We start from the raw sequence: 144,179 nt of genomic DNA, 5'->3' as shown, positions 1-144,179 counted from the left end.
CGTTAGACGCTGAAACACAGATGACTGCTAGGCACGGACAGCGGTGATCTGCTTTTATAAGCATATTCCACGAAAGAAAATATAAAACAGGTGTATGAATTATCAGCCAACGCCACCTAGATATAAGCAAATCCTGTGAATCACGGCAGGCTACGTCACGGCCTCTCCCTCAATAGTTACCAAGCTTGATGGGTCATTGGATGTGGTTTCGCGCACTGATATCGACTCATATGATCGCTTGCGACCGTTGACACGCAATTAGCTGCCATTTCGTCGCAATGCTAGCGAAGCGGGAGTGCAAAAAGTTAGCGGAACCGTGTCGCCCTTTTCACTTTGTTTCCGACAGCTGCCGCCGCGATCGCCCCACGTCGGGTTCGAGGATATTTGGCACGCGCTCGCGTGTTCCCGCTCATATTGCTCAGGACTGTACATACGATTTTAGAACAGGTAATCGCTAATGACGTCACTGCCGGTGTTTCGCTTGCAATCGTCCACTACCTACGTAAACACAAAAAATCGCCATGTCGTAAGCTCGCGTCGAACGGCCGCCGCAGAAATCTCGCTGCTGCCCTCATACGTTCATTTTCAACGTCGTCGCCGTGGTGCTGTTATCACACGCACGCACGCTCGCAACCCATACACACGACTGCTGAATTTAAAAAAACGACTGCTCAATTTACACAAACACGTTGCTGCACCTGGACTCGCTTTGCAGAGCCCCAACCAATGCGGGGCGGGCGACTTGGAGGTACGGAGGTAACAAATAGACACAATCGAAGGGAGACAATCGTTACAAAATACTGGCCTAGTATGGGTCCTCCGGTGACATCAAATGCATCCGCCTGTTAATTGATCTCGTACTTACGAAATAAAAGACAGACGGGTTTAGCGAGTGTTAACACGAAAGTGGTTCTGTACACTTTTGTTTTTCGCGTACGTGTGATCAGGATTTGTCGAAGTTATGTCACTCACAGATATTTAGTAGATACAAAAACATTTCTAAGGAGGATTTCTTGTTGAGCTATAGTTGGTTCGAACGACCATTAGAAGAGGGGAGCAAATTGATTCACATACGCAGAGGACAGACGATATAAGCGGTATGTTTCGTCTCGGCATTCGTTTGTCGTGTCCGTCCTTTCTGTGTGTGTCAATGGGTGCGCCGTCTCCTAATGAAAACATTTCTCGGCAAATTAAAACATTAGTGAAATTACGTGAATGTGTCGTTTTTCTAGAGCTAGCTGAATTCCGCCCATCGTTTTCTTTGTGCGTGAAATATTGTTCTGTGAATAATACCAAGAAGCGTCTTACCCGTTATTTGCGAAATTGGAGAGTGTGCGAATCATGCGAAGCGTTGTGGCTCTTTCTTCGGCCGTACCAAGCTCAGGGTAGAGAAAGGTTACTGTGCCGAATAATACAAGCACGTCTTCGCCGTGGCTTGTGCTGTCGCCGTCGAGCAACGTAGACGATGGCTTTGGCTCGTAGATGTAGTAATAAACGGTCGCGCCGCTTTTCGCGAGCTTCGTTGCGAAACTCATTGCCGGACAACGGAAGAGCATGTCGTCGATCAAGTCGACCCAACCTTTATAGTCTGGGTCGTCGACGTCGTGGTGCTTCTCTTTGAGGATATCGAACATGATGTCAATAACCAGATCGCTCACACCGCCGAAGCGCTCCTTGAACACCGCCCTGATGGTTTCTTTGGGATGCGCCTGCTTTTTGCCTTGAAACTGCGGCTGAAGTGTCTGGAACAATGACGTGGCCTCGTTGAGGGTATTGCTCATCATAACTTGAAGATGCCTTATGTCACGTTTGCCAATTTCTACGGCGTCCGCGGGGAGCAGTGGTCCCTCTCGGCTCGGTGTGAGTTGCATGTGCACTTCTTCGGAGGCTTCCAGGAGTGCCGAGGCGTTTCGCTCTTGAAGACAGCGCAACACGGCGGTCGCATTATCCGACTGGCACTGAGTGGCGTCTGCGATCGCTTCGAAAGTAGCCCGTGCCTTGCTGCCCGCGTTAGACATCATGTCCGGTATCACGGTGCCACTCAGGAGGTAAGCCCTATTGAAGGTGGACGGCGAACCCAGCGGACTAGCCATCAGGAGCGTCAGCGATGTGGCGCCTGCGCCGTCGCCGGCCACCAGGATGTTGTCACGGTCTCCGCCGAAGTGACCGATGTTGTCGCGAACCCATCGCAGCGCCAGAACTTGGTCGTGCAGACCCATGTTGCCCCGCACGCCGTGACCCGTGCCCGAGTTGAGGAAGCCGAAGAGTGAGACGCGGTAGTTGGGCACCGCGACCACCAAGTTCCCCAGACCGGACAAGAAGCGGCCGTCGTAGAAGTCGTAGCTGCTTACGCCGCCTGCGAAGGCGCTTCCATGCAGCCAGAACACGACGGCGTGCGCCTTTCCAGGATTAGCGCAAGTACCCGGTAGCCATACGTTAATGTGCAGGCAGTCCTCAGTCGTGTTGGAGATGTCCATGGTGTAGTTCCTTGGCTTGTGCGTGTCCGGCTGCTTGCAAGGTGGTCTCTTGTATGTGGCGTCGAAAACTCCGCTGTGCGGTTTCGCGCATTTGGGCACCATAAATCTGTTTCGGCCAACGGGAGGTTCCGCGAAAGGGATACCGTAGAAGGCGACGGTGCTGTAGACGGTGTCTGTGATATTGTACTGAACGAGTTTGCCTCGGACTTTTCCTGCCAAAGTCCATACGACCAGGCATTCCGACGATGTCCGAGCAGCGGGCAGAGGGTCCGTGAGTTCTAGGATGATGATGGTAGTACAAAGGACCAAGCCGATGATGCAGAGGCTCACGACAAGAACCCTGCAAGTGAAATGGCATGATGTAAACACAAATGAAACAAGCAGTGCGCAAGGGAACTGAGCAGCGTCTTTCTTGGAAAACAAAAAGAAAGCTAGCAAACTGCATTTACATCTTTATTCACTTGATTACTGTGGTCAGCAGCAGTGAGACGCCGACTCGTCAATATAAGCCCACGTTATCTTGTAAAGAACACTGTAGGAAGTTATTCCACGATGTTGTGGAACCATGAGTTATAGCTATAGTTGCACTTTACAGTGTTCTTTTACTGCTTCAAACGTTTTAGAGCGCAGCTCTTTGGCGTCCGTTCCTGGGTTTCGCGTCGTCGTCGGCGTTGTCGTCGGCCTCGTAACCAGCTCCGCCCCCCTTTCATCCCCCCAGCGCTAGCAGCGACCGACTGATACCGCTGGATGCCGCTGACGCCGCTAGAGAGTCAAGATAACGTGACTGCATAGAACACCGTCGCCGCCATGCAGAAAGAGGAGGAAAGGGTCCCCCCCCCTGTTCTTGTGTGGCGGATAGGGTGCTCTTCAGTTGCCGACGCGCCGGTTATTTCACGTAGGCCCCGGCACGTCGACGAATACGTGACCACCTTCCCACGGCTAGACCTGGTTCTTAGCGCTGCGGAAGCGAGGGTATCATATTGTTTGTGTCGGCATCGGCGGCGTTGTCCCTGAAACCAACTCCGCAGCTGGGGTTGACTCACTATCGGCGTCAGCGGCATCAGTCAGTCGCTGCTATCTCTTCCCTCCTCCCTTTATCGTGTTGTCCGCTTGCTGCGCGCGCTTCTGCCCCCATCGTTTGCCGCTGGGTGTACACGCCGCCCCCCTCCCCCCTCTTCCTGCGAGTCTCCGGTTGTCAAAGCGCCGGCTCGAACTTAATTCCTTTCTTCGCTCCTCCTCCAATGCAACCCCTGTGCGGTGGCAATCAGAGAGCCAGATCGGTGACGGCGGATCTGTATATGTGCACCGCCCGAGCCGAAATTGCCGCTGCCGTTCGCCCTGTGCGGTGGCAATCAGAGAGCCAGATCGGTGGCGGCGGATCTGTATATGTGCACCGCCCGAGCCGAAATTGCCGCTGCCGTTCGCCACTGCGAAATTATCTGCCAGTTCTTTCTCAGCCATGAGCGAGACGACCGATGGAAGTCCTCCGTCTGCTGCTGCTGCTGCTGCTGCTGCTAAACGAGCTGCCAGAGCAGAGGCCCAGCGCCGTCGCCGTCAGAATCCAGAGGTGCGTGCCGCCGAAGCAGAAGCTTACCTAGTGGAGTCTTTGTTAAAGGAATACGTGTGAAAAATAAAAAAAAATTCTGTGATAGCGCATACATGTGTTGCTCGATTTCTTTGCCTCAATCTATCGAAAAGGTGAAACAGCTTATTTGCTGCGCTCAAATTTCGCATTAGGAAGTAACGTAATCGTCGGTAATTTTTTTAAAGCCAGAATATCTGTTTGAATGACGTAACCACAGAATAATTGTGTGTCCTGGTGGGAATGATTTCAAAGAAAAGCCAAGGCAACCAATTTACTTATCAAACCAATTACAATAATTGACTGTTTATTTATAGGCCCTACGGGCAATGCTTATATGTCAAAGTGGACGAAAGTGCAGTTCCGTGCTCCACGCCACCTAGACTTTCCTCTAGGTGGCGTTGCTTTGCCGTGGGCTGGTAGTAAGAGGCGATTGAAGGATTGGTGGAAGTAGGGAAACGACAAAACAACGGAGACGTACAAAAGCACAGTTGGCAACAGGGGACCAGAAAATTTCGGTGTGGTAGTTCATATAGTTTCTTTCCTTTTTTTATTGTTTAACCTAGGTAGGACATTAGACAGTATAATAGCAACAGCTTAGTGGCACAACCCACCGCCTCATGCCAAAGGGGACGCTCATTACATCCATTCATTCATCCCCCCTGGCATGCTCAGCGCTCTCCTGCGTACTCTCTCCGGCGCACAATAATCTTTTCCACCTCCTGGGGCCTTCCTCCTCCGGCGCTCGCCTTCCTCGCGGCAACACGCATAATCTTGCCGATTTCACTGACGGGGCATGTGCGCTTGCGCGTAAAAGCAAGAACAAACGAAGAAAGTGCGCCGTAATGTGGCAGAGAAGAAACTGATTTGTGAGCGGCAGCAGTGGCACCTCGTAAAACGTGGCTCCATAGAGCGTAGTGTGTGTACAGCGCTAGTATGGGCGTTGGAAGGGAGGGCTTCCGGCCCTAGGGGCGCAATCGCCGCCCACGTAACTACGCCTGCACCCGAACCGACGCTCTCACTGGCTGAGATACCACCTTGGCCGGGTCTCCCGCTGGACAACTGGTCCAGGAGGGCTGTCGTTCCTGAGCCTTGCAGCCATGCAGATGCTCTGATTCGTCGACTGTGGCGGAGGGTCACCTGAGCTATAGGCGGCCAGAAGACAACGCCTGCAGTCTGACACAAGTTCCACGACGTCTCCAACACGGCGACAGCGGCTTCTACCTGAACTGTAGGCTGCATGATTAGCTTTCACTAATTCATATATAGCTGTGTGTCCTCTAGAATGTATTTTAGAGAACCGTCTCGTGTGTGCTATTTCGATCTGGAAGGTGTGTCTAATAATGAAAGTATGACGTGTGTTTGCACTTCTGCGTACTGCCTCCATTTTTTCTCCAGTGATCCCGAAACTAGTGCCATCACGCACATTTGCGTTGGCGGTTTCATACGCAAGCGATGGCGACTGTTGCGTACTCCAGGGTAGCGTATCGTACTGCTCCCGAGTTGTAGCGACGCCTGCCTATTGAAGCTCGACCGACATTACTTATTGGGTAGCGTGGCGCTGGCTCCGGGCTGCAGGCATCCGGTAGACCATGGCGACCATCAAGGGCGAGACGATTTGTAGTGCGAAGCTTGGACGGTTTATTCAAAGGTAGATGAAAGAAAATGAGAAGAGCATGAAGTGATCAAAAGTACATTTCGGAGCCCCTTAAATAGGCTCTCTACAATCGTGGGCGGGATCTTGCTTCCGTCGACGTCACGTGTCCGGCACTGAAAGAGGGCCCCTCCTCCTTTGGTTATACCGAGGCTGCTGCGAGGAGGAGGTCGTCACGCCTCCTGGGATTGTAGACGTCTGTCCGTCTCTTCTGCGCGTTGCGGGTTCGCGGAAGTTCTCCTCTAGGCGTATTTTAGAATTGGCAATCTCTTGTATATGAACCGTTTATTCTTGTTTCTTCCTGACCAATTTTAATCTTTCTCCAAATTGAGGTGAATCCTAGCCCTCACTAACGTATCAGCGTTGATCAGACACACATCACTATGTTTACGGAACACAAACTGGCGAGTGTTAACGTTACTTTAAGAGAACAGTCTCTTTTGGTTTATGTTCCACTTAATTTTAGTGACATCATCAGCTGTTCAATAATAAATACTGTCTATAGTATATGCTGTCGAGGCAAATAAGCGTGATGGTTATTCTTTATTTTTTTTCATCACTTTGTCGTGCACATTGCAATGTGTGACTAAGTACAGCTGTGAAATTGTGGGCATTGCAACCAGAAAGACGTGAAGCATGTGAACCGAGAGCATGTGGCAAATATACAAGCGTGCGAGAAGGAAGAGAGGCTGCATGGCGAACGTGAGGGAGCTCTAGCTCCGAAGCCGCAGGACCAGTACACCGTCCCAGTACTAGAGCTGCTGTTGCCCTTCCAGCCGTGGGCCTGTACTGGGAGAAGCCCACCCAATAGAGCTGTTTAGGCCATTCCTGGGACCAAGCATGATTTCTGCTGAGCAGCACTTCTTGGAGTGCCATTCTGCACGTGTCTTGGAGAGTAAGCATAAGCACTGGGCGCAGAGCCTGTGTCTGGTTTGAGGTCCACCGGAGGTGCTGACGGCCGCCGAGGTTCTCGAGTGCAACGTGGACAGGTATTGCGCACGGTATCACAGGGATGGGTTGTTGACCGTCAAAGACAGCTATATAACAGTGCCACTGGTGCCTCGATTCGGCTCTAACGAGAAGCACACCACCAGGACCACTGGCCCACCACTTCTATAACGTCAAGTGAGAAACTGCGAGACGACATTCACATAGTTTTTGGACACTGTGCACTCTCGATGTAGTCGTTTTTACTTTCTTGCAAGACATGTCGCACTAAACACCATTTTATATTGTGTCCATCGAGTTTTTTGCCCTTAAGTTGTAGCCGATTATTTTTTTAGCTTCGAGTCTCTTAGGTGTCCTTTTACGTCTGATGTCACAAGCAACTGACAACTGTCCCAACTATACCACACATGTATTCGCATGTGGCATACATTTATTTTCAGACAGCCTATACACATGCAAGTAATGTGTACACATTAAGTTAAGACATGAAAGCTGAGCGGTGGGCGAATATCAACATTTTCTAATATAAATTGTAAATATCGAATATCAAATAGCAAAGCACAGACACACATTTACAACAGGAATGTTTATTTTGGTATGTTTATAGGTGTGATGCGTGTATGACAAGTCCATAAAAAAGCAGCCAACTATATGAGGTAGAAAGGGCCAGTTTTAAATAGAAAAACACTAATTTGCTAGTAAAAACTATACTTATATTTGCTTAACCACTGTAGAGTGGCTGCAAACAAGCTCTGTAAATAGCTGCTCAAATAAAGAAAGATCAACAACACTAAATGGCAGAATACAAGCAAAATTCGGAGATGACCATGTACGCTTATGCTGCAAAACCAAGAACCAAACTTGAAAACCTCATTTTGCTTCTGCGATGCTTCAAAAACTCTTGGCACATCAGTTCTCACAATTTGCTATACTTTATTTAGCAGGCAGTGAACAGTAAATATAAATTAACAATCGCTTAATTGCTGCTACATATATTGCAATTCTTAAGTATTACAAAGTACTGAATAGCTTCTCTTCTAAATACCCACCTTGGTTGCTCAGTGGCTATGGTGTTGGGCTTCTGAGCACGAGGTCGCGGGATCGCATCCCGGCCACGGCGGCCGCATTTCGATGGGGGCGAAATGCGAAAACACCCGTGTGCTTAGATTTAGGTGCACGTTAAAGAACCCCGGGTGGTAAAAATTTCCGGAGTCCTCCGCTACGGCGTGCCTCATAATCAGAAAGTGGTTTTGGCACGTAAAACCCCAAATATTATTATTATCTATTCTAAATATCCCCCCTCCCACTGAATCGAAGTGATCAACAACGAAAAAACCTTTGAACATCAACATACTTTCAAGCCTTGCTAATCTGCACAAGCTTGGTAGTACCCTTTTTAAGTAGACATACTCTGTCTACAAGTGCCTGTATATGCTCGGTGTCTCTTGGCACATGAATCACTGGGCTCTCTACTTATGAATATACTTTAAAATGACGCACCTTCATGTTAAAGAGGAGCATGCCCAGTTGAACCTGGGAATAATACTTGAGAGCACATCAGTGCATAATTTTCTCCATCACACACAATAAATGCCAGCTTCTTGGCATTTACGAGGTCTTAGTATGCTAGAGCGCTTGCCTTGAGCAGGACACTTCACTTCCAGCAAGACATTTGTTCCCCTCTGCTGACTTATTCCATCCGGGCTGTAGCCAAGCCAAGGGACATCTGGAATGAATACGAGTCCCAGCTGGCTGAGGCTTTGGTTATGTGTCTTCTGGTACTCTTCAAGTCCAAGAGGCTCGTTATCTGTTCCATACATTGTGGTTCCATTTCCCTTGAAAGGCTCCCTACAGTACAGCCTGTCCAGCTTTGCTTCCTAACTGGGTGTACCCCTATCTTGAAACGTGCAAAGCTCTCTGCAGATGCTTCCAGTAATTCTTTTTTTTCTTTCGCTGTGCCACAGAGTGGATGACTGATCAGTTGTCTTGCGGCATATTTCCATAGCTTTGGCATAGCAGAGGTACACATTTGAAGATAGAAACTATTTTCTTTCCATTTAGATGTTCAAGAGTAAACCTTTTCAGGACTGTTTTTTCACCATCTAGCTCCGATTCAAAAAATGAAAATTTTGTGTACTCTCTCAAGTAGCAACCTTGTGTGAAAATTATGTGGATGGCGCGGACTATGTTCGAATTGCTGGTGAAAGGGATTGACTTTCTTGCACGAGTTGTGTGTTTTGACAGTGCAGAATGTGGTACTGCGTCAATAAGTTCTTTCCTAATCAGGGCTTGAACATCCTCAGGGACATTTCTTGATTGAAGCTGCTCGACGAGGCAAAACAAACTAATTGGACTTGGTTTGTAGATGCTTGCAGCACTGGCACGTCCGCAATGTTGTTGCACATCCATGCATGACGATGAATCCAGGGAAGTGGCACTTGTCCTGTACATCAAAATAAACATACTTTGCTGATATCTTCTCCGTTCTGGCTTTTTTGTGCATTTTTCATATGATTCAAGAAAAAGTTTCCTAACAGTGTCGCGATGGGGCTAGTTGGAATTCTATGATGTAATTTGGTAGTGCGAAAGGAAATGAGACAGACGGGAACCATTTCAGTTTTGCATTAGCGCTTGTGTACGTTGGTCCCATTTTGTTTCATCCTTTGTTTCCGTGTTATAAGTTACATCAAGAATATTTTACAGCACATTCAGAATCAAAATCCTACAGTAAACAAATAAAAAAAACCAGAAGGTTTGAAAGATTTCTGGGCTATCTGTGGTTATTAATACAGCCTGTGCCCATCTAAAGTGACTGAAGCAACACATACTTGATTGCTATGCAGAACCATGTTCTTCGAACTCGGTTCTGAGTGCAACAACAAGCACCAGATGGCATTGAAAAGGCATCATTGCCATTGGATTCCATATTTGCCTTTTACAATGTGGCTCTTAGTTCGACATAAGATTTTCACTGCCACTTGGTGCACGTTACAGGCAAGCCAACTAACGAAAATGAATAAACACATGATGTAAAAAGTTTTACCTGTTCAAGTATATCAAAGTGGCAACACATGTTCGCATCGACCAGAGAGACTGGCCTTGCACGGGAATTCTCCCTGAAAACAATCAAATCAATGTTAAGCACGGAAACGACCTTAAAACCGCGCTAATTATTTACAGGGTAAATGTGCAGGCTTCCACATGCATATTGAATTCCGCAAGCCGAGAACAAAACAGTGGTGCTTTTTTGACACTAGAAAGACGAAGTAGCGCAGTTTAAGCCCAAAAATTTAGTAAAAAAATTGGCATTTATCGCGTTGCACTTTGGCGAAATCGCCGTACAGCACGCGAGAACTCTAATCGTGCGGGAAACAGGGCGCGCTGGCACACCTCATCGCCTCGCTCATATCTTGTGAATGGACACTACTGAAATATTTCCGTGTTACCTGGCACTTTTAACAAGCATTCCACAACTAAGCCATTGCAGGGAGCCATAAATGCACATAACGTCATGGATGCACACAATGTTTATTTTATGCAGCGGCATGGGGGGGTACTGCGCTTTGTTTACATCAGAGCGCTACCAATTAACTGCTTGGTGTCAATTCTCGTACATCACGTATAGCTTTAAAAAAAACGTTAGGAGAAAGACTGACCTTTACGGCGCCGGTTACATTGCAGACTTGAACTTTTATAGTATGCGAGGGACGCCTCTATATAGACGCCTGTATAGACGCCTCTTACGGCGCTTGTCTGCAGGCAGAGTGACTCGACCTCGACAGCCGCGCTTGTCGTCGCTCGTATTTCAGAGCATATTATATGGCCAGCGTTAAACGCACCCTCTCCTTCTACAACATATCTCTGCGTTTCCTTAGCAAGGCCAAGGATCGCGCTTAGAGATACTAGAGGCCCGTGAGCCGCCAGTACATGGTCACGCGCACGCTTTGGTGTCGCCTCCATCACCTCTATCCGCGCCATATTGAAACGTTCTCCGCGCCACCTATAGGCGCTGGAAAGTGCGAACACACTCTTCTCTTGAGGGAATATGGCAACTTGCTGTTCGTTATCTGAGAATGCCTGCCAAACGCACCCCAGCCCATTCTTATTCGTCTGATTATTTCAGTCTCATGATCCGCATCCGCGGTCGCGAACTGCCCTAAGTAGATGTATTCCCTTACCACTTCCAGCTCCTCGCTGCCTATCCTAAACTGCTGTTCTGTTCCGAGATTGCTAAACATTACTTTAGTTTTCTGCAGATTAACTTTTAGACACACCCTTCTGCTTTGCGTCTCCGCGTCAGTGAACATGCATTGCAATTGGTCCCCTGAGTTACTAAGCAAGGCAATATCATCAGCGAATCGCAAGTTGCTAAGGTATTCTCCATCAACTTTTATCCCCAATTCTTCCCACTCCAGGCCTCCGAATACCTCCTGTAAACATGCTGTGAATAGCATAGGAGAGATCGTATCTCACTGTCGGACGACTTTCTTTATTGGGATTTTGTTGCTTTCTTTATGGAGGACTACGGTGGCTGTGGAGCCGCTATAGATATCTTGCAGTATTTTTACATACGGCTCGTCTACACCCTGATTCCGTAATGCATCTGTGACTGCTGAGTTTTCGACTGAATCAAACGCTTTCTCGTAATCAATGAAAGCTATATATAAGGGTTCGTTATATTCCGCACATATCTCTATCACCTGATTGATCGTCTGAATATGGTCCATTGTTGAGTAGCCTTTACGAAATCCTGCCTGCTCCTTTGGTTTACAGAAGTCTAAGGTGTTCCTCATTCTATTTGCGATTACCTTAGTAAGTACTTTGTGGGCAATGGACAGTAAGCTTATCGGTCTCTAATTTTTGGTCTTTGGTGTTACCTTTCTTATGGATTAGGATTATGCTGGCGTTGTTCAAGATTCCGGTACGCTCGAGGTCATAAGGCATTGTGTATACAGGGTGGCCAGTTTTTCTAGAACAATCTGCCCACCATCCTTCAACAAATCTGCTGTTACATGATACTGCCCAGCTGCCTTCCCACTTTGCATAGCTGCCAAGTCTTTCTTAACTTCTTCCGGTGTTACTTGTATTCGTTTCGACTATTCTCTCTTCCATTATCGTCGTGGATGTCATTGGTACTGTATAAATCTCTATAGAACTCTTCAGCCACTTGAACTAGCTCATGTAATGATATTGCCGGCTTTGTCTCTTAGCGCATACATCTGATTCTTGCCAATTCCTAGTTTCTTCTTCACTGCTTTTAGGCTTCCTCCGTTCCTGAGACCATGTTCAATTCTATCCTTATTATAGTTCCTTATGTCAGCTGTCTTACGCTTGTTGATTAACTTAGAAAGTTCTGCCAGTTCTATTCTAGCTGTAGGGTTAGAGGCTTTCATACATTGGCGTTTCTTGATCAGATCTTTCGTCTCCTGCGATAGTTTACTGGTATCCTTTCTAACGAAGTTACCGCCGACGTTTATTGCAGACTCCTTAATGATGCCCATAATATTGTCGTTCATTGCTTCAACACTAAGGTGCTCTTCCTGAGTTAAAGCCGAATATCTGTTCTGTAGCTTGATCTGGAATTCCTCTATTTTACCTCTTACAGCTAATTCATTGATCGGCTTCTGTTATACCAGTTCCTTCCGTTCCATCCTCATGTCTAGGCTGATTTGAGATCTTGCCATCCTATGGTCACTGCAGCGCACCTTGCCGCGCACGTCCACAGCTTGTATGATGACAGGGTTACCGCAGAGTATGAAGTCTACTTCATTTCTAGTCTGCTCCACGTCCGCTTTCGGCTATCCCGCTTGCGGAAGAAGATATTCATTATCCGCATATTATTCCGTTCTGCAAGCTCTATGAATAACTCTCCCCTGCTACTCCTAAAACCTATGCCATATTCCCCCACTTACTTGTCTCCAGCCTGCTGCGTGCCTACCCTGGCATTAAAGTCGCCCATCAGTATAGTGTATTTTGTTTTGACTTTACCCATCGCCGATTCCACGTCTTCATAGAGGCTTTCGACTTCCTGGTCATGACTGGATGTGGAGGCGTAGGCCTGTACGACCTTCAATTTGTACATCTCATTAAGTTTCACAACAACACCTGCCACCTTCTCGTTAATGCTATAGAGTTCCTGTATGTTACGAGCTATATACTGATTAATCAGGAATCCGACTCATACTTCTCGTCTCTTCGCTAAGCCCCGGTAGCACAGGACGTGCACACTTGTTAGCAGTGCATATGCTTCTTTTGTCCTCACAACTTCACTGAGCCCTATTATATCCCATTTACTGCCCGCTAATTCCTCCAATAGCACTGCTAGGCTCACTTCACTAGATATCTTTCTAGCATTAAACGTTACGAGGTTCAGATTCCAATGGCGGCTTGTTCAGACCCATAGATTTTTAGCACCCTCTGCTGTGTCACAGTTCTCACCGCCGCCGTGGTCGGTTGCTTCGTAGCTGCTGAGGACTGAGGGCCGGGGTTTGATTGTTGTATTCGTATAGGAGGTTGTGGCCAAGTACTCCACCAGGGTGGCCGATGCTGCTATGGTGAGGGAGTGCATTGCCGGTTCTGGTCACCGAGATCAGGCCACACGGCAGGTCTGTTTATGCAGTTTTATGAACAGGCGGATTTTCTTTTTTAATCCGGTGGAAAGCTTCACGGCACCGGGATTCGAGCCACGGTCCTCTTGCACGCGAGGCGGATGCTCTAGCTCTACGCCATGGCTGCCGACAGATATATCATAAAGCAAAATAAGCAAGATGAGAAATGTGTCTGTACTCAGCTAAAGTTGCTCATGCTCGTCCGACTCATTGTGCGGCAGAAAATAAGGTAATATTTATCATGTAATACTAAACTCCCTATGGACCAGGATTAATTTTGCAGAGATGAAAGAAGGCGCCTTTAGAAAACACGTAAGATGATTTCCCAAAAAGAGAGCGGTCGTAACCAGCGCAATCTTAAAAGACTTCGTGCCTAATTTTAATATTTAGCTTAGGTGTACGGGCGTCGCATAAATGCGAATAATAAATAATTTCTGCAAAAATCACGCAACGTTCTCTGTGTCGACAGAGAACAGTTTGTCGAGCCGGCACAGAGTAGAACACGGTAGGTATTGCGTTACATTTGTTTTAGTGTGAATGAGTGGAGATACCGGAGAGCTACAAGTTTTTCTTGGCATTCCGTAACGACACATGTTCCATCCTGGCTTTCTTCAGAATGATCGCTCGAAAGCCTTTACAAACAGGACTAACGTAAAACATATACAAAGATCCTGCAATGACAGAAATTCGCGGTATGACCTATTAATAGCCGAGCACAGCGAAACCAAGTCGCCTTGTGCACGTTCCCTGGAAACTTTCGGCGAAGCCCCAATCTAGCCGCAGGAGCAACAGGAGACACCGAACATGCAGTACTAATAAACTGCAATAGGCATACCGGACAGCAAAACCCCCACGTCGCTGTGCCTGTACATAACTGTCGCCGTAAGCACAAGTGATATCATCCACGACGACACCGCGCCGCCGACGCTCCGTGCAGACAACGCGCGCCTACTTTGCGCGCAGTGCACAGTTCAGCGCATCATGGTAAGTTTTAGCCAATGCGATCGCTGTGAAAAGCCACGCGATTGTTTCCGCTCAGCACCAGAGTGCGATGGTAGAGCGGGTTTTAGGAACACACCGCGCGCTGTGCCGTGTGGAAGCAAGAAATATATGTTCTCGTGGAATTGCGACAAACATAACCTTGGGCTGAACCTGTGGCGCAACGGCATCGGTACGGTTTCTCCTAAACGTTCCGCTTAGGGTTCAGTTCCGATGTAACGGATGAAATGCCCATTCTGTTCCGGTACAGCTGAAAAATAAACGGCTGAGCTCCAGTTTTCGGTTCAGTTCCGGTTCGGTTCGACACCGTGCGTGACCATATACGCGGGCCAGTGTACAGCCGTCAGCACGCTTAACCAACGCTCCGCAGCGTGGCCTAGACCGGCTCGGATAAAACCCCTTGATAATTTGAAAGTAGCGACACGCTCCTCCTCGCGGCGCTTTCCTCCTCGATTATCCTCGCCCGCCGGTTCCGCACTGCGCGCTTTTCCTCCTGGGCTCCGGCGGACGGGCCGCAGGATTCTATGGGAGCATGTTATTTTGGGCCAGTTGCGCGCCCCAGTGGGGTTGAAAATTTTCAGATATGCTAATAACAGCATTGATAATGCTGGAGGCAACGTTTATGAGGAGGTTGCTTTTTCTTAAAGCCGTATGAACGGGGTATACCGATGTAAAGGGAGCTTTCAGGCGAGTTCTATACTCCAGACAATTTTTCTGCCACATTATCAGATGCTTTACTTCGTGCATATGATCTAGTATTGCTTGTGACACATCCCTTTGTGTGTGGCTTATTAAGTGAAAGCCTTAGACCTCTGTTTCAAGGTCCCGTTGTGAGCTACAGAAAATATCACGTGACCGAAGGAAGGCGGGAAGCGAACCAAAGTATGTGCAGCCGCGTATAAGAGATGATTAATGATTACCAAAGTGATGATTGATTAGTGATTGGATTAAGATGAATTCGGGTGTATTAAGGAGGATAAAGGTGGATTAAAGTCGATGAAGGTGCATTAGGGTGAATGAAGGTGGATTACGGTGCATAAAGGAGGACTAGTTTGGATTATGGTCGATGAAGGTGAATTAGGGTGGATGAAGGTGCGTTAAGGTGCATTAAGGACGATTCTAGTGGATGAGGGTGGATTAAAGTGCATGAGGAAGGATAAGGGTGGATTATGAAGGATTAAGGTGCATGAAGGAGGATTATGGTGGGCTAGGGTGAATTAAATTGAATGAAGGAGGATTAGGGTGGATTAAGGAGGATTAGGCTGGACTAAGGTAGATGAATGTGGATTCGGTTGGATTAAGGTGAATTAAAGGCGATTATAGTGGATTAAGGTGGATGAAAGTGAATGAGGAAGCATTAGGGTTGATTAGCCTAAGGAGGATTAAAGTGCATTAAGGAGGGCCAGAGTAGATTAAGGTCGATGAAGGATTAGGGTGTATGAAGAACTTTCGTGGATTATGGTGGATTAAAGTGAATGAAACAGGATTAAGGTCTATGAATGTGGATTCGGTGGATTAATGTGCATTAGGGGTATTATGGTAGACTAATCGGTGTTAATACTCAATGAACCCTAATTCACCTTAGTCCATCCAAATCCACCTTAATGCTCCTTCATCCACCTTAATCCAACTTAATACTCCCAATCCACCGTAATACAACCTACATCGCCCCTAATGCACCTTAGCCTACCCTATACGGTCTTAATCCTCCTTTATCAACCTAATTCATCATAATCCGCCTTAATCCTCCTTAATCCACCTTAATCCCTATTCATGCACCTTAATCCGACTTATTCCTGCTTAACAGTCCCAATCTACTGTAATACACCCTAATCCACATCTATCAAACCCAATCCAGCTCCATGGCCCCTAATCCACCTTAATCTACCCTAAGCCATCCTAATCGGTCTTAATCCTCCTTTATCAACCATAATTCACCTTAATCCACATTAATCGACCTTAATTTTCCTTTATACACCTTAATCCTCCCTAATCCTTGTTCACGCACCCTAATCCTCCCTAGTCGGTCTTAATACTAGTTCTCTTTGCCGAGATAAGCAAACCGCAACGTGTTTTCTGGACGCGCGTGACACCGCAGCCTCGAGCGAAGCGTGGTCGAAGGGACATGTCCAGTGAGCGCAATCTCGCCGCCTGTCAGACACAAGCGAAAGACAAGACGAGCAGTCAAATCGAGCTGCGCTCCAGCTATCGTAAGCCGCTGCAAACATACCGAGATTACAGACCGCAACACTTCGCGGCGCTGACGTCAGTCCGAGCTGGTCCAGGCCGCGCTGCGGAGCGTTCGTGTTAAGCACACGAGCACACACAATGTGGTAGTTCTTCATGTTGCTGTGCATAGCAGCGCAAGGCTGCGCTGCTATGCACAGGGCAGCCTTGCGCAGAAAGCTTGGATCAAGAAAGGAAATGCTCAGCGAATAAGCCGCTGGCGGTGGCATTGCGCTTTTGAGGTCGAGGTCTTGGGTTCGATCCCGGCCGCGGCGGCCCCATTTCGACAGATGGCGAAATAAAAAAAAAATGCTCGCGTACTTTGGTATTTCGGTGCAGGGTAGAGAACGCGACGTGGTAAATAAATTAGTCCGGAGTCCCCCACTACGGCCTACCTCATAATGAGATCGTAGTTTTGCGGGCACGTGAAACCCGATAATTAAATTTGATTGACGCAATGAAACGCGTTAATGTAACGGCATTGTAACGGGCGCATTTAGCGCTTTCTCAGAACGAAGCTTTCTTCGGAGCGTCTCACTTTCGTAACCGCTGGGGCTGGCAGATACGACAAAAGTGTCTTGTGTTGGAAGCTTCACAGTACAATAAGTTACACAGGGTGCCCCAACTGTCATGCACAAGGATTTTAAACAAATGTCCAAATGCCACGTAGCTGGACAGAAACGAGGTAATGTTGTTTGTCGTCGCTTTAAAACATTCAGATTATTCTTTTTTACATTCCGCCTAATAACATTATTAGTCTTAGTTAATCAATTCACTTCTTAAATATTATAATTCAAAGAAAAGTAGCAAATAGAAAATTGCAGAGCAACATGAAAAAACTCGCCATACTGTTTTCTGTCCTTCAATATATGCTACCCAAAATTGTTTTTCTGAGCGTGAAAATATCCGCGAATACACGCAAACCGCATCGAGCGGTCGGTCGCGCGGCAATTTCTCGTGTATTCGTGCGCTTCCTTCACGCCCGGGAAACATTTAGGTAGCACGTTGTGCACAACATAAAGGAGTATCGCGAGCACTTCATGTTGCCCCCCACCCTCTACCATTCTCTCGTTCATATTTTTCATCTAATTGTAATATTTTAGAAGATCGTTTAATGAACACTAATTAGGCGGAATGCAAGAAATAATCTATGTATCTCCCAGCGACGCCAAATAACGTTACGTTGGTTCTGTCCAGCTACGTGGCATTCGCGTATATTTTCAGTTTGGCTAAAGTTACGCCCGACACCCTGTGTTTAAGCCGCAACATTTTCACCATACAGTCTCTCCACAAACTGTACCATCTAATTTATCCAGGAATTACAAATATATTCGTATTTCAATTAAACAAACAAATTCTGCACTTTTACTTACCAAAACCATCATCTGTTTATGTGTTACGCGCTTTGACCACAACGTGGTCCTGAATTTAAGTACACGAGCGTTTCTGCATTTCAATTTCACCTAAATGCGCCCTCAGCGACCGAGATCGAAACCGCGACCTCAACCGTGGCAGCGCAACGCCATATACTCAGTGGGCTACCACCGCGAGTTGAACTATCAGATCGCCCTACTTGCTGACCAGGTGTCCTCCGACGAAGTTCCGAGGCCTCGCGTTAATGTTATAGCTACCGTCTCAGCCGTGTGATGGTCAGGCTGTGATTTCACCAGTTGTACGCTATCTATATCTTGGTAAGCTATATCCAGAAAAAAAAATGAAGGCCTGTTGCAAGACTCACAATCCTAGGACTGTCTTCTTGTGCGCCACAGGTGACGACGTCTTCGAGGTCGCCTCTTTGACAGGAGATTCCATCTCTTTGACCTCGTCGTTCTCTTCTTCTAAGAACCGGCTGGCATACTGAGAAAACGCACGTGCGGCAGAGCAGCACAGCGTGGCTAACTCGCAGAACAGCGTTCGTTGAGGAAATTTGATTTTAATGGCACCGTATGCCGTTGCAGCTAAAATGCACCTTTACTATAGACTTCTTGCTGAGGAAAGAAAGGTATTTTGATTTTGCAGAGGCCAGAGTAGATGCGAAATTTATATTGCTTGCGAGGGTTTCGAGGTATCTTGAGGCCAGACCGAGACTTTCGTTTCCCACGACATATATATGGAAATGGAGGTACGATATTAGGTGCACGGCATGATCTGTGAAATGCGCTGAGATACTGCAATCTTATTCACACCAAGTACAGGGAAATCGGCGTGATAGGGTGCTCATTTCGCTGCTACTCCGCACTGCAAAAGAGGAAAAAAGAAGCAAGAGCACCAGTGATGATAAGGAGCAGGGAAGAATTATGGTCAGGCAGATCTACAGTCACGCCGGAATAAAACGCGAATGCGTCAAAACGAGGCCAATTTTCCTGTACACGTTCACCGTTTATGTATATGACACTGGGTTTATTTCTTCAGAGGCTTATTTTTGGGGTCGCAGCGTCCTCGGCACCCGGCTACGCCGCGATTACACAGCCTCCTTGAAGTGATCAGACGTAACTGGTCGTGTTTTTTATTTGTTCTTATGAGAGCTTCATTCTAGCGTAATAGCGTATTACACAGCAGCCGCTCTATTAAAGCGCTGCGTTCAGCCCCGTGCTATGCAGCAAGTTGAAAAGGCAACCTGCAGTCGTGACTCGTTAGGCGGCGCAGCGATTGCTCATCTGTCAGCGCCGCTGAAGTTACGCGAAATCTCGTTGCGGTTGCTTCTACGAGGGCTTGGGTAGAGCGAATTCGATGCGCGTTTGCAACATGTGCGTGGGGTTTTTGTCGTGGTTCTAGGGTAATCAAAAACACGGGTGTCTATGTTCGACCACCGATATTTTAAAGTGAACGTCGGCTTTACCCTAACGACCATATATATATATATATATACCCGCAGGGGCGTCTGCGCAAGCAGGCGTTTGGTGTGTTGCGACACCACGGACCCGAGCACACGAGGGTTGGACCCTCCCGCGTGTAGCCGTGCGCGGCTTAGCCGTGTCCGGGGAAAGGGGGATCCTGGGGGTTGAGCCGATGCCGGGTGTTCGGACCTTTAAGGCCCCCCGGCGGAGGCAACACGCCTCTTTGGCCTCTGCTTCACGTAGACGGCACCCCCGGACTGACCCACCCGGGGGAAATCGGTAGTCGCCTTTTCCTGTCTCTCTCTCCTCAAACCTTCGTCTTTATCTCTCCCTTTTTGATCTTTCCTGTCTTCTTCTCTCTTCCATTTACTTCCTTTCTCCACGGCGGCAAGGGTTAACCTTGTGTATGTGCCCTCCCTTGGGTATAATATATTAGGTTATAGTGGCAGTGTACGGTTGGCGCCTGCAGCCTTACCCGTTTAAGTCCTGCAGCGTCCCCAAGTTGGGCTCCATGGTGGGTGGCCGCCATTGCTGCTGAAAACATACCAAACTACTATGGGAACACCCGCATTTCCCCGCCTACTTGATCGTCATCCTCAGAAGAGAGGACGCACCGAAGACTTAAGCACTTGTTTCAACCGCACGAAAGAGACCTACCCAAAATACCACGTAGTACACAGTGAGAATCCTGAAAAACAAGCTCGATATATTTCTCCATTCACAGTAGCAAAATCTTTGACCGAAGCCTTAGGGTCAGGTTATAAGGTAACGAAAATGGCTAGCGGTGACCTTCTCCTTGAGACCCCTCAGAAGCATCAGTATGAGAAGCTTGGCAGTCTTGTGACATTTGGTAACATACCAATTTCTATCTCACAACACCGAACAATGAACAGCTCACGGGGAGTCGTGTCAGAGGCAGACCTCCTAGACTTGACAGAAACTGAACTCCTGGAAGGCTGGAAAGAACAAAATGTTACTGACGTAAAACGTATTATAATTAGACGAGACAACAAGGAAATCCCCACTAAGCATCTTATCCTCACATTCTCATCCAGCGTACTACCAGAAACCATCGAAACAGGATACATCAGGTTAAATGTTCGACCATTCATCCCCAACCCTAGACGATGTTTCAAATGTCAGAGATTCGGCCATGGCTCGCAGAGCTGCCGTGGTCAAATAACTTGTGCAAAATGTGGAGTCCAGGGCCACCCCTCAGACAACTGCAGTGGCACACCTCGCTGTGTGAACTGCAGTGGTGACCATCCAGCCTACTCACGCTCCTGTCCGAACTGGAAGAAAGAAAAAGAAATAGTTACCCTCAAAGTCAAAGAAAACATTTCATTTAAGGAAGCCCGTAAAAGGTGCTCTCCATTCCACAGCACACCTTATGCTGATGCGGCGCGTCGGGGGGCAGCGTCGCAGCGGCAATCGCCGAGTGCCCTGCCCGCGCGCAGCGAGCAGGCACCTTTGGCTCCTGCCCCCAGGGTGGAAGTAGGTGAGCCTACTCCATCCAACCAGCAAACAGGCCAGGCTACCCTTGGGTTGCCGGCCCCACAAGAGTTATCTGTGGCAACCTGCGCTACACGCAGCGATCCCGCAGTACCGATAGTGGCCCCGAAGGTAGGCGCAGCCGAGGCTGCCTCGACCTCCCCGGCCCCTCCCAGCGCTGGCAACAGCCGGCGCAGCCAAATTCCACAGGGAGCCCCATCGACCTCCGGGCTGGTGGGCGCAGGGGTCTTGCCATCCGAGGTGATACTCTCCCGAAAAACTTCTCGCTCGCAAGAGCGCGTGTCCGGCGCCTCACAAGAGGCAATGGACACAACACCTATCCTCAAGGCGCACCAAGCGCCTAAGGAGCGGCGAGGTTCCCTCGAACGCTCCAAAAAAGGCAAAACCCCGGTTACAGGGCCTCGCAAGAGCTCTGTAATCTAATTCATCATTTCTGTTTCCGTATACACAGCACCAATTCACATTAAATATGGATACACAAATCATACAATGGAATGTCAGAGGTCTTCTGAGAAACCTTGATGATGTACAAGAAATCATCCACCAACGCAATCCAAAAGTGCTGTGTTTACAGGAAACACACCTACAATCAAAACACACAAACTTTCTCCGACAGTATATAACCTTTCGTAAAGATCGCGATGATGGTGTCGCATCATCGGGCGGTGTTGCCATTGTCATCCATAAAAGTGTTGCGTGTCAACATTTACAGCTACAAACGCCTCTTGAAGCAGTGGCGGTTCGGGCGGTTCTCCTAAACAGACTCATTACCATTTGTTCACTTTACATACCCCCACATTATAACTTAAACAAACATGAATTTCAGTCCTTTATAGACGAATTGCCTGAACCTTACGTTGTTCTTGGCGACTTCAATGCGCACAGTTGCCTGTGGGGCGACTCTCGTATAGATGCGCGAGGTCGCCTTGTTGAACAGTTCCTTTTCTCTTCTGGTGCGTGCCTTCTAAATAAGAAGGAAGCCACATATTACTGTCTTGCAAACAAAACCTTCTCTTCAATTGATCTCAGCATAGTTTCTCCATCCATACTGCCCGAACTCGAATGGGAAGTTACAAACAATCCTTACGGAAGTGACCACTTCCCCATACTGATAAGAGCATGTAAAGAAAACGAATATCCTCCACAAACTCCTAGGTGGAAGATAGACACAGCCGACTGGGAGAAATTTCGAACTCTCACCAGCATCTCATGGGCCGACATTCCATCTTTAGAAATTGATGCTGCCGTGGATTATCTTACATCATTCATAATAGATGCCGCAGCAAAATGCATATCCGAAGCAAGTGGTCTGGCATGCAAACGACATTTACCGTGGTGGAACAGCGAATGTAGGATCGCCCGTAAGAATCAGAACAAGGCGTGGGGGTTGCTACGCGCTTCTCCCACAGCAGAGAATCTTATGAACTTTAAAAAAGTAAAGTCCCAAGGCAGGCGAACCCGCCGACAGGCCAAAAGAGAAAGTTGGCACAAGTTTTTATCCAGTATTAACTCGTTCAGAGATGAGGCCAAAGCCTGGAACAGGGTGAATAGGATTAGAGGGCGCCAAACATATTCACTCCCTCTGGTAAACACACAGGGCGATACACTGCAAGACCAGGCAGACTCACTTGGGGAGTATTTTGAGTACGTGTCAAGTTCAGCAAATTATTCACAATCCTTCCTCAAATACAAACAAATAGAAGAACGTAAGCCTTTCATCAGAAAATGTGGTCAAAATCAACCATACAACCGTCCTTTTAGTATTGCAGAGTGTAGAGCTGCCTTGAGCGCATGCAAGAGCTCCGCACCGGGATCTGACAGAATCATGTATGAAATGCTGAAAAACTTACACAATGACACGCAAGTTACACTACTTACACTTTTCAACACTATCTGGGACGCAGGGTACCTTCCGACCGCGTGGAAAGAAGCCATTGTGGTCCCTGTTTTAAAACAAGGCAAAGACCCTTCCTCAGTGGCAAGCTACCGCCCGATAGCCTTCACAAGTTGCATGTGTAAGGTATTTGAAAAAATGATAAATCGACGCCTCATCCATTTCCTTGAACAGAACAAAATACTTGATCCCTATCAGTGTGGCTTCAGGGAAGGGCGCTCCACAACTGATCACCTTGTACGTATTGAAGCAAACACCCGTGAAGCATTTGTACACAAACAGTTTTTCCTATCCATATTCCTCGATATGGAGAAGGCATACGACACAACGTGGCGATACGGGATCTTAAGAGACTTGGCAGAAATGGGCATTCACGGTAATATGCTAAGCCTCATAGAAAGTTATCTGTCCAATCGCACATTCCGTGTAAAAGTCGGCAATGTACTGTCACGTCCTTTTACACAAGAAACTGGTGTACCCCAGGGAGGCGTGCTTAGCTGCACGCTCTTCATAGTGAAGATGAACACGCTTCGTGCTTCATTACCTCCGGCCATTTTTTACTCTATCTATGTGGACGACATTCAAATAGCTTTTAAATCCTGTAACCTCGCAGTGTGCGAGAGGCAGGTACAGCATGGTTTGAACAAAGTATCAAAATGGGCAGAGAAAAACGGATTTAAAATCAATCCTCGCAAAAGTTCTTGTGTTCTTTTTAAACGAAAGAGAGGCCTAGTCCCGGATCCTTGCTTAGAACTGTGTGGACAACAAATTCCTATCAACAAAGAGCACAAATTCCTAGGTATTATACTTGACGATAGACTCACTTTCATTCCACACATCAAATATCTCAAAGAAAAATGTCTAAAAACAATGAACTTAATGAAACTTCTATCCAAGACTACGTGGGGTAGTGACAGAAAGTGTCTAATGAATCTCTACAAGAGCCTAATACGGTCACGATTAGATTATGGGGCCGTAGTGTATAACTCTGCCGCCCCGAGCGCGCTAAGGATGCTGGATCCTGTCCATCATCTAGGTATCCGCCTAGCCACTGGTGCTTTCAGAACAAGCCCGATCGAAAGCCTATATGCCGAATCGAATGAGTGGCCGCTCCACTTACAGAGATCATACGTCAGCTTTACTTATTTCCTTAAAGTGCATTCCATTCCTGAGCACCCATGTTTTAATACCATTACCGATATGACGTATGCTACACTTTTCCGCAACCGTCCGTCCATAAGACAGCCTTTCTCGCTGCGCGTGAAGGAGCTTAGCGATGAAATGCATGTCCCACTCCTGGAGCACCGCTTAATGCGCCCACCCAAGCTATTACCTCCTTGGGACTGGCAGGTCATAGAATGCGACGTATCCTTTGTAAAAGTTTCAAAGCATGCTCCAGAGGTTGAAATTCGAATGCATTTCCTAGAACTTCAGTACAAACACTCATGCACAGAGTTCTACACAGACGCTTCCAAGTCACATGGCGGAGTATCATATGCAGCCGTTGGTCCTTCTTTTTCGGAATCCGATGTACTACATCCAGAAATAAGTATATTTACGGCAGAGGCCTACGCTGTATGGTCGGCTGTAAAGCATATAAAGAAAGCAAAACTCCAAAAAGCCGTTATATATACAGACTCCCTAAGTGTGGTGAAGGCCTTAACGTCACCCTACAAACATAAAAATCCTGTACTTACTGAGGTCTATTCCGACATGTGCAAAGCTTATCTATCTAACCAGCAAATCATCATATGCTGGGTACCCGGCCACAGGGGAATCGAAGGTAACGCTTTGGCAGACCAGATGGCTACGTCAATTGCACTCCCTGCCGTTAATAATACTGCTTTGGTACCCTTCACAGATCTGAAACCTTACATACGAAAAAAACTGCGAAACCACTGGCAACGCATGTGGGACGAAGAGATAGATAATAAACTGCACGTTATAAAGCCACAGTTAGGTTTTTGGCCCTCCCCAACAAAATCTCGGCGAACAGATGTCCTATCCTGTCGCCTCAGAATAGGACACACATTTGGCACCCATAATTATCTGCTTACTGGAAGTGAACCTCCAATCTGTGGTAGATGCGGCGAGAGGCTTACCGTCCTCCACGTGCTCCTGGAGTGTCGGGAAGCCGAAACGGAGAGAAAGAAACATTTTCCGCTTGCTTACCATTACAACATCCCTCTACACCCGGCTATGTTTCTCGGCAAGGAACGGCTTTTTGACACCAAGGCAATCCTCAACTATTTAAATGATGTCGTACTACACGTTATATGCCCATTAAATTCGTAGAGCATCCTCGCTCCAGAGGATGCCACTGCGATAAGTTTTGCATAGCACATGCCTCCAGGCCCTTGTTCTTCAAGGGCTCTAAGGAGGCAGCAGTGCTCTAGCATATCTTATAACCTTATATATTTTTACGCATCGTATCATTCTTTTTAAATGCACCTTAAATGTTCATAGTACACGTCATAGACATCGCCATAATCTTATTGTACAGATTTTGCGCACTTTAGCGCGAACATTTTTAAGGCCCCTTTACAGCCACGTCACACCAACTTCATCGAACTCATGATTTCATTGCAAACTCATTAACATGGACATGGCGCTCTTTGGCCATAACTGGCCCTTGCGCCATTAAAAACCACATATCATCATATATATATATATATATATATATATATATATATATATATATATATATATATATCTGGTCAGCAGGCGTTTGGTGTGTTGCGACACCACGGACCCGAGCACACGAGGGTTGGACCCTCCCGCGTGTAGTCGTGCGCGGCTTAGCCGTGTCCGGGGAAAGGGGGATCCTGGAGGTTGAGCCGATGCTGGGTGATCGGACCTTTAAGGCCCCCCGGCGGAGGCAACACACCTCTTTGGCCTCTGCTTCACGTAGACGGCACCCCCGGACTGACCCACCCGGGGGAAATCGGTAGTCGCCTCTTCCTGTCTCTCTCTCCTCAAACCTTCGTCTTTATCTCTCACTTTTTACCTTTCCTGTCTTCTTCTCTCTTCCATTTACTTCCTTTCTCCACGGCGGCAAGGGTTAACCTTGTGTGGATATCCTACCTTGGGTACACCATATTTGGTTATAGTGACGGCGTACGGCTGGCGTCGTGCAGGCTTGGACACAAGCCCTGCCGCGTCCCCTCGTTGGGCTCCGTGGTGGGCGGTCGGCGCTGTTGCCGAAAACACACACTTTCCTATGGCAGCTCAAATCTCTGTTGTCCATGATCGGCGTCTCAAAAGATGCCGCACCGAAGTACCATTCCAGTTCTCCTTTCGAAGCAACGCTCCATCTTTCCCCAAATACTACGTAGTCCACAGTGAAAGTAACACGCCTATTAGAAAGCTTTCTCCATTCCTGGTCGCCAAATGCCTGAAAGATAAAATCGGACAGACATACAAAGCCTCCAAAATGTCTAGCGGGGACCTCCTCCTAGAATTGAATAGTAGAGATCAAGCAGATAAGCTGTCTGAACTAACCAGTATTGGCGAGGCGACAGTGACTGTTTCAGCCCACAGAACACTCAATACAAGTAGGGGAGTAATATCTGAAGAAGATTTTATCGGATTAAGCGACGAGGAACTGCTGGAAGGTTTCCAGGAACAAAATGTTACCAAGGTACAGAGAATAGTAATCCGCAGAAACGATCAAGAAATCCCCACCAAACACGTTATATTCACCTTCGGAACAAGCGTAATGCCTACCTCGCTCGATGCAGGTTATGTTAAAGTCATTGTAAGACCATATATTCCAAACCCCAGACGATGTTTCAAGTGCCAAAGGTTTGGACACGCTTCACATGCATGTCGAGGACAAGCAACTTGTGCTAAATGCAGCTCCAACGAACACCAATCTGAGAATTGCACTTCTTCCCCACATTGTGTTAACTGCAAGGGAGATCACGCAGCTTATTCACGGTCCTGCCCTTGCTGGAAAAAAGAAAAAGAAGTCATTGCTCTAACTGTAAAACAAAAAATTTCGTTCTTTGAAGCCCGAAAGCGGCTTTCGTATCTTCCGCGAAGAAGTTATGCCGAAGTGACGCAGGCGGGGGCAGCGTCACAGAGGCCTCCGGAGTCCTCCGAGCCCACGCGCAGTGGTGCCGCAGTGACTCCTCCCGCCCCCGTGGTGGAAGCAGTCAGTACTGCTCCACCCTCTTCGACGGCCCTGCAGACACCAGTCCCGCAGGGCCCTAAGATCAAGCGAACCCCAAGGCCCGAGACGCGTGTCTCGGCGCCTAACTCTCGATCCTCCAGCGCCTCAGAGAGAGCGATGGAGGTCGACGCAAACATCCCGGTGTCATTGACACCGAAGGACAAGCGCTCTCTTGAGCGCGGTAAGAGGGACAAGATCCCAATAACCACCCAAAATAAGAAAGCGATAACCTGAAGGTTATCGCTCATTTGTAGCCTTTTTATCCATGTCACCTATAACCCTACCTCTTAGTTTTTCGTAGTGCCATTTTTTAGCTTTCAATTTCAAGATGGCTTTTATTATTCACTGGAATTGTAGAGGCCTTTTAAACAACTTAGGTGACATGAAAGTCTTGTTAAGTAACTTCTCTCCTGTGGCCTTGTGCTTACAAGAAACAAACTTAGGCGAAAAGCACAAAAACATTTTAAAAGGATTCACTGTTGTACGGCGCGATCGCACTCAGGCGAACCGGCTTTCGGGTGGCGTAGCTATAGTTCTTCGGAACGGCATTGCAGCTAGAGAAGTTACCATTAATACTCACTTGGAAGCCATTGCTGTCACGGTTTTAGCACATCAAACCATTACCATTTGTTCAATGTACATTCCACCACATTCCCATTTTACTGTAGGAGACCTGGAGTTAGTTTTAAACCAGCTACCCAAACCTTTTTTAATAGCAGGTGATTTTAACGCTCATAACATATTATGGGGTAGCAAAACAACTGACACCAGGGGACAAACACTTGAAGATTTTATCCTGACTAACGAAGTATGCCTTTTAAACACTGGTGCGCCAACCTACTGCTCCCCAAGCACAGGAGCCATGAGCTGTCTTGATCTGGCGCTGTGCACTCCATCTCTGTTGATCGATTTTAAATGGAGTGTTATCAACAATCCTTATGGTAGTGATCATATGCCCGGCATTATTAAAAACACATCTCCTTTCCCTACAGTACCATTAAGACCACCCCGTTGGAAACTCCATCTAGCAGACTGGCCTCTCTTCAGCGAGAAGGCCAGTCTTGATCACATATCAGATCATCAAACAATAGACGAAATGAATGAAAAGATTGTTGCCTCCATACTTGCTGCAGCAGAACAGACGATCCCGCAATCCTCCGGCTTCTTAAGGAAAAAACTAAAACCCTGGTGGACGAATGAATGCACTCAAACCAAAAAAGCACAAAACAAAGCATGGGGTATCTTTCGGCGATATCCAACACATGACAACCTCCTGTATTTCAAAAAAGCTAAGGCGAAAGCCAGGTACACGCGTAGGCAAGCCGAAAGACAGTCTTGGCAAACATATGTATCCTCCATCAATAGCTCAATAACATCCAAAAGAATGTGGGATCAGCTTCGAAAGTTTAGAAGCGAGTACGCTCCCTATACGATCCCCATACTCTCACCTCCAGGTACACAAACGAATCTAAAAGAACAAGCAGATATATTAGGACAGCATTTCCATAACATATCAAGCTCACTAAACTACTCCACTGAATTTCAAAAGTATAAACAATCAGCAGAAAAACAAAAGCTTCCGACAGCAGGAAGTTCCGAGAAACCATATAATGCCCCCCTAACACTTTCCGAAATTAACAGAGTACTCACTACTGGCAAAAAAACAGCGCCAGGTCCGGACAGAATACATTACACAATGCTCGCACACCTTTCCTCAAAAGCAGTTAAGACATTGCTCCGCTTCTTTAACATAATCTGGGAAACAGGAAAAATGCCGAATGCGTGGAAAAAAGCCATTATAATCCCTTTCTTGAAAGCTGGAAAGCATCCTACAACAGCTACCAGCTACCGACCTATAGCACTCACAAGCTGTCTCGCCAAGTCATCCCCGCAGGGGCGTCTGCGTCAGCAGGCGTTTGGTGTGTTGCGACACCACGTACCCGAGCACACGAGGCTTGGACCCTCCCGCGTGTAGCCGTGCGCGGCTTAGCCGTGTCCGGGGAAAGGGGGATCCTGGAGGTTGAGCCGATGCCGGGTGTTAGGACCTTTAAGGCCCCCCGGCGGAGGCAACACACCTCTTTGGCCTCTGCTTCACGTAGACGGCACCCCCGGACTGACCCACCCGGGGGAAATCGGTAGTTGCCTTTTCCTGTCTCTCGCTCTCCCTCCAACCTTCGTCTTTTTCTTACTTTCCATCTTTCCTGTATTCTCCTATCTTCCTCTCACTTCCAATTTTCCAGGCAGCAAGGGTTAACCTTGTGTGAATAACCAACCTAGGTTATCTCATATTTGGTTATAGTGATAACGTACAGCTGGCGTTTGCAGGACCTGTTCTTACAGTCCCTGTAGCGTCCCCTTGTAGGACTCCCCGGTGGGTGGCTGGCGTTATTGCCGAAAATTCAATCCCTTTATGGCAACCTCTTTCCCTCCGCTTCCTGATCGCCCTCAGAAAAGAGGGCGCACCGATGATGTATTCCAGTTTTTTGGTCGGCAAAAAGAATCCTTCCCTCGTTTTCACGTGATCCACTCTGAAAAACCAGCTAAACCAGTGCGAACTATCTCACCATTCCTTGTTTCTAAGACATTGACTGAAGTCTTTGGTCCAGGTTATAAGGCGTCGAGGATGGCAAGCGGTGATCTCCTCTTGGAGCTCCGCGATCAGAAACAATATGAGAAATTGACAAAACTAGTGTCGTTTGGGGAAACCCAAGTAATTGCAACCCCGCACCGTACGATGAACACCAGCCGCGGTGTTGTCTCGGACGATGACTTGCTGGAGCTCACTGAGGATGAACTCTTGGAGGGCTTCAGTGACCAGAATGTCATCAATGTTAAAAGAATTAAGATCAGGCGTGACAGCAAAGAAATCAAGACAAAACACCTTATATTGACTTTCGGCTCAAGTAATCTGCCCGAGTCTGTAGAGGCCGGGTACATCAAGCTTCGTGTTAGGCCATATGTGCCAAACCCCGTGAGATGCTTCAAATGCCAACGTTTCGGCCACAGCTCGCAGAGCTGCCGAGGCCGCCAAACCTGTGCGAAATGCAGTGCCCACGAACACACCTCTGAAGCTTGTGAGAACTCTCTCCACTGCGTGAACTGTGATGGGGAACACGCCGCGTACTCGCGGTCCTGTCCATCATGGAAAAAAGAAAAAGAAATAGTTACAATCAAGGTTAAAGAAAACATATCTTTCAAAGAGGCACGCAGGCGGGTTTCATACCTGCCCAAGAAAAGCTTTGCCGATGTGACGCGTCAGGGGGCAGCGACACAAAGGCTTCCGGCGGCTGTCCGACCCACAGTCAGTGAGTCGCCAGTTACGCCGTCTGCCCCCGCGGCGGTTGCAGCTAGCGCTGCTCCGCCAACCGAGGAGAAGGGACCATCGACCCCGAAGGTGGGCGCAGCCGAGGCTGCCTCAACCTCCCAGGTCCCATCCAGCGCTGGCAACAGCCGGCGCAGCCAAATCCCCCAGGGAGCCCCATCGACCTCCGGGCTGGTGGGCGCAGGGGTCTTGCCCTCCAAGGCGGGACTCTCCCTGGTGACTTCTCGCTCGCAAGAGCACGTGTCCGGCGCCTCACAAGAGGCAATGGACACTACACCTATCCTCAAGGCGCATCAAGCGCCTAAGGAGCGGCGAGGCTCCCTCGAACGCTCCAGAAAGGGCAGAACTCCCGTTACAGGGCCTCGAAAGGGCTCTGTAATTTAATCTCTGTAATTTCCATAATCTCTACTTCTGTTTCTGTACACACAGCACTTATCGACCTCCAATATGGATACACAAATAATTCAATGGAACGTCAGAGGCCTTCTTAGAAACCTTGATGACGTGCAGGAACTCATCCACAAACACAATCCAAAAGTGCTGTGTCTACAGGAAACACACTTAAAATCTAAACACACAAATTTCCTGCTACAGTATGTTACGTTTCGCAGAGATCGCGATGATGCTCTCGCATCATCGGGCGGTGTTGCCATTGTTATTCAGAAAGGCATAGCGTGTAAACATTTGCAGCTACAAACGCCCCTTGAGGCAGTGGCGGTTCGTGCTGTTCTCCTCAACAAACTTATCACTGTCTGCTCGCTCTACATACCCCCCCATTACAAATTAACTAAACATGAATTTCTGTCCTTCATAGACGAATTGCCTGAACCTTACGTTGTGCTTGGGGATTTCAATGCGCACAGTAGCCTGTGGGGAGACTCTCGTATCGATGCGCGAGGTCGCCTCGTTGAACAGTTCCTTTTTTCGTCCGGTGCGTGTCTGCTGAATAAGAAGACACCCACATATTATTCTGTCGCAAACAGAACATTTTCTTCAATTGACCTCAGCCTAGTTTCCCCTTGTATGCTGTCTGAACTCGAATGGGAGGTCACCAAGAATCCGTACGGAAGCGACCACTTCCCCATACTGCTAAAAACACATAAAGAAAAAGAATGTCTACCACAGGCTCCTAGGTGGAGGATCGATACAGCCGACTGGGAGAAGTTCCGAAACTTAACTAATATCTCATGGAATGACATGTCTTGTTTAGGAATTGATGCTGCTGTGCAGTATCTCACAGGCTTCATTATAGACATGGCATCTAAATGCATATCAGAAGCACATGGCTTGGCATGTAAACGGCGGGTCCCGTGGTGGAACGAAGACTGCAGGATCGCTCGTAAGAAACAAAACAAAGCGTGGGGGTTGCTACGCGCTTCTCCCACTGCAGAGAATCTAGTCAACTTTAAGCAAGTAAAATCCCAAGGCAGGAGAACCCGCCGACTGGCCAGAAGAGAAAGCTGGCAGAAGTATTTATCGAGCATTAACTCGTTTACAGACGAGGCCAAAGTCTGGAACAGGGTAAATAGAATTAGAGGGCGACAAACATATTCACTCCCCCTTGTAAATACACAAGGCGATACACTGCAAGATCAGGCAGACTCACTTGCGGAGCACTTTCAGAGCGTGTGAAGTTCAAACAATTATTCGCAATCTTTTCTCATATATAAAGAAATAGAAGAACGTAAGCCTTTAACAAGAAAAAGCCGAGAGAATGAGCCTTACAACCGTCCTTTCAGTATTGCCGAATTGAGAGCTGCCTTGAGTGCATACAACAGCTCCGCACCAGGATCTGATAGAATCATGTACGAAATGCTGAAAAACTTACACAATGACACGCAAGTGACACTACTTACACTTTTCAACACTATCTGGGACGCAGGGTACCTTCCGACCGCATGGAAAGAAGCCATTGTGATCCCTGTTCTAAAACAAGGCAAAGATCCTTCATCAGTGGCAAGCTACCGCCCGATAGCCCTCACAAGTTGCATGTGTAAGGTGTTTGAAAAAATGATAAATCGGCGACTGATCCATTTGCTTGAACAGAACAAAATGCTTGATCCCTATCAGTGTGGCTTCCGAGAAGGGCGCTCCACAACCGACCATCTTGTACGTATTGAAACAAATATCCGGGACGCATTTATACATAAACAGTTCTTCCTCTCGATATTTCTCGATATGGAAAAGGCGTATGACACAACGTGGCGATACGGCATCTTGCGAGACTTATCGGAAATGGGCATTCATGATAATATGCTCAACGTAATAAAAAGCTACTTGTCCAATCGTACCTTCCGGGTGAAAGTTGGCAATGTGCTGTCACGTCCTTTTACACAAGAAACTGGTGTACCCCAGGGAGGCGTGCTCAGTTGCACACTTTTTATTGTTAAGATGACAACGCTTCGTGCTTCCTTACCCCCGGCCATTTTGTATTCCGTCTATGTGGATGACATTCAAATAGGCTTCAAATCCTGTAACCTCGCAGTATGCGAGAGACAGGTACAGTATGGTTTGAACAAGGTGTCAGGGTGGGCAGAGAAAAATGGTTTTAAAATCAATCCTCAAAAGAGTTCTTGTGTGCTGTTCACAAGGAAGAGAGGCCTGGTCCCGGATCCTTGCTTGGAAATGTGTGGACATCAGATACCTGTAAACAAAGAGCACAAATTTCTAGGTGTTATACTCGACAATAAACTTACTTTCGTCCCACACATTAAACATCTTAAAGAAAAGTGTCTGAAAACAATGAACTTATTGAAACTTCTATCCCAGACTACATGGGGTAGTGATAGGAAGTGTTTAATGAACATATACAAGAGCCTAATTCGGTCTCGATTGGATTATGGTGCCGTTGTGTATAACTCTGCCGCCCCGAGCGCGCTAAAGATGTTAGACCCAGTCCACCATCTGGGAATCCGACTGGCCACTGGCGCTTTCAGAACGAGTCCCATAAAAAGTCTATATGTGGAATCAAATGAATGGTCTCTCCACCTACAGAGATCATACATTAGCTTTACATATTTCCTTAAAGCACGCTCCAATCCTGAACATCCATGTTTTCATAACGTTAACGATATGACGTGCGCTACACTTTTCAGCAATCGTCCCTCCATAAGACAGCCTTTCTCGCTGCGTGTGAAGCAGCTTAGCGATGAAATGCATGTCCCGCTCCTCGAGCATCGCTTAATGCACCTAACCAAGCTCTTACCTCCTTGGGAATGGCAGGTGATACAATGTGACATATCCTTTATAAAAGTTACAAAGCACGCTCCTGAGGCTGAAATCCGAATGCATTTCCTAGAACTCCAGCACAAGCACTGCTGCGCAGAGTTCTGCACAGACGCTTCCAAGTCAAATGCCGGGGTATCCTATGCAGCCGTCAGCCCATCGTTTTCGGAATCCGACGTACTGCATCCGGAAACAAGCATATTTACGGCTGAGGCCTACGCATTACTTTCTGCTGTGAAGCATATAAGAAAATCAAAACTTCCAAAAGCAGCGATCTATACAGACTCCCTAAGCGTCGTGAAGGCCTTGATTTCAGTCTATACGCACAAAAATCCTGTACTTAGTGAACTCTACACCGTCTTGTGTAAAGCGTACATATCTAACCAGCGTATCATTATATGCTGGGTGCCTGGCCACAGGAGCATTGAGGGTAACGTTCTGGCGGACGAGATGGCCACGTCCATCGCATCGCGAGCCGCTAATCCTACCGCTGAGGTGCCTGTCACAGATCTGAGGCCTTTCTTGCGAAGGAAGCTGCGAGCCCACTGGCAACACATATGGGACGCGGAAACAAATAATAAGCTGCACCTGATAAAACCGCAGTTAGGATTCTGGCCCTCTACTATAAAATCGCGCCGAACAGATGTCCTATTCTGTCGTCTCAGAATAGGACACACATTTGGCACCCATAATTTTCTACTCACCGGAAGTGAGCCTCCTACTTGTGGTAGATGCGGGGAGAGGCTGACCGTACTCCACGTCCTCCTGGAGTGTCGGGAAGCCGAATCTGAAAGAATGAAACATTTTTCCTTAGCTTACAGACAGCACATCCCTCTTCATCCAGTAATGTTCCTCGGCCCAGAACCGCTTTTTAACACAGACACAGTCCTAGGTTTTCTGAGAGATGTGGTCCTACATGTTATTAGCCCCATGCATTCCTAGCGCTTCCTCTCTTTAGAGGATGCCGCTGGGATAGTTGTACGGTATAGCACATGCCTCCAGACCCTTGTGTTTCAAGGGCTCTAAGGAGGCAGTAGTGCTCTGGCATTTCTCATAATCTGATATATTTTAGCTATCATATCATTTTTTTATATGCATCTAAATGTTCATAGTACGAGTCATACGTCATCGCCATAATTTTATTACACAGATTTTACGCATTTTAGAGCGTATATTTTAAGGCCCCTTTACAGCCACGACACACCAATTCATAGTAATCATAGTTACACTGCACACCCACTACCACAGACATGGCGCTCTTTGGCCATTCCTGGCCCTTGCGCCATGAAACCCCATACATCATCATCGCCAAGTCATATGAATCCATTATAAACATCAGATTGGCATACGTCCTCGAAACTGAGAACCTGCTCGATAATCATCAGTGTGGGTACAAGAAAGGCTGCTCCACAACAGATCATCTAGTTCGGTTAGAACACGAGATACGTGCGGCCTTTCTACAAAAGCAATATTGTCTCACAGTTTTCTTTGATCTTGAAAAAGCGTTCGACACAACATGGAGGTTCGGTATTTTAAGGGATTTAGCGGATTTAGGGATCAGCGGCAGAATGCTTAAATGTCTAGCTGATTTCATGTCCGATCGAACATTCCAGGTGCGTTTAGGAACGGTGCTGTGCAGCATATTTATTCAGGAAAACGGAGTACCTCAGGGATGCGTATTGAGCACAACACTGTTTGTGGTAAAAATGAACTCTCTCAATAATGTAATTCCATCTTCTATAATGCATTCACTATATGTGGATGATCTTCAAATTGCATGTCGTGCATCGAACATGGCAACCTGCGAACGACAAATTCAAATTACACTAAACAAACTAACGCAGTGGGCATCTGAAAACGGCTTTCGCTTCTCAAGTGAAAAAACGATTAGTGTTGTCTTCACACAAAAAAGAGGCCTACAACCAGATCCCATCCTTAAACTACAGGATGCCACACTACCCGTGAAACAAGAACACAAGTTTCTGGGTGTTCTGTTTGATAAAAAGTTAAACTTTCTCGCACACATCAATAGTATTAAAATCAAAGCGAACAATGCACTTAACATTCTAAAAATCCTCTCCCGGAAACGGTGGGGCTCTGACCGTAAATGCCTGCTACACATCTACCGCACTTTGGTGCGTAGCATATTAGACTATGGTAGCATTACATATGGTTCAGCCAGACTATCTTACGTCCGACGACTTGATCCAGTCCACAACTTAGGACTACGACTAGCATGCGGTGCTTACAGAACATCACCTATACAGAGCTTACATGTTGAATGTAATGAACCTCCTTTACAGCATCGCAGAGCGCTACTAACTTTTTCCTACATACTCAGAATCCGATCCTCACCACAACACATATGCTACAACATCGTCACAAAGTGCAGCTCACGCTTACATTACACAAATAAACCAAACATGATTAGGCCGCTTATCTTGCGATACGAGGAATACTGTCGGGATTATGACATCCCTCGGGAAGTCCTCCAGGTTGCCAGAAAGCCAGAACGTTTACCCCCGTGGTGTGATTTCACAGCGTTATGTGATTGGACACTAACACATCTAAAGAAAAGAGACACACCACATCAACACATTATATACTTGTCTTGAAGAGAGCGGAAATCTTGTATAAACTACATAGAATTTTATACTGATGGCTCTAAAACGGAAAAACACGTGGGTGTAGGGGCTGTAACAGAAAATTGGGAAACATGTATTCGATTACCTCAGCATGCCTCTGTCTACACAGCCGAAGTGTATGCGATATGGACGGTAGTTCAAAAGATCATTGCTGACAAACTTGAAAACACTGTCATATACACAGATTCATTAAGCGTACTGAAGGCTCTACACATGAAATCCCAAAGTGAACCCTTGTTAGGCGATATTTTGAATGCATTAACGTCAAACAAATATGGAAGATCAATTAAGTTATGCTGGGTACCAAGCCATGTTGGAATATTGGGTAACGAAGCGGCGGATAGATGCGCATCAATGGCAGCGTACAAAAACATTCAAAATACAGCACTTCCATATAAAGACAGTGTCAATGCAATTCGGAAGGCCTTGGTGTCAAAATGGCAACGCGATTGGGACACTTGTTTAAGCAACAAGCTTCATCTAATTAAACCTGTCATTGGAGAGTGGAAATCATGCAGTCACCGGCAACGATTCTACGAGGTGATCTTGTGTCGACTTCGAATTGGACACACACATCTGACGCACAATTTCCTTCTCCGAAAAGAAAACCCGCCAACTTGCGAAAAATGTAATGAAGCTCTTACAGTCATGCACATCTTAATAACATGTCCACACATCGATACACTGAGACGGAGGTTTTTACACAGCCTGTATAAATTGCACATCCCATTACACCCTACCCTATTACTAGCAGATGACCCCCTAGTGCCATTTCCTAACCTCTTCGAGTTTTTAGAAAAAACTGGTTATTTACACCAACTATAATGTAATGCAGGTTTACCTGCCATAACGGTTCTCTTTATTTTGTCTTGTGACTGGCGCAGCATGGCCTTAGTTGCCTTTGTGCCACTAAACCCAAACTAACTAACTAACTAACATATATATCTGGTGTTAGGAAATAGACAACTACGACGACACAGATCGAACATATTAACGACGTTTAACTGCAATTCAGGAAATAATTGTTTTATTCAAGTTACATGCGCAAGTGCCGCCTCATGCGTTTTTCAGTGGTCCCCCATTTGTAGTTTCATTACTAGAAGCTGGAAATGGTCTTGTTTTTCACGCGATACGTGTAGCAATTCAACTTGCACCTTGTGTCCGGGTCGATGAACGACTTTCCTTCAGGTTGGCGGTACTCTTGCGATTTAATTGTACCAGCACACCTGACGCCTAATATTCATCTCTTTCGTTTCACAGTTGATCTTCGATCAGAACACGACGCTTTGGCGCCCTCGGTGACTGTAAACACTGCGGAACTGTCATGATTTACATCAACCTACCCGAAGGCGTGTCTAGTACGAGCGGCCCGCAGTCTTGGCAAAGCCATCGACAAAGTGTGTACATGACAGCAAAGCGCCACTGAGAAAGAAGGAGCCGTCGACCTCTTGTGCACGGGTGGAAATATTGTAGGCAAGTAGCCCGAATGAGTCTTGATCGTGCTTTTCGTTATCCAACTGCTTCGAGCATGTTCTCGTGTTGCCGTCGGGTCTCCAGCGTGAGAGAAATCATCATTGCGACATAATAGGGAGCGATCAGTGGACAGCGCTAAACGTGAAGGCAGTCAGCAAAATATGCGACAGTGTGCGCGAGCGGAAACCTCGTTGCAGGAAACCCGACGTGTGCTGTGGTGCGCGTCAACGTTGCTGTGCGCCAGCCTTAGTTCAGTTGTTGTAAGCACGAAAAAATGTCGCCATAAAGGAGACCGGTGTCCGCACCTCACGAACCAAATTGTAATTTTCCCCCAGTTACGCAGTTTTGTTCTTTGCGCACAAAGGAGTCGCACGCGTGTGCTAACGCACAGCAGAAAGCATAGCTGGTACATAGCTTCAGCACGGAGCGCTTACCGCAGGGCAAAGCTATAGATTTCGTACGCAACAACCATAGCGCGTTTGGGTTTTAAGCGGACGAGCTAGACAACTTCTAAAATAGATTACAGTTTTTAAACGCACAATATTTTTGCAGAAGCTAGCGACAGCGCGGGAATCGGTCCACGTGCTTTTATGCAGGTATGACTTTATTGTGCGCTGTGAAAGCTGCTGCCTGGTACTTATTTTGTCCTTGCGTTAGTTCCAGTTCGTTCGAGATAAGTTAGCAGCAGCGACACTTGACGCATCTAACCGCGATGAACAGCTTCAGCCACCCCTTGTTGTGCCCTATACTGTCTTGAAGGAAAGCGAGAGGAACTGACGCCGACGTCCTTTGCGCGGTCGTGGCACTTTTTGACTGCGTAATATCAGCGGTCATTCTCATTGGCATTAGTGAAGGACGAGCTACTAAAAAAATACCGCGGCAAATGCATCGAAAATTTTAAAACCCTGAGTTGTGGCAGCAGACGCGCTGACTGTGCGGATTACGAACCACTAGGAAATGGTGGTGACTGACAGCTAGCGGTTCCTTACTGGAACTGCGATGCGGCGCGACGTGTAGAGCTAAACAACCTTGCAAGGTGCCTATAAGGATATTATTTTCTCTCTCGCAGTTGTATCGATAGTGTAACCAGACGCTGGATCGATAAGAGCACCCCATTACATTAGTACAACGGTTTCCTGTGGTATGCTGGCCAGGAAAGCGTCGAGAGTGGCCGTCGACGCAGCAAATGTGCTGGGGAATCTCATTATTGCGTTTCCGGTGCGTGGCAGCTCAGACTTAGGATTGTGCCTGCAGGCCGTACGTCTGCTCCAGCATCAGCTTCAGAAGCAGCAGCTTGTCGCTCATCTGAACACGTGTACCCCCACAGAAACGAGTTACTAATGAAGTGCATCGCAAGGTCAACTAAAATGTGAACATTACGACCAGCATGTCTGCACCGTACTATTTATCGTCATTAAAAGAAATAGAGTGATTTACTGACAGGACAGACAGTCAGGCAGGCCTGATCTGGTGTGCTTTAGTGGTAATGTGAGTGGAAGGCCCTATGTAAGAACAGGCCTACCTTCAACATCCAAAACAAGATAATGTGCTGTCTCTGACAGTAAACACGACAAATTTGTTAACACGGTGCTGCTTAGATGTTTGATTTGCTGAGGTATGTCGAAGCACACAAAGGCCTTCCCGACGGAAAGCCTAAAAAACAGAAGCCGTCTGTTCGTTTTGCGCGTCTATGTCAACATGGCTGGGAGCTTGAGGCGTGTTTATTTTAACTAGCTATCATTTGGTATACTCCTGAAGAAGTTTGCACCCTTTGGAGTGCAAACTGGGTCCGCGCACTCTTCGCGGCTGTCCGAGAGAAAAAAAGAAGGCATGTAGCAGCCGTGTGCGCGTTTTATCGAATTTTGCTAGAACCGATAAACGTTTTTTCTCGCTCACTCACTCACTCACTCACTCACTCACTCACTCACTCACTCACTCACTCACTCACTCACTCACTCACTCACTCGCTCGCTCGCTCGCTCGCTCGCTCGCTCGCTCACTCACTCACTCACTCACTCACTCACTCACTCACTCACTCACTCAGTCAGTGGCCATCCCAGATGTTCTGGGACTCATAATTGAAGCCCAGTGTCACAGGAGCCGGAATGCTTGCTGTAGTACAAATTCCCTCCTGGGAAACACAGTATATGGTCGCTCACTTCCATATATGTCTGTCGCCTTACTGTACAAGCAGGCAACAATACAATAAACCCTTTTGATGCAGTTGAATGAGATGCTCTATGAACAGGATAAGCATTTCAAGCAAGTGTCCTAAGGTAAGCAAAGATTGGCTGTGGAAGGGTTGCCTTCGCACTGGGGAACTTAATGTAACGGACAGGCCGCCATTGGAATATGAACCTGGCAACGTTTAACGTTAGAACGTTATCTAGTCAGGTGAGTCTAGCAGTGCTATTGGAGGAATTAGAGGGCAGTAAATGGGATATAATAGGGCTCAGTGAAGTCAGGAGGCCAAAAGAAGCATATACAGTACTAAAAAGCGGGCACGTCCTGTGCAACCAGGGCTTAACGGAGAAACGAGAACTAGGTGTCGGATTCCTGATTAATAAGAATACAGCTGGTAACATACAGGAATTCTATAGCATTTACATTATCCTTCCTCTGAAGTAGTCGCTTTATTGCTCAGCTTTTTTGACATTTATTGATTCATCTGACATAACAAATTTTATTTCATCTTGCTCTTACAATATGTTAAGCTTGTCTGTGCTTGTCTGTGCTTGTTGTCTGTGTCTGTGTCTGTGCTTGTTGTTAAGGTCTGTGCTTGTCATCTGTAGGGGCTGCTGCTATAGCTTCTGAAAGCAGCGAAGTGGACCACGGGACTGTACCAGGGAACGCCCAGCCTCTTGCAGTCATTCAGGGTGAGCATGCCTCATTGACTATTTTTAATACATACAAATGGGAAGTTTCTATGGAACAACAACCTTGAGTGTCCTAATAAGTGTATTATTCACTGTATGTAGGTACGTAGAGACGTCGCTTATGTATGTAATGTGTCACTTTTTGAGGGATAAAGGTATAGTGCTGTATATCATTAAGGTACAATGTGTACCATGCCATGGCTAACTTAATGATACAGAATGTTAACTTGGGTGAAGTTGCTCCAAGCTGATAGAAATAGTTAATAAAAAAAGTGGTCACTGGTATGGTTGGCTGTGCATGCATACAGCAGTTTCTGTTCCTTCATTTTAGTGAGACTTCTGTATTTATTTGCAGAAGCTGAGGTGCCCATTCAACCCTCTGGTAGTGCAGCTGGGCCCACGGAGAACACGCCTGAACCGACATCACTAGGAAGTGGTGAAGGTAAGGCTGCCGGCTTGTAGCTCGCCATGCTTGCCATGGTATTTATAGGGTGCTTACTCGTATGGAAATCTGTGAAACAAAGTATTTTGTCATTTGTGGAAAAGTAAGAGGCTGCAAGTATTACGCCTGGCTATTCTATATCAGGGAAATCATTCCAAAGCATATATGGTTAGGCTAATGGGGTGCCTTTTAGAAATAAGGCTGTCAGCTGAATGCACAGCTGAATTCCTTCTCATCTGATTGGTGTTGAAGGTTGTTTTATTGATGGTTGAGTCGAGTGTGATTGTTTATGTTCCAACTTGCAGCTAATAGGTAAATATGATGGTGCTGTAAAAGTCATTTAACTTTGCACCACTCAGCTAGCAGTTCTTGTAAAAATATACAGGCAAATTTTGGGAAATATGAAGGAAACAGAAATACAGTGTGGTGAAGCACAGTTTTATTTTATAATACAACTAAAATCAACCGCAACCAGTGGAAGTCCTTCGTTGAGCAGTGATGTTTAACAAATTCTGGGATTTTACGTTAAAATCACAATATGACTATGAGGCACGCCGTAGTATGGGACTCTGAATTAATTTTGACCACCCGGTGTACTTTAACGTGCACACAATGCATGGTACACGGACAGCAGTCAAAGTATGTAATAATGCTAATTCCAGGACAAGGCTGACATTTTTGGTTCTTTATAGGAAAAATTGAATATCATCAGCACAACAATATGAATGACCTAAACTGGGCTATTTCTTCTTAGCTGACATGCAAATGAATCTCGCTGGAGAAGACACAGCCCCTGTGACATCACAAACGTCAGTGATTGGCAAGTGACTGCAGTAATTCAATCATAAGGCTATGCCTTCACTATCATCGTGTCTTTCTTTGAAGTAAAACTTCGCAGCTGTGAAGTTTTACTCATTTTAACGTTCAGTGCATTCATTTGATCAACTTACTAGGTGCTTCACCTCCTTCTCTGTAGCTTACATCTGCCTTGAAAGCTTGTGTCACGAAATGTAATAAAACTATCAGAAAATTGCATGTCAAGTGTTGTGTTCATAGTAAACAATAGTTTTAGCCTTGGGATTAGTCAACGTTCATTGCAAACATCACTTCCAGCGCGTACGTAGACAGAGGGACCGAAAGTATGACTAAAACAAGTGCCGTTGATACCCGACGAACTATACTGAAGCGGGGTTTGGGTACGGGCTAGTTGGTATTCCATTGGAAACAGCGCTTGCCTTCGTCATTCTTTCGGTCTCTCTAAGTGATGTTAGCAATGGAATACCAACTAGCTCGTACCCAAACCCTACTTCAGTATCATTCATTGGACTGCACAACTGATTAAAAGTTATTGTAACGTGGCTGTTGTCACCCTGTGCAAATTTACTAGCAAAGCTGACTTTTGTCAATTAATTGCTTACATCACTTAAGTAGTTCTATCTCTTTCTATGCCATTATCGTTGGTTCCCAGGCGAGCACCAGCTACTCAAGCACTTTGATGAGCACTGACACACAGAGAGAAACAGCATTGCTTCACCAAAAAATTGCTTCTTTAGAAAGGAGAAATATATCGCTTGAGATGAAGCTTGATGAAGCCAATTCAAGAATACTCACTTTAAATACAATTAGGCTTTCAGCTAAGAAGTGCACCTTCTATACGGGGCTGCCTAATTATGGTGTTTTTCGAAACCTCTTCGAATACATTGAGCCCCGAGCCAGCAAAATGTCCTACTGGGGGGCGGAAAGGAAGATTAAAAGCAAAGTCCCTGGCCGGCCAAGGGAACATGAACTCGAAGTAGAGTTCTTCATGGTGCTTGTGCGGTTAAAAACTGGCATGCCTGGAGAAGAGGTTGCTCGCAACTTTTTAATGTCCGCAAGCCATGTCAGCCGCATTTTTGCTACCTGGGTTAATTTCCTTGAGCTCGAGTTGGAAGCAAGAATGCAAATGCCGACGATAGAAATGATACCGCCACATCTACCAGGATGTTTTCGAGGTTTAGAAAATACTAGGTTGGTGCTAGATGCAACGGAAGTTCGTATACAGCGGCCCTCATCACTCAGTGCACAGCGGCAAACATTTTCGGCTTATAAACATTACAATACTTATAAGGTGCTTTTGGGCTGTACACCGGATGGGTATATTCCATATGTGTCACGTCTTTGGGGAGGATCGGTGTCTGATAAGACTGTGCTTCAGGGCAGTGGGCTTTTGGATCGTATGGATGCGGGAGACGCAATAATGGTAGATAAGGGGTTTACATTTCCTTATTTGCCACCAGGAATCACGGTTTTCCGACCTCCATTCCGCGAGCAACATGAGTCCCAGATGAGGCCTGAAACTGTTGAGCGTACACGTCGCATCGTATGTGCAAGAGTTCATGTTGAACGCGCGATAGGACGCATAAAAACATTCCAAATATTAAGCAAACCGTTTTCGATTAGCATGATTGACATTGCAGAGCAAGTGTTTAGGGTGTGTTGCTGATAAAAGATGGTCAGTGATAGCTTGTAGAGGTCCATAATTATTTGGAGAAAGTTGTAATGATTTCGAAGTACAAATCAGAAAATTTTTGTCCCTATTTTTTTACCCAAGTTACGGCTGTAAATGCGAAGTCAACATATTGTCACGTAGCAGTGACGGTGAAGAAGGCAGCCAAACTGCGATTATAGAAAGTGGCGTTTTATTGGGCGAACTTGTGCCCTCAAAAGCAGGCTATACTCAAAGAACAACGGTAGTGGCGAACACACTCGGCGATCGTCTAAAATCTGATCAGCAGGTCACGCGTGTCGGCTTTTATAGATCAGTCGTCGAATCTTCCAGAGTAACCGCTGGGACCCGCGTGTCTTCCACAATGTTCTACACTATTCGTGCCGCGCATACATGCAATCAGATTACACAAGTTTCGGGGAAACACAGCGGATGGAACCATCGATAACATTCCAGAAACTTCTTTTACATGCAGGCGCGTCCTGCGCTGTGCAATAACATTTGTTAGGCGGTGGGAAGGGGTCGCCCGATAAAGAAGTACACGTTCATTACCCCCCTCTTAACAAGCATCGTCCCGATGCTACGAATGTAAGAGAGCGAAACACAAAAGGACACTTATTAAACAAAAGTAACAAAACAACGAAAAGAAACAAAGTCCAAAGGTCAGGTACGCGAAGTCCCTAAGTTCATTAACGCGCATAGTACGGCTTGAGTCGCACGTGGACTATTTCAGGTCGTGAGCGGCGCCGCTGTGATAGCGAAATGCCGTCTGGCACGACCAGACGACATCCAGTGCGTCACTACGTCGGATGATCTTGTACGGTCCGAAATAGCGACGCAAAAGCTTCTCGCTCAGTCCTCGTCGGCGTATAGGGGTCCAAACCCAACCACGGTCACCGGGCTGGTACTCGACGAAGCGTCGGAGGTTGTAGTGTCGGCTGTCGGTACGCTGTTGGTTCTTGATCCGTAGACGGGCGAGCTGTCGGGCTTCTTCGGCGCGCTGGAGATAGGTCGCCACGTCAAGATTCTTTTCGTCGGTGACGTGCAGCAGCATGGCGTTGAGCGTCGTCGTCGGGTTCCTGCCGTGAACTAGCTTAAACGGCGTGATCTGTGTTGTTTCTTGCACCGCCGTGTTGTAAGCAAAGGTTACGTACGGCAGGACCGCGTCCCACGTCCCGTGCTCGACGTCGACGTACACTCCTAGCATGTCGGCGAGGGTCTTGTTCAGGCGCTCCGTGAGACCATTCGTCTGCTGGTGGTAGGCAGTTGTCCTCCTGTGGCTTGTGTATGGCTGTACTGCAGAATGGCTTGGGTGAGCTCTGCTGTAAACGCTGTTCCTCTGTCGGTGATGAGGACTTGTAGGGCACCATGTCGCAGCAGGATGTTCTCGACGAAAAATTTCTCCACTTCGGCTGCGCTGCCTTTCGGTAGAGCTTTAGTTTCAGCGAAGCGGGTGAGATAGTCCTTCGCTACGACGATCCGTTTATTTCCGGATGTTGACGCCGGAAACGGTCCCAACAAATCCATCCCGATCTGCTGAAATAGTCGGCAAGGAGGTGTCGGGCAGCATCGTCAGGCGGGCGTCGATGAAGGGGGGCCTTGGGAGAAACACTCGTAGAATGTGCATTGCTGTCTTGAGATGCGACACAAGGCGCATGCTGTGATAGTGAATTTCTATTGATACAAATACAGCACAGCACTGATTGTCCAAATTAACCAAGCTATTTTTGTCTACAAATCATTCCTTGTCCATTTGTTCTCTTGCAAGTTTTCCTGTGTAATAACAAATCTTTCGTTTGATTTCTCCAAATTTTTCTTCATTGCCTCATTGTCATTGCCATGAACACAACATACAATATGCAGATTCGGCTGTTGAGGCGTCACTACATTGCACGTGCATCCAGTATGCCTTTTTTATCCACTATCCTCCTGATAGTCATCACCAGGCTACCGTGGTGGTCACACACAAAAAACCCGTTCAGCAGCTTTTTGTGAGATACATACTGTCCCTTTGTATAGAGCTTGTTCAGCCGCTTCACGCGCCTTGTGAGGATCTCTGGTATGAGGGCATGCCTCATAAAGTGGAGCAGGCTGGGGAGCACTTCGGTCTCCCAGAACACTTTGTTGTAGTGTATTCGCTGAAGGTGGATCTTATTGGGCCCAAACCAGACAACAAAGTCACACCAATTGTGACCTGTGATGGCCAGCTGTCCTTGGATTTGAATATAATATTCATGGTCCGTTTTTAATACTGCCATACCATCTTCTAGCCTACAGCATAATTTTTTGTCTTTGCAGGCTTCCTTTATACACTGTCCCTGTTTAGAGAACGGGCACTTCACTTCCAGAATGCCTTCCTCTCCATCCACTGTCACAACTCTGTCTGGTGATGCAGCCAGCAGTGGATGAGCACTGTATATATGTAGGCCTGTTTCCTGCAGTGTGACCTGCCTGTCTAGGCTCCTGCGGAGGAGCGCATATGCCCCAACGGCATCCTTCTCATGCACTCTTCCATACACCATTGCTTCAGTAGACGCTGCCCTTTCGCTTGGATAGAGCAGGGTCTTCAGCAAACTTTCTGGTTTTACACAACGGCACACCTGCTTAAATAGGGACGCTGTGAGCCGCCCAAGTCGGGCAACATGCCAGTTTTTGTTATCTGCTTGCCCTATCGCATTTGCACGTATTCCTTCACGCTCATCCTTTTCTATGGGCTTTAAAGATGACATGTGTGCATTGACTAGCTCTTGCACTCTGTCGCTCCACAAGTCTTCTTCATCGCCAATTAACTCTACAGATGGCTCAGGTACATGCTGTTGTGCCGGTTGCCCCATGTAACGTACCGCTTGGAGGCTAGGGCAGCATTCCGAGAGGCTTTCCTCTAAACGCTGCACTTGATTTTCGGTAGGGGGCGACAGGTGGCCACATGGATTGTATCGCCGCTTTCTTTTTTGATGCAGTGGTCTGTTGACTTCGTACTTCCGGAAGGAGATTTCCACCAAAGGCAGCCTTGGCGCAGGCTTCTTGGCTGCAATACAGTGAAAAAAAATTGTGGCTCAGTAGTGCCACATATTTGAACTTTTTCTAGCCTAACACACAGAACATGAGAAGGCCCACATGACATCCTGTTGCAGTTACGCCGAACCTAGCTGAGCAGTCAATATAATGATACAGTTGGCATTCTTGGGATACTTCAACTACTTTCCTCTGACCTCTCTCTAGGCAGGAAATAGTGGCTGTTACGCCCTCAAACTTACTGACCAACATTCTTACTACCTCCACAATCCTCATCATGAAATATGTAATCACCAATGAGGCATCCATTATAAGAAACAATGCTAAATCTGATAAGGTTGCTTAGCGTCTGAAAAATGGATGCAAGATAAGGTCGGATGTAATCTGTGGCCTGCACTGCATAAACTGAAAGAAAACAGGTCATTAATGGTATTCAGCGCTGACACTTTAACCCTATGAAACTATAAAGGAAGAACTGAAATATTGCAGCATGACTACTGATATAAAGTGGTTGTGTACCTTGCGATTCTGCACACAGAGAAGGCCGAAAAAAAAGGAACGACTACACTTGCATTTTGCTCCCAAGTTCATTGGTGTGTGTGTAATAACATTTTTGTTGCCGCTCTATCAGTACTGTACTCACCACCATGTGTTGATGCTGCTTGTTTAGAGCTTTTAGAGCACACGTCCCATGCTTATTTCGCATGGCAGTTATCGGTGCTGTATTGGAATTAATTTTGGTGGGGTCAACCTATAAAACTCTATGTACACTGAGCATTTGAATAAAGTTTTTGTGTGCGCAGTGAAAGTATGTCTTGTTCTTGAGTTTGCTTAAACACAGCTTACACATGAAGTGCAGGGTAGCCAACCAGGCACTTAACCTGGTGGACCTACTCTGCCTTTCACTTCTTGTTTTCTTCCTACACACGGACTGTTTTGTAAATATCCAGTACAAAACTGCATGTTTGAGACGCCAAAATGCTAACGTAAAGGAGTGATTTTAAATATAGGTGCCAATATTGGTACACCTATGCCACACCTTCTGCGGGAACAATCCACTTGCACGGTTGGTCCGTGCAGGCGATTTCCATTTCTTTATCCCCCAGTTCAGCAACGCTGAGCAGAAGGCCAGCGACGTGCTGACAGGTCTCGCTGAGGCTGCAAAATATAAAGAATGGAGTTTTTCTTCGCGCTCGTCAATGCACTAACATTTCTGAAACAAGATTTAAGCACTGTGCCAATCTAAGAATATGCGAGTACGATTGAGTGCAATGTGAAAAACGACGCAAACAGAAGGCCGGCCAGTCTATGTACTTTTATGTATATTTGATCATTCGTTTCCAATAAATTTCCATTTGCGAGTCTGCGCTCGTCTTTTTTTCTTCTGTACGTGTCAGTTAAGTTGCGCTCTATTCCACCATGACTTCGAACCAACTCGCCCAACTATCTGTCTTGATATTAGAATGCGCGAGTGAGCCGGAGTGCACTAGCTCGCGGACGCACGCGCTGCCCATATTTAAGCTAATATAACGTATAAAAGAGGTTGGCGTATGCTTTGAGACATGAGCGCTCGCAAAACACCCTGAATAACTTGCCGCGTACATATAGCGCATGCATTTATTTGGGATACGGTTTCGTATACCACAAGCATGCAACACCGCAGTTTGGCGAAACAGCACGAGACGAATATTTGTACGAGTACATCTACTGTTCCATGCAATAACTAAATGTTCGGGGAATGCGAGAGGCAGAAAGTACTCACCCGACCACACACTCGCAGTGCGCTCCGGCAATGTCGCCAGTGGCTTTTGCGAACCACGCCGTAACCACGTAGACGCCCGACTTCATGGATGGCGTGCACGTAGCTCGTATGAGGCCAAATGCAGGGTCCGCAGTGTTCACGTTAAGTTTTATGTTGTTAACGTAACCTTCTCTTAAGGCCCATCCGCGGTGCGCCTAACGAACGGACGAAGTGTTGGCGTGCAGATAACGCCACGCATTGCCGCTCCTTATGCGGCACTCCGAAAAGTCAGTCGTCCATCCAGTTTGCAAAAAAGCCAAGGGAATGCAGTCTTCTTCAATCATATTTAAAGCAGGTCATGCTCAACTACCAAAGAGCGTCGACGCTTTCACAAAACGTGACTGAAGATCCGTGAACACAACGTCGTCACTCGATGCCACGTTACCAAAGCATGGCTGGAGTCCGGATGTTTTCCAACCAAGGGGCGAGGCGCACGCTTCGCGTTTTTCGCGCTAGGTGGCGCTCCGATTTCTGCAAGTGGTCAGTTCGTGATAATTCTGGTATTTGATACCCTGGCCATTAAGATAAACAGGGTACAGTGCCATGGGTTTGCACGTAAACGCGATTAACGCGCATTTTTCGATGAACACACTACACTAAGGCCTTGTTTGCGGAGATACGGACAAGTTTAGGTGGCTGCCCGCTGAATTCTTGCGCACACTTGAAGACGAGTCACCGCAGAAAACCGAAGGCAAATATGATCAGCATACACTGATAGGTGAATTGTCTTGGGTAATATTTCAGCAAGGCCAACCACAGTTAGGTTAATGAGAATAGGGCTCAATACCCCGCCTTGTGGGACGCCACCGTGATAACAACAAAAAAAAATGACGAAGAGATGGTTAGCTATGACCACGAGACCTTTTATTCAACATCGCGAAACAAATACAAAACTAATATAAGCGATGTAAAACTGACAAATGGAACACTGTATACATACTGACAACACACAAACTATGGTGGAACTTGAGCGCACCGCTCATGAACGTTCCGCTACCATTTAGGCCCAGTCAAGCCGGCGGAAAGAGACATCTATGTCTATATATGGCGGAAAGAGACATATACGACACCCCCACACCTGGCACCCGGGTCCCAAGGCCCACCGGCGAACCTTTACTACGCCACTTAGTCGGCCGCATATGCTAGCACCGGTAGAATGCAGCTATTATAGACCTTTCTTTTCAACAATAGTGGTAGGCTCCCAGTCAGGATATGGCAATGCATGCCGTATGCACACCAAGCCATTTTTATTCTGTAAATTTCCTTTTCATGATCAGGGTCCCCTGTGAGCAACTGAGCTAGATAAACGTATTCCTTCACAGACTTTAGAAGCTGACTGGCGATCCTGAACTCTTGTTCCGTTACCAGGCTATTTAATGAACACTATCTGTCTTCTGCATATAAATATTTAACCCCACTTTTACACTTTCTCTCTTAAGGTTCTCAATCATTTGTAATAAATAAAACAATAATTCTACCAGAACTCCGTCTATGTATTCTAGAGAAGTACATAATTTACACTAAAATTGCATTCGTAGATCACGATGAGTAGCTATTCCTCCATTTGTGTAGGCAGTTAAAAATTGATAAAACGGTCTGTTTTTGGCCCGGGGGGCGGGGAGGGGGTGCGAGCGGGGGCGGGTAACTTCTTACGTCTCTTACCTCTCCGTTTACTGCCGACGTATGAGTGGTCTAGAGAATGGGGAACCAGGTGTTTCCCTACGTTTTGCAACAGTCGATCATCTGCCAGTTCTTCTTGGGGAACAGACGTCATAGTCGAGTTTTAATCATCTAGGGAACTGCTACGTAAAGCGCGATGCACGATGGTTTTTTGCATTCAAGATTCACAAATGCCAGTACTATCGGTACATATATGTTTTAATGTTGTCAGAACAAGGCATTCTAAAGCTCTAGAGCTTTCGGTAATATTTAGAAAGTCTGTACAATAGCAGACGTTCCATAAAAATCTTATCGCAAAGCAAGCGGTCACAAACACGAAGACCTAAAGCCCAGCAATAAAAAAAAAGGGGAAGGGCATGGAGTGCACAATGACAAGGCAACACGCAGTTGCTCCTCGCAAAGTGACTGCATAAAAAAAGAATCGACAGAAAGCTATGAGTGTTTATCTTATCTGCTTCCTCTAGTGTTTTACGGGAACTTAGGCAAGTCTTCTAGGTGAAATCCAGCGCGTAGAAATAAATAAAAAATAAGTAAATAACTAAATTATCGCGTGTAATATGCGACTCGAATTCCACAGGGGCAGAAATTATATGACGTGCTAAAATGCTCACATCGAACGTTTTGCGTGTGTAAAGTGTTTCAGGGCGGCAAACGCGGCTCCTCAGTCAGCTATCCACCGTCCGAAGACGCGATGGACCCATCGCGGTAGTCGTGGCACGCCTCGTAGACGCCCCGACTTCGACGGCGGACGGCAATCACGGCCCCCGGCCACGAGAAATCTCTCAGCTCGTGACCGCGCCACTTGAGACCGGCCAGAACATCCTGAGAAGAGGACGCGCTATGCGTCAAGCGTACAGTAAAATGGAATATTCGAGCTCCACGGCTGTATGCTCTGTTATCCCTGAACCTAACTCTGTCCAGAAAACCCGTTCCAGATTGCTCATTTCAAAGTTCTGCCTTTACTTCTACAACCGACCTCTGCGTGTTCACCTGTATTATATCGTTGAATGGTAAGCCTATGTGTTACTGTTGCTACTTGTCAAGTAAAGGGGGCGAACCTTGGCGAACCTAATAAATGACTTTCTGTTCGTGCGCACCACAGTGAAGATTTGATATTGAAATAAAAGTTCATTGACCACTTGACTGATTGACCTATGGCGTCCCTCATGAATGTACACTAAAGCGCTACAATGAACATTAGAACGCGAACGACCACACCACAAGCGTTCAACTCGCCACTTTAATCTGCATTGTAAAAAGCCATCCATATAATATGCACTAAAATAGGTATTCACCCAAGTGCGTGCCCAAAATAATATTCTATTTTACCTTCGACTCAAGCATGAGGGTAGGCTCAGGAGAAATGGGACGTTCGTCACTCTAGGAGAAAGCAGCCTCTCTGATACATGGTAATCGCCGAGGACGTAAGGGCGAGTTCACTGAACTTGATGGACATTTAAAAGTGAGCAAAATACTAATGCTGCACAGAAATACTTTCACAATATTCACAACGAAGCTTAAGAACGGTTTTACACAATACAAGTCGTAATATACGTGAACAGAATCAACAGTATTTGTTAATTGGTAAATGAATGCAACAAAGCTTAAGCCGTCTCTTTCACAGGTGGACAATAGAAAACTGCTTCGTGTTGCACGAATTGTGGCTGTTTAGTTTTTAAAGGATCCTCGCCATGAATTTCAATCTTTCTAGCACGCCTCACCATTCCGTTGCAGCTATGCCACTTTGGTGAAGTGTGAAGTGATTTTTTAAAGAGAAATGGAAGAGATAAGTGCAGTGCCGTAACTGGCTCTCATAAGAGGACACCTCAACAGCACTGCACGGGGAAGGGGTATGGGAAGAAAAAGATGAAGGAGATAGAGATCTGAAGTAAAAAGGAGAGAGAGACCGGAATAGTAAAAAAAAAAGACAATGTAGCTAAGCGTTTGCGGGGCCTACAGTCGCGCTCTGAGGTGTGTTGCTTCACAGAATTCCAGCCATGCCGAAAATGCACGCTTGGTGATGGAACCGTGAGCATTGGGGAAGAGTAGGCACTGCAGGGTGGTGGATGGCAAGCCACCTCGGCGGTAGGAGGCGTACAGAGCGTCCCTCTCGGTCCCGAAGGCCGGGCAGTGACGCAGAAGATGCTCGAGTGTCTCCACACTGTCGCTGCTACCACACACGGGGCTGCCGGTTCCCGTGAGCCTGTGTGCGCGCCGCTGTTTTGTAGCAGCCGATGCGCAGGCGGAGAAGGAAGGCGCAGTCAGCCCGAGAGAGGCCCGCACGCGGGAGCAGGCGCGGGGGCGTTCCCGTCGCGACGCGCCGCTGCCACGTCGAACCGCTGCCACGTCGAAGCTTGTCACCAAGTGGGCGAGGGGAAAGCGCTCACCGTGCGCCGCCTTGACAGTGCCGGCAATGCGGCCGTTTCGGCCACGTGGTGGAGAGCTGCAAGTGGCCGACAGGCTGCATTTCCTGTGGCAGGAGCCACCCTGATGGCTCCCCTTGCCAGACAGTGCGCTGTGTGAACTGCGGTGGCGCCCACACCGCGGACACTCCGGCTTGTCCCAAGTGGCAGGAGGAACGACGGGTGGCCACCATCATGGCGTCCTCCACCACTGCACTGTCCAGGCGTGCGGTGCGGGCAGCGGTCCGTGAGGGGAGCCAGCTGGAGCAGGCCACTACACCCTCGCCGCGCTCCTATGCAAACGCAGTCAAGGGCATCGCTGATCTTTCAAGGCGTCCGGTACCAGCCCCACGCAGCTCCCAACGCCCGGTGCCGCAGGCCACTGCTGTACTCTCGACCACACCCCCTACCACCCCCTGGTGCAGACAACCGTGGAACAGCTGGTGGCAAACCTGCTGCTGACTATGCAGACAGTCAGCACCATGCTTCCTGCTGACCACCCTCTCCACACCATCTGCCTACAGGCAGTGGCACTCCAGAACCAGACCACCCAACATGGCTGATTAGTCTGCTACAAGGAAGGGCCGCCGCCGTCCAAGTGTTCTCCAGTGGAACGTCAACTCACTGCGGCGGTGGCATGCGGACCTCTCACTACATCTCCTGCAGAGTGAATATGATGTGCTTGCTCTGCAGGAGGTATACGTTGCTGCAGAGAAGCTGCGACTGCCAGGCTACATGGGCTACAGTGCTCGCACTTCCTGCTCACAGGAATCATGCCAGGCCGCCCCCTGCCTCGATGACACACGTCAGCAAGGAGCTCCCCGCTGCGCAGTGTACGTGAGGCGAGAGCTACCCCAGGTCCTGACCTGACTGGCGGGCCGTTTGAGTGCTGTGCAGTGCGCGTACGCATCGGGGGCGTGGACACTACTATCGCCTGTGTGTATGTCCGACCCTGCCAGCCTTGGGACCCCTCCTGTCTGCTGCGTTTGGCTAGTCACCTTGGCAAAGACTTCGTCCTCTGTGGCGATTTCAATGCCCACCACACAGCCTGGGGTGGCCGGCACTACTGTCCTCGTGGCAAGGCACTACGGGATGCTGCTGACCAACTCGGCCTGCCGATTCTAAACACTGGCGCCCCCACTTTCATCCTGCGCGGAGCTCGTCCAACACAGACGGCAATCGACCTGAGCCTGACCACAGAGGACTGCCGGTACAGCTGGGAGACGATTCCTGACACCTGGGGTTCCGACCATCTGCCCCTGCTCCTGACTCCTTTCCGAGGCGAGTCCCCAGGAGAAGAGAGTGCCTCACAGTCAACTGCACGGCCTTCCGTGAGCTCTGCCGGCAGGCGGGCAACGACGGGGATCTGTTGAAGATGATCGTGGAGTGCGCCAATGCCGCTACCATACGCTCTACTGTCCCAGAGGGCAAACCAGTTCCGGATATACGCCATTTAGAACTGCGATCTGCTCGGCGCCGTGTGGAACGCAGGGCCCGGCGCACCATGCTTCCGGAACAATGGACGGCCTACCGCCGCGTGGATGCTCTCTGCCGCCGCCACGCCCGACGACGCAGACGGCAAAGCGGGGAGAGCCTCTGCTCCACCATCAGTCGCAATCCAGATGGTGCTCGAGCTTGGCGCCTACTAAGATCACTGATGGATGCTCCAAGCGCTCAATGCCAGTCCTTAACCGTGGCCGTCCGCATGGGCATCAGCGAGCGGGCCCTGGTCGAGCGCCTAGCCGACCGGTTTGCTGAGATGTCTCCAGTCCCGCAGATCCTGCCCTCGACGGTCGCCACAAGACGCTGCCTCACTCCCTGCCACCATCCAGAGTGGGTGGCAGCACAGATCTCCGCCCTATGCAGCGAGCCTCTCCGCATGCACGAGCTCGAGTCGGCGCCAGCTCTCACACGACGACGGAGTGCTCCAGGAGCCGACGGTATAACCGGCCAGATGCTGCGTAACCTTGCAGAGCCACAACGGGTACGACTCCTGGAGCAGTTCAACTCCTCCTGGAGCACCGGGGTCCTGCCTGAGAGCTGGCTGACGGCTGTGGTGGTGCCCTTGCTGAAGCGACGGAAGCCTGCGACTTCGCTCTCCTCCTGCAGGCCAGTCTCCCTTACCTCTGCAGCATGCAAGCTGATGGAGAAGATGGCCCTATCGCGGCTCGAATGGATAGCTGCCCAGCTGAAGTACTTTGCAGAAACGCAATCTGGCTTCAGGCAAAAGCGCTCAACGGCGGACTCCATCGCAGATGTGGTGGCCACCCTGGAGGATGCCAGGGGCAGTGGGGACGTCGCCATGCTGCTGCTCCTGGACGTCCAGAGTGCCTTTGACCGGCTGCCGCACGAGGTGATCGCGGCTGCACTGGACTGCTTAGGCGTCACCGGATGTCTCCGGGGCTTCATCTCTGCCTTCCTGGTGGGCCGCAGTTTTCGTGTACGGGTAGGCAAGGTGCTCAGCGATCCCAGAGACATCAGCTCCGGTGTCCCGCAGGGATCAGTGCTGAGCCCTATCCTCTTCAACCTCGCACTGGCAGGACTCGCAGCAGCACTACCGGCTGACAGCCGCTACCCAGTCTGCTGCGCTATCTACGCAGATGACGTGGCGCTGTGGATACGAGTACCCAGCAGAAGCATCGCTGCCATCCGGGGCTCTCTACAGAGGGCATTAGAAGCGGTCATCTCCTTCCTCGGTGGCATTGGCCTCTCCGTGTCCCCGGCAAAGACAGAGGCACTACTTGTACACCGGCTAGCCTCCGCACGCCTCTACGTGAAGCAGCTGCGCATTGCAAACACCGCCGTCCCATGGAAGCGGGAGGTCACGTATTTAGGCCTAACCATTGATCATCGGCTCTTCTGGATTCCTGCTGCGAAGGCAGTCACCTCCAAAGTCCGAAGAGTCCAGGGGGCAGTGAGCAAGATGCAGCAGCGTGGTCGGGGCTGCACCGTCAAGTGGGCGCTGCGGATGAACCAAGCGGCGGCCACATCCATCCTGCTATATGCCCTGCCGCTGGTTCTACTATCTCCAGCCAGGAAGCAACAATTCGAGAGACTGCTCAGGAGTGCAGTAAGGAGCATCCTCGGTCTCCCCAAGCACCCTCGAATTGCTGCCACACTGGCTGAGGCTGGCGAATGGCCATTGTCGCTGCAAATGCTCCAACGTGCCCTTGGGCACATTGACCGTCTGCACCGTGCTCCAGATGGTGGGGCTCTGCTCTGCCGACTGCGGAGGCAGCCGCTATCTTGCATGGGGGGCCTCTGTCAGCTCTACGAGGAGCTGATTGTGCAGCGACCAGTGCCCATGGTCACATCTCCGCCACACGAGCAACCTCCAGAGGTGCACCTATCCCTGAATGGAGCATCAAAGCGTCGGACGCCAGCAGCAGCACTACAACAGGCTGCTACTGGCAAACTCCTGGAAGAGCTGAACGGCAGGCTGCTCGTGTACACGGATGGCTCCGTGCTCTCCAATGGCTCCGCAGCGGCGGCATGTACCATCCCATCTGAGGGCAGCAGCAGGCAGTGCCGACTTCCTTTTCGCGCGAGCTCCACAGCAGCGGAGCTGGCGGGACTCCACCTGGCTGCAGACCTCCTGGCTGAGGACCCCCCGACAAAACCAGTGGCGGTGCTAAGCGCCTCGCGACCGGCTCTCCAGGCACTGTCCGATCACCATCGACACGGAGTCACTGAGACCCTCCTGAGAGCGAAAATCTCGGCCCTCTCTGCAGTGGGGGTAGCCATCTCCTTCCACTGGCTGCCTTCCCACGTAGGGATCGCTGGAAACGAGGAGGCGGATGTCCTTGCTAAGGCCGCCTACCACCCAACCGTTCCACTCACCAGAGCAGTCGCAGCATCGGACTCCTCCAGGCAGAGACTGGAGCTGCTCACTTCCAGCCATCCGGATAGCAGGGTAGCTACTAACCGCGCCTCAAAACTCCTCCCTGAGAACGGTCTCTCGCTACGGGACCGTTCCACACTCCTTCGTCTGCGCACGGGCTCCGTGTGGACGGCAGCTAGGCTTCATGCCAAGGGACGCATCGCCTCGCCGGCCTGCAGAAGGTGCGGTGACGCCGAGACCCTCGAGCACCTACTCTGCACCTGTCCTGCACTAGCCCAGGAGCGCGTTCCAGTCACTGCCACCTACCGACGGTATGGACTCCCGGCTACCTCAGAGACACACCTGCTCTTCCCGGCTCGCTACCGCCTCCCAGCACTGGCAAGCCTGCTTGAATATGTGTACTCAAACGGGCTCCTTGACCGCCAAATAGACTTCGGCCTCGCACGGCCTCTACCTCGCGAGCCGGCCATCGCCCCTGGATGATGCTGACGTCTGCTGCCTGAAAACTACTCTCCCTTTCCCCCTCTATCCTCTTATCTTTCATTCCCCGCCCCCATCCCCAGTACGCTGCGCCGTGCTCCCACATGGGCTGCAGAATTGAGCGTATTTTCTCTCTCCCAAATCACGAAGAAGGGAGTCAGCCTCCTAGTTGCCTGGCAATCCGATGTGTGCGGGTATCCATTGCCGCGCCATGTCGCAGCCTTGATTGACGATGTGTCGCAGCTTGCAGCCAACTCGAAAAACAAGGGGCACTCCGGCGTAGTCCCTGGCTAGCATGCAAAGCGCCGCACGAGAGTCAGTGAGAATGGCGGCTGACACAATGTTGGGATGTTCCAAAAGGAGGTCGGCAGCGAGATCGATGGCAGCGAGTTCGGCCACTGTCGACGACACGGCAAAGCGCAGTCGGCACTGGCGCGTTTCCGAGATGTCCGGCGCCGTGCAAGCCGCAGCGCCGGACCCGTCCGGCGTCACCGAGCGATCGGTGTAGACGAGTAGTCGTCCTGCCTGTCGCTCGTGCAGTAGGGAGGCAGTCACCTGCCTCATTGCGCACACCGCAGTTCGGCGCTTTGATGCGACGCCAGGCAGCGCCATGTTCACGTCGAGCAGACTGGAGTAGTACGGCAGGGAGACGAACTGTGGCGACGACCCGATGAGCTTTGAGAAGTAGGTAGCGGGCTTGCCCATGCCCGAGTTCGGCAGGGAGTGGAGTCTGCAGACGAGCCGCTGGCCCTGTGGTGAGCGCTGCAGGCGATCAATGTGGTGGAGCACCTGCTTTCGTGCACGAAGGGATGGCGACCAGTTGCCCACTTCCGCGAGTGTCGCCCCTACTTGGGAGTAGCGAGGGAGGCCGTATAGTTCTCGCACCGCAGTACGGTGCGCCATGTCAATAGCATTCCAATTCGCCGCTCGAGCGTTGGTGGTGGGGAGGGCGTAGAGTGCCCTCGATGTGGCCACAGAGTTGTACACGCGCAGTGCGAGTTGCGGCGTGCATCCGTGTCCACGCGCGAGAAGAGAGCGCGCGGCGCTGGCGACTTTCCTTGATTGCTTGAAGATGTGGGAGACGACCGCATTGAAGTTGACGCGGCAGTCGATCTGCAGGCCGAGGTAACGGACGCTCTTGCGCCACGGGAGAGGGCAACGGCGCAGAGTCAGCGGTGGCGCTTCGGAACGTGCTCGCGTGCCTCGTGGTTGTACCAGCAGTGCCTCTGTTTTGGTCGCCGACAGCTGGAGGCCGATGCTTCCCATTTACTGGTCCACCGCGTCGATTGCAGTCTGGACGGATGCACGCACCTGATAGCCGACTTCAGTAGGGCCAGTCGCAAAGAGGGCGATGTCGCCAACCTAGATGGCCACCCGTACTTCGTGCGGCATCGCTTTTGGGATGTAGTCCGGAAGTCGCGCGAGGGCAAGAATAAAGAAAAAGGGGATCAAAACACTGCCCTGCGGAACATCAGAAAACACACTGTGCGGCCAGCTGAGCGCACCCCCAACCCGCACCCGAAGGGTGCGATCAGACAAGAAGTCTCGCACGTAGTCGTGTAGTCGGTCGGTGATGCCGAGCTCGTGCGGCGCACTGACGATCGTTCAATGCGGCAACCCATCGAAGGCGCCCTGTACATCAAGCAGGACGAGGTAGCCGGCCTCGCGATGACCCGCCGCCTGCTCGAGCGTAGCGACAACGTCGGCCAGGGCGTCAGCCGTTGCGCGCAGCCAGCGGAAGCCGCTCTGCTCGGGAGTGAATGCGTCGAGTGCCGCTGCAATCCAGTCCAGACTACGAAGTGCCATGGCTTCGAGTGTCTTACCGGCGACAGACGTGAGTGAAACTCGGCGGTAGGAGCTCACGCTGCTTCGCGGTTTGCCACTCTTGAGGAGAGGTACCACGGTTGCTTCTTTCCACTCGGGAGGGACGACACCGGCGCGCCAGACGCGGTTGTACACCACCAACAGCGATGGGAGCTGCTCGTCGTCAATGTTTTGCAGCGTGTGGTAGGTAATTCCATCCGCGCCCGGCGCAGAACGTCGCCTCCGAGCGTTGAGCACGATGCGAAGCTCGCTCAAGGTGACGTCCTCCGTGCACAGCGCCTTCACCTGCTGCAGAATTCCGTTCGTCGGGAAGTAGCGCAGCGGCGCGAGGAGAGCGGCTTTGTTGTGTTCAGGAAGCTCGAAAACTAGGCCATCCGGCGGAAGCAACGGCGGCGGCGGTGCAAAGGCGGCGGCGAACGCGTCCGCGAGCTGCTCTGCGCTCAAGCCCTGTGCGACCGCGATTGAAAGCGCAGGACAGCGCTTTCCATCTTTGGTCGAAGGAGAGCACCGAGAATGCGCCACGGGCGCGATTGGTTGCGCGTATCCTCGAGCGACATACACAAACTGCTCCAGCTCTGGTTGCGCCGCTGCCTGACATCACGGCGGCACACCGCATCAAGGCGATTGTAGAGTCCAATCCTCTTTCCTGTCGCCCTTGATGGCTCGATGTTCAGTGCGGCGCTGGACAGCTCGAAGGTTAAGCAGCTTGATGTCGGGCAGCGGCGTTCCCGCAGGCACAGAACAGCATTTCGTGGTGGCGTCGACACAACGTGTCACGTGAGTCAGGAAATCCGTGTTCGCAGTAGGGGGGCGTGGCACAGAGTTTCCGAAACTGTGTCCAGTAGGTGACACGGTAGGAGCGCCGCGGTCCATGGGCTGCAGCGTGCGGCTCGAGGGTGATCGGGTAATGATCGGAGCCCTGAGTGTCGGGGCTGCGTCGCCACTCGTAGTGGCAACCCTTGCTCACAAGCGACAAGTCGATGGCGCTCTTCCGTGCTCCCCGGCGCACGAATGTGGGACTGCCGGTGTTGAGAAGTAGGAGGGCCGCAGAGAGAGGATGGAGCTGAGCAAGTCCCTATCTCGCGGCTCGGTGTGCGGGCACCCCCATGTTGTGTGGTGACTGTTGAAGTCACCCAACACCACACAGTCACCCCCAATGCGAGCGACAAGCGCAACCACGAACGAACTGTCCCACCGACGCACGGGCCGAACATAAACACTGGCGACACAGGCGTCGGCACCCCCAACACGCACAGTCTCGGCCACGCACTCGATGCCACTGGTCACGATGTCGGTGACATTTACGTCGGCCTGCGCGAGACATGCGCGAACATACAGAGATGCGCGGGAGCGTCCAGGCGAGTGCAGCGGGTCGCAGCAATTAGTCTTGCTGCAGGTCTGCGACTGGCATTCGGTGGCACTGTGATAGGCCACAAATCCGGGGAGGTTAAACTCGCCGGGACGCGCGTAAGTTTCTTGTAGCGCGAGCACGTCGTATTCGTGTAGTGAGAGGTGCTCGGCGAGTTCAGCGTTGCGGCAGCGCATCGAGCGGACATTCCACTGGAGGGTGCGCGGCCGACGTTTCCGAGATCGCCTATCCATGCTGGGGCAGGGCTTGCTGGGCTGCGAGGGCCGCGGCGCACATTTGCCGATTGGTGTCATCCATCGCTGCTGTCTCTACGAGGAGGCGCAGTGCTGCTGCGAGGGCCGCAATAACTGCATCCTTTGGATCGGAGGCGGCGGGGGTAGTGGGCTGTTGCGTCTGCGCTTGCTCCGCCGGCTGGGGGCCGCGACCGCTGAGCGCGTCTCTGAATGACAACCCGGGTTGTACTAGGGTGCCTCGATGAACGGCGGCGCTGGCATCGAGGCACTCTAGGGTTGTACGACCGCGGAAGGACGGGTGGCTGCTCCTTGTTTCCGTCGGATGGCGTCTGATGAGGCGCGAGCTTTAGCGATCGCCTGCTGTTGCGTGAGAGGCTCTGGCGACAGCGACAACAGCACGGCAGCCTTCCTCTCCATTTGCCAGTTGGGGCAGCGCGGCTCCGAGGCTGCGTGATTCCCGTTAATGCAGCGCGGCCTATGCGCGGTGCAGTCGGCGGTGGCGTGCGACACCCCGCAACGGAAGCAGCGGGCATCGCGCGAACATGTTGCGCCGGCGTGACCAAACAATCCGCGTCGTTCGCACTGGAGTGGCCGCGAAACTCTGGGGCGAACCATTAGACGCTGCTTGAAGAGGAGCACTTCGGCCGGAACGGCGTTGCCGGCGAATCGCACCGCTATGTTGTGGCCCCTGCGTTCGCATGACAGGACGGTCACGGGGGCTTCAAGGTGGTCTCTGATTGTGTCCGCGTCGATCGAGCGGTCGACACCGAAGATGGTGCCAGCACAGGTGTTTTTTGTGAGAGCTTTCGCCCTCACGGGCACATCTCCGACGGTGCGGACTTGTAGGAGATGTGACAGTTCTGCCCCCGGGAGCGCGTCGACGCCCACAACATTCCGTCGAAAGTTCACCCGCACGCGGTGTGCTCCCTGAATAGCTGAGAGCTGTGCGGCGATAGTTTCTTGCGTCAAGTCTCAGGAAGTTGCCTTTCTTCCCTTGGGGACGAAACAGGACCGTGTCAGCGCGTTCTCCTGGAGCTGGGCCGTCGACCGAGGGTGTATGCGTGATCGTCTCGAGAGGCCTGTAGCGCGGCCTCCTTTTCCCGGCCCGCTTGGGTAGTGAGGGGGGATTAGCGCTGTGTTGAGTAGTCTGCTCGGTTGAATCCGAGGCGGAGATGAGTGCGGGGCGACGTTCAGGCTCGGTGTGGGGCTGCTGCTGGCTGCTTTGCGGAACGAGCGGTTGGAGCGGCCCGAGAACACAGCTGGGGCGCGCCGAGCTAGCTGGGTCGGTTGAGGAGTGCATTCCTTTTTCCCCCGTTGCCTTTTTGACTTCGGCGCCGTCGTTGCTCGTACCTTGAGAGGTCGCAGGTGCGGCCCTGGCATGAGTCATTGGAGAGGGAGACTGACCCTCTCTCTCTCGCTCTGTCGGGCGCAGACGAGTGGGTGGGTTGGCCATTGGGGGCTTTTGTTGTTCCCCGTTCGACTTGTCGGCGCTTCCTTGGGGAGCTGGCCCGTTCTGCGAATGCTCGGCAACCGCTGCCACGTGGAGGGCTGGGGAAGGTGACGCCTGGTGGCTGTCATGGCGCCGGCGGGGGTCGTTCGCTTGTTGTTCGCCATGTTGCGGAGCTTCGAGTCATGGCGGTGGGCTGCTTTCCGTCGCCGCCGCGGTTGTAGTTTCGTTGTCAACGCGAGTCAGCGGTGAGGCAGGCAATGATGCAGACGACGACGAGCGATCAGACCTCGTGAGTTTAGAGGTCGGTGACCTGCTACACGAGGCGCTGAGCGATGGCGACGACTCCGTGCTTGCAGAGCTGGTGGCCGGCGAGGAGGAGATCGTGCTGCTACTCAGAGACGCAGGCGCTGAGGCATTGCTGTCGCTTTCATTCTCGGCGAAAGATGCTGCGGCGGCAGTGGTGTTGGCGGCCTCTCGCCGATGCGGTTGCCACGTGCGTGGCGATTGGCGTTCTTGCGGCCGGCGTTCTTACGGGTTGTCGGTGACAGGCGCTTTGGCATTCCTTCCGAACTTAGCATACGGCGGGCCTCCAAAAGCACCAAGTCCACTGCTCGCGAGCGAGGCTGTGGCGTGCCGAGACGAAACCCGGGCACTGTGTCCTGGGTGTCCTCCATGTCAGGGTCCAACCAAGGGTCGAAACGGCCGGCTACAGGTGCATACCTTCTCCGCTGGGAGCCCTAAAAAGGGCTACGCTCAAGAGCGCTGTCTTGGGAGAAGGTTAACAAGTAGCTAGAGTTAGGGGTAAAAAAAAAACAACCTCTCACAACTAGGGCTGTAGCGGTGCCGTGGTCGTCAGAGCGAGGGGGAATGCGACCGCTCGCTACGAGTGTCCGGGAGCGCCCCCCCCCCCCCATTTGGTTCACCCGCCGTGGTTGCTCAGTGGCTATGGTGTTGGGCTGCTGAGCACGAGGTCGCGGGATCGAATCCCGGCCACGGCGGCCGCATTCCGATGGGGGCGAAATGCGAAAACACCACCCGTGTGCTTAGATTTAGGTGCACGTTAAAGAACCCCAGGTGGTCGAAACTTCCGGAGTCCTCCACTACGGCGTGCCTCATAATCAGAAAGTGGTTTTGGCACGTAAAACCCCACAATTTTTTTTCTATGCCACTTTGGTGCTGAGCAGGAGGTCGGCCAATTTCATTCTGCGACTCGGTAAAAGAACACACCTCCGCTTAACTGGCTAAAAAAATATGACACAGAAATCGTGGGCGACTTTCCGCAAGAGAACTTCGCGTGCTTATAGCGGCGGCAGGTGTGTAATGCGAACATTTAAACCTGACGAATGAAAGCCACGTTCCTAGGTGTAAATAGAAAAGACACGGTTGATGTTCTAAGGCATTGAATGTATATTTAATTAGAAGATCCCCGCAGCATTCTTTATACCAAAGAAAAACGAGATGTAAGAATTGCATCTCGTTATTCGTGGAGGCGGAACCTCACATCTCAGCAGGGCTTGTAATTGCATGTCATCTGGCAAAATTTACTAGCGCAACTAAGGCGTACACAAAGTTTTTGATGGTACAGATTGTTACCGAATTCTATGGTAGAGCTATATGCCTATATATCTACGATCACAGTGATTTTGAACAGCGAGAGAACTGATATAGCCACAATGCACGTCTAAGCGTTATAATTCGAGTTCGTAGCAGAGCATGCTGCGAACTGAACAATACAGAAGCAGTAGAGAAACGAGACGAACGCACCGCTATTATCATTCATCGAATTTGGTGCTGCTCCTGGTACGCCAATTTCGCAATGAATCAGGTTTAGTACATAGAAACTATGGAATCATAGTTTGGATGAACTAGTGTAGACAAAAGCGCAACATTTTCGCAGAGTTCAAGACCTTATCGGTGGTGTTCTCGTGGTAGACGACGTTTTCGGGATGCAGCTGGTTGTGAAGGCGGCCGGCGTCGATGCTTTGCTTCACGTTGTGAGCCATCCACAGGCACCGTACCAGAACCTGCATACGTCACAGACAGGCTTGTTGTTTTGTTAATGTCGTTAATTTTGATGCAAAAAGCATTAAATGGCCCATTGCGCGAAAAAGCCGGCGTCTGTAGCAGCGAAACGGTACCTAAATACCTGTAGGCTGCGACAGCACATCACGTGCGCGCCCCGACAGAGCTGATCGGGTGAAAGGAAACACCTGCTGACGCGCCCGCTGTTGAGTCAGGGGCCAGGGCGTCGCCACGACGTTACACGTCACCACCGCTATCGGAAGCCTGTGTTGTCCGCGCGTTCCTTATCCGCGCAAGCTCTCGCCTGCTGTCTGACTTCGCCTCGGTAATCGCTCTAAAGAAATTAATGTATAAAAAACAACAAATTCGAACGGAGAAACGCTGGCAGTACTGAGTTTCAAACCTACGATCCCAAGCCCATAGGCCGAGTGCTTTGCCCACTAGGCTAAACCAGCGCCTCCTGGATAGCGGACCTGTGCACTATACTTTATGGCATCGTTCTGCTTGGACCGAAATTTTCATTGCCAAGCCCGGCGTGACGAAAGCGATGACGTCGAAACCACCGCGGCTTATTAGGGAGCGTCCCCGATAGATTCTATGGCAGTCGGGCAAGGCACCATGACGTCACGGATCGAAGTGATCTGCCTTTGGCTATCTAGGAGGTGTTGGTCATGCAGCTCAACGCGCTCGCTTGTCCGCGAGGACTCCATAGCTCGAGGCTCCGCTCAGGGGCGTTGTAAGGGACATTAATGCTTTCGCATTCACAACTCATAAGAAGCGCTTTGGTGTCTTGAGCTTCTTTGTTGTTTAAAAGCTGCTCGAGTACAGCACCTGCTTCAGGTCCCATCCGACAGACTAGCTTCTTTTTAACTCATCACAGCTGACCTTTTCCATGCGCGTAAGGGAAATATCCTCCCATGTTTGTTCTGCGGAAGTGCTAAAATATATTGGAATCCTAGGCTTATGAACACAGGAGATGCAATAACAATGAAGCAGTCGCCTAAGCGCTCAGAGCTGTGCTTCGCATATTAAGTGGCACTTTCAAAGGAGTACTTCCGTCTGAAATGACGGGATTTGTTGCATATCTAGAGTACGTATTATGACATATTAAAAACAAAAACAACTCCTGAGTCACCTATTGTACAGCAAAGAAGCTAGGATGAATAGCTCTTGGTCTATTTTCAACGGGTGTTCAGCGAAACAATGCTTCCGTTTTTCTCCTCGCTTCCGAGATTCAGCAGGTTTCTTCTGAGATCATCGGCAGCTTTTTTCAAGAACATGCTTACAAGTGTGTTTTGGTGATCGTGATGTGAACCGGTGAGGTGTTGCTAGTCGTCGATGGCGCTCGCACAACAAAACTTGCTTACGCTAGTTATGTAGAAACGTGTTCCTTGCTGACCTCGTATCAACACGATTATTTTGCTATTCCATTAAGCCGGCAGGTTTGTCCACACACCACTTTTTCTGTCTGGTACTGCGCGTGTTTCTGCGAAATGGTGCCGTGAAACCCGGAAACTGTATTAATCAACGACCAAAAGGCCCCCAGGACCGACTGACGGCGAGCGCGCACGTGTATTCTCCGGAAAAAGCGGATCCAACGCAGGCGACTGCCCTCATCCCCGTACCGACAGCCGACAGCTATAAGGATGTCGAGCTTACCACGGGAAGGCTACTTATCAGAACGACGGTGAGCCTGGCCTTCAATGATATAGACATGGCGCTCAGTGAGGCGACACTTCAACTTCATCTCATGAGCACTCGTCTCGAAATACTTCAGGAGAGGCTTTGTTTCGTGGATGAAAAGGTCGAAGTATTGATTTACGACGATGCAACACATGAAGAGTACACCCTTGAGGTGGACTACTGAGATAAATTGGTTACGCTGAAGTCTAAAATCAGACTTGCTATCGAGATGAGGCACAGCAAAAGTTTACTACGACTCTTGCGCCTTGAAGCGTTGCATAAGGCAGAACCGGTAAGAGATTGCAAGAGAGAAGCTTCAACCTATCACCAGACTGAAGAAGGTACAAAAACGAACGGAATTAAGAAATAAATCTTCAATTAAATTTTAGCACCTCCTAAGAAGGAAATGCCCGAGTCTAAAACCTGCTGTAACATTGGTATTGACGCCATGAAGGAACTGAAGAGAGTTACCAGCCAATGTCATCGTTTTCAACTTTAGAGCCGCGTCAGAGGCACAATAATAATGAACTAGAAGCAGCTCTTGTAGCCGCAGTGATAACAAAAAGGTCTTTGTACAGTGTGCAGGACATGCGACCGATGAAAATTGCAACACACTGTTCATGAATGTCTTTGACGAAGAGTCCAGGAGTTCACGACAATCTCATTTTCACATAAGAGTCGCCGTGCTGTACAGACAGAGGACCGCATACTCATTGCATTGATGACCACGAAGGCTCACGCATGGACCCAAGCCAATGAATTCGAGCCAATACAGACGCCTACGAAAGAAGGCCGATCGTCGCTGCACAGTCAACGTAGAAGAGCATGTGGCCACAGTCCTGTCGTTCACTGCCAGGACTGACTGCTTTCGCCCTTAAGGAATCCTATGTGGCACAACATATACCGTCCAACCATTGAGACTATTATTGGCGTAGATATCCAGTAAGGCAATGACAACAATGCATGAGAGACCAGATATCATCTGCGCAAAATCAATGCATCGCGAAAACAAAACGAAGTGCCCATTTCGCCGAGAGCTTTGTCATCACAAGACGACGTTTAAGCTGTTTCAACGAAGATGAAGCAACGACAAGAGCTTAGTAAGTGTCGCGTCCTAGAGCAATGTACATAGTACGCGTGCACACCATAATTTAAGATGCGAAACAAAGTACAACCAGAAACCTTCTATGCGTTTGAAAACCCCTGGTACAACTGTACATTCGGAAAGACGACAAGGACAGGGCACAGATCGTGGTGACTTCCGACTCAAGGTGTACTTGCACGAACCAGGGAACAAGGTCGCCCGTGCGATGTCTCCTTCACATTCTGTTACGTACTGGAACTTCACGTCGTTTTTATATGGTGTAACCTTATTGTCTCTTCGCCACGGACACGGCAATGACCCTTCATGTCGGTATGGGGAGTGCGCAGGAACTTCGTCCTCGTTTACCGGCTGCCATCATCATGATTACTTTGCAGTTACTCAGAAGGGTTTGCAGTTACATTGCAGATTACATTGCATTGATTACATTACATTGCATTGAATTTGCAGTTACATTAAAGCACCATGTTTGCCCTTTGACCTCTCTTTCTGTCTATATGGTCCTTCGCGTGTTTCTACAAATTATTTGTGGTAAGATCTCGATATTTATCCGTAATAAGTGGTTGTGAGCGACCGTCTGATATTGGAGCCACTTTCCGCCCTCAACCGTCGCAAGGAAGGTAGGGGTGGCATACAGAAATATTCTGCAACCTTTTACCATGTTGTTCGTGAACATTAACTAAGTTTTGATGACGGGTAGTCACTGCATATGGAGTGCTTTAGCGAGTAAATTACGAAACTTATTGAAAGAAGCTGGCGTGGCGTTTCGTTTGTGTGAGCAAACAAACAGCGCAGGTTAAAGGGGTCATTAAAGCAAATTTGAAGCTTGAAGTGTACACTTTGATGTTAATCTGCTCGTGTCCCCGAGCAAGTTGGCGGAATTTGAGCGTATTGGATGCGGTAGAAAATTTGTATTTGAATTATTATAACGGAATGAAAGCGTACAGTACTATGGCAACACTAAGTGGAAACACTAAGTTGCAACACTCAGTGAAAAGAAAAAAAGGCCGAATTGCACCCACGGGAACGGATCCTCGGAGTAACAGAAGCCTATTTCGAAGGTCTTGCTTATGTGTGCTCCAACACCAGAAGGGAATGCAGGAGCTATAAATACGGCATGGCCGACATGAGTCGTTTCGGTTTTGCATGTACTTGCGGCGCTGTGCTGCTGCTTTATATTGTGTGAGTGCAGAAATTGCCGGCACAATTCAGCTGCGACGCCCCTGCTGCGCCGCTGGGTGCCATAAAAAGCGGCAAAAAAACTTTCGATGCGATCTCCAACTGTTTGAGACTCCAGTAAATCAGGAATCACCGTGTCGACTGCTCTTAAAGTCAATGCCAAAATGACGGGCCCTGTCGATGGGAGGGGATTCGAAGTAACGATTTCAAATTGAAATGTTTAGTGAACAGGTGACCTAAGGGCGTAGTATTTTGTGTTTATGATGATACTGGGCCCTCTACTCTCAGTTACAATGATGAACAGAGAACAGTCAAACGCCCTATAGTCATGGCCTGTTCAACGAGGGAATCTCCTGCTACAGACAGTTGAACTGTTCTGCGGCAGCAGAATGCCGCTTAGCTTTGGTAATAAAACCAGAACCGGCATGTGCGACATGAGGTGGCCGCTATGCATTAAAAGATAACGTGATGTGCAGCATTTATGTGTGACGGGCGTTGCAAGACAACGTGGTAGAAACATGTAGATATATTTTCCGTACTTTTGTGTTGATCAGCATTGCAAGATAACGTGGTTTGACCATATGCGCCTCCTATGCGCAGCATTTCTCTGTTGATAAGCGTTGCTAGATAACGCAGCGTAGCTATACACATCTTCTAAGTGTATTTCTGCAAGATAGCGTAGTTAGTGAGGTAAAATAAAATTTAAAAATAGATAACCTAGTGGATTTGTAGCGCTGTTGCCGCACGGATCAGCGTATCAGACTAGTGAGCGAGCCGAAACGAACACAAAAACGTCTCGATGCTTAACTCCCACGTGACTACCTTCTGGGTCATAACATCAATAGACATGCATCTGAAATTGAAAAGAGTTATAAAAAAAACCTGTTACAGGAGTAAGAGGTTCTGCATCTCAAATGTACCAAGTGTTTTTGACACAATCTCTGATTCTGATCAAAGAATTTTCATAGCATCATCATAGATCATAGCATTTCGTCTCATTGTGGGAAGTGCCGATTCAGGTGATTTCTTCTCGAAAAAAGAAATGCCGTGAGGGCACTCCAAACAGCGCACACAAGTGAAACAGCTTCGTTGAGAGTAAGTTGTACAATTGTTGCTTTGGTTCATTACTGGGGAAGTTTATTGCTGAAATCTGGAGGTGGCGATGTTTCATGACTGCTATAATTTAATATGTTTTTGTTTGAAGGTCCAAGTAAAAACAGCGCCCATTTAGCATTATGTAGTGTGTACGTGTTCTTGCCCATTTAGTTGGAAAGCTTTAAATTAGCAACATTGGTTTATTAGAAAAAACATATTTGTTCTGAACAATCACAAAATTCTTTGTTTCGCCTTCACAGCACACCATGTCAACGCCCGCATTCCAGCAGGCGCATCTTTCTTGTTGTCTAAATGAGCGCGCTAATAGTTCGATCCATCCAACTGCCCGACAAGGATTTCAGTGATCTCGCTGAACGCGACATCACGCTAAAATCATCACGCTACGCTAAGCAGATAGTGTCAAAGCAATGGAACTGGGCGGGCTCTTCGGTCCTCCCGGGAAAGCGAAAGTCGGCGCTTTCCCAGTCAGGCAGTACTTGAACTTTAGGAGCAGGCACATGGCCGAAAACCCCTCGTATGCTACTTGAAGGCGTCAAACGTGGTGGAGTCGGCACACCCTCTCTATACAGTGAACGAGTCCAAAAGGAAATGAGTGACCAAATTCTTTTTAGTCAAAGCCATATGGAGCCAACAGATAACGAAGCCAAGGAATGTATAGGAGATATATGCGTTCGTCTTCAATTAGAATGTGGAAATCCTAAAGGGATATGAAATTGTACGAAAAGGCTACTTGTGGCCGGGGTGAGATTACTTGAACGCCAGAGCACGACGCATGTATAATTAGCTATCAAAATTCTGGGAGTCGATCTCCTTGTTAATTGAGGGCACGTCATGAAATTGACGATTTGAAGTCGCTCAGTGCCACGCTTCCTCAGCCGTGTTTCAGAGTCCTGAATAGGGTTTTAGATATTCGCTTGGTAACAGTGCGGCAAAATGCATTTATCTCTCAGAAATACCTCGTTAATTCGTTGCGAGACAAACTTAAGTTCAATACCAATGTCTATATAAGGATATATTTGTAATGTATTGTATTGGGTTTTATGGCGCATAAGCGACTTAGGCTATCATGCGCCAAACACATGGTATAACTTATTTCAAAAATTGGGTATCCTCAGCGAGGTCCTTGTCCGGACAAGGCCTCTGAGGGGCCCAACAAACCAAATTAAGACCTCAGCCTTCTTCTCAGAACTGAGAAAACGGGTGAGGTGCATCATAAGATGCGTGAAAAAACCGGGTAATAATTTTTAAAATTAGTAGTTCTGTTATACGTTATATTTCGTTTAGGATCGCTGCGTCTTTCAAAAAACTAAAAACAGATGAAGTTTCTACTAGTGGGTTATCTCCTAAAAGCAGACTGGGATGGAAGGGAATGCGTTCATTGTAAAATACAGTAAAATGTATTTTTCCTTAGCCATTCGATTTGTGTGCACGAGAATAAGTTGTGATTTACAGTGAGTTCATCTCCACATTTCTCACATAAGGGTTTGTCTTGTTTTGTCAGTAGAAAGTTATGTGTTAGGTGTGTGTGTCCGATGCGCAGGCGGCATAAAATTACTTCTATAAAACGTTCCTGATGCCTGCATGATCTCCATTCTCCTAGAATAGGTTTTACTAAATGTAGTTTGTTATTTTCTTCGTTATTCCATGTACGCTGCCATTTTTCTTTAAGCTTGTTTTTTACTAACTTCATGCAATCTGCATAGGGTATATTTACAGTACTGATATCCTTATGGCAGGCTTGAGCGGCGCACGCGTCAGCTCTCTCGTTGCCTCTAATTCCTTGATGGCTTGGTATCCAACAAAGCTTAATTTCATGTCCTTGTGTTTGAGCGGTTATTAAGTTATGGATTACATTTCCTATTAAAGGTTCCCTTGCGTTTCTGGCTTTCAGTGCTGTGATTGCACTAAGCGAGTCCGTGTAGATAATGCTGTTTTGAATGTTCATCTCGACTATTTTTGATACAGCCACCGAAATGGCATGACATTCGGCTGTGAAAATTGATGCGCACTGAGGCAACCTGACTACCTTTTCCCATTTATCTTGCACTACAGCACTTCCGACGTAAAGTGATGTTTTAGAACCGTCAGTATAAAATGCTGTGTGTTCTTTGTACTTTTTGTCTAGCGCCAAAAATTCTTGTATTAGATGTTCACGTGGAGTTTGTTTTTTATGAAATTGTGTCAGTGTGTAGTCACCTACACTGGGAAAGGTGTGCCAAGGTGGTAGTGGTTCGGGTCTCTGGGCAACATCGGGCAGTGTGTCTAGAATACCTAATTCCTGGCAAATTTCTTCAAATCTGAGAATAAGGGGTCTCGTCGCATTCGGTTTGTTGTTAAAAAGCTGCTTAGACGGGCACTTCGTAACTATGGAGTAGCAGAGATGTTTTGGTAGTGAACGGGTTTTTAGGACATATGCACATGTGAGCATGGCTCTTCTATCTGCAAGGGCTGGTTCGTTACATTCGACATGTAGGCTGTTTATGGGTGATGTCCTGTATGCCCCACATGCAAGGCGCAGACCTGAGTTATGAACTGGATCTAATTGCTTCAGGTAGGACGGTCGAGCTGAGTTGTATACTATGCACCCGTAATCGAGGCAAGAGCGAACTATACTGCGGTAGATGTGTAAAAGGCAGGTCCTATCAGCCCCCCAGCGTTTATGTGAAAGCACCTTTAATATGTTTAATGATTGGGACGTTTTCTTCTTCAGGTTCTTTATGTGCGGCAAGAAGGTCAGTTTTCTGTCGAAAGTTATGCCCAGAAATTTGTGTTCACTTTTTACCGGCAATTCCGCTTCGTTCAGGTATAGTCTAGGATCTGTCTGTAGGCCACGTTTGAGTGAAAAAAGGATGGCCACTGTTTTCTGTGGGGAGAACCGGAAACCATTTCGGTCAGCCCACGTTGAAAGTTTGTTTATTGTTAACTGCAGTTGTCTTTCGCATGTTGTTATGTTTGAGGATGTGCAAGCTATCTGAAGATCGTCGACATAGATTGAATACATAATTGACCTTGGGATTATTTTACTGATCGAATTCATTTTAACAACAAAAAGGGTCGTGCTTAAAACACTCCCTTGGGGCACTCTATTTTCTTGAATGAAAATTCTCGACAGGGTTGAACCGAGGCGTACATGGAATGAACGGTTTGACAGGAAGTCTTTTAGGCAGTTCAGCATCCTGCCACGAATGCCAAGTTCAGCCAAATCGTGAAGAATTCCGTACCTCCAGGTTGTGTCATAAGCTTTCTCTAAATCGAAAAAGACAGCGAGACATTGTTGTTTGTGTATAAAGGCTTCACGGACAGTATTTTCAAGACGAACCAGGTGGTCTATTGTGGAGCATGCCTTTTTGAAACCGCACTGATGGACATCGAGAAGCTCACGGACTTCTAGCACGAAGGTTAATCTCATATTCACGATACTCTCAAAGGATTTTGCGAGGCAGCTGGTGAGCGCTATGGGCCTGTAACTACTGGGAGAGGTTGGTGGTTTTTCGGGCTTTAAAAATGGAACGATGATGGCCTTCTTCCAGGCTTCGGGTAGTTTACCCGATACCCACACCTTATTAAAAAAACTTAAGAGTGCTTCTATGGCAGGTTCAGAGAGGTGGGACAGCATTTGATAGTGTATTCTGTCAGGGCCGGGTGCAGTCTGTTTACCAGCGGACAAGACTGTGTTGATTTCATGAACTGTGAATAATTTATTATATGGTTCATTTGTATATCCACTTGTAGGGAGTCTTTGTTTCTCGGCTGTGTTTTTGTACGTAAGAAATGATCTAGCTTTCGTACCTTCTCCGACATTTCTTTTGATGTGGTTGAGCTATTTATGGAAGTCACGTAATTTTGCCACGAAGTCTTTTCGGTTCTACGACGGATATATCGGGCTTGTGCTCTTGCCTTTTTAAAGTCTATGAGATTTTTCTGCGTGGGGTACCTTCGAAAGTTTCCCCATGCTTTGTTCTGTTTCTTTTTCGCTAATCTACATTCTTTTGTATACCAGGTTTTGTGGTTTTGTTTCACCACTCCGGAGGATTGAGGTATGGCCAGGAGCGCGGCAGAAATAATGTAGTGTGTGGCAATTTCATTAGGTTCATCTATACCTAAATTATGTAGATCTATTTTTTCTAAGCTGGCATTTTCTTGAAACAGCGCCCAGTCGGCCAAATGGAGCTTCCAACGTTGTGGTTTTGTTGGAATGATTTGCGGAGAAGATGTTAGGTTGATAAGAACAGGTAAATGATCGCTACCATACGGGTTGTCCAAGACATCCCATTTAAAAGGCGTTAAAAACAGATGGAGACGTCAGAGACAAATCTATGGAGCTCCATTTTCCTGAGCTTGGAGAGCAGTATGTGTGTTTGCCCCTGTTGAGCAGGCATATATTATTACAGAGAATAAAATCTTCTAAAATACGGCCTCTAGTGTCCGTTTGTTCGCTTCCCCACAAACTGGAGTGAGCATTAAAATCGCCGACTAACAGATATGGCTCTGGTAATTGTTTTAAAAGGTCTTCTAAGTCATGGAGTGTTACTGTCAGGTGTGGTTGGATATATACGGAGCATACTGTAATTGTTTTAAAGTGTGCTACAGACACTGCAACGGCTTCAAATGTAGTCTGAAGCTTGACTTCACGAGTAGCGACACTACTTTGAACAACTATGGCAGTACCTCCAGAGAGCCTATTTGCTTGCTCTCGGTCGTGACGAAAGACTTTATATTTACTTAAAATATTTTTATGTTTTGATCCCAAGTTTGTCTCCTGGAGACACAAAACAACCGGGGAATATACAGAAAGAATATCTTTTATGTCACCGTAGTTTTTTAATATACCTCGACAGTTCCAGTGAATTAGGAACGCCATATCGAATAACTTTGATGGATGTATTTCAAAAGCTATGCTCCCGGTTTTGTGGGGCCCGTTATTGGAGTTTTTCCTCCCTTTTTGTATTCAAGGGAGTTGCGCCGCCGCTGCTGCGGAGGCGGGCTACTGCTTATATCCATCGCCTCCAGCGAGGTGATGGGTTTCCGCGGGGAACCCGCGTGGGTACGGATTTGTGGCTTCTCCCGATGGGGGGAAGCCCTGCGGCCTACCGGCTCAGGGGCCAGTGAGCCTTTCTTGTGTGGTAGTATGGCAGCCTTGGCTGCACCTGTCATAGTTGTGGATGGCCCTGTCTGGGCAGTGGCGTGAAGTTGGAGTGGTGTGTCGCCACTCCCACTAACTTTGGTTGCGCCAGAGGCCGCCGTCAGGTGCACCTCCGGGATGTCAATGGTGCCGACACCGGAGTGCCGTTCAGGTGGGGCACGGGGCAGGCACACATCAACAATGGTGTACTGTGTGCCCACTGTCACCAGACGCCGCTCGGACCCCCGGCGCATGGCGTCAACATACGACCTGGATGACTCTTGAGTGAACTTTTTCCTTGCCTCAGGGTAAGATATGTTTTCTCGTACTTTTAGATTGATTATTTGTTTTTCTTTTTTGAATACTTCACAGGTTCGTGAGTACGCTGCATGTGGACCGTTGCAATTTGCACACTTTGTTTCACTTGCTTGGCAGTTGTCAGTATTGTGCTCGGTTTCGGCGCATTTGGCACAGGTCTCCTTGCCTCTACATGTGTTGCTGCCATGCCCATACCTTTGGCATTTGAAACATCTCCTAGGGTTAGGGATGTATGGGCGCACTGGGCACCTGATGAATGCAACCCGGACAGACTCGGGTAAGCGAGTGCTGCCGAATGTTAGTACGATGTGAGGTGTTGTTTTTTCTTCGCCGTTGCGCCTTATATTTATGCGGCGAAGGGACGTTACTCCTTGGTCTCGCAAATTCTCGAGGAGCTCATTTTCGTTCTCTGTCATTAGCAACCGCTCAGAAATTACTCCCTGAACGCTATTCAGGCTTCTGTGAGGGGTTACAGTAATGGTAAGGTCAGCAAGCTTCTTTTGCGCGAGTAGCGCATCACTTTGCTTTTTGGATTTGACTTCTACAAGCAGATCTCCTGAGGACAGTTTCCTTGCTTCATATTCTTCGCCTATGTTAGCTACTAGCCATTTCTGTATCACAAACACTGATAGAGTGGCCACGAGAGCGTTTTGCTCAACAGCGTGAACTACCAGGAACTGTGGAAAATTTTCAGCACCTTTCTGAGTTGCAACTTTGATTGCTTCGGTGCGGTACCGTTTCCGGTTCCGATCGTTTTTCTTTAGAGGGGGAAATTGAGAATCCATGTGGCATGTATGGATTAAGGGTTCCTATTGTGTCACTTGTGTTTCACCCTTATAGACACAAGAAGGTCCCGGAGTCCCCCGCCTGGTAAACAGACGGGGAGCCCGTCGGCCGGGGCTTGACCATGGCCCTGACCGCCACCGTTCATGGTTTCTACCCTTCACCTTACAACCTGTCGCCACGGTGCGGATTACAGCTTCGGTATGGGGGCTAAGGGTCCGTGGTGGCGCCAAGCACCATCACCTTGAGTCTCAAGGTGCCCTTGCGGGGTATATAAGGATATAGGGAGATGGATATCTCTAAACTAGATATTGTTTAAATAAGGATTTCAAAAAATTTAACACGATTTCTGTGGGTTTTCAGTAATAATGGGTTTTCAGTACAGCGCAAATATAGCATATGTGCCAAACTTACAAAAAACAAATTTAGTGTGAACTTGTTGACTATCTAAACGAATATACTGATTTGTCATGAATGTTCCCTCCATCATGTAATCTCTACAACATGGCGAAACTTAAAGCAGTTACGACGAACAATGTTCGATAGGTCAGCGAATACTAAAATACGCGTGTAACTTGACACCATGGATTGCACGTGCGTTTTGCTCGCCTTGTCTGTCGCTCCAGTGCTGCATTAACTAATTTACTATTTTTCCCGCGCCCATCTATGGACAAAAAGGCAGTTAGGTATTTGTGTCACTCTGTATATGTGGGAATGCTTTGCAGTTGCGGATTCTTAGCTCTATCCCAAAGGGTCATGTGTCGACGCCCAAGTTCCTGCGCAATAAAAAGAAAAAAAAACAAACTTCTACCTGAACTATGCCAGAGATGATCGCCTGTCCGCCCGTGGCACTTGTGGCGAAAATGACGTTGCCTTTCGCATCGACAATCAGAGTTGGGCAGAACGATGACAAGGGGCGCATTCCGGGTCGGATATAGTTGTTCTCGCTGGAAGGCATTCCGTGTCCACTCTGTTCGTACGGCGAAGAGAAGGCGCTCATGTAGTTGTTGTACCACACTCCGGTAACCTCTGACAGGAAGCGAGCCCCGAACCTGGACGTGACCACGAGAAACATGGTGGTATAAAAACATTTTGAGACTGGTTCTGTTTTTACGTGATTTATTCATGTTTAACCAGTGTCACCTTTGAAATCGTTTCAAAGGTTTCTCACCCTCTGTGCGACTCTCGCCGCTTTTAACTGGCAGACTCGGCCTTCATTCATGCATGCATGTATAACGAAGATTTTGTCGGAATCTACTGCAAATACAGTGCGCCCAGCCACTTACAGCAGCAACGGGTCCCTCGAGAATAAAAAAAAAGGATAACCCCTTTCCCTACAGGAAATTGGGGGTAAGCGAAGCTTGTCCTGCGTGCAGCTGACCTTCGTCACCGTTATGTAAACCACAGGTAACGGTGGCGGATTACTTCAGCCTCCCGCTCTCTCAACTGGAGATCTTATTTTCGTTGCTGTTGGATTGCCTGGGCTTGGGCGGCTCTCACGGCTGGATCGGCGCGCCGACGGCGATCCCTTTCACGGGCGAGTTCTCGCCGGCGCTCGTCGAATGCTGCCTGTTCCTCGGGGGAACGCACAACACGTGGCCGTCCCAGCGGTCTTCCGAGACGGAACTGAACGAAAACGAAGCCGGCGCATCACGCGCGAAACACTTTCCCTCCCCTTTGGAAGCGAAACGGCTCTGAATGGTGGCGCGCGTGGCATGAGCGCGTGCTTATGCAGCTTGAATCCTAGCTAATGACTGACGCTCCGGCGCCGGTGCAGCTGTCAACTCATCAAACAGCCCTTTCCCGCAGCTGCCCTGCTGTGGGAGCAACTCGGTTTCTTTTTTTGCGTGACCACGGCAACGCCACCTTAAGATGCGCCCCCCCCCCCTATACAAGCTTCGCTCGAAAAGAAAAAAAAAGGCATTTGCAACGCGACGCATTTCCAGACATGTGCATTAAATGTGGGTTTTTTCCCGACGTCATCTTCCGACGCGCTGATAGTCAGTTCAACAACTTGCGATGTAAGTTGCAGTAAACAAAGGTGGAGGAGCGAGTACCTCAACCGGAACTGTCGCTTTTTGGCCAAAGCTACCCTTTACACGACAAAAGCCGTCGCGCAACCTCGATGCTGTGTCTCTTTTGTGGTGTGTAGTAAAAGCCCTTTACAAATTCTGTTTTGGATAGCATGCACCAACACTTTTTAAAAAAGAAGAACCTACCCGGGGAGTTTCTTTAGGTTAAACACATTTTTAATAAAAAAATAAGTATGAACGTAGCGACCATACACTTCCTGCACAGGATTTCTTAGGCGAGGCGGGCATAGTTTGCCCCTAATAATGTAAACGCCAGAAGCCCATTTAACAAATATTTCTTGGCAAACCTTTTATTATAACTTTTCACACAACTGTTTAGAAGACAAACTTGAAGGTAGTCACATTTTAATGCACTACCATTTTTTAAGCAAATGTTAGAAATTGCACCTTATCTGCCATATCCTAGAACTATAGTAGATTGGGATAAGCTGGCCGATAAAACTGTAACGCAGGACTCATTATCACTTTGCAAGACATATCTTTAATAAAAAAATTTTTTGCACTTGCTGAAATTGTAAGTGATAGCACTGTTTGAGTGTATGATTGGGAAAGATCGCTGAAGTAACGTTGGAGCGCTTGTTTTTGAGCTTGTTTTTTGCGCTTTTATGAAGAATTTTTTTAGTGCAGTTCCCCATTTTTGCATTTATTTTGTTTAGTAAACTAACTCGTGTACCACGCTGCCAAGATGTTGTTTAAGATCGCAGTATTTATAAATAAACAAATAAATAAATACTTATCACCGAGATGCGCTGTTAATCCAGGCGATATCGAAACCGAATGCGCTGGGAGTGGATAAGAGCCGGCAGCGCTGTTGTATCAGACAGAAACGCCGTGACAAAAAGCGCGACAAAGTTTGATACTGAATGTAGCGGCCAGCCGCAGCCGACAGTGACACAGCATGCTTTTTGGCAAGGAGGAGGAGGAGGAGGAAAAACGTTTATTGAGCTATAGAAAAACTTGAATTTCGCGGAGTGAGATGGTGTCTTCCATCTTCTTAGCAATAGCCGTCTGCCCCTAGTCCACGGCTCCGCTGGATGCCGCTGCCAGCTGGGCCCGTCGGATCAGCCCTAGTTGGACGTCCTCATGGTCGCTGGAGAGCATTCCTTCCCATTGCTGCGCACTCGGGTTTGGTATTTTTGGTGCCGCATTTGTTTTCTGGCAGGCCCACGTTATATGGTAGAGCGTGGGTGTTTCCTGGCACCATGGACATTTGTCAGTGTACTGTGTGGGTTGTATTTTACTGAGTGTGTTTAAGTTCGGATATGCACCCGTCTGTAGGAGCCTCCAAGCTACGGAGTCCTCTAGTGAGAGAGCTATGCGGCGGGGGATAGCGCTTCCTGGTGCCCTTAAAGGGGTTTAGGAGAGCCGAGTATTCTCTGGGAACTGGCTCGGTTTCCTGGAGGTCGTTGGCGGAGGGTGCTCAGTATGCAGTGTATCCTCGAGCTACCCTGTCGACCTCACGGTTGCCTTCCACGTTCGTGTGACTCGGCGTCCACACTATCGCGTGTCTAATTGGTTGTTCTTTTTCTTGGTTTTGTGTGTGGTGATCTTCAGAGCGGAGTATGCGGAGCGCTCTCTGTGACCTACTCCGCCTAACGTGTAGTTTCGGCATGCTGTTTGGGAGTCAGTTAGTATTGTTAAGGACCGCCTAATCCGATAGCCCTCCGCTGCCACTCGAGCGACGGCCGCTTCTTCAGCCTCGACTACTGTGCAGTGCCGTAGAGATCCGCTGACGATTTCTCGCATGTCCGAGTCTATCACCGCCGCTACTGCGTGGGGTTGGTCTGTCAAGCCCTTCTGGTGTATGTGGCTGCGTCCACGTATACCGTTGTTGCCTGGGAAGCTAGTGACTTTTGGATGTATTCGGCTCTCGCCTTCCTGCGTTCTTCGTGCAGATTGGGGTCCATGTTCTTGGGAATGGGGGCCAAGAAGAATTAGAATTAGACCCGATTTTGAAGATTAAAAAAATTGGCATGCCGTAAAATGTGCCTACCTCAAGATTTCGTACCTAAGCCTAAAGCCTAATAAAGCAAGTTAGCTTTTCTTAATTTGACTTCTGAAACTCACGTTATTGAAGATCACCTATTGATCACCCATTTAAAGTGCGACCCCTTTTTGCTCGCACTAATCTCTACCGTCATTCACCACTGCTTTTGGCAACATATCATTGGAATAAACTACCGAGGGACATTGTATCTGCCATTAACCATGGTGTTTTTGTTAACAAGTTGAAGGTTTCCTAAATGTGTGATTATTTCTGTGTTGAGAGCTTGCTTGCGTATGTTATTTTTACTGTATATAATTATGTCCCTGGATCTTGCCAATGTTCTTTCTTACACGTTTGGAATTGTAACTGTCCCCCCTCCACCCTATGTAATGCCCGAATGGGCCTTTAGTGTATATGAATAAATGAATAAATAAAATATGTGCGCCTCGTCTAGGAAACGCTGCTGCAATAACGCCACGTTTGCTATTCTCAGTCTTTTTGCAAAAAATATATATATAGCATAAGAAACACCCTGTATATGCAAATAAAACGAGCTGTATGCTATCAGCCATTAGAAGAAGCCGGAATTATAATTAGTTTGCTTCATAGTAACTTATCAGTAGTTCCTAATAAAGCTGTCATTTTTATAATTGCGACACCTTGCGAACGTCAAGCGATTCGAGCACATTTCGCAACACGAGTTTGATATCCCTGCGGTCCGCTATTGTCATGCAAACAGTTTATTTCCCGCATTTAAGTTGAAGTCTGTGAAATTAAAAAGAAAGACTGGTAGGAACTGTGCAGAATGTCACTGAAAAGCAGTGCTAGCTTTTACAACGCCCTAGGTCTTCACCGAGTGGTTGTGGGACATCTTTTAAATTGTACTGAAAATTTTAGACGCGCTCAACGGGAATTTGATACAGTACATCTAAACGACGAAGCATTGACAAGGGTGCGACAGATACGGGAAGGAAGCCCACGATGGGCAGTCATTCACGCGCTGACACAAGAGGAACTGAGCTGGTACTGCAGATCCCCATCAAGCGAAACCATCGGCCGTATGCACGGCTCAGCCAGTCGCTGTATAGGTTATCACGGTGATCTGTGACTTCGCAAAACTTTGGTTAAACCTGCAGAGGCCGTGTAGGTGTACATTTTATTTAGTCCCTTCGTCCGTATTGCAATTTATTGTGGGAAAGGCTGTCGGCTGAAGGCGTCGAATGTACCAGCCTGATATTTGCTTTTACCGTTTATATTCGCATCTTTCAGCGGTAGATTTGTGAGGCTCTTACGACCTTGCGAACGCTTTCTTCGTCAGCTGTATTTGCAACAAATTCGTGCGCGAATAAGTGTTTGGGCACGTGAAGAAAATGCCTGTTAGCGACAGGCTCCGACCTGGGTGGTACAAAGCGACCGAATTATTCTTGTCACTAGCATTAGGCAATTTGGAAATGCTTTTTGTGTTATTTACAGCGCAGAATAACATATATTCGCCTACGCATGGACGAAAATGTTGCATGAGGCTGAGCGATCACTGGCTCGCTTTATGATTATCATCTATGAAACCAAACTCGGGGTGCCCGCCTATTCCACGCTTGACTTCGCTGTTATGGAAAGTGAAGTTGCTCGAGTAAGTCAGTCGCGCTTGCGGGGGGAAAACATAGCGCTGACTTGCGTGCTTATTGTGGCTGAACATCTTGTGGTATTTTGTGCTAGTGGTGGCGGCAACGCTGTGGTGTTGGTGCAGGTGGTGTTAGCCTAGAAGTCAATGCCGGCTATTGGCTATTCACTGCTGGCAGCTGAGCTGGTGGGGCTTGCCTTGCACAGAACGTGTACGTGACCAGCGGTCGTAAACACTGGCACTCCTTGTGGAACTGAGGCGGCTCAAGCTCGCGCACCATTTCGTCCCGCGCTTTGAAGTCGCTGTTGCAGCTTGTGCCACTCACTACAGAGCATACCTTCCTTCTGCTCTTCGACATTTTAAGTAAGTACTATTAAGCGATCCCTGTCCTATCGGCGGAACGTTGCAGGTGCGACCGGAGGAGGCTGATGCCTGCTTGCTCTCCATTCAGAAGGCATTCAATGGCGGTGTGCCCGTGGCGTCCTCCTGGTGCGCGGGGCGCAGACTGCTCGCTGTAAAATCTCTATACTTTACGCTATACCCTCTGCAGTTACACGGTTTGTATCGACATCTATCATCGTCGCAAAGAAGCTAACGCTTACGAAAGAGACGCGACATTTAGACTAGCCGCAGCAGAGCTACTCTCAAGTGGCGCGTAGCAAGACAAATGCTTTGCGAGTCGTTGAAGCCGGTATAGCTATCCTAACACGCAGCATGACCTTTAATCTGTGTTTTTAGCGCCCAAACTACATTCTGATTACGAGGCCTGTGGTATGGAAGACCTCCGGCGTAATTTTCAGCACCTGAGTTTCATTCACATGCACGGAAATATAAGTACAAGAGTGGTTTTCTATTTTGCCCCATTGAAATACGGCCACCGCGAAGGGATGAAACCGGTGACAAAAAGTATAAAACGATAACGAAAAGGCATCAAATCAAACGGGAAGCAAATTCGGTGGCCATAACTCACGGTGCATTCAGACTGCTGATGAGGCAGAGCGCATCACCGTCTGGGCCGATGACGCACATTTGGCCTGAACCATGGTCGGTACCAGATGACGGCTCAAGTCCGTAGTAGCCAGCGTCCGCGTTGGGCAACTCTCTGATCCATTCGCGGGCCACGGATTCAGACACACTTCCGTTCAGCAGCTCCTTCAGCAGCCTCCTTACCGACTGTGCTTGGCAAATGCGATGCACAGGATAATTAATAATAAGTTTTGCCGAACTTTTCAAGCAGATGCAAGTTTCATATAAAGAAAAAAATGTCATCGATATGAATCTAGCGGAATGGTACAAAGTGTTCCAACATATCAATGGTGGATCCAAACGGCGTGCTTGCGGGCTCGCCTTCCTTTCTTTCTAGGTACGCATTGATGAGCACGACCTCCCTTGCCCCCTTCCCTCGCCGCGCGTCCTACAGGCTACGCTTTATCCACCCGTGTGTGGCACTACTTCGCGCTTTGACCAACCGAAAGCTTTCTCTTACACGATGTGAAGGGCATCAGAAAACCACGAATGGTAGTTGTCGTTAATCGCAACGTCTTCGAATACCGCGTAACATTGCGCGAATGCGATGTGTTGGGACCAGGTAGGACGAAACTGAACACCGTTTTAGGCACGCACATCAAATGGCACCCGAAATTGTGGAAGCAGTCGTTATTGAAGGCTACAAATATATGTTTGAGTCTAGCTTCTGTAACTCTGCACCTTAGTGGCAGATTTCTTGCTGCCAGTCCTGGGTAGTAGGCGTTTACGAATATTCGGAACTTTAGAATAACGAATCGAATATTGCCCCATTCGATTCGGTTCTCGAATTGATTAGTCACTATTAGAAAATCCGATTACTTTACAGTGAATCTGTATGTGGCTAGCCGATTCGTCTGTCCATCGCCTGTACGCCCAAAATTCCTCCGCCGCAACCCCATGAGCATGCGCGAAAATAAAGAAAGAGGGGCGCGCGACTGGCTGCGCCGTTAGTCACGTCGTTGCTGTCCGTCGCAGCCGAGCGCGCTCGAAGCAGTTTCTCCGCGGATCCAAAATGGGTAGGCCGCGCGTCACACGTGCTCCCGAGCAGCAAGCAGATTTCGATGAGCAACGCTGCGAGCAGACGCGGGAACGAGCTCGTCTACGGCGAGCCGATGCTGCAGCCCGGGCACAAGAACAGGCTCGTGCAGTTGAGCGTAAGAAGCAACTGCGTACCGAGCATTCGGCAGCCTACCAAGCTGTCGTTTAATGAACCGTCGGGATTATTCATGTGATAAATACCGGGGCCGCCCGTTTCAGCTTCGCTGGCTGACCATCTGTAGGGAGTGCTTGCTTGGGCGGGGATCTTTTGCTGTTAGATATCCTGTAGGTGGAGTGACATGACACTGAAGAACATCAGACGTGGTAGTGGAAGGCGCAAGTCGAATCTGCGACCTTTGGTGGGAGTCGAACCCACTTGGAGATATGGGCGAACGCACGATATCTCCAAGTTAGATTCCAATTGACAGCGTGAAGGTCGAGAGTCGAACCCTCGAACTTTGGTGGGAGTCCAACCCACGTCCTTTGGTGTGAAGGCACTCGAACTCACGACCCAACATAGAGATATGGGTGATATGGGTAAACGACAAGTATTTTGCAGTTTGATTCCAATTGACGTCATGCAGGTTGAGAGTCGAACCCGCTACCTGTAGTGTTAAGGCACAGTTCATTAAGTTCTGGTTAATTAAGGCACTCGAACCGACGACCTTTGGTAGGAGTCGAACAAGCGACAGTTGGTGTTAAGGGAGACACAGTTAATTAAGGCACAAATAACGAAGACACTCGAACCCACGACCTTTCGTGGGAGGAAACAACAGGAAGTAACAACGCGTTCAAATGAAAATGTCAAGTAATACAATGAATGTATCGTGAGGGCGTAGACTTTCGCTTTCATCCGCTTTAGCGTATGCTAAAGTGACTCAATTTTTTTTTCTTCGTTGTCGTGCGTGGGATCCAGGTGTTCGAGTTTCACAACTTTATGTGGAGGTAGGGGTTTTCCGTGCTCTATAGTTACAAATGGTTGTTAACCACGAGCACCGTTTATCGCAAAGCACCAATGAGAGCGTTGCCTAAACCGATTCCCACAGCGAATGGGATCTGCAATGTTTTGAAAATATATGACCCATTCATAGCCTACAAGTAAGCACCGGTTTCATGGACAGTATAGAATGCGTACTGTACCATAAATGCCGGGAGGAAGTGGGTTCAAACCAAGCGGAGATGCGACGCCGTCGCCCCAACCTGGGGCGCAATGTGCAGCGTGAGTATGCTGGACGGCTCTCGCTAGGGTCTGACCTCACCGCCGGTGGGACTGCGGGCGTTTGTGTCATTGTGGCGCTGCAACCAGACGCTGGATTAGCTGTCCGGGAGGAAGGTGCAACAACGTCCCATCCTGTAGTCTTTTTTTTTCTTGAACTTCCGAAAATGTCAAGTCGTCGACTGTACACGATCAATGAAGCGAAATTGCGACATCTTTCATCTTATCCACAGTGGTTTAATGTACTAGATATAGCACAGCGCGTCACTCATGCAGCCAGACATTTATGTCTAAATACGAACACGACTATAAGATGATCACGCAAGGCATTCGGCAGTAGCTGTCGTCTGGTACTATTCATAAGTATATTTGTGCCCTCTCACCCTCTCATCAGATAATATAGGGTGTTTTTCTTAACCACACCAAAAAAGAAAAGAAGGTACCTGTGCCAGTTGGCACAATTTTAACCCTTTATCTGAATTACATCATCAGGCGGTCAATATTTCTACGAGAAAAAAATTCTAATACAGTAATTAACAAAAATACGTTAAAGATTTTTAATCAATTACTTTATTTCAATCTGCAAATTGTAGCCGATGAGTTCGCAAGGCGTGTCCACTTAGAACGAGGGCTATGCAAGTTTCGAGATATTAATTTTCGAAGTGCTCAACGAAACAGATTGGCGTTCCAGCTAATTGTGTTCTTCAATGAATAAAACGGCATTTTGCTAGAACAACACTGTAATGAGGAACAACAGTGTAATGTTACCGGAAATTTGACGGCGCATATCTCGAATCCTGCGCCTCGCTCAGAATTCTTTCCAAGTCAATACGCTTCGCAACCTCACGAGCTACAATTCGGAGATTTATATATGTGCCGTAAAGTAAACAGTTAAAAAGATAAGTAGTGTAAATGTATTCAATATTCAATTGACCAGTTTGATTTCTTGTAGAAGTAATGGCCACCTAATCTAGTATTTAGACCAAGGCCTAGAATTGCGCTATTTGCCACAGGCAAAATGTAAAAACTTGGTATAGATAAAAAAGAAACATCCCATACATAAATACATTTCGACGCAACATACTTTATGCCATAGTAGCACACCATCTGCCATAGCTGTTCGAACTGGAAATAACGCTTTCCCTTTCAGTATGCCATATGTCTCTATAGGCTGTAACCTAATGCATGGTCGGCACAGGCTCCCAAGGTCCCCCGAGTTTGCGGAGAAAAAGATTGCTTAGTTGTTCCTGATGGCACTTGTCTCTTTTAATAAAGCATGCTTTATTATGTGCAGTGTAATGGCAGAGAATTTCGAATGTTGATAATACCACAATGTGATTTTCTCACTAGTAATAGTGAGAAGGGTGTGCACATTGTTGGGAAGTTATTTGAAAAAAATATTCTATATTTGAGTGGATACGATTCGCTTCTGGCACCATTGTGTTCGTATTTGGTTCGGTTTCAAAAACTACTATTCGCAAACCCTTACCTAGTAATAGAAAATAATGCTCGCACAGTGTTCCATTCTTGCCGTTATCGTGCAAGTTCTCGCATGTGCATGCGCCATGAAATACATAAATGTAACAGTGTGTTTGACAAAGAACCGTCTGGCCAGGTGAAGTCGCACTAAAGTGATTATAAACCTTGTCACTAACCAATGCAACAGTGAAACTGATGTGTCGGTGCCCGCACTGCAACGTTGTACATAAAACAAAAATTGACAGTCACCTAGGTATCCTTACGTGATTTGAACGCGAAATTATGAGGACTTGTCAAGGCTCTCACCTTTATTACAACTCCACCTTAATCCACTTAGTTCTAAATTGTACCGACCTTAATCAACCTGATCCACTTTATCTTAATCCACTTTAGTCCGCCTTATATACAATTTTATGAGTGAGACGTAACGTCTGGCCGAGGCCGTGGCTGTTCAACGTGGGATTTCGTAGTGCGCACCGAAGCAGGTACAGCACCGGGAACCTGATGTCATCACTTGGTCACGTGGGCTTTCTTGCCATCCGACAATGACACCGGACGCCGGATTTTTCGCTTCATGAGGCATACAAAACTTTCGCCTTAAAAAGAAAATGGTGGACGCTGGAACAGCTTATGCACTTTTAATTATGTGGCGAAGCGATTTTGCATAACTGGTGTGAAGATAACCATCCATTCTGGTAATGGTGCTTCTCAGCAGTTCGAATCATGAGTTATTCCAGATGAAGCCGCGATGACATATGTCGGTCTGTCGCCAAGCTGATTGCCGAGTCCCAATCTATGGTGTGTCCAGATGGTGCATCGCGCACCGGTAATGTGTTTGTCGACATGTTTCTGTTTGTTTGTTTGAATACCTTCAGGCCCCATAGCGCGTTACATAAGGGTACACTGTTGACGTCTTTTGGAGAGGTGCCAAATGTTGAATTAGATTTCCCCTCTCACCCATATCATTTGGTACTCAACCAGCGCATGGTATATGCTATATCCTACCAGGAAACTTGCATCGGGGCAGGGCGCCATTCATGTCGAAGATATCTTAAGTTTACGGCTTAGCGCATGAGCTATATACATGCATGCTGTGTTTCCGGAAAATGTACGAAAGCACTTCACTTGTCTGCGCCATATACGGAGCTGCTGCACATTGTTGGAAATGGTGTAATGCATACTCCTCTTGCCATTGACTTTTGAAGGCGTGTCTCGTGGCATTACAAATAAAATGCTTAGGACACCCATTGCGCTAGACGTTGCCTTCAGTCTTTCACTCCGCTGTTATATTGGTCTTGTGATAAATTGGTGTGCACGATTAACAAGTGAAATCACGGAAACTGCTTATGAGACGCAAGGTGCCCCGAATTGAAGTGGAGGTATCTACGAGAATGGTTGGGCTTCTTGTACACAGACAAAGACAGCCCAGTGAAAGACTATTCTACTGGCGCGTCTAGGAACGGAATGCAGCCATCGGCCTTCACTTCGACAGTGCCACCCGCCGTGATGACGTGCGTGTTTGCCTTCCCAGACAATGATGCGATAACTTCCCGAAGGTAACGTTACAGTCGAAGAAGGGGTGGTTTAGTGAAGTCGACGATCGGTACTAGCGGCGTTCCACTCTTTTGCATCTTGCGTAAACCATAGATGGCCGGTCCAGAAGCATTAGTGCAAAAGGGCTGATGTAAAAAAGCTCTGATAGTAACTTGAGTAGGGCACTGTATTTTTGAAGTCGGGTCACTGCAGAGATTTCGGCACGTAATGCCGTTTTCGAATAAACATGCCATCTTCACTTCATAGGTGGTCTGGTCAGTGACAACGCTGACGTTTCCTATATCAGTAGGTAGCAACACAGTATCAAGGGTGCTCTTAACAAAGCTAAGGGCCTTGCGTTATTCTTGCTCAAGAACTTGTAAGCGCTCATACTTCCGTATCCGTGAAAGTATGCCCACCGCCTTCGTTCGAACATCGTCAAGCTGCGAGTAGCTCTAATTGATGCACTTCCGTATCAAGCGCAGTGTAGCGCCTCCTACGGCGCATACAAGTTTTATCGAGTCTGGGGCTTTGTCTTGATTCAAATTAAGGCATTTGCTCATAACAACCTCTTCAGCAGCAGGCAGCCTGTAAGAAGACACGTTCCGCACTTCGAAGCCTGAAGAAGGTGCTGGCCTGTTCGTTCCGCTAGCGGCGCTGTCAATTTTAGTTCTTGCGATCCTTTATGTTTTTCTTTTGTCCGTAGCATCTCTTGGTTGGCTGCGAACTGGGTACCAGGTAGACCGTTGGGTACGGCGCCTAACAGTTGCTTCTTCGCAAAGAAGGCCTCGTTCCCAAGGCGACTAGTGCTATTCCCACACTCTCCGATGTGTGCTATCAAGGGCAAGCTCTTGGCCCTGGCGATAGCTTGGTGACCGAAAGGCCAATTCGCGGATCGCTTAAGTTGCAGGGAGTTCGGAATTGCTTGACGATTCTTGCAGGAAAGGCTGAAGTTGAGATGCGCGCTGAAGACTGCTGGTTGCGATCAAAGGTTAACAAATCAACAGCTTACGGTAATGACCGTTTGCTGATGTTGTCGCCATAGGCTGTTGCAGTCAAGTATTTGACGGTGAAGGGTTAACCTGGCTAGGAAACGTTGTAGTGGAGCGATTAAAAACCTTGTCACTGACCAATACAACGACGTAATCGATGTTTCGGTGCCATGACGGGAACCTTTTCAGAAGACAGGAAAAGTCACTTTCCAGAGAAAGGCAATGCATTGGTAGCAATAGCAAAGTATTATGCAAGTATACGAAATGAAGTTCGTAGCCTGATCGGCCATATTAACTGCAGTATACATTCGGAATTGCTTGACGATTCTTGCAGGAAAGGTTGAAGTAGAGATGCGCGCTGAAGACTGCTGGTTGCGATCAATGGTTAACAAATCAACAGCTTACGGTAATGACCGTTTGCTGATGTTGTCGCCATAGGCTGTTGTAGTCAAGTATTTGACGGTCAAGGGTTTTACCTGGCTAGGAAACATTATAGTGGAGCGATTCAAAACCTTGTCACTGACCAATACAACGACGAAATCGATGTTTCGGTGCCGTGACGGGAGCCTTTTCAGAAGACAGAAAAAGCCACTTTCCAGAGAAAGGCAATGCATTGGTAGCAATAGCAAAGTTCGTAGCCTGATAGGCCGTATTAACTGCAGTAGACATTCGCTTGCTAATCAAACTGGCGAGCGCGGTATCACGCGCGCACACGCAAATATGGACATATCTCATTCAGTGACCGCGAACACACGCTGGCGAAATGCTAGCGTGATAAAGAGCCGCATCATGTTACAGCGCGGCCGCTGAAGGGTGATTACAGAGGGGAGCGAATGCTTCTGCTGCCTATCCCTTCAAGCTTCTCCGAAACATGAGATTACGTGACCTCCACCACTAGGCACGTGCGAAGATAGCGCACATGCAGCCACCAGCCATCTCCGCTCGGCCAGGATTTGCACCCGCCCGCCAAAGATCGCCTCCAAAATAGGGTGCCGACGGCGCACAGGCGGGATAAAGGATGAAACGGGCACTCACCCCCCACCCCGCATTACACGTGCTTTATCACGTGACCTCTAACATTGGGCAAGCATCATGCCACCATCCTCTGTTCCCACTCGCCCGCCTCTCCTCTCACAGCCACATCATACGGCGTCGGGGAGCGAAAGGATTTTCTCGCACACGGACTTGATTGGACACTTGATTGGACGCCGACGATGACGGTTTCAATTCGCCTGGGGTATCTGTATAATCGCTGTTAAAATAAAAGGAAAGTGGACGCCACTGGAACAGTTTATCTACCCTTAAATATTGTCCTGTTGATTTGATTCAGACGATGCAAGCACCTTCGCGACAAAACAGAAATGCGTTTTCCCTGATTCATCTAGAATCACTTATTATTCAAACTGCAACCAACACCCTTAACAGAATTGATGGCAATCTTCACCTATCTATGCGAAGTTACTTCGTCACCCATTTCACAACTGTGAAGGTGTTGCGGCAGTAACCATTTTGCTTTTCTGTTTTGCGGACAAGGTTCTTGTACAGGCTCCAGGCCATCTATTTCGCCGTTTTATTGGCCATTGAGAATTTATAATTGATGTACTATGACATAGATGGATGCATGCCTGGAATGCAACACTTTTAATTAATACTAAGCCATTGTTATGTTTTGGACAGCCATGAATCCTAGGGTGCTAAGAATACCTGGCTCCGGACAGGCCGCCATTGGAATCTGAACCTGGCAACGTTTAACGTTAGAAGGTTATCTAGTGAGGCGAGTCTAGCAGTGTTATTGGCGGAATTAGAGGGTAGTAAATGGGATATAATAGTGCTCAGTGAGGTTAGGAGGACAAAAGAAGCATATACAGTGCTAAAAAGCGGGCACGTTCTGTGCGACCGGGGCTTAGCGGAGAGACGAGAACTAGGAGTCGGATTCCTAATTAATAATGATATAGCCGGTAACATACAGGAATTCTATAGCATTAACGAGAGGGTGGCAGGTCTTGTTGTGAAACTTAATAAGAGGTACAAATTGAAGGTAGTACAAGTCTACACCCCTACATCCAGTCATGATTACCAGGAAGTTGAAAGCTTTTATGAAGACGTGGAATCGGCGATGGGTAAAGTCAAAACAAAATACACTATACTGACGGGCGACTTCAATGCCAGGGTAGGCAAGAAGCAGGCTGGAGACAAGTCAGTGGGGGAATATGACAGCTGACATAAGGAACTATAATAAGGATAGAATTCAACAGGCTCTCAGGAACGGAGGAAGCCTAAAAGCAGTGAAGAAGAAACTAGGAATAGGCAAGAATCATATGTATGCGCTAAGAGACAATATCGTTACGAATATGGATGAGATAGTTCAAGTGGCTGAGGAGTTCTATAGAGATTTATACAGTGCCAGTAACACCCACGACGATAAGGTGAGAGAGAAAAGTCTAGAGGAACTTGAAATTCCACAAGTAACGCCGGAAGAGGTAAAGAACGCCTTGGGAGCTATGCAAAGGGGGAAGGCAGCTGGGGAGGATCAGCTAACAGCAGATTTGTTGAAGGGTGGTGGGAACACTGTCCTAGAAAGACTGGCCACGCTATATACACAATGCCTCATGACTTCGACCGTACCGGAATCTTGGAAGAACGCTAACATAATCCTAATCCATAAGAAAGGGGATGCCAAAGACTTGAAAACTTATAGACCGATCAGCTTACTGTCAGTTGCCTACAAACTATTTACTAAGGTAATCGTAAATAGAATCAGGAACACCTTAGACTTCTGTCAAGCAAAGGGCCAGGCAGGATTCCGTAAAGGCTACTCAACAATAGACCATATTCACACAATCAATCAGGTGATAGAGAAATGTGCGGAATATAACCAGCCCTTATATATAGCCTTCATTGATTATGAAAAAGCGCTTGATTCAGTTGAAACCTCAGCAGCCATGAAGGCATTATGGAATTAGGGTGTAGATGAGCCATATGTAGAAAATACTGGAAGATATCTATAGCGGCTCCACAGCCACCGTAGTCCTCCACAAAGAAAGCAACATAATCCCAATAAAGAAATGCGTCATACAGGGAGATACGATCTCTCCGATGCTATTCACAGCATGTTTACAGGAGGTCTTCAGAGACCTGGAGTGGGAAGAATTGGGGATAAAAGTTGATGGAGAATACCACAGCAACTTGCGATTCGCTGATGATATTGCCTTGCTTAGTAACTCAGGAGACCAATTGTAATGCATGTTTACTGACCTGGAGAGGCAAAGCAGAAGGGTGGGTCTGAAAATTAATCTGCAGAAAACTAAAGTAATGTTTCACAGTCTCGGAAGAGAACAGCAGTTTACGATAGGTAGCGAGGCACTGGAAGTGGTAAGGGAATACATCTACTTAGGGCAGGTAGTGACCACGGATCCGGATCACGAGACTGACATAACCAGAAGAATAATGGGCTGGGGTGCGTTTGGCAGGCATTCTCAAATCATGAACAGCAGGCTGCCACTATCCCTCAAGAGAAAATTGTATAATAACTGTGTCTTACCAGTACTCACGTATGGGGCAGAAACATGGAGGCTTACGAAAAGGGTTCTGCTTAAATTGAGGACGACGCAACGAGCTGTGAAAAGAAGAATGATAGGTGTAACGTCAAGGGATAAGAGCAGATAGGGTGGGGGTACAAACGCGGGTTAATGACATCTTAGTTGAAATCAAGAAAAAGAAGTGCGCATGGGCAGGACATTTAATGAGGAGGGAAGATAACCGATGGTCATTAAAGGTTACGGACTGGAATCCAAGGGAAGGGAAGCGTAGCAGGGGGCGGCAGAAAGTTAGGTGGGCAAATGACATTGGCGGATGACATCAAGACGTTTGCAGGGACAACATGGCCACAATTAGTACATGACCGGGGTAGTTGGAGATGTATGGGAGAGGCCTTTGCCCTGCAGTGGGTGTAACCAGGCTGATGATGATGATGACGATGAATTCTACGAACGGAGATTGCTCGTGTTGCAAGCTACCTTTAATGCAATGCTTGTCATGACCACGCCCTTGATACGTACCACGTCGCTCTCGCTTGATTCTCTTTCGTGCAGGTAGGCGCATGACACTGCCGTGACTTATATCACTTGAGACGCAAATAAAATGCTCATATTGAAAATAAATGATTTGTATTTTAAGGCCATATCCACACACCGTTACACGGAAGCAGAATGTTGCGCAAGAAGGCGCGTAGTTTATGTCCACGCCTCAGCTACCAATTAGGCTTCGTTGTGTGCACCGTTGTTAAAAAAGCAAGCATGGTACGCGAAGAGTTTAACAACCTGCCAAACGCTGCCTGAATATAACGACATTTAGATGCATCGATCGTTTCACTACGCGTGCCAACTGTTTATTTATCGTAAGTATGCGTTTTGGCAGCTTTATCGGAATTTAGCGCTGTTCTTGTGGCATAAACACATACTTCTTCTCACTGATGATTTCTCGAACCATTTATTTGCAGGTGGGCGCTAGTGCTTATTGCAGACACATATATAATCACGTGGTCGGTGAATTACGTGCCTTTTTACTTTGTTCAGCATTACCGTCGCGACTCACACCAGTTCTGAGTAGATTACTTTTGGGCCAATTGGTGCAGGTTGGTGAATTGTTGAGCAGGAAAAGGACAGGTAGAAACGAACTCAGCTGAATAATACAACATTGTGTAAGTTTGTTTAGTTATTTAGTTCTCAGTTTCACGTATTTGCCCCACAATGATACCTTTTACATCAAAAGTGTCGAATCATGACGCGCCGAAAAATATAAAGCAATGACAGGGATTGTTACTCGCAGGGCGCACAAACCTGTCTGCCTTCCGGCGCCTCTGGGTCTCCCAAATGAGAGCGCCGTGCGAATCCGAACTTGAGAGCCTCCACAGTATAGTGCGCACTGCTGATGTCGTCGGGAAGGCGACCGCCGCGCTGGATCTTGTCTACAATTGACATCACGAAGGCGAGAATAGCGCCAGACGTCGGCGGCGGCGTTGTGAACAGTCTGAGGTGCGCAGACATCCCCATCGACACGGCAGCAGTAGCTTGTACCTTGAACGAGGCGAAGTCCTCCGCGGTCAGTATCCCACCTGGAAGAAAAAAATGAACATGCTTGCTTAATAACGAACAGAAACGAATTCCCTTGGGCATTTAGAGTAAGGGCGTCTGCACGTGCCCTACATTCGAAGCTCTGGCACAAAGTCACTAGGACAAAATATGTGTCGCTTTATTCCACTTCGGAGAAAGATGCGACCATGATTATGTGGTAAGGAACAGCAAGGAATTCTCTCGGGGCTTTTGAGTAAGGGCGCCAGCACGGGCACCAATTCAGAGCTCTGGCACGACGTCGAAGCCGAGGCCAAAGAGGGGTGCTGCCGCCGCCAAGGCGCCGTAAAGGTCCAAAAAACGCGGCATTAGCTCAACCGCCGAAGATGCCCTTTTCCCCGGACACGGCTAAGCCGCCCACGGTTAGACGCGGGACGGTCCAACCCTCGTGTGCTCGGGTGCGTGGTGTCGCAACACACCACGTACCCAATGGACATAACACAAAACTCGCCTCTGCTGCAGCAGAAGCACAGCTCCCTGGAGCGAAAAAGAAAAGAAAAAAACCCAGTATTGGCACCCCGAAAACCAGCATCCTAATATTTAACTATACACATCAAACATGGCGTTCCTTATACAGTGGAACTGCCAAGGACTAATAAATAACTACAGTGACATAAAAGAACAGTTAAACACACTGTCCCCGGTGGCTTCTTGCTTACAGGAGACCAACTTAGGTCCCAAACAAAAAAAACATTTTAAACAAGTACAATGTCTTTCGGTCTGACCGAGAACACGCAAGTAGACTCTCTGGAGGTGTTGCCAATGTAATTAAGACTGGTGTTGCAACCCAAGAAATCAAACTTAAAACCAAATACGAAGCTGTTGCTGTCACTGTCATTCATTTTAGGACGATCACAATATGTAATATATATCTTGAGCCACACTTAACAGTAACACTTAATGATTTAGAAACCCTTTTAGAACAGCTACCAGAGCCGTACCTGCTAGTTGGTGATTTTAACGCCCATTCCGGTTTTTGGGGAAGTGCACACACTGATGCGAAAGGCCGTATTTTAGATTTTATTTTAAGTAATAATGTTTGCCTCCTAAACACCGGCAAAAGTACATACTGCTCTCCGAGCACGGGAAAAATGAGTTCCATAGACTTGTCTTTTAGTTCACCCTCTGTTTTTAGCGATTTTAAATGGGATGTCATCGACACCCCATACGGCAGCGATCACCTGCCTGTATTAATCAGCCTAACCTCTCCACCACAAGTCATCCCAACAAAACCACGACGGTGGAAGTTACACTTAGCCGACTGGGCACTTTTTAAAGAAAGGGCCAGCTTAGATAAAATAGTTTCAGACGATTTAAGCATAGACGAACTGAATGAAGGTATGACCAACTGTATTTTAACCGCTGCACGCCTGGCAATTCCGCAGTCTTCAGGAGTAGTAAAAGAGAATAACAAAATTTGGTACACACAAGAATGCCGAGACGCAAAAAGGAGACAAAACAAAACCTGGGGAATTTTTCGTAGGTACCCAACGCAGCAAAATTTCATCAAGTTCAAAAAGTTCAGAACAAAAGCCCGGAATATTCGCCGTAATCCAGAAAAAACTTCATGGCAAGGTTACGTGTCCTCAATAAATAGCACAATTACATCAAAACAAATGTGGGAGATGGTAAAAAAGATAAATGGCAGCTACTCCCCATTCACGGTTCCATTTCTCTCTGACCCTGGTACACAGACAAATATAGAACAGGCAGATATTCTGGGTGAATATTTTTCTGCGGTCTCCAGTTCATCTAACTATTCAGAATCATTCCTGAAATACAAAAACACAGCTGAAAGACAGACTGCCGACAAGTGGCGGTACAAATGAACCCTATAATAACTTACTTACAGTTCAGGAAATTAATAGAGTACTGTCCGCTGGTAAGCAAACTGCACCTGGCCCAGACGAAATACATTATGATATGTTAGCTCATCTCTCTGAACCGGCTGTGGAAGCACTTTTAAATTTTTTTAACAAAGTTTGGGTATCCGGGAAACTTTCGAAGCCTGGAAGATGGCCATTATTGTTCCTTTATTAAAACCCGGAAAACCTTTGACACTTCCTAGCAGCTATAGGCCCATAGCTCTGACTAGCTGTCTAGCAAAGTCCTTTGAAAGTCTATTGAATATCAGATTAACATTTGTGTTAGAAGACCGGGAGCTCCTAGATGTCCATCAATGCGGTTTTAAAAAGGCTTGCTCTACCACCGACCACCTTGTCCGTCTTGAAAACACCGTTCGTGAAGCATTTATACACAGGCAACACTGTCTATCTGTCTTCTTCGATTTAGAGAGGGCATATGATACAACGTGGAGGTTTGGGATCATTCAGGACCTGGCTGAACTGGGCATCCGCGGCAGGATGTTGAGCTGCCTGAAGGACTTCTTGTCTAACCGTACATTTCATGTCCGCCTTGGCTCAACCCTTTCAAGGAATTTTATCCAGGCAAATGGAGTGCCTCAGGGATGTATTTTGAGCACAACACTCTTCATTGTAAAGATGAATTCTATCAGGAAAATAATGTAGATGTAGATGATCTCCAGATAGCTTGCACATCCTAAAACATATCAACATGCGAACGACAAATGCAGCTAACAATAAACAAACTAGCAACATGGGCAGACAGAAATGGTTTCCGTTTTTCCCCACAGAAATCGGTGGCCATTCTTTTCTCACTTAGACGAGGCATACAAATAGATCCCACCCTACACCTGAACGAAATAGATCTGCCTGTAAAAAATGAACATAAATTTCTAGGTGTAACATTTGACAGGAAGCTCACCTTCCTGTCTCACATAAATGCTTTGAAAAAGAAAGCTTCTCAGTCCCTGAACATACTCAAAGTGCTATCGAGAAAACACTGGGGAGCCGATAGGACTTGTCTCTTACAAATTTACCGTTCTGTAGTACGCTCTACCCTGGATTATGGATGTATACTGTATGGGTCAGCAAGACCATCGTACCTGAAACGGCTAGATCCAGTACATAATTTAGGTTTGCGTCTCTCCACTGGTGCATACAGGACATCACCCATAAACAGTCTCCATGTAGAAACCAATGAACCATCACTTACAGATAGAAGAGCCATGCTGACAAGCTCGTACATTCTAAATATCCGTTCGCTTGCCAAACACCTATGTTACCCCATAGTCACAAGGTGCCCGTCAAGAACACTGTTTAACAACAAACCGCAAACTATTAGGCCACTCCTCCTGCGTTTCGAAGAGATGTGCCAAAACCTCGGCATGCTAGACATATTGCCAAACATTGCCCAAAGGCGAGGTCCACTGCCGCCATGGCACAATTTTCCTGAAATCTGCGATTTCACTCTGACACACTTCCGTAAAAAAGAAATTCCGCAACAACATATAATACAAGAATTCCTCACACTTGAAGAAAAGTACAGAAATTTTGCAGCTTTTTACACAGACGGTTCAAAAACAGATGCTTATGTAGGAAACGCAGCTGTACAGGGCAATTGAAATAAAATAGTGAGACTTCCACAGTGTGCTTCCATCTTCACTGCGGAAAGTTATGCCATCTGTGTAGCCATAGAAAAAGAGTAAATGAGAGACTCGCCAACAGTGTTATTTACACAGACTCACTGAGTGTGCTCATGGCCTTTCATTCTGGAAATGCAATGGCTCCTCTGCTTGGAGACCTCATACACAGCATTACAGCAGCCACAGCTCAAGGACAAAACATCAGGCTCTGCTGGGTACCAAGTCATGTCGGCATAAAAGGCAATGAAAGAGCGGATTTGTGCGCTGCTCAAGCTTACGGTAAGCAAATTAAGAATGTAAATACGGCCTATAGAGATTGCATGAACTTACGTCATAGTAATGCAAGGAAAAAATGGCAGTCCACTTGGAACAGCGAACTAAATAACAAGCTACAAATAATAAAACCAGTTCTAGGTGAATGGAAGTCATGCGTGCACCAGAAGCGTTTGAAGGAAGTCATTATCTGCCGTCTCCATATAGGTCACACACACATTACACACAACTTTCTGCTGAAGAAAGAAGACAAACCAATTTGCACTTGCGGAGATGAACTTAAAGTCAATCACATTTTAATTTCATGTTGTAAACTGGAAAAGCTACGGAAAACGTGCTTTTCCCCGTTTTATAACCAATGCATCCCTTTTCACCCAGCACTGCTCTTGAGCGATAATGCAATTGTGGATACGTCTAGCGTTTTTAGATTTTTAACAGAAGCTGGTTTTCTTAAAAATATGTAAATCATCACGCAGTACTTCACCTCATACACCACAGCCATTTCTCATTCCTGAGAAAAAGGCTCAGCACTTTATTTGATTGGTTAGGAGCCTCGAGATCCTTGCCCTGGCAAGGATGGCCGCTGAGGTTACCCGACCCCCTTTAGAAGTTTTTATCAGTACCCATTGTTACAATCTTTTTCTTACTCCATCATGAGGTAACTCTAACTATTTAAGCACTCAACGCCACCGACGATTATTTACATTTTTATAAAATTACACGTAAAATTCTCCTATACCTCGAGCTTGGCGCATGATGGCCTTAGTTGCCTATGTGCCATAAAACACAACACAACACTCTCCTGTGGCTTGTCTGGCTATTAGGGGCGATGACTTACGGAGTCTCCATTTGTCGGAAGCGCCTCACTTGCGCAGTATGAGAGATAAGGCGGCGCGCTCCTGATAGGTTTGGCTATCGGCGCTCAATAAAAACAGCGTGCCGGAAGCCCTCCTGGACATTTCTCTCAGTACTCTCAAAACGAAGGCAATTTTTTACTCTCAGAATAAGTCTTAGAAGAACAGAAAGCACAGAATCGTTTACAAACGCCACCTCTTTCCCGAGTACGTATAATGAACGCCCACTACGCGCGGTCGCCGCGATAGAGTCACCCGAAACGGATTCTTGCGTGAAAGGTTGGCGCTCGCAGAGAGCGAACTATGTGGGGTATGTTCTTATAGTGTCTATATAGCCAAACCGAATGGAGCATAACAGAATGAAGCATCAATGCAGCGATCGCACGGGTTCGCGGTGACTGACTGCGCGTCTACGTACATGTCCGTGCACTTTCACTTTCGTAGCGTACCGTGAGATTTAGGCCGCTACACATGGCCGAACACAAGCAATCATTCTTGCGTGGACACTGTCAGACCTGTTCAAAAATAATTTCATGATAACAGGGACTTCGACGCCCACCACGGCGTCTTGTGATGTCCTGTCGTGACGATGCAGTCTTTTTTTTCTTCTTCTAAAGTCTTGGACGTTTCCATACAAGTATTTCAGAACTTGCACCGCACTGCATGTTGATCTGTCATTTCAGCGAGCAATTAATTAGCCGCAGCTCCTTTTTCTTAATACAGTACATTTCATTGTTTGGTGCAACACAAGCAGGACCATATGCCATGCCTTTTTAGTGTGGTTTTCACAATTCCCTTACCATTCCAGTGAACTTCTAATACTGTCTCAAGCCGCCTGAGGTGATCGTCAAAATTCCCGGCGAAGACGACGAAGTCATCGAAGTATAAAACACAGGTCTGTCACTTCGTAACACCGTGCCCATCACGCGCTGGAACGTTGCAGGCATCGAGCACAGTGCGAATGACATGACCTTGAACTCATAGGGGCCGTCTGGTGTGATCAATGCGGTTTTCTCGCGATCCCTCTCGTCGACTTCAATTTACCAGCTTAGCCTGTCTTGAGATCCATTGAAGAGAAGTATTTGGCATTGCAGAGGCGATCCAGTGCGTCGTCTATCTGTGGCAGGGGGTATACGTCCTTCTTTGTGATCTTGCTTAGTAGACGATAATCGACACAGAAACTTAGGATTCCGTCATTTTCTTCACCGAGACTACAGGAGATGCCCACGGGCTCCTCAACGGCTGGATAGTGTCGTCGCACAGCATTTCATGGACTTGTTGCGTTCACGTTCTCACGTCAAAATACGGTAAGGGTTCTGGCGAAGTGGTCGCGCGCACTCTTCGGTTCTTACGCGATGCTTTGCAATTATTTGCCCAATCCTCGATGGCGTCGAAAAGCAGCCTTTGCACTGTCGGAGAAGGCTTCTGAGCTGTTGCTGCTTACCCTTGGGGAGGCTTGGATTTAAGTCGAAGTCCGGTCCGAGAACTATGGTCATCGAGGTAGAGGGGTCAGAATCCAAGAGGAGAAAAGCGTTGCTGGTTTCCACAATTTCCTCGATGTATGCGATCGTCGTGCCCTTGTTTATGTGCTTCAACTCCTGGTTGAAAGTTGTGAGTTATACGTTCGCTTTCTCTCTGTGCAGTGGAGCTAGCCCTCTTGTGACCCAAATTTCACGATCGAGCAGTAGACCTTGGCCGCCCTCCATGACGCCTTCTATGTCTGCTAGTGTTTTCCTGCTGACGGAAATTACAATACTGGAGCGTGGCAGGACGCTCACTCGATCTTTGAGCACGCTCAAGGCATGGTGACTGCGAGAGCTCTCCGCCAGTATTGCTTGATCTTCGGAGAGCGCTATCAATTTCAACTTAAGGTCGATGATTGCGCCGTGTTGGTTCAGGAAGTCCGTAAAGAGAATGACTGCTCGTAAACAGTATTGAAGGATAATGAAGGCGGCAAGGTAGACCCGGTCATGAACGGTAATTCTTGCTGTGCGGATACCAGTCAGTGTAATGCGGTATCCTCCAGCGGTCCGAATTGGAGGGCCTTCCCATGCAGTCTTAACTTTTTTCAACTGCGCGCAGATTGGTCTAGTCGTGACGTAGCAGTGGGCTCCTGTGTCCACTAGAGCGGTGGGTGCGTGGGCGTCGAGGAGCACGTCGAGGTCGGTGATTCTTTTTCTTGCGTTGCACTTTCGTCGGTGCGTTGGATAATGGCTGCATCGTATTATTCTGTTGTTGTTCAGTGGCTGCGACGTCGCGTCGTCAGTTGTTTTGGTGGCGTATTCTTTGCTTTTAGACATGACGACGGCGTCTCGTTCGTACGTCGTCGAGATAGTATTTTCGGCATATTCATCTGCGGCGTAGGATTTTCGACAGTTCGACGAATGACAACGGCCCCGCCATCGGTTGCTGCTTTTACTTTTCCGGATGTGGGCTGACAGGCAGGCCCCGGGCTGGGTCATTGTATGGTCGGCGTTGCGGGGACAGGTAGCGGTCATGTGACGGCGACGGTCGTGGACCACTCCACTGAGTAGCGGCGAGGTAGTCAGTGATATCACTTGGCCGTTCACCTTGCTGTGGGCGCGGTGCATTAACGGCGAACCCTCGCAGTCCCAAGTAGCGGTATGGGCATTGGTGGAAGACATAGCCGGCTTCGCCGCAGTGATACCAGAGTGGGTGGTATTCGGGGGCGCGCCAAATGTCCGTCTTCCCCGGACACTTGCGCTGGGCGATGTGCGGGCGGGCTGACGGCAGTGGCAGTGGAAGGCTGAATTCCGGCGTTACGAGGCGCTGGCGCGGTCATGGAGGGAAACCGTGACGGCGTGCGACTTTGGCCTATGTCACCGCTTCCGGCTGGACTTGAGGCGTTGCCAATCGGGGCTACCAGGGTCTGCGACGTTGGGGGTCAGCTTTTGCAGCTCTTCCCTTACGACCGCTCTGATTGTCTCACGCAGGTCGTCAGCGCCTAGCGATTGAACTGCGACGCGGTTTGTTGTAAGTTCACGGCGGTTCTATTGCCTAGTGCGCATGCCAAGCGTTTACTCGATCGCTGTGGTCTCCGAATGAAATTCTGCTGCAGTCTTGGACGGGTTCTGTTTCAATCCGGCGTATAGTTATTTTTTCACACGCGGATCAAGAACCGAACTTTCTTTTCTTCACACATGTCGGGGTCGGCGAAGTGCAAGAAGCCAGTCATCTCCTACGCGAAGATCGCTACGTTCTGATCCGGTAGTTGCGATCTGCTATCTAAGGGAACTTCGGCCCTTTCCTTTCGCATGACACTAGTGAAGGCCTTCACGAAATTCTCACGAAATGGGTCCCATGTCACCAGGGCGGTCTCTCTGTTCTCAAACCAGGTCCGAGCAGCGTCACCCAACAAAAAATAGACAGGGCACAGCTTGTTGTCGCCGCTCCAGTTGGTGAGCGTCGCGGTCATTTCGTATGTCTCTAGCCAAGTTTAAAGGTCTTCAGCCAATGATCCGCGGAAGGTCGGTGGCTCTCGAGGTTGTTGCAGCAGCTTGGGAGATGATGGGGCTGTCACTGCGGTCGTTGACTTGGACTTCATCCTTGTGGTCTTCTCGGGATGAGTTGTCCTTACGTTGGTGTTGTCTTCTGGTTTCTGGCTTGTATCACGGCTTTGCGGGGCGTTTGGTACGTGAACGTACCGAGCACATCCACCAGATCTGACGTAGTAGGGACAGTGAAGAACACAGCGGCAAAACTCTGAGTGAGGAGGAGGAGGAGGAATAAACTTTATTTGTTGAAATGAGCCGACGGTAAAATCGTCCGAGGTGGGCGGCGTCCCTAGTCCAGGATGCCGTGGGCTTGAGCTGATAGCTTGGCCCTGCTCACCAGGCGATGCTGGTCTTCAGGGCTCGAGCTTATCAGTTGGGCCTCCCACTGCTCGACGGTTGGTCCGGTGATGGGCGGTGTCGATGGATTTTGTTGACATTCCCATACCATGTGGTAGAGGGTATTAAGCGTAGAGCAGAAGGCGCATTTGTGAGTATAGGTCGTAGGGTACATTGCGTGTAGCAGGGTGCCGTGCGGGAATGTGCCGGTCTGTAGTTTTCGGAAGATCACCGCCTCTTCTCTTGTCAGCTGGGGATGCGGGGGTGGATAGATCCTTCTACCCAGTCTGTAGTGGCTCAGGATATCGGCGTATCTTTTCGGGACGCTATCTTGTTGGTCTACCGGTGCTCGTGAACCTGGTGGGATAGCCCGGAGAATGTGATCTCGGGCAGCGGCATTAGCCGCTACATTACCCGCCAGGGACTCGTGTCCCGGGGCCCAGACAATGTACAGCTCTGGAAAATTGTCTCGCTTTTCGAGGATGCTCAGGGCTTGTTTGGAAATGCGGCCCTTTTGATAATTTCTACATGCTGTTTGTGAGTCGGTGATGATCGTGATTAGATCTTCCTCTCGCTGGCCCGTAGTGGCCGCCAGGGCTATCGCGGTTTCTTCCGCGCAGTCGATGTCTGGAGTGCTTACCGAGGCCGCTGCTACCTCTTGTCCTTGGCCGTTGATCACGCTGATAGCGTGGGCCGCTCTGTTCTTGTACTTCGCCGCGTCGGTTTATCGGACTTCTCCTTGTTTTGGTCCTTCGTAGGCCTTACGCAGAGCTTTCACTCTCGCTCGCCTCCTTTCTCTGTGGTATTCAGGGTGCATGTTTCTCGGGATGCTGGCCACCATGATCTTCTCCCTCAGGGGTAGAGGAACCCGCTGTTTTCTGGACTCATATTCGACTGGGTAGCCCAGTCTTATTAGCGTGTCCCTACCCGTGCTGGTGAGCTTGAGTCGCTCTATCTGGCTCGTCTTGTGGGCCTCTACTAGTTCCTCCCAAGTATTGTGGATGCCCAGGCTGAGTAGCTTCTCCGTCGACGTCGTCGGTGGAAGCCCCAGTGCCAGCTTGTAGGTCTTTCGTATTAGGGTGTTCAATTTGTCTCTCTCGCTGTTCTTGAGACCCAGGTACGGGGTGCCGTAAGTGACTCTGCTGATTACCAGGGCTTGTATTAATCTGATTGTGTCCTGCTCTTTCAGGCCGTGCTTTTTGTTTGTCACTCTTCGCACCAAGTGCGCGACTTGGGTAACTGTCGCTTGCAGTTTTTTAATGGCGGCGAGACCGGCACCGTCCTTCTGGGGAGTGAGGCCCAGAATACAGAGTGTGTCCACCTTGGGTATGTTGACTCCATTTAGTGTCAACGTTGGGTCAGGTGTCTCCTGTGGAGGCCGCCCTCTTGTCCTCTTTTTGAGGATCAGGAGCTCCGACTTTTCCGGCGCGCATGAAAGACCGCAGCGGTGCAGATAATGCTCGGTCCTGTCGATGGCTTCCTGCAGGGCGTCTTGTTGTTCGCCCGCCGATCCCGTGCACGTCCACATGGTCAGGTCGTCTGCATACATTGCGTGACGGATACCCCTGATGTTCTCCAAGAGGTTCGGCAATCCCCTCATCGCTATATTGAACAGCAACGGGGAGATCACCGACCCCTGGGGGGTTCCTTCCTGCGGTATTTGGAACTTCTCGATCCTGAGATTCCCCAGGCCTATGGTCACCGTTCTACCCGTCAGGAAGTCCCGGACGTAGTTGTATGTCCGCCGTCCGCAGTTGGTATGTTGTAGGCTGTTTAGCACTGCTTCGTGTGAGACGTTGTCGAAGGCTCCCTTCACGTCGAGTGCCAGGATGGCACTCTTGTGGAATGTGCTGAGGCCGTCGATGACTTCTTCTTTCAGCTGAAGTAGAATGTCCTGGGTGGAGAGGTTAGGCCGGAAACCGAACATAGTGTTCGGCAGGTGCCCACCTTCTTCCAGATAGGGCGAGAGACGATTGTGGACCATGTGCTCGAAGAGTTTTCCCGCGCACGACGTGAGAGAGATCGGACGCAGGTTCTGTAGGTTGATGGGCTTGCCGGGTTTCGGGATCATCGTTACGTCCGCGTGCTTCCAGGAAGCCGGTATACTGCCGTTCTCCCAGCTTTCATTGATAAACTTTAGTAAACTCTCCGTTGCCCCGTCGTCCAGGTTACGGAGGGTCTTGTTGTTAATTTTATCCCTGCCGGGCGTCGTGTTTCTTGTGAGATTTCTTAAGGCTGCCACGATCTCCGACTTGGTGAAAGGTTGGTCTAAATCCGGATTGGGTTCCCCCTCGTACTCCGGGGGAATGACCGGCTGCGTCTTCCGTTGTTGCTCGTCTCCGATGTATTTCTCGGTGATGGCTTCGAGCGCTTCTTCTTCAGTTCCCTGGAAGTTGTGTATAAGTCTTTGTATGTGTTGCTCCGTGACAGTTTTTGATTCCGTCTTCGCGAGAAGGGTCTTTAGAATGGCCCAGGTCTTTCGGTTGCTGAGGGTTCCCTGTAACTGGTCGCACATTTGATTCCAGTTCTGACGTCCGAGTTTTTCGGCATACTCCTCCGCCTGCCGCGAGACTGCGGCAATGCGGATCTTGAGTTTGCGGTTTCTCTTCTGCTTCTTCCATCTCTTCAAAAGTCCTCGCCTGGCCTCCCAGAGGTGAAGTAGGTGTGGGTCGACTTCGGGATTGTCCGCAGTGAGTTGGATGGTCTTTGTGTACTTGGTAACCAAGTCCATCACGTTCTTGGTCCACTCCTCGATGTCCTCTAGGCTTCTGGGGTGTTCGTCTTTCCGGAAAGCAGGCCAGTCCGTAATTTTGGCCTGACCTAATCTGACAGGGGTTTTGTGGTGCATGATTTCAGTCTGGATGATATGATGGTCGCTGCCCAGAGTCTCGTCCAGTCTCGACCACTCGACTTGCCTTAAGCCAGTGGAGAAGGTCAGGTCTGGGCTGGTGTCTCTGGAGACACTGTTGCCGATTCTAGTTGGTATTAGAGGATCGGTCCACAACGTCAGCTGGTGGTGTTGTGCCGCGTTGTGCACGTCCATACCCTTCTTGTTGGTTGATCGGTAGCCCCAAGCCACATGTGGAGCGTTAAAGTCACCCACCACGAGAAGTTTTTGACCGTTGGTGACTTTCTTCACTTCTCTCAGGAACTTGTCCAAGTCCTTTAGTGTGTCGCGCGGAGGACTGTATACATTCAGGATGTAGAGGCTCTGCAGGGTTTTCTTGGGAGGAACCAGCTCAATCAGAGTGTGTTCGATTCTGTGGTTGATTTGGTGCTGCTGCGTCGTGTAGTGCTTCTTGATGAGGACGGCGGTCCGGGTCCTTCCTTGGGCAATGTACGTTTTGTAGCCGCGCATCGTAATATTATTTGTTTCTGTTTCCTGTAACGCGATGACGTCAGGTTGGTGTAGGGTGCATAGGTGAAGTAAATTTTGCCGTTTCCGATTTATTCCTCTGCAATTCCACTGCCAAATTTTGAGGGTTTCGGTCGCTTCTTTCTTCTTTGCTATCTTATTCGCCATCTTGGCTTCCCAGAGTCTCGTTCATCTGGGATTCTCTGATGGGGTATTTTGGCTTTTTCCTTGCCTGCTCTTTTTCCCTTTCTAGAATGGAGATGCGTTGGTTGAGTTCGTTGCCCATCTGGGTGATCTCCTGGCGGAGCGTTTGTACGGCTGCTTGGACGGTGGCTGCCACAGATTTGCTTATGGTGTCGACGGCCTGAGCCAGTTCGGCTCGGAACTCATTTCTGAGTTCGGCCTTGTCTTCGGTTCGGGCCTTGTTCATCTTGTACTCTATTCCCGAATCGAGGTCCTCCATCGGGGGAGTATGTTCCCTCGGCGGCGTTGGTGTTGTGGTCAGTTTCTGCTGTTTTTGCAATTCGTCAATGAGATGTTGGAGCTTCCTCTCCAGGGCTTGTTCCCTGGCCTGAGCTCTTCTGTCGCGTTCCTCCTGGCGACCTTCTTGCTCTTCTAGACGTTTCATGAGCACTTCATTCCGCTGGATCAGGTCGGCGTTTTGCCTTCTAAGAGAGGAGATGGTTTCCTCGTATCTCGAATTTCGCTCTTGTGTCGGCTGTGAGGGAAATGAGTCGGTTGTCGACTTGGAACTGGCTATCACTTCCGCCCAGGTGATCTTCTGCTGTTGTTGCTGTGGCTTACTTGTTCCATATTGCGAGGAGCTTGAACTTGTCTCCCTTGTTATAGGTGGTTGTCGGCCTCTTGATTGACTTCTCTCCCTCACGTACAGGGGTGGGGGTCTTGGCTTGAGCCTTTTCTCGCACTCCTTGCTTGCCGTCTCGTGAGGTAGTCCACATAGTTTGCACTGCAACTGGCAATCATGATCTGCTTGTGGGTTCTGCACCCCGCACCGGTTGCAGATATGTTTGTCTGGGTTGGGGCATACGTCCTGCCGGTGGCCGATTTCTCCGCAGGCCTTGCAATACTGTACCGATCTGCGGTATGGGCGACAACGTGTGTACGAGCCGGCCACCTTCACATAGAAAGGGATGTGCGGACCTTCGAAGGTGATAACTGCTCAGGTGGATTTGCCGAGCATCCTCGCATGCAGGATGCCACAGTTGTTGGCTGCCAGTAGTTCCGCAAGTCGTTTCTCCGTCGTACACGCAGTGATACCGTGCACGACTCCACGTACTGTTCCTGGGAGCGGTTTGATGTACGGCGTCATCTCGTATGTGGCCGCCCCAAGTTCGATGCTGCTGATGGAACCGAGCTTCAGTGCGTAGTCCTCGTCTGCGGTGCTGGCAATTATCAGGTTCTGCTTCCACTGCGTTTGGATGGTTACGTTCGCGCAAAATTCTTTGAAAGGAGAACCACTTGCCCTTGCAAGTCCTTCGGCAATCTTCTCGTCCGGCCAGCTGGACAGTTTCATGCCGGTTCTTGGTCGGTATACCACCTTGTAATCATTCTCTGGCAGCGGCGGCGTCACGCGTCGCGGCGGTGGCTTGCCGTTGGTTCGGCTTCCCTGATCTTGCTGCCGTTGGTGGTTGCTGTTGGCTTGCATGCTTGCTTCCACTCTCGGGTTGCTCCTCGCGTTCAGTCCTCCTTGCTGGTTCTGGGGTTTTTCTTGCTTTCCTCCCTCTTGTATGCGGTCCTCGTTCAGCGCCTTCTTGTTTTTTCTTGCCTTGATTGCTTGGAACCATGGGCCAGCTTGACTAAGCGTCTTGCCGCTGTTCTCGTCGAATTCCATGTTGCTCTGGACCGCTGTGGAGTCTTGGCTATTGTTCTCTATGTCCATTTCGTGAGCACTGCCGTTCGTTTCCCCTGCCATTCTCGGTGCTCGCGAGGCCACGCGGGCCCGCTCCTGGGGCGCGTGCGGCGTTCGGAGAACGGTGTTCGAATATGTCGAGGTGCTCGTTGCTCGGTGTCTCAAGGAAAACAAATCCACTCACCGCGGTAATTCTGGCGACTTTCGATGCCGATTGCCTTGTCGAGTTCAATGACACAAAATCGTGAAGTTTGGTTAAGGTTAACTGCAATAACTCGCGATAAATTTTTGTCGGGCGAACTTGTGCCCACAAAAAAAAAAAACAGGCTGCATTCAAACCAGAACAAGAACGGCGAATACAGTCGGCGATCCATCGGCGGGTGAAGCGCGTTGGCTTTTATACATTACTCGTCGAAGCTTCTAATGTAATCGCTGGAGCCCACGTGGTTTCCAGAAACTACCACACTATTCGTGTTGCCCATGTAATCTGACAATACAACGTTCGGCGACGACATACACAACAGGCAAAATGAACGATAACGTTCGCGGAAGTTCCAAATCATGCAGGCGCGTCTTGCGCTGAGCGATAACGCTTAACATTTGTTAGCCGGTGAACAGTAGTCACCGGAGAAAGAAAGACATGCGAAGATGTCAATATCTAGCTCACCATCGCTCCTGAGCTCCTTGATCGTGGTTTCCATCACCGGCCCCGAGTGGAGAAAGCGCCCCCTCACGGGACTATCGGCTATCTGGCGAAGCGTTTCAGCCAGCTTCTCGTTGCGGTACACGTCGCCAGACTTAAGAACGCACGTCGTCGTTGGGTTTTGCAGATACTTTCTGCACGTTAAAAGCGAAGACGAGGTTAACATCGTGACTTTCAACTTTAATCTGTTACATGTTGCCCAAGTGATAGATAATGTTCCTAGAAAGCGTACCGGATTGACTGCACTTGTCCCCTCTGTCCCGAGGACACCAGACGAAGCGGCTGGAAGGGAGAGGCCGTGACAGAGGAAGGCGTGGCGCCGAGCGCGAAGGAACAGGTGAACAAGCAGAAGTTTTCGGTAGGAATAACAAAATGAAGTGCTTTTTGGTCGTAGGAATGGGCTTTAACAAAGCCATGTCCCATTGCGATGATGACAGTTGTACGTTTCCGAGATGACAGAACCGTATATAGAGCAATTATAAAGAAATTTCTTTCAATTTTAATATTCTGTTTGAACAGCTAAATACGAAAAATTTTAACAATGCTCCCTCTACTGTTTTGCTTACATAAATAAGCACTTTATCTTCGTTTCTTTTTGCGCTTGTTTTTGTTTTGTTACCTGTCGCATAGGTCAATGAGCCTTTATGTGCCGATTGCAAGCAGTATAGTGTTCTGACGCCAAACCTGGCGCTGAAGTCTGGGTCGTCAGCCACTGTGGCGATGTTGCGGGCCAGATCGTCGTACACCCGGACGCCCCCCTCGGCAAGCGTGATAGCATCCTCGAACAGTTCTCGCCAAGGGACGCGGCTGCCGGTCACGTTGAGCAGGAGTTCGTAGCCCTTCAGCTCGCCGAACGTGGCTACAGCTCTTACACCTGCGCACACGCGTTACGCGCACAGTAAATCAGTCGCTAGGTGCTCTGGCCAAGCAGTACAGCTGTGCGCTTCTTTTACTCTACTCGGTATCTTGCATTAGGCCGAGGACCAAGCAAATCAGGCGTGTGCTCCGTGATTCGTAGTGTCGTCTCGTGCAATACTCAAAAGGGTCAAGACACACTCTCAAACCACATGGCCTGCACATTTTAAAAAAAATTACCGACGATTACGTTACTTCCTAATGCGAAATTTGAGCGCAGCAAATAAGCTGTTTCACCTTTTCGATAGATTGAGGCAAAGAAATCGAGCAACACATGTATGCGCTATCACAGAATTTTTTTTTTATTTTTCACACGTATTCCTTTAACAAAGACTCCACTAACAGTTCTTGACAGTCATGAAGGAAGCTTTGTGGTCGGAGAAATAGACTGATATATGTTCGACTTGGTACACCAATGCTTGATTCTCAAAGACGAGATCTATACAAGTGCCTCGCGAGGTTGTCACAGCCGTGGGACGCGTTACGAGCGAGAGGAACGGGATGTTCTCCCGCATAAGTGTTAGGAAATTGCTGTTTGTCTTTATGTCAAGCCGCCACCGATCTGGCTCTCTGATTGCCACCGCACAGGGCGAACGGCAGCGGCAATTTCGGCTCGGGCGGTGCACATATACAGATCCGCCGCCACCGATCTGGCTCTCTGATTGCCACCGCACAGGGGTTGCATTGGAGGAGTAGCGAAGAAAGGAATTAAGTTCGAGCCGGCGCTTTGACAACCGGAGACTCGCAGGAAGAGGGGGGAGGGGGGCGGAGTGTACACCCAGCGGCAAACGATGGGGGCAGAAGCGCGCGCAGCAAGCGGACAACACGATAAAGGGAGCAGGGAAGAGATAGCAGCGACTGACTGATGCCGCTGACGCCGATAGTGAGTCAACCCCAGCTGCGGAGTTGGTTTCAGGGACAACGCCGCCGATGCCGACACAAACAATATGATACCCTCGCTTCCGCAGCGCTAAGAACCAGGTCTAGCCGTGGGAAGGTGGTCACGTATTCGTCGACGTGCCGGGGCCTACGTGAAATAACCGGCGCGTCGGCAACTGAAGAGCACCCTATCCGCCACACAAGAACAGGGGGGGGGGACCCTTTCCTCCTCTTTCTGCATGGCGGCGACGGTGTTCTATGCACTCACGTTATCTTGACTCTCTAGCGGCGTCAGCGGCATCCAGCGGTATCAGTCGGTCGCTGCTAGCGCTGGGGGGATGAAAGGGGGGCGGAGCTGGTTACGAGGCCGACGACAACGCCGACGACGACGCGAAACCCAGGAACGGACGCCAAAGAGCTGCGCTCTAAAAGAAAGAGGTTAGAAGGAAGATGCAGATTGCACGTGATCGAATGCGGTAGAACGAAATACATTTTTACGAAAGGGCAAGTAACCTTGCCAAAACGTTGGCGCCTGACAAACGCCTCGTTCAGCCAGCGATGACCTCCGCATTCGTCCCTGCTATCGAATGCGACATACGCATCGCTCATTTTTTTTTTGCAAGTGGTATTTCGCAAACGCAGGATGCTAAATAAGATCGTGCATCGTACAAAGGAAGAATGCAGTGTCGGGCGCGTTTAATTTATTTCCATAAAACACGTAAACGCATTTTAACATGAACAAGCGGATTATTGCGGAATTAAGGCCAAATGGCTACTCGTTGGAACTGTTCCACTGGTGTTATTGTTAGTTATGACTCATTTCAATAAAGTCTATAAGTACGCATACTAGAAAATTTTATGTGGCGGCTATTAAAAAATTGGGTCAAGAAATATCCGACAAACACCAAAGATCGCGTCGCAGATTTGCTCTTATTCAGGGCAATAGTATCTGCACTGCTTCATATCTTCCATAGCCTAAAACCATAGCGCGTCCCATTGAAACAGTTCGCAGTCAGTTTACCATATTGCTTGACGTAAAAACATTTTAAACCTGCACTCTGAGCAGGCTCCATGCTTATGTTAATGAAGAACAGCCATTGAAACAGCAGCAGCTCAATGGCTGCGTCATTCTGCTGCTGAATACAAGGTCAGATCTTATTCCTAGCCACGGTGGTCGCGTTCCGACTATCGTTGCAATGAGGATGCAATCCTCGTCTATTTCAGTTCACTTGCTTCTTGAAGCACGCCACGGTGCTGTAGTTCATCCGAAATCCTCCACTACATGACGTCACTCACAGACCCCGCGTTGCTTGAACATTATAAACCTAAAAATTGATCACCGATCATCAATTAGCAATGAACAGTGATTTACTACGTTCTGAATGGAACGTAGTAAGCAGGTGGGCAGAGACCTCTTTTGAAGACTCGGTCAAACCGGGTTGCTGGAAGTGTTGCTGTCGATGAAGCCTCCGAGAAAAGTTGTACAGTTTTCGCTCAGGATGGTTCTTTTCTATCCTATCCTGCAGCTGAGCGTTTTTAACTCACACCGCATAATAAGCGGCAAAAGCATTCTCACAGAAACGCGACCCACAGACGCACTGCTGCTTGAGTTCCTAATTTAAAGCCTTTGCGGAATTACGTTTCGAAGGCGATATGTAAGACGATGCGTAGACGATACGTAGATGGTACGAAGACAATACGTAGACATTAGAGAGATGATTCTAAGACGATACATAGATGATACGAAGACGATACGTAGACGATACGTAGACGATACGTAGACGATACATGCTCATTCAATATCGCTGCTGCCTGCGTTGTCAAATTCCAGCATCTTCAGGTGAATATAACGTTTTACTATGAAGCAAACCACGCCTCTGCTGGGGCAGACTGAGGAATCGCTAAGCTAGCGAAACAGGCTGCACTGTGAAAGGACGAATCCACGGAACCAATGCACACTTTGAGAACGACTAAAAAATAACTACGCAAAGGGAAAAAAGCAGCAAATTAACAAAGGCCGACTCGTTGCGTCCAGCACAAAGCTACCATAGAGACCATAACAACAATAAGAAAATAGAAGTGCATCTAAAGGGTCAACGAAAATTTCTCATGTGCATCAAAATAGGGAGAACTCGGGCGTCTTTCCGCTGCCTTGCCCTCTGACTTGGTGCCACGAGGAGGTAGTCAGACGAAACGCACAGTCTGTAACCACAACGAACGAATGAACGAACAAACAAATCAAGAATATGGCCACACGAGCGAAAAGGCAAAGAAAATCACGCAGAACGTCTTCTGGGAGTTCTCTAAGCATGCGTGAGCATTGTGCCGCTTTCTCATCTCCTTGCAGCCCGGTGTCATTACCGATGTTATGAAACATGATCCAACCAGTATTAACGGCGGAGCTGCTACGGCGCGAACTGCTGCGGACGGCGGCACAAGTGAATTGATTACGGAATCTAACTACTCCAGGTAGCGGCGCCAGGTTGGCTGATGACATTCCGGTTATTTTTCGCCCTTATCTCTCGCTCTTTAGCGCCTTATCCGTCCGCGTCAATCCAGTAGCAACCGTGATCATCCGTATTCTGGCGGCGGCTGCGTATGGCGCGGCCGCTCGGGCCTGTGCTCTAGCCGCTTAGGAGAGTGCGCTCGGAGCTACCACCTTCTGTGGACGTGAGGTTTGGCGCTCCTGCGTCAGCAGCAGACGCCACAGCGCCTCACGCGCTCTTCCTCACCCTATTCCGATCACCGCAACGGACGCTTCCTGCGACCTTCCATGGCGACGTCGAGATCATCACCGATGCAGCAGGGACGCTCGTGGCGTCTCTGAGCCACCGTGCAGGTCGGGCTCGAGCTAAGCCTCAGCGTGGTCAGGATCGGCGTCCAGGGACTGCCGACCTTGTCCAACACTACGAACACCCATTGACCACGATCGTGGAGATGGAAGCTACCAACGGTGACGATGCAACAACAGAAGGGTATTCAGAAGACCCGGCGGATTGATGATGGCTCACCGCTCGCGGACGGCGGGGTCGCCGTGCCGACGCTAAGCCTCACCCAGCAGCGCGCCGCCGAGAGACGCAGCATTCGAACCACACTGTACCACGACAACCCTAGAGGTCCCCACCTCTTCCCATCGACGATTTTAAAGTCATCCTGTCCCCGAGAAACCGTCTCCCGTTCGGTGAGTGGCCTCGCCACTCTCTGACTCGCGCCTTCGGCATCGAGACGCGCCTCAAGGAACAAGAGGTCGACGAACTTCACCTACGTGTTCAACGTGCTCAAAACATCGCCTTCATCGGCACACCAAGCGAAAGAATCGCGACCAGCCTTAACAAGATGACATCGCTTACACTTGGCCCGCATCGCTACCCCATCTCAACATACATCGCCTCCCCTGATAACTCCTGCAAAGGAATCATCACGGGTCCCGACACAGGGACTGCACCAACCGAACATTTAGACCACCTGTGGCACCTGGGGTGGAAATTCTCCATGCTCGCATGATGGGGCGTACAACCACGGCAATCATTACATTTGCTGCCCTCAAGGTACCGCGCTACGAGAGGTATTATGGGGCCAAGTACCGATGCTACATGCACACCCCGAGGGCCCAGGTGTGCAGCATATGCCTTACAGTGAGCCACCGTGCGGACGTCTGCTCCACGCCAAGCATCAAGCGCTGTACCACATGCGTGACTGAAAACCCATCCACCACCGAACCTCACCAGTGCCAACCCCGGTGCCTGACGTGCAAAAGGGACCACCTGACAACCGATCCCAGCTGAAGTAAAACTCTTGCTTGGGCTAGTTGGTTCATGCTTGAACTGGTAAAGGCAAGGCGCAGAAGACCATGACTCAAGAAAAAGAACACAAACGATAGGATCCAGCTGTCCGGGTTGGGCACGAAAGCCACGCAACAAGCAACGAGTGCGCCAGCAACTCGAGAAACAAAAAGGGCAACAGCATCGTCTGTTGCCCCATCCAGAGAGCGACGAAGCCGGTCGCGGTCCCGATGCCGGTCCCGATCTCGGTCCCGATGCCAGGGCCCCGGCTCCGATCCCGGTTCCGATCCCGGTCACGATCTCGGAGCCGAGGCCCTGGCGACTGTTCTAAGAATCGCGAGCGGGTGCCACCGTCATCTTCATCATCAACCTCGTCACCACCGTCGTCCCCACCACCAACGGCCAAGAAGAAGCCGCCACCACTACAGCAACAGGTACCATTAGCAGCGCCCGGAGGGCCAGCCGGATTCAAAGGAGTAAGTTGGGCAGAGGGCACCCCACCTTCACTGCGCAAATCTCCCTCACACTCATCCGAACCTCAGTCCCTACCACAAACCCAATCCAGATCACAGGCGCCTCGCGCCAAGATCCCTCCCCATCCCACAACTGCATTGTGCCGCGACCTCCAGCATGAGCTTCGACGAGAATTGCACCGAGCTATGTAGGATATGCGAGAAAGCATTCTCATGGAGGTCAAGGAAATGATCCGAGCCGCCTATGTAGACTTCCAAACCACCCTGCTAAAACCAATGCTACATGAAATCACCAACGATCTCAAGCAGAGCGTGAGAGAGCTCACGGCGCATCGCCTTCTCCCTAAATCCTCCTCCTCCTCATCCTCACTAGTCGCACGCGCTACACCTAAGGTCCCTCTATAATAACGTAGCGACATTAAAGCGACATCTGCCGCGCGCGCCACCTAGTAAGTTCCTGTAGTAGACGGCGCCCAAGCTCACCTGCGGCGGCGCCACGACGTTCGTGAACTGAAAAAAAGAAAATATCTGCACACGCGCGGAAATAAAACCTACTGGTCCCTGACTGTGGTGAAAAACGAAAGAAGGGCCCGAACTGCTAAAGCTAGTCATTTAATTCCAAATGAGCGCTGAAAGAAAAACGCTCAAGGGAGCGGAATGAAGCCTTGATCGCCTCGATTCCGTATGTGTACCTTTTGTTCCTTTGCGCTGAATCACCGCGCGAGCCTTGGTGATTACTTGCGCTTAATCCCGTTTGCTTTATGAATTCCTTCGCTTGTGTTTGTGCTGCGTACACATAGCGGTTACTTTGAACGGATAATTCGTGTAAAAAAGAAGGCTGACAGTCGCTTGGACCGAAAAATTTCGATATAACGTCGCTGAAACGTGCGACCCTCACGGCAACTAAACTACATCATGTGTGTGTGTGAAAACGAGTGTGCCAACAGTCTTTTTGCCGCTGAGTGTGTCTTTCGGGTACCCGTTACACGACGACTGTTGTGTTTTGTGGTTCAGTGCTACGAGCCAGTAGCAGCTATCGTGACATTCTGAAGCGGCGGTAAGGATCCTGTCAGCGAGTCTCCTCGATCGTGTTCGGGCTGCCATCGCGATCTGATCTCGCGGCACACCAAGATCGAGCGTAGTATGTGCGCGTGTGTAAATGCGGTTTACTGTTCTAGTGAACCATGCGATGTCACCACGTAAACTTGAATCCCAACGCGCAATGTTGTGTTTATGGTTTTTCGGCTCAGTGCGCCGCTAAAGCCCCGTAAGAGTTAGAGGGCCCTTATACGAAACGCACGCGGATTGGCCTAGCCATTACAGCACTGTTTTGCTGACGATCCGTGTATCGCTTCTGGCGTTTTTCTTATGTTAGTTTGCAGTTGTGTGTTTTTCATCAATAAAATGGTGTGATTTTCATCAATAAAATGGCATTGCCGATTACTGAAACATCCGAGTGTAAGGGAAACTTGGAAGGAACGAGCTCGCAGATGTATGTAATGTACTTTAATATATTGTATTATACTTTATTATTTGATGGCCAGCAGCAGTGGCTATGCAGTATTTGCTTTTAGAAGCAGAGTAATGCAGGCACTTAGGAATATATTTATTTACATATGCAATGCACAAAATACGATTAGGATATGCAGAGTTGGAAATGACTTTTTGGACATATTGTCAACCCCAATTAACAACGCGCGCACAAACAAAGGAAAGTATACAAGTAGAATTCGCTGCTGAAATTTGTGATTTTTTATCGCACGTAACGCAATGCGGATATTTGCCAGCGAGTTAATGCGCTTCTGCCCCATTATTTACTTGCATTCTAGGTAATACTGCACTTGCTAAGTCAACGGGCTCATAATGTACTAAAATCAATAATATCCACAAACTTCGGCCGTCAAAATTCATGCGCGCGAATGAAATACTATCGCAGCTTTACACATGCACGTGTATACATTCTCTCGCACCTACGTTACTACGTTACTTTCCTCGTATAGTGCAGTTACCGACGGTTCAGTCTTTTTCGTCCAATTCTGTGCAAGCATTCTGTTCTTCTGGTTAGGTTCTGGTTGCCGCGCGGGATGCAAAATAACTTCTTGCCATCCTTCGTCCGGTTTCGGCACCCAACGGCACAGCAACGAGGCACTTCGGCCCTCCCGGAACGAAATTATCGCAGCAATGTGCATAGCCCAACAGGCGAAGCGCGCGCACTTCGCCCGGCGCACAGGAACTTTCATGGCGGCAAAGGGGCGGGAGCAAGGTCAAATGTCACCGATCGGCCTATCGCTGGCGTTGTCGGCTGGATCAAAGCGTTTCTGTGCTTTAAAATTTTTGAGGGACATTAGCTACACCAACCTCAGCGCCGTCACTAGCGACAAGCGAGCGCGCTCACCCGTACGTTCATCCAGCCCAGCTGCAGAATGATGGCTCCTGCAATGCAAATGAAAAATGGAACGGCGGGACTGACGCTGTGGCTATAGAATTGCAGGGAGTATCGATCTAAACGGTGCTCGCTGCAACAGTACGTCGCCGCAGCGTCAAACCGCCGGACATCGTACTTCTCCAAGAGCCAGGCGCCACACTTGTACCTATCAGTGGCTACGAGACCATTAGGCGCTCGGACGACACGAAAGTGTGCGTGCTCGTGTCTAGGAAACTTGCCTATACCCATACTACTGTCACTTCAGACATCCCTCCCCGCAGGGGCGTCTGCGTCAGCAGGCGTTTGGTGTGTTGCGACACCACGTACCCGAGCACACGAGGGTTGGACCCTCCCGCGAGTAGCCGTGCGCGGCTTAGCCGTGTCTGGGGAAAAGGGGATCCTGGGGGTTGAGCCGAAGCTGGGTGTTTGGACCTTTAAGGCCCCCCGGCGGAGGCAACACACCTCTTCGGCCTCGGCTTCACATAGACGGCACCCCCGGACTGACCCACCCGGGGGAAATCGGCAGTCGCCTTTTCCTGTCCTCCTCTCCAATCTTCGTCTTTCTCTCTCGCCTTTTTCATCTTTCCTGTCTTCTCATCACTTCTCCTCACTTCCTAGTTTCCCGGCGGCAAGGGTTAACCTTGTGTAGCTAGCCAGCCTTGGTTATGCTGTATTTGGTTATAGCAGCGATGTACGGCTGGCGTTGGCAGGGTTTCTCTAGCAGAAACTTCTGTCACGTCCCCCTGTTGGGCTCCATGGTGGGTGGTCGGCATCGCGGCCGAAAACCCAACTGTATCTATGGAAAACGCGTTTCCTAAACTCCCTGATCGCCCTCAGAAACGAGGGCGCACCGAAGAAGTCTTTCAGTTTTTCGGACGGCAAGTCCACAATTTTCCTCGTTTTCACATAATCCACTCAGAAAAACCAGCTAAACAAGTGCGAACAATCTCACCGTTCCTTGTATCGAAGACTCTTACCGAAGTGTTTGGTCCAGGATATAAGGCTTCGAGGATGGCAAGCGGTGACCTCCTCTTGGAGCTCCGCGATCAGAAGCAATTTGAGAAACTGCCCAAACTAGTATCATTTGGAGAGACCCAAGTAGTAGTAACCCCGCACCGCACGATGAATACCTCCCGCGGCGTTGTCTCCGACGATGATTTGCTGGAGCTCACTGAGGCTGAGCTCTTGGAGGGCTTCAGCGAACAGAATGTTATAAATGTCAAAAGAATTAAGATAAGGCGAGATGGAAAAAAAATCCAAACAAAACACCCGATACTCACTTTCGGCTCAAGTGTCCTCCCCGAGTCCATCGAGGCCGGTTATATCAAACTTCGAGTTAGGCCATACGTGCCCAATCCTCTCAGATGCTTTAAATGCCAAAGGTTTGGCCACAGTTCACAGAACTGTCGAGGCCGGCTGACATGTGCCAAGTGTAGTGACACTGAACATTCCTCCGAAACATGCCAGAACACTCCACATTGTGTCAACTGTGATGGCGAGCATGCCGCATACTCGCGGTCCTGCCCGTCATGGAAAAAAGAAAAGGAGATTGTGACAATCAAAGTCAAAGAAAACGTATCCTTCAAAGAGGCACGCAGGCGGGTTGCATACCTTCCTAAGGCCAGCTTTGCCGAAGTGGCGCGTCAGGGGGCAGCGCCACAACGGCCTCCGGCGGCTGTCCGACCCACAAGCCGTGAGTCGGCAGTTACGCCATCAGCCCCCGTGGCGGTTGCAGCTAGCGCTGCTCCGTCTACCCAGCAGACGGGGCCACCCACCCCGAAGGTGGGCGCCACTGAGGCAGCCCCACCCTCCCCCGCCCCTTCCGGCGCTGGCAACAGCCGGCGCAGCCAAATTCCTCAGGGAGCTCCATCGACCTCCGGGCTGGTGGGCGCAGGGGTCTTGCCCTCCAAGGCGGGACTCTCTCTGAAAACTTCTCGCTCGCAAGAGCACGTGTCCGGAGCCTCACCAGAGGCAATGGACACTACACCTATCCTCAAGGCGCATCAAGCGCCTAAGGAGCGGCGAGGTTCCCTCGAACGCTTTAAAAAGAACAAAACCCCGGTTACAGGGCCTCGAAAGAGCTCTGTAATCTAAGGCATCACTGCCTTTTCCGTAAGCACAGCACCAATTTACTATAAAAATGGATACACAAATAATTCAGTGGAACGTCAGAGGTCTTCTTAGAAACCTTGATGATGTGCAAGAACTCATCCACAAACATAATCCAAAAGTGCTGTGTTTACAGGAAACACACTTAAAATCTATACACACAAGCTTTCTCCGAAAGTATGTTACGTTCCGCAAAGACCGCGAGGATGCTGTCGCAGCATCTGGCGGTGTAGCCATTATTGCTGACAAAAGTATAGCATGTCAGTATTTAAAGCTCCAAACGGCCCTTGAGGCCGTGGCCGTTCGAGCCGTACTTTTAAATAAACTCATTACAATCTGTTCTCTGTATATACCACCACATCATCACCTTCACAGACGCGACTTAGAGTCATTAATAGATGAGCTCCCGGACCCCTATTTTATTCTTGGTGATTTTAATGCACACAGTACTTTGTGGGGCGATTCACGCTGTGATGCGCGAGGTCGCGTCATTGAAGAGGTGCTTTTTTCCTCTGGAACATGTCTCTTGAACACGAAGGAGCCCACATATTTTAACCTGTCCAACAAGTCATACTCTGCCATAGATCTTAGCATTTTATCGCCGACGCTTTTACCCTATTTTAAATGGAATGTGCTTAACAACCCGTATGGGAGTGACCACTTTCCAATAATCCTAACTACGCCGAAACAAGATCAACTTCCCCCGCTGGTCCCTCGGTGGAAGATTGACTCAGCCGATTGGGAACGGTACCGATCTCTTACTTACATGACGTGGACTGAGATGTCTGCTATAATCATAGATGATGCTGTTGCATATTTTACAGCTTTTATACTGGATGCCGCCTGTAAATGTATTACACAAACGAGCGGCATGGGTTCCAAGCGGCGTGTTCCCTGGTGGAACGATGCATGCAGGCAAGCACGGAGGAACCAGAACAAAGCGTGGGCGATATTTCGCGATTCTCCTACAGCTGAAAACCTGGAAAACTTTAAACATATCAAATCCCAGGCGAGGAGAACGCGCCGACAAGCAAGACGAGAGAGTTGGGCGAAGTATATATCAAGCATCAACTCGTACACAGATGAGAGCAAAGTATGGAATAGAGTGAAAAAGGTTAATGGACAACAAACGTATTCCCTGCCTTTAGTAAATAGTCACGGAGAAAGCCTGGAAGATCAAGCCAACTTTCTTGGCACACACTTTGAACACATATCCAGCTCCTCACACTACACCGAAACATTCCTAAAGTGCAAAACACGAATAGAGAACCAAAAGCTAGAAAGGAAATGTGCAAAAAGTGCGCCGTACAATGAACCATTCTGCATAGCAGAACTGCAGGCAGCACTGAACTGCTGTAATACATCCGCCCCAGGTTCAGACCGCATAATATATGAGATGTTAAAACAACTACCATCCGAAACACAGAAAACCCTCCTTTCCCTTTACAACGTTATATGGTCTTCCGGCGAGATCCCCTCTGCTTGGAAGGAGGCTATTATAATTCCAATACTGAAGCACGGAAAGGATCCTTCCTCTGTATCAAGTTATAGACCTATAGCATTAACAAGCTGCCTCTGCAAAGTATTCGAAAAAATGATTAACTGTCGCCTACTACACTTCCTAGAATCAAACAAATTGCTGGACCCATACCAGTGCGGGTTTCGGGAGGGTCGATCCACCACTGACCATCTCATACGTATCGAGGCACGCATCCGTGAAGCTTTTGTCCATAAGCAGTTTTTCTTATCAGTATTCTTAGATATGGAGAAAGCCTATGATACAACGTGGCGGTTCGGGATATTGAAAGACCTCTCACAGTTAGGTATACACGGAAATATGTTCAATGTTACAGAAAGTTATCTGTCGAATCGGACATTCCGTGTTCGAGTGGGCAGTGTTCTGTCACAGAAGTTTGTACAGGAAACTGGAGTGCCGCAGGGCGGGGTGCTCAGCTGCACACTCTTTATAGTAAAAATGAATTCTCTTCGTCTACACATACCACATAACATCTTCTATTCAACGTATGTTGACGACGTGCAGATAGGATTTCAGTCAAGTTCTCTTGCAATCTGTGAGCGACAGGTCCAGCTTGGTCTTAACAGGGTCTCCAAATGGGCTGATGAGAACGGGTTCAGACTGAACCCACAAAAAAGCACCTGTGTCATTTTCTCCAGAAAAAGAGGCCTGCACCCTGATCCTGAAATTGTGCTGCATGGTGAGCGTCTGCCCGTAAACAGCGAACATAAATTCTTAGGCATAATTTTAGACGCGAAACTAACCTTTGTACAGCACATAAAATATCTTAAAGACAAGTGCATGAAAACAATGAATATCTTAAAGGTGCTCTCACGCACAGCCTGGGGCAGTGATGGAAAATGTCTCATGAACTTGTATAAAAGCCTCATACGCACACGACTAGACTATGGAGCCATAGTTTACCAGTCGGCTACTCCAACTGCTCTGAAGATGCTAGACCCTATCCACCACTTAGGCATTCGCTTGTCCACAGGCGCCTTTAGAACAAGCCCAGTGGAAAGCCTTTACGTTGAATCGGATGAGTGGTCACTTAATCTGCAGAGAACATACTCCTCTTTCATGTATTTTCTGAGAGTGAACGCAAACAGTGAGCAGCCCGCGTTCTCCACCATAAACGATTTGTCCAGTTGTCAACTTTTTCGCAACCGGCCCACAGTGGCAAAGCCTTTCTCACTGCGTGTCAGAGGCATGGCTGAAGAAACAAGGGTTCCACTGCTTGAATACCACCTTATGTCCCCTGCTATACGGCCCCCGCCGTGGCAGTGGCAACCAATAGACTGTGATATATCTTTCGTAACTGTTACAAAGCACGCGCCTGTCGCGCATATACGAACGTATTTCCTCGAATTACAGCACAAATACTCCTCTCCTGAATTCTTTACAGACGCATCGAAGTGTAATTCTGGCGTATCTTACGCAGCGGTTGGTCCATCCTTTTCGGTTGCTGGTGTTCTGCACCCTAACACAAGTATTTTCACAGCAGAGGCCTACGCGATATTGGCCGCTGTTAAACACATTAAAGAATTTAATATCCCAAAGGCAGTTATATACACAGACTCCTTGAGCGTCGTAAATGCTTTGAAAACTGTCAAGAAATATAAAAACCCAGTAATTATTTCTCTTTACTCAGCATTGCTAAAAACCTATGCGTCTAAGCAGCATATCGTCCTGTGCTGGGTGCCGGGGCACCGAGAGATAGAGGGAAACGTGTTAGCGGACCAGCTAGCCACATCCGTGAACGCGAACGCTGCAGACACTTCCACGACTATCCCTGTAATGGACCTCAAGCCCTCAATAAGAAAAAACCTAAGAGATTTCTGGCAGCGCTTGTGGGATAAAGAAACAGCAAATAAATTACATGTTATCAAGCCTTATCTTGGCAACTGGCCGCCGGTATCGAAGAACCGCCACACAGAAGTAACACTTTGCAGACTCAGGATAGGACACACATACAGCACACACGCATACCTCTTGTCCGGTGGCGATCCGCCCATGTGTGATAAATGTGGTGAGCCACTTACCGTGCTTCACATCCTGCTGCAATGCACTGAATTAGACGCTAATAGGAAAAAGCATTTTCCATTACCACACCGTCAACAAATTCCCCTTCATCCTCTAATGATCATAGGTATGGAACCGCTCTTTAAATATCAATCCTTGTTCGCATTTTTAAAAGATGTACATAGTTTTCATGTCATATCACCAGGAAATCCGTAGCACGGCCTCTTAACTGAGGTTTCTGCTGCGATAACTGCACTAAAAGAAAGCACCTGCCTCCCAGCCTTTGGGCTCAAAGGCCCCCCGGAGGCATTAGCGCTATTTACATATTCTCGCATTTTAGCTCCATGATCACTTATCACGTGTACTATATCCACAGACCACTACATGTATCACTGTCATAATTTTATGCTATATACTATTTTACGTTTCCATGACACTGATTGATTTTAGGCCACTTTACAGCCATGTTACATCCCACCATCGCCACTCACAAATCAGCGCTTAACACAACATTATCAGTCATGGCGCTCTTTGGCCATACCTGGCCCTTGCGCCACTAAACAACACACATCCATCCATCCATCAGACATCCCTCATCAAATCATTGAGATTGCCCTCACGGACAGGCGACAAAATAGCCTGTATATCTCAAATGTATACAGTGCACCTCGTGCTCGGTGGGACAATTTTCAGTACCTACTCTTGGAACTCATCACGGTGGGCCCAATGTCCGTAGTGTGCGGTGACTCTAATGCCGCACACGTGGCCTGGGGCTATCGCAGTAACACACCAAAGGGCGCCCGACTTTGGGAACTCACACCATAATCACCCATTCACCCTCATAACAGATCAGACCCAGCCTAGTCGCCAGGGAAATAGTGTCGACAGAGACACTTGCCCGGATCTCATATTCACGAGGGGGGTCCAGGGCCAGTGGCTGAACACTGGCGAGACGCTGGGTAGCGATCACCATATTCTTATCATCCGCATCACTCGCACAAGTTACGAATGCCTGAAAATTAAACTTGCATTACAAAGTGGACCAAACTCCGCGAAATCCGTAGGGATCGAGCCACAGGAGATGAAAGCACCAAAAATTATGCCAGTTGGCTCAGTGATTTACGCAACGATGTAAACAAAACGACTAGCCGCATAACCACATCGACAGAGACCCCCGAGGTTGACCCGCATCTCCTACATCTGTGGGACGCGCGCCGAGGTCTCACGAAGCGATGGAAGCGGAAAAAGTTCATTCGAAAATTGCGCTACAGATTTTCACAAATCACGAGAGCAGCCCAGGAATACGCAGACCAGCTAACCAGTCCTAACCGGCAAACGTTTTGTGGAAAACTAAGTGGTATGCTGGGCACCGCGAGAACCTGGGCAATCGTTCGGTTGCTAATAGATCCGACACCCACGAAATCCCATAAAAATCGGCAGCTTCAAACATTCCTCCACCAGTACGGAGGAGACGGAGGCCAGCTCCTGAAGGACCTTGAACAAAGGTATCTCTCTCGTGGCTCTAAGCAAAGCTATCCGGACTATCCGTATAGAGAAGAAAGTGACCCGCTAGGCACTCACATAACTGTCCACGAAATCAAAGCCGCACTCGCAGACATTCATATGAACACCGCACCCGGAGAGGACGGGATACGGTATACTCTACTGAGAAATCTCCCGGATGAGGACCTGGAAACGCTCTGTGCTATGTACAATCAGCACTGGCAGGCCCTCTGTGTATCCCACCATTTTAACATATTGATTTTGAGCAGATGGTTTTCATTAACGTCCACCGAATGCATAATACGAAATCATGTTTTTTAACTACGCTTATGTAAAGGTGCAGTCGCGGCGGTTAGGAATTGAAATTGAGACTTGGTTCTCACCAGTAGAACACCACATCCACTGCGCCGACGCGGCGGCTATAGAACGACGTCCTTTACAGCAGACGTCTCCAAAGTAGGCGTTTTCTCGTTTGTAAGTTGTGAAGTACATCAATTTTTCAATTATGTACAGCAACAGCGGATGACAACCCATCGGAAGCGACGTGGTGGTGACTAGAATCATCAAAACGCGGTGCTGGGCTGGTTGCTGCCTGAATAATTGCGAGAAATGTGTTGCAATAAAACACGAGGGACGACGGAAGCGACACAGAGCGGCGCACTCGCTAACAGACACGACAGTGCTCCCGTTTATGTTTATTCTGCCGTACGTCATCCCTTACAGTGCCACAACACTGGTAATTAACCAGAGTCACGCTCACCGGCGAACGAGGCGTTGATGTTGCTGCTGAACATGCCGAGCGAGGACGCAGCTGGGGCCCTGGCCGTGGCCAACACAGCCGTCGCGTTAGTCGTCTTCCTGCGGGCGTCGTCGTGACAAAGGTGAGCGCACCGAGAAATTACGACAGTGAGTCGCAGTTTTTCCAGTTCTGTTCATCGAGATGCGTATTGACCACGGCATCGACCAAGCTTTGGACGTTTAAGCGCGGTGATAAGGAGGTCGGAGATTTAGCTCTATCTTGCAACCCTCAGAGCGAAATGCACCTCCTGTTCGTTGCAGAGGCATAAGCGCCAACAGTAAGAAAGATGGCGAAGCGGGTGAGTTGGAAGTAATTTATTGTAAGCAGCGTGTAAGCTGACGAGCACAACTAAATAAGATTGCAGGACGAGTGCTTTCTATCGAAAGTAAGCGTGTGCATAAAGGCGCGCTGACATGAAAATGGCAGCCTCGAAACAAATAAAACTTCATTAAGGTCAAACAATCAAAATCACGTTCCATCCATGAAAGAAATTTCTATTGCTCATGCGCTGATAGTCATGCTTCGTAAAGCAATAAGAAACTGAGATTACATTCTGAATAAAGATCCAAACGCAGTACTAGACATCGATCGAAAGAACTGCGCTTTTCTTTCTGTTGTGTATACCTGCACTATTCTTAGTTTTTCATTCAAGCGTAGACCTTTCAACTGTAGATATTTTTGCGACGAGATAAAGGAAGGTACAATCTAACAAGTAAAATGATGCGTTGATGAAATGATTACCTTATCACAAGGACTGTCAATTTCTTGCCGCTTTATTTGCTAGGAAGGTATTCGAGCATATATTGCGTATCTTTAAGTAAAAATGATTCGGCAGTCAAGGAGCCCTGCATTAAACGTGTTCGAGTGGTAGTGTTGTTCTAAACGCGCAATTACAAAGTGAATCATGCATGGTTCACTTTTCATGGAAAACCATGCAATGTAAAAGGGTGGATGGTCGTAGTAGTGCAACTTCGAGAAGGAAGTTAGAAAAACAAGTGGCAGGTCGAGCCCTCCACAAAATCTAAATGCACGTACTACCTCCCAATCTGATCTCATGGTTCTGCGCAGAATCTTGTCACAGATTGTACGCTCTAAAAGACTATCATGCGCAGTCTCCTCACCGGTTGTAGTAGGTGGCCGCGAATCCCCCGCCAAGTCCGCACCGGTGAGGCATGACGACGCACATGCACAGCATGGTGGCCACGGCGGCGTCGCCCACGGTTCCGTTCTTGATAAAAATATTTCTGCGGGACAGAGAATGAGACATGCGGTCAGATTGCAGCCAAAGTAAGTGTTTCGTTGCCCCCTTAACATCCTCAGATGGTATTCCTTATAGACTGTTTGCAATTGGCGTCATGGCCGCTATATTGGGCACTGTGCAAGCAGAAAGAGACGTGACACCACTGTTGGACTCGTTCGTAGTGAGGACACCTAGCTAGCGGGCACAGACGCCAGCGGCATTAATTCTGTCAGCGTCTGTATCGCAATAAAGGCAGGTTACCTGCTGCACTGAATACCACGCACTGACGTCATCGTGGTCATCATGTTTGGTTATGAGCACTGTGAGGTGGGGTCGGGTCGGTGCATCGGGTGAAAACGTTACCAGAATAAGGGCCACGAACACGCTGAGTAACTAAATGAGACCTTTCGCTTTCGAAATCCGGACGAGGGGTTATGACGATGGCCAAAGGCAACCTACGTTTGTGCGATAAATGCGTTTAAACAAGCACTTCACAACGCGCTTACGTTATTTAGAATACGTTCACTGTATATTAGGATGTTTGGCTATATACTTCCTATTCATCGGCATTCACTGTGACTAGTGTTCCTGCAGGTTTATTATTCATTACACAATGCTCGTGGCCACACTCCCACATCAATCTACCTTTTGACTGTCGTACCCAGCCCGTCCCAATACATAGAAGAGCATACCTCTTCGCAATTTGCGCAAATTGGCACGTCTAATCACACCTGTCTTGCACTGTTTTGTAATCCGAGACTCTGGCCCTCCACGAGCACTGGCTAAGTTGTGCGCTTATTGCTTCTGTGCAAGTGGGTTAACCGGCGCAGCATGCTCGCGTTATTCTGTTAGATCAATGCGGGCCCTTGTTCAGTAGTTAAAATACGTGGCCGGAAGCCTAAAATTTAATAACCAAAGCTGTCTCCAGGACCAACGGCATTTCGAGGTAACTGGCGCCGAATGCTGCGGCGGCATCTAAAAATTTGGAGGACGCTTAAGCTTCTCCTTTAAGAGTGGAACGCGATAGCGTTCAAAGACCCCTTACTGCTTTTCGTGCTTCCCGGCAAGTGCAGCTTATGTAACCGTAACGTTTGCCGGGAAAGCTGGCTGCGAACGCTATGCACGAAGGCGAGCTTTCTGGTAGAAACGCGACCTCTTGCGTGGGCCGATCATATGTTATTGTTTCGCACTTTTATTATGTCACTCTGAGACGAGCTGACATAAAGGACGTGCGCTGTCGGGTTATTTTTTTCATTACGTTTGTTTGTGTGCTGCCGTTCTAAAAATTCCGAGGAATAACTTTGCAGAGAATGAAAGACAAGGTATATATTGACACGTGTACTTATCTTTATCGGGCGACCACGTTTCGCCGCCTGACAAATGTTATCGCACAGCGCGGGACGCGCCTGCATGTATCCTAAGTTTCTAGAATGTTATCGATGGTTCCGTCCACTGTCTTTCACCGCAGCTTGTGTAATCTGATTGCATATATGCGCGACGCGAATAGTGTAGAACTTTGTGGAAGACACGCGGGTCCCAGTGGTTAATCTGGAGCATTCGATGACTGATCTATAAAAGCCGACGCGCTTGACCCGCTGATCAGATTTTCAACGACCGCCGACTGTGTTCGCCGCTCTCGTTGTGCTATAAGTGTAGCCTGTTTTGTGGGCACAGGTTCGCCCAATAAAAATCTAGTTTTGCCTTTCACAGTATTGCTACTGTGTTCTTTGACGTCACGACCACGTGACAATATGAGCAACTTTGGTGGTAGAGAAGTGGTTGGGTATGCGTGGTTCGGAATTTGGTTAGAAATTATTTTTGCCGAGGGTGAAGTCTGACGCCGGACGCCGCACTTCCTGTGACACGGGCTTCTTAACGCTATCGCGTTAGTACGCAGACGTCAGGCTATTTCTACAACGTTGCTGATGTTAGAATGTTGTAGAATGACAGCATGGAGGCACTTACGCAGAACGTGCTCAACGCGAAATCCAATGCATATTACCCTGAAAGCTTCCTTTTGCTCCTAACGAATGCGCACTTCTTACCCGATATCATAACACTGCGCGTATATACTTAGCAAAACAGATGGCACGATGCTCAGTTCCATTAGAAAACGCTTACCTAAAACACCTCTTGTGGGAGTGTGAAAATTAGAGCGGATTCGCCAACGGGTAATGAAAGACCTGCCTATGAAACAGCGAGCACATTCCTTCTGTGCGTGTATTCACCCCAAGGAACGGTCACTGGGGCAAAAAGAAGCGTCAGGCAGCCTCTTGGAGTTCATCCGTAGAGCGCAGCCCAAGAATTTCATTTAGCCCTGATAAAGCTTCCAAATGAGTAAACGGGAGTACTCATAGAGAGAGAAATGCGCAAAATTCTGCCGCCGTATGTGTAGGCGCCTGCATGGTACTCTGTATAGAGAAGGGGATCAGTGACAGGAATGCCCCAAAAGCATGATGGCGAAAAACATTTTTAAAGAAGAGACAAAATGTTTGATCACCGTATGCGAATCCTAGGCGCTTACTAGAGACAACAGTGGGAAGGCGGGAGATATGGAAATTCAAGACGATGGTCAAAGCTAAAGCCAGGCGAAAGGGGGGAGCCAATGTTGCGACAAGTTGACTTGCCTTGAAAAAAGAAAAGTGCACTTGGGGAAACGTTGCCTCCCGCTTTCACCTTGTTCTAGTTTTGCTCAGGCGCTTACGCGCTTACTAGTAATTTACCGCACGCACATGAATTCACTTAGAATAGCAGCATCGCTTTTATTCTCCGCTTAGAGCTACGGTAACGCAAACTCCAACTTTCACATTTCGGCAATGCGGCATCATTTTCGTGATCGCTGCCTGTCTGTAAGCCTTCGTCGTGTTAGCAGACGCTCCCGCCGTACCTGGTGACGTTGTTGCACTGGCGGGCGCTCGAGACGACGACCCAGTCACGGTAGACGCCCATGACGCTGGGAGAGACGAAACGCGGCTGGCGTTTCGGAATGTAGTGCACCGTGTTGGCGTAGAGAGAAAGCACCAGGGTGACCAAAATCGCCACCGTCACCAAGACCGAGAACACAGATAGGGTCAGGATGGTAGAGCGTTGGCCGCACATGGGGAAGTGGCAGTCCTCGGAGCGAGGGGTCTGCCTGCTGCGGCTGCTGGCCGATATAGAGAGAGGAAAAATATATTGCCCTTTACGAGCCAGAAGGCGCAGCGCTAACAGAGAATGGAACGTTTAGAGTTCCGCGTGAACTCCTAGAACGGTGTTGAACTATACGCGGATGCGAGTCTACGCTGGTGCGCCAACACTCCTGGCCCCTTTAAATAGTGACCAAGACTTGTAAGGCCTGTAATGACATCGCACAGTCGCAACTTCTGTGACGGTGAAATTGCATCGTTTTCAGATTGCGAGCATGACTATCGTTGTGCACTTTTTCATGTCCTGAGAATATCTAAATGAAAGGCACGGGCTGTGAATGAAACATTTTATTGCCTTTGTTCGCGCTGCACGTTCTTGAAAATTATGCAGAATAAATGGCCTCTCTGAGTCATCTCCAGTTACCGCTGTCTCGTGCTGGCCGATTGCAACTTGCGCCAGCAAATTTTCTAATTTCATCACCCCCCGCCTAACTTTCTCTCGTTCTCGACTGCACTTCCCTTCCCTTGGCGCCCGTTCCGTAACTCTAATAGTCCACCGGTTCTCTGCCCTACGCATTACCGGACCTGCCCAGCTTCATTATTTCCTCTCTTAATGTTAAATACAATGTTGGTTATCGCCGTTTCCTCTGATTCACACCACTCTCTTCCTTTCTCCTAATGTTACACCTAACATTTTTCGGTCCATCGCTCTTTGCGCGGTCCTTGTTTTTGAGCCTCTTTGCTAACCTACAAGTTTCTGTCCAATTTGTTAGCACCGTACATAAATAGCATGTATATAAACAAATGTATAGGTGACATCACGGTAACGGCGACGCCTAAGTCGAAAATTCACCTGGAGTCTCCATATAATTGCTATCGCAATAAAAAGTTTCAGGTAAATGAGACGGAAAATGCGGTGTGAGGTGCCCCTTAACTGCAACATGCATGGCGAGATACACAACGGAAAAAAATTTCATGTCGGTAAAACGTGCGTGTTGTAAATCCAGCCTAAGTGAAGCTTGCTTTAATCGTTTCGATTATACGCAATGGAAAAGAACATGGCGCGCACAATTTTATGTTACTTTCAGCCTGTTCAATGCTTCGACCGCGTCGCATTTGAACAGAAGGCTCACGTCTACGTGTGCCTGGCGAGACACCAACACCAAACCCGTAGAGAGAGACGAATAAGCGGACATGCCAAGTCCACATGCTACACCTGAGCGCTTGTGTGCGATAACATCACCAAGTTTATCGCGATTGTAGCCGCTCCAGGATCGGCTCGCCTTACGAGCCGTATAAAACCGTCGCGATGACGTACATCGCGCACTGGCGTCAGGCCCTTCCTGTCAAGCCACCACCATTGATTACACAGTATCCGGGATGGGCCCAGTTTTAATTGCACCATCTCCGGGATCGGCTCAGTGTAGTTTTACACTGTCACCGAAGTCGGCCTAGTTGACTCGGCTAGAAACTGAGCACCAACCGCTTGAAATCCTGGGGAGATAGGAAAAGATAAGTTGACATTCAATAGTCGATTCGTGCGATTGGGGAACGTTCAACACCAGAGAGAGAGGGAGAGGGTGGTGGAACTGACGGTGATTATGCAATAAAGCAGAGAGAGAAAACTTTATTTAGCATGGCCCCCTTCTTCAGGGCTGAGAGGAAATGACCAGGAGTCACTCAACAGTTGCAGTAGACTACAGGAAGTACGCAATGGCACTACCTAAGTGGCAGCGGCAAACGTTCAAAAGCGGGCGTCGCGCATTCAACGAACACTGAGCTCTTTCTCTGCACATGCGCCAGAAACTACGTGTGAGTTGACTTGACGACGCGCTCGACACTCGACACTCGAGAACGCGGTGACTAAATCCTAGTGGCCGTTCAGAGGAAGCTGTACTTATGGCCCTAATCTGATGCCGGCTATGCAAATAGGTGCGAAACGCATAAATGCTTTCATGAGATAGTCCCTGGACCGATTTTAATGAAATGTGTTGAATTCTGTGGCGAGAGAAAGTGAAATTCCATTGACTGTAGACAGCATAATTTTAACGCGACAGCGTTAAGGGCCTCATGTCGCAGAAAATCCGGTGTCGGTGCCGGTGTCGGCGAGGTTGCCTGCGACGGAAAATTTCCGTATACTGTGGGCATTTATAAACTATTCTTTGTCATCTGTACATGAACATCATCATGTGGGGTTCACATGGGTTTCTTCAGCATCGCTTGTGGGGCTCGCTCTTGAGTGTGATCCGTGCTGTGGGCGCGGTCGGTTCGCCGCATCTTCGACGCGTAAAAAACGTCGTGATAACTGCTGCGTCACAATATATTTAGGTGTACTATGTATATGCCGCGCCTTTCTATATGACATGCGGTATATGCAGGTTACATTACCACACCGTCCTATCACTAAAGTTGTGCATGCCTTCTCTTATATTTTTGGCAAAGTTATTTCTCGGAATTTTAAGAATGACAGCCCACAAACATATGTCATGAAATAAAACACCTACAGCGCATGCCTTCTATGTTAGATCTTCTCAGACTTAAATATTAAAAGTGCGAAACAATAAGAGAAATATGAAAATGATGTATTCTCTTTTGGCGCAGCTGTGCACAAAACCTGGGTTCGGCCCCCGCAAGAGGTGCGTTTCTACCAAAAAGCTCGATTTCGTGCATAGCATTGAGCGCCAGCGTTTCCCGGTAAACGTTATAGTGACACAAGCTGCAGTTGCCGGGAATCGTGACAATAGTCAGTCAGGGATCTTTGAATGCAATCGCGTTCCACTCTTAAAGTTGAAGCTTAAAGGGAAGCTGAAACGGTTTTCAATTTCTATGAATTGCTGGGATTGGGAAGAACAGACCTAATAATTTACGGTTCCGAAATTTTTTTTTTTCGTTTTGTTAATATAACGGGCGGAAATCGCTTTCTAAATCACCCGCGCGGACACGCCCCCATCGCTTCCCGGAGCGCCGGGTGAGGACGTTGGCAGAGGAGAGAACCGGCGAGAGTGACGTCATGGGCGGAGACCGAGCCAACCGAGCTGCAGACCGGCGTGCTGACATGTGCTGGCATGCCTCTTTCCGTCCTGCGCTTTACTGAACGACGCTACGAGAGATCTGCCGCCGCCGCCGCTCACGTTTGTTTTGCGATTTTCGTAAACTGTTCTTCTGTGCTGCGTGAGTGCCTACAGCCAAGGGCGCCCAACATGCCCTCGTTCTGTGCAGCATTCGGCTGCGCGAACACAGGCGGGCGAGACGATGTGGTGTTTCACAAATTCCCGAAGGAAAAGAAGCTTTCAGCGCATGCAGTGGGTACGTGCGGTGAAGAGAGATAAGTTCGTGCCGACGAAATCAACTGTGCTGTGCTCGGACCATTTCCGCCACAGTGACTATCATCGGAGCTTGACAACGATGCGGGCAATCGGTATTCCAATTAAATCGGCGCGACTGAAGCCCGGCGTTGTTCCGCGCTGTTCCGCATCACTCTTTTTCCATTGGCTATATCATTTTCACACCTGTGTATAAACTTCTTGCCTTGTCCAGCCGGTTCGACTCCTTTCTGGGCAAGTGCCACTTCCAGTACTGCCCTGCTGAGGCACACAGTCCTGAATTGTCTTGAACTTCTTACGCACTGCGTGCGCTTCTGTTTTTTCCTAATCTCTTGCACCTCCTGGCAGCACAAGCAGTTCTCTTCATCTTCCATCAATACGCAGCACATGCAGGTGCACCTAGTTTAATGAAAGCGTGATTAGGCCCACATTGATGCACTGGAGAAATACGAACATTTGCAGCCATTAACGTCTGGTAACAAGGTTTTATCGTAGCCGGATAGCCTTACGACAAATGCGAAAACGCGTTGTTGCTAGCGTTGCTATACTCCGTTTCATACATCAAGTGCAACGCTGTGGAGGCTTGAGATACTTCTTGCAGTGGCTGCGTTCGCACTTAGAAAAAGTTCGGTGTTTCTTGACCCGATTTTTCAGAAAGCTTTCCATATATAAGCTCAGTTCGGAATGAAAATAAAAAAAGAATTTACCCATAGAAACCATCCGTGTACTTATACGGCTGCTAACACGTTCTTTTAAAAAAATTTTCTTTTCGGTATTTTTTAATTGCAGCCCGTCGCGGCAGCTTCACGTGCATGCTCGCGCGAGCAAACGCCGCTGGCACGCTGCGAAGCATAGACGGAAACGCGCGCAGTAATAAATTTTCGTGACCGGACTTCGAGCGTAGCTTCCACAGCGATGCACCTGAGGTATCAAATGGAGTGTAGGCTTGCCTAGTGACATTCGACGTACGGTTCAGTTATCGTGTTTACCACACGGCGGTGCTAAAACTGCCTAATATCTTTATGTCAACACTAGCATGGAGCACGCATACCGATTCTTGATCGAGCCACACTCGCAAAGTCGTCGAACCATAGTATGAATATTGCACATATAATACCTCTGGTCATCTCTGGATGTGTATGATAAGCAACTTCCATGACTGTACCTCACAGCACTGCATGTGCGCGCTTTGAAACGCGGCACTTATGTTCGCGATCGTGTATCAACGCTGAAAAAACCACGGGACTTTAGACAAGCAGCGGCAAGGTGCTTGACATCGCGGAATTGCACCCGTGTAAATCTAATGAGAAGTTAGTGCTTCGGCATTCTTCCAGCAGCATGTTCCCAGTTACACTTTAGCGCATTTTTTTCCCGTCATTGCAACGTGCAGCTACATGAAAAAAAAAAAAACATACGTACGAGCTAAGATTTCCAGCGCGCGAGAATGTGCACACATCGCTCTCGCTGTTGGCACACTCAATATCGTCGTTGACTCTGTTGCCGCCATCGTTTTCCGTATCGGCTGTGGGTTCAAACATGTACGGGGACAATACAAGCTGTCGGAGACAGCGAGAACGTTCCATCTTGCAACTCAGCTATGAAGCCAGAACAGCAGAACCGCGTGCTACCAGAGAGAAAGGAATGGTGCTACGCATTGAAACGGAGACATGCGGCGGCGCCGACCGGCGACTACCGCCAACGACGTCACAGCGGCCCCGACCAATCACGCGCAACAGCGGCGTTCGCGCGATGCCCTGAGGCGCTGGTGCGCGTTTTCTTGGATAAACAGCCGCTTGCGTTTGTTTCCGCCCTTTTTGAACCAGATATTCGTGTTCAGGGGACTCAAAACTGTAGAATGCCGCAGAGAACTCATTTTTTTCGATAAGTGTTTCAGCTTCCCTTTAAGCGTCCTGCAAATTTTTTTTATTTTGCGCCAAATTTCATTTACTAGCGTCATAAAACATTCGTGAGCCTGAAAAAAAAAAGGAATGGAAGCACGAAGTTTACAAATGCGTTAGTCTGCACGAAAAAGAGAGATCGCAGTTCTGTCAACTGCACTGGTTAGAGCATCTAGAGCGGACAAATTTAATACATATGCAGCTTGCGTGAATTTGCTACAGCGTTTACAATGGTTTTGCAAAGAGGCCTGTTCATAGATTGGTTTTATGAACCACAGGGACATATAATAATAATCAGTTCTGGAATTCTACGTGCCAGAACTACGATATGATTATGAGGCATGTCGTAGTGGGAGACTACACATTAATTTTGACCACCTGTGCTTTTATAGCGTGCACCCAATTCAAGGCACACGAACGTTTCTTGCATTTCGTCCCCATCGAAATGCAGCCGTCGAGGCCGGGATTTGATTCTCCGCCCTCGGGTTTAGCAGAGTAACACCAAATCGATTACGCCACCATGGAGGGAAGGGCGTAAAATATATCAATTTCGCGTGCTTTAGATGCATAATTAGATGCAGTCTACATTATATTTACATAGTTTTCTATTGTACAATTAAACAGCTGTAAACTTGATTGACACCCGCCGTGGTTGCTCAGTGGCTGTGGTGTTGGGCTTCTGAGCACGAGGCCGCGGGATCGAATCCCTGCCATGGCGGCCGCATTTCCATGGGGACAAAATGCGAAAACACGCGTGTACTTAGATTTAGGTGCACATTAAGGAACCCCAGTTGGTCGAAATTTCCGGAGTCCTGCACTACGGCAATGTGGTTTTGGCAGTAAGACACCATAATTTATTTAAACTTGATTGACTCGTTTCTCTAAATGCTGCACACCTATACGGCCTAAATAAGTAAAGGAGACACTGCCTACATTCTGTAAATATTAACTTTGTTTTTTACTGTAAGAAACCTAATCAAGTTCGGTGCAGTGGTTGCCGAGAAAAAGTATTTCTCCTTCCTCATGTATTTCGATACGAGACCCCTGAGCGAAAGCTTCCTTTTAAGTGCTTATGACAAAAACTAATATGCTGTAAATGACTTCTGTTAATGCGCGATAAGCGCAAATGACGCGTTCCACATGCACAAACGTTTACTGTCCACGACGGTTGGTGGTTCTTCGTACGGCGCTAATTATAACAGACGTTTAATGGACGGCTGTCCGTAACTAATAAAAATGCGGCATCCGAGACACAGTGGTGGATTTTTGCTAGCCAAGATACACAGCAGGGATGGACACACACACACACACACACACGCACGCACACACACACACACACACACACACACACACACACACACACACACACACACACACACACACACACACACACACACACACACACACGCACACACACACACGTACGCACACAGAGAGAGAGAGAGAGAGAGCGAATCAACTTTTATACTGAGCCCTTAGTAAAGGTTGGTGAACGCTGGCACCAGATGGGGTGAAACCTTCTTCTCAGGTCCCATATGCGTCCAGCATTTCCTGGCCCTTAGCCGCCAGCGTGAGCTGGCTCGGTAGGTCGGGGCTGGACAGCAAGCTCTGCCATCGCTCGGGGGGGGGGGGGAGGTGTTGGGGCTGGGGAGGGTGGGGTTAGGGATGGAAGGGGGTTCTTGCGCTTAGTGCACTCTGGAAGGATGTGTGCTAGAGTGCCTTTTAATCGTCTACAAAACGGGCATGAAGTGTCATGCTCTGTTGGGAGCATCTTGTGCAAGAGCACGGGATGTGCTTGCGACCCCGCTTGCGTGCGTTGCACGATCGTTTGCTGCATTCGGCTGACTTGCGGATGTAGGCGGGGAAGCCTACATCTGCCGCTTCTGTACATTTGGGTGATTTCTTTGAAACTTGTCATGGGCTGCAGTAGCTCTGGCTCGTCCTCGGCCCGGATTGACAGTTCTCGGGCATAGTGGTCGGCGAGTGCGTTCCCTTCCGCTTGCGAGTGAGCCGGGACCCACACGAGCTCAACGGCCCGTCCCGGTGATTTGCATTTGGTGAGGATCGCTAGTGCCACGGGAGAGATGTTCCCCTTGCGGCAGCTTGCGTAGGCGGTCCGGGAATCTGTGACCACGGTCCTCACTCCCGGTTGGGCGAGTGCGAGGGCCACGGCCACTTCTTCTGCTTCTGCTGTATTCGTCGTCCGTATCGACGCGCCTGTGACCAGTTTATGGATGGTGGTGACGACCGCCGTTGCTCTGGTTCCGTGCTAGGGAAGCGAGGCGTCCGCGTAGAGGACCTCGGGGTCCTCTTCCAGCTGTCGAGCGAGTGCCTTGGCCCGCGCAGAGCGTTTCTCGTCGTTCGCCCCCGCCTGCATGTTCCGGGGGAGGGGCTTGGTCTTAATAATGTCTCTCCATGTTGTGGGGAGCGGCTCCGTTGTCGGTTGCTGTTCAATTTGCCATCCTGTCTTGCGTAGGACGGCCCGACCGTGCTCTGTCCGGCTCAGCCTTACTCTCTGGTGAGATAGGTGCGCTTCCACCAGCTCTTCAACCGTGTTGTGGGCACCCATTTCCAGCATCTTCTGCGTTGACGAGTACACTGGGATGTCCATGGCGAGTTTGACTGCTTTCCTTATCGTCGTGTTCAGCGTCTCGCAGTTCACCTTCGCAAGCTGGAGGTCAGGCGCGGAGTACGTTATGCGTGACACGACGAATGCCTGCACCAGGCGCAGTGCGTCTTCTCTCTCTCTCTCACACACACACACACAAACACACACACAAACACACAAACACACACACACACAAACACACACACACACACACACACACACACACACACTCCCCTTGACAGATTGTATAGTAGCCTAATCAACTAAGATTCGCTAATCATGCGTGTTATTATCAAGCTTATACCGTAAGTGCCAGTTCGATGACGGTAGCTAATGGCGAGATAGTAACAAATGAGTATTTAATGCGAATAAGAAGCGTTTATTTAAAACATGCTGACACGAAGAGTCGCGCCCTATTTTTTGCGCGAAACCGAAACCGAGCGCGTCAGCAGTGACCGCAACTACAACTTCAAAAGTAATCTTGGGCGCCAATTTCTCCCTTAGAATAGATGCAAAACGCAGAAAATATTTTATGAGACAACCACTAGACGCATTTGAATGAACTTTCTTTTAGTACACAGAAAAAACTAAAATGTAATCACTCTAAAAATGGAACATGCATTGAAATGTTCGAAAGTGCAGTAGAGTAAGTTTTTCCAGAAAATTATCCAAATCTCAGCACCGATGGCATCAATGGCACGCTTGTTGACCTACAGTCGGAATAGAAGTACCTGGGAGTCTATTTCACCGAATCACTCCCTTGGCATCAACATATTGACACTGTCATAGGAAAAGCTAGCAGGATGCTACATTTTATTCGCAGAAATTTCAAACAGGCAACACGCGAAGTTGAAGAAACTTTATACTTCTTACATGTCAAAACAATAATTGATTTGCCGGTGTATTATGGGGATCGCTATCAAGATTACCTCATTAATAGACTGGAAAAACTACAGAACCAAGCAGTAGGGTTTGTTTGTAATAATTACAGCCAGTACTCTAGCGTTTCAGAAATGAAGGCCACTTTAGGATGGGATCTGCTACATATACGTAGGTAGAAGCTAAGGCTCGAACTATTGCACGAAATATATAACAGCCCCAGAAAGGTATCCATCACTATAACTATCTTCTGGAACCAGATTACATATCGACTCGCGGTGATAACAACAAAAAGATCTCAGCCTATAACTGCAGAACAAACAATTTTTACTACTCCTTCTTTCCCCAAATCAATTAGACAATAGAACAGTTTATCAAATAATATAGTAAATGTGTCGCATAACGAACCATTCTATTCTAAGCTGTGACGGCGCTCTTGTAAAATAACTGTAAGTGTTATGTATCCTAAAAACCTGTTTGTTTCACCTTACTTGTATGTGTTTCTCTAAATGCTATTGTTGTGCTTCTGTTTGTGAGTATAACTGCAAAAGATTGTCTGCTTTACTGGTTAAGTTCTGTTCCCCATACTTAATGCATTTATGGGGCTCTTGCATTGCCCAGGGGGCGCTGCAAAAAAGGTGCTGAAAAGCGCCCTCTGTCCTAGAATGCGTCGTACCAAGCTCGGTCGTCGGCTTCGGAAAGCACGTTTACAATATGGACCCACCACTTTCGGTTGTGTTGCGTCACCGCCTGCAGCGAATATCGGGCGCCGAAGATTTTTTCAGGGGTGGCACGCTGCGTAAAGGCAAGAAATTATGCAGTGCCGAATACGTGTACGCCGTTCAAGAATTAGGCGGCGAAGTTTTAGCACGGTGTCAATCGCAAGTGAAGCGAGTCGCGTACGAAGTGGAACTTCAGGTAAGGTTTGCACGCTAGCTGCTAGATTCAGGCGCACAAACGCGAGGAAATGCTTGCTATAAATGAATCCACAGCAGCGATAAGCAGACATCATGTGTACGGAACTGCTCGAGCACAGGACGGTACGCGCCGCGATGTACGAACTGCTCGAGCGCACGATCGTACGCGCCGCGACGGCAGCAGTCTTTCGACATGCCGCGAAACGGCGGGCCTCCTGCAATCTTTGCTGACTGCATGCCGCTAAACAAGTAGTTATGCCTGCGTTGTAGTAGCGGCTATCTGTCCCTTTTAGTAACTGGTAATAACTGATGCAATGCATATGAGCTCGCACGTACGTGCGAGCTCATATGCATTGCATCAGTTATTACGTTATTGCATCAGTTATTGCATCAGTTATATGCATTGCATCAGTCATTGCATCAAGCAAGCACGCACGAGCTCGCACGTACGTGCGAGCTCGTGCGCTGCTTGCTTGATGTAGGTTTCAATGACAGAGCTCGAACATCGATATGCTGCAATCAATACTGCCTTGCTGCGCTGCCTCAACATGCTGGCTTGAGATCAAGGATGAGCGCATTTAACTCTCTTAACCTGTGCTGCTCGTAGTGGAGTAGTGAATTGTCATCGAATGAGCCCGACCATTTGTGCTCATTTGCACACACCTGGTCACTTCAACACTTCGCATCGGTCGAATTGTTAATTGTCGCTGTGGCCGGGTCTCGAATCGTGAATTACCAGCCATGCCTGCTGCTATGTCGGTCTGCTGTCGGGACTGTAGGTGCAAAAGACCGAACTTTAGAACACAGATAATCAAGCAAGCTTCAAGACAGGCGAAGCAGTCAGCATGGCGCGAAGTTTCGCTTACTCAGCGCGACGAACTGCAGCTATGCAGCGCGCCCGACGCTCCACTTCGTGAGGCCTTGAAGGAAAACGGTAGAATCTGATGTTGGGATTCAGGCGTTCTTGTTCATGGCAGCCCACGACGCAGAAGTAATGACGGTGACGCCTTTCCGAGGCTGGGCTAGGTCTCTCCGGATCGGCGTCACCGATTCCTTCTGCTCCTAGCATTACGTCCCACGGCACACGGAGAGTCCGTTTTCGTCAAACTGTAGGCTGCGGCGAGCTCACAGCGTGGTCGGCGTGGTCTGTGAGAACTGGCGAGCCTTTTCGCACTCGCACCAGGGCAGAAGAAAGTGCGAATCGACGCAAAACTCGGCCTAGAAACGTGCTTCGCCACAGCCAGTGTTCAATACGACCCAAGCTGGTACGACCCAGATGTTTCCCGCGCCGCCACCAGGCGCCGCTACTATACCTCAAACTCCTGCGCAAGACGCCCATGGCGATGTAGGTACTGTGTATATGAATGAATGAATAAAATAAAAACGGTACTTTAGTTTAGGGCGTAATAGATTGTACAAATATTTCCGAAAATAATAAGTTAATAAAACAAGTGGAAGTGTCAGGTTTGAAAATCGACAACTCTAAACCACGAAAACATGGACCGCTGTTCTGCAAAATATTGTTCTTAGAGCACCTAAGCGGAGACAAATTTAATATATGAATTTACTGTTTATGTGAATGTGTTAAAAGCTTTACGAGGGCTTCGAAGTAGTCTTACCCACATCATAGAGGCATATTTCAGCACGGTGTGCAAGACATCCAGTTCGTCCAATATTATTAGTTGCAGTTTACGAATTTGTTGTGTCGTTCCTCCTTGCTGAGTGAGAGAGTTGTCAACTTGGTACTTTAGCTTTGTATATTTAACTGTGCACATTTCAATTTCATCTATAAAAAGATTGGCGGCCTGAGTAAAATATTTGCTTTACACAGTAACTAGTGTATAACTTTTTTCCATCAAGTGCGAGAAGATTCAACCACATTGGTGCAGTGGTTACCGAGAAAAACTACTTCGTTCCCATTTATTTGGCTAGATGTCGCCGAGGTAAAGGTTCCTGTTAAGGTCTTTTCTTTCATCCTCCATTTCCTTCTTCATTTATCCGGAATATAGCGATTGTATTAAACACAATCCTCACCTGCACATATATTGAGAATCCAGCAAAATTGAGTTCCACATCGTTACGCTTTTCTTGGCTAAATTGTCTGCCATCTTCGTATGGTGGCTACTACATATATATAACGACACAGCCAGAAACTACTGCTTAAGTTCAGAAACAGAAAAGCAGTCACCTTTATTTCCGAACTGTATTTCTACAGTGGGTAGAATTGATTCGATAATTTTTTTGATTGAGTGACACAATTTATAACATCCAAACTTGTTCGAGTTATAGTATACGGCTTAATAATGATATTTGGGGTTTTACGTGCCAAAACCACTTTCTGACTTTCTGATTATGAGGCACGCCGTAGTGGAGGACTCCGGAAATTTTGACCACCTGGGCTTCTTTAACGTGCACCTAAATCTAAGCACACGGGTGTTTAATATACGGCTTAGTGCATGTCTACGAAATAAATATGCGCACCGAGTTATCATTTAGCCTTCCTCAATCAATATTAGTTATGACACTACGCCCACTTCTGAGCGGAGCTGCCAAGGTCGGAGTTGCAACGCACCTTCCTGTGATAAAACGAATAAAACCACGAATAAAAGGCGGAAGAGTAGAACGCTTCCTACCAGGGATGACTCGAGAATGTATGATTCCACTGCTGTTTGATCGGCCGCAAGGGATTGTGTGCGCTACAAGCTAAGCGCGGAATCCGAAAACAAACTGACAACGCACGAAGTGGCGAACGCACGAAGCCCTATAACCTCACGTATTGTTAGACAGTGCAGCGATAGCGCAGCCACAAAACGTGTGTTTTGTGGCTGCGCTCTTGTGGTAGCCTCTCGGTTACCACACTACCAATTCGGCTACCAATGACGAAGGGTGAAAGGACGGAAAATTAAAAGAATAAGCAGAGAATAGCCTCGTCAGACCCCAGCTGACGAGGCGTTGCTATGCAAACGCTCGTGCTTTTGCACGCGTTACCGTCGCAAGTGTAGAGTCGCACACACAGTGGATGGTTCGCTCCTCACCTGTAATAATTGTATCCAAGGTGCGTGCTATGTGACCTGGATCCGCTGATGACGCCCCGGCTCCGTGTCCCACTAGGCGTCACCGTAGAGAACGTGCAAGGCGAGCGGTGGCCGTCAGCTGTAGCCACGCCGCTCACCGGCGGAGAAGGCGCCGACGGCGTTGTCGACTTTGTGTTGGGCGAGTGCCGTTTTCTAGGCCGCCGCCCGCCGCCCTTCTTGGGGCTATCCATCGCGGTTGTACTTCTTCTTTTGCGTCTTCTTCGTGTTCGCTCCGTAGCCACGGCACCCCACAAAATCAACGCTTGGCTGGTGTTTCACGTTTAACAACGACATACTCGGCAGCGGTTGTCCTGAAGGTCTGGCATTCGCAATGACTGGCGTCCTGAGTTCAGCACGTGGAATAAAGCGGACCCTTCCTAAGCTTTCTGCGCGATGCGCGGTTGCATAGGTTTATAAAGTTTCTTTTTATTCGTGTGCTTTATGGCAGCCCACCACGGAATGTCAAGAACAAAATCATAACAGATGGAAGACGACGAAGGCGAGTTCTTGATCAGCTGCTAGTCCTGCTTCGCTCTGGTTTTTTCATTTAAATTTGTACGTACCGACGCCCCCCTGGCGGATACGATATCAAAAGCAATGACGGACGTTCCGCCTCCTCTGCCGCCAAGGTTGGGGGCTGGCCTCCAAGCTGCGAGTCGGTTTGCTGCGCTCGACCACCTCAACGCGACTCTGCCAAGGTCATCGAGCTGCTCAGACGTCGACGACATGGATTCTGACGGCGGATATACCGAGGTCACAAATCGTCGGTTGAAGAGGAAACTTCGTAGGACATCAAGCGTGAGTGAGCTTAACTACAATAAGCCGCCCACACAGCAAGCGTACACAATCGCCTACATCCCCGTCGCTGCTACAGGCAACCTCAATTCCCTCAATAGGCAAACTCTCACTCCCTATCTCGAGGGGCTGGCTCCAGGGCAAATCAGAGAGGTCCGAATTAACCCCAGAGGAAACATACTTACTATTGATGAGACTACACGAACAATCCTCGACACTTTGAAAGCTGTAACTGAGCTAGGAAATATACTTGTCCGCTCATTCATCGTACATGGAGGCAGCACCACCTCCGGTGTTATCTACGATGTCGATACAGATATTGATAATGACGATCTCCCAACTCTGATCTCCTCAACTGTCCATATCACAGACATACACCGTTTTGGACGGTCGAGGTGCATAAAAATCATTTTTGAGGGAGAGACCTTACCAACACATGTAAAAGTGGGTTATGTGCGACATCCTGTCCGTCCATACATCCCTAGGCCCTTGCAGTGCCGTAAATGCCAGAAAATCGGGCATGTAAGTGCTGTGTGCGTGAACAAGATGACGTGTCCGTGCTGTGGTGGTGATCACGATAAGTTAACGTGTGCTGGCTCTGACTTGAAGTGCCCTAACTGCGATGGGCTGCACGAGGCAACGTCGAAGGACTGTCCAAAATTAAAGACTGAAATGTCCGTGCTAAGGAAAATAGTACGAGATCAATCTACACAGAGAGAAGCGGCTACCAAGGTCCACCGCCGCCAGAGGCGCTCACGTAATCGCAGAAGGAAATCATCATCGACAACAGGACAACCTGTACTCCAGGAAAAGTCGTCGCGCGCTCCTGCTAGTCCTCAAACGTCAGAGCCACCTTTAACCACGTCTACTCTTCTGAACACCAAGGACACTACTATATAGCCTGCCCTGCCATCTCGGAGTACAGAAGTGCAGCCGGAACGCCAGCGTGAACATGAACCTTCATCGTCGGATGGGGAAATCAAGGCAATGCTTGCACAGCTGATTCGTTCCTTGCGAATGATACTCATCGGAGTTAAGACGCCCGTTGCCAAGGCTGCGGTGCAAATTATCGACGCACTAGAACCAGTGCTTGCTGCTGTATAAAAGCTAGTAAACGCCATGGCATCATCAACTTCAAGGTTGTCACTACAGGAATGGATAAGCGGTTCCGTAATATTCCAGTGGAACGCACGAGGTCTACGTGGTCGCCTGGGAGATTTTAAATAGAGAGTGCTCAAGCATCAGTTTCCAGTTATTGTAGTATGCGAGCCGAATATGACATCGCCATTTAGACTCTCTGGATATGAACAAGTCGCGTCTGGGACAAGTGGAAATACTAGCAAAGTTTTACTATGTGTGCGATGTGACCTCACGTATTCGCTAAACCAAGTTCCGGTGCATGACAGCAACGAGTACGTCTCTATAACACTGAAGCTAAAGCACCGAATAATCTCGATCATCGGTGGCTATATTTCTCCCAGGGGAAGATTTCACTCTGGACACCTGAAATTTGTTCTTGACTCTTGCCAAGGACCTCATATTATTGTAGGCGATTTCAACGCGCACCACCATATTTGGGGTTGTAGGATCACAAATCTTCGAGGAAGACAACTTCTTAACTTCACAAGCGGCAATGATCTTGACATCCTGAACGATGGCTCACCAAGATTTCTTCGTGGCACAACGTACAGCAGCTGTCTCGATTTAGCTATCGCTTCACGATGTCTTTCGTCTTCTGCTGCCTGGTGTACAGATGCTGAAACGTATGGCAGTGATCACCTACCTACCTACTTATGTACAACTGGGATGGTTTACAAGACTTCCAAGTTCTCATACGCGACGCACTGACTGGGATGCTTTTCAGAACAAGCTAGAAGAATCCTGGAACTGTGTAATTTCACTGAAAGAGATTGAAGGGCGCATTAGAGCAGCAATGCACGCAACAACACGCATCATCGACACATCAAATTCAAGAACATCCGTTGACGTTATATATGAAGAGCTGCGGGCAGTCCGACGTCGCGCCGAGAGGAAATACAGGCGAACTAAATTGATATCAGACTTGAGGACGTCATGCCGTGTGCAAAAGAAAATTCAAAGATACTTAGACAAGCTCGATAGACATCGTTGGAGGTCCTTTTGCACCAGCCTGGACCCAAGAAAACCGTTGTCCACAATATGGCATGTTGTACGAGCACTACCATCTCCTCCACAACAGCTACGTCCCCTCCGAGCTTTGGCTATCACCCAGACGCGCAGTGAGAAGGAAATGGCGGAAGATTTCTGCATACACCTCTCTGGATCTACAACATCGGTAGCTTCAGTGCTCAGGCGTGCTCCTCCAACAATGGACGATCGTCTCGACCTCCCATTCACGCTGCAAGAGCTACGTGCAGCGATTTCCTCTTCAAGACACTCAAGTGCGCCTGGTCCTGATGGCATTACCTATTCTCCCTTGCGCCATCTAGGCCCTCGAGCGACTGAAGAGCTCCTGGCTTTATACAATCTCTCTTGGTCCTCGGGAACTGTGCCCGCACACTGGAAGACAAGCAAAATTGTGGCAAAATTGAAAC

The 144,179-nt window shown here is 48.6% G+C and overlaps 5 protein-coding genes and 1 long non-coding RNA gene across 6 annotated transcripts in view; 2 read left to right on the top strand and 4 right to left on the bottom strand.

Moving 5' to 3' along the window:
* Positions 1 to 5,161, bottom strand: part of LOC142574774 (acetylcholinesterase-1-like) — a 15,171-nt gene extending 10,010 nt beyond the window's left edge. Inside the window, exons 1-2 of the mRNA XM_075683789.1 lie at positions 5,082 to 5,161; positions 1,309 to 2,817 (exon numbers count right to left, since the gene is read on the bottom strand). Of these exons, the coding sequence (XP_075539904.1) occupies positions 1,309 to 2,817; positions 5,082 to 5,161 (1,589 nt within the window). The remainder of the gene's footprint in view (positions 1 to 1,308; positions 2,818 to 5,081) is intronic.
* A 27,603-nt stretch (positions 5,162 to 32,764) lies between these two features.
* On the bottom strand, positions 32,765 to 34,275 carry LOC142574200 (uncharacterized). The gene is made up of 2 exons (XR_012826450.1): positions 34,163 to 34,275; positions 32,765 to 32,877 (listed from the first exon to the last, which is right to left on the bottom strand). It is a non-coding gene; the product is annotated as an uncharacterized LOC142574200 (long non-coding RNA).
* An 8,344-nt stretch (positions 34,276 to 42,619) lies between these two features.
* Positions 42,620 to 43,376, top strand: LOC142574199 (uncharacterized). The gene has a single exon (XM_075683346.1). It carries the CDS (start codon positions 42,699 to 42,701, stop codon positions 43,374 to 43,376), a length of 678 nt encoding a protein of 225 aa, XP_075539461.1. The 5' UTR covers positions 42,620 to 42,698.
* A 1,886-nt stretch (positions 43,377 to 45,262) lies between these two features.
* LOC142574772 (uncharacterized) lies at positions 45,263 to 52,474 on the bottom strand. Its single transcript, XM_075683788.1, has 4 exons — positions 52,418 to 52,474; positions 48,157 to 48,350; positions 47,434 to 47,552; positions 45,263 to 46,407 (listed from the first exon to the last, which is right to left on the bottom strand). Exons 1-4 carry the CDS (start codon positions 52,472 to 52,474, stop codon positions 45,263 to 45,265), a joined length of 1,515 nt encoding a protein of 504 aa, XP_075539903.1.
* LOC142574198 (scoloptoxin SSD14-like) lies at positions 50,616 to 141,097 on the bottom strand. Its single transcript, XM_075683345.1, has 10 exons — positions 140,773 to 141,097; positions 127,875 to 128,129; positions 124,869 to 124,991; positions 123,709 to 123,806; positions 108,009 to 108,198; positions 107,289 to 107,458; positions 92,623 to 92,897; positions 75,611 to 75,851; positions 63,382 to 63,498; positions 50,616 to 50,697 (listed from the first exon to the last, which is right to left on the bottom strand). The coding sequence occupies exons 1-9, from the start codon at positions 141,000 to 141,002 to the stop codon at positions 63,383 to 63,385; spliced, it is 1,698 nt and encodes a 565-aa protein (XP_075539460.1). The 5' UTR covers positions 141,003 to 141,097; the 3' UTR covers positions 50,616 to 50,697; position 63,382.
* On the top strand, positions 53,782 to 56,510 carry LOC142574771 (uncharacterized). Its single transcript, XM_075683787.1, has 2 exons — positions 53,782 to 56,429; positions 56,492 to 56,510. Exons 1-2 carry the CDS (start codon positions 53,782 to 53,784, stop codon positions 56,508 to 56,510), a joined length of 2,667 nt encoding a protein of 888 aa, XP_075539902.1.
* Positions 141,098 to 144,179: the final 3,082 nt, after the last annotated feature.

The sequence above is a fragment of the Dermacentor variabilis genome, chromosome 3 (genome assembly GCF_050947875.1).
Source record: "Dermacentor variabilis isolate Ectoservices chromosome 3, ASM5094787v1, whole genome shotgun sequence".
Lineage (NCBI taxonomy): Eukaryota > Metazoa > Arthropoda > Arachnida > Ixodida > Ixodidae > Dermacentor > Dermacentor variabilis.
Note: the sequence above shows the minus strand (reverse complement) of the source record. Positions and strands in the feature narration are given on the sequence as shown.

Excerpts from the sequence above, each read along its gene's own strand:
- LOC142574199 (XM_075683346.1), top strand. The coding sequence starts at position 42,699 with ATGGTGCTTGTGCGGTTAAAAACTGGCATGCCTGGAGAAGAGGTTGCT.
- LOC142574772 (XM_075683788.1), bottom strand. The coding sequence starts at position 52,474 with ATGATGGTGGCCACCCGTCGTTCCTCCTGCCACTTGGGACAAGCCGGA. Across the intron at positions 48,351-52,417 it reads GACAAGCCGGAGTGTCCGCG|GCGCACCGCGGATGGGCCTT; the intron begins GTGTGGGCGCCA and ends TCCGTTCGTTAG. Across the intron at positions 46,408-47,433 it reads GTGGATTGTTCCCGCAGAAG|CCAAGAAGCCTGCGCCAAGG; the intron begins GTGTGGCATAGG and ends ACTGTATTGCAG.
- LOC142574771 (XM_075683787.1), top strand. The coding sequence starts at position 53,782 with ATGCTTCCGGAACAATGGACGGCCTACCGCCGCGTGGATGCTCTCTGC.
- LOC142574198 (XM_075683345.1), bottom strand. The coding sequence starts at position 141,002 with ATGGATAGCCCCAAGAAGGGCGGCGGGCGGCGGCCTAGAAAACGGCAC. Across the intron at positions 108,199-123,708 it reads CATCAACGCCTCGTTCGCCG|GTGTAAGAGCTGTAGCCACG; the intron begins GTGAGCGTGACT and ends GCGTGTGCGCAG. Across the intron at positions 75,852-92,622 it reads AGGCGCCGGAAGGCAGACAG|GTTCGGGGCTCGCTTCCTGT; the intron begins GTTTGTGCGCCC and ends GGTCACGTCCAG.